This window comes from Phaethon aethereus, assembly GCF_964289735.1.
Source record: "Phaethon aethereus genome assembly, chromosome: 8".
In the NCBI taxonomy this organism is placed as follows: domain Eukaryota; kingdom Metazoa; phylum Chordata; class Aves; order Phaethontiformes; family Phaethontidae; genus Phaethon; species Phaethon aethereus.
Genome location: NC_138584.1, coordinates 21,389,213 through 21,533,391, shown reverse-complemented (window position 1 = coordinate 21,533,391; position 144,179 = coordinate 21,389,213).

Sequence of the window (144,179 nt, the reverse complement as noted above, 5' to 3'; positions counted from 1 at the left end):
AGCAGTAGAAAAAGAGGAAGATTTTAATATCCTTCCTCAGTCATCTTCCATGCATTTTATTAATCAGGAATTAAATTCTGGACCCCCTAGAGTCAATGACAACATTGATATTGACTTTGAAATGGCCAAGAACTTGGCTTAGATGTCTTGATATAAATTTGCTCGTTTGTCTTTGTACTCTGCAATGGATCCATCATTCGCCATACTAAATTTAAACAGCTTATGGTCCTTGGCTCCAGGATATTCCTTTATTCGCATATCCTCAGGCAACTCCACCCTCTCGGTAAGAATTAGATCTAGGGTGGTTTTGCCTTTTTTTTTGCAAATTAAGAAATTCTCTTTTTGACACAGCATGCTTGGATATATCTGTTTCCCAACAGATTTATGAGCAACTAAAATCCCCCATGAAGAACGCATCTTCTAGCCAAGAATCTTCTGTACCCTGCTGTCCTTATGTCTGAGTGGTTTGTAGCTGATATGCGCTATTTTTCAGTTTTGCTTTCTAATTCCCTGTATCACTGTTGCTAATTACTTTGAGCAACCTTGCAGGAAAAGATGTGTGTGCATTGATTAACCATGTTGCTATAAACAGCACCACCTTACTGGCTTTACCATCTTCACGGAACGTACTGTCAAGATTTTTAATGAACGTGCAGGAATTTCTTTTGAAGACTTGAGCTGTGCTACAATGCTGTGATTTACCATGCTGCCTTTGAGATTGTTAGATATTATTGGCAATTTGGGGAATGAACTAGTGCACGTAAATGATCAAAATAGCTGAATAAAATGAATGGGTAGAATGAATTTCCTGAGAAGCACTTCTACAGATGCAGTAATGATGAGACATTGTCCCAGATTTGAATGGCTTCAATTCTACATAAATTTCTCAATCTAATGTTTCCCACTGGCTAGGTGCCCCCGAAGGCCTCCAAGCAACTACCAGGAGACACACGTACAGGGACCTAGGCTAGCTTAATTTGGACTGCTGTGCATGTCCATGTGGCAGATCACAGCTCTGTTCACACAAGTAGAACAGCCAAGATCTATACTTCCATAAATTCATCCCACTGATAGACAGTGGGGATAGCTACCTGAGTCAAAAATTAAACATCTGTGCATATGGACTCAAAAACTCAAATTCCCTTTCTACTAATGGTAAACAGTGCTGATTTGACATTTGTCATAGCTAAAAAATTCAATAGAAAAGGGAAAAGGAAAGGTGCAGTTTCACTAAAGGTCTAACAGGATTAATTTGAATTGCTTTAGATCTCACATGTGTTCTTGTTTTACTTTGTGGCTCTTTGGGAACTATCACTATTATTACTGCAGATAATTTCTTTAATAGTCTTTTTAAATTTTTGCTGGGTGTCCACAAATGGACTTGAAAATAGTGTTTCTCAATCCCTTCTTCCTGAACCATGCGAGTAAGAACTTAGATCTTTGCTCTTTTCTTCCAGGTGCTTCTGGAATGCTTTTCCATGCATGCTGTTCCGTAAATAGTAGTCCATGAGACATTTAGGACAAATAATTAAATGGAAACTTCTGTCAAACTTCTATTTAGCCAATGTTAACAATAAATTTCCTTCAATTAAATAGTTGAAAAAACCATTTCCTTTCTATAGCGTTTTGAAGAAGAGACAACTGTCTGACCTCATCTGTTCTTTAAATAAGTTTATTACTTCGATGGAACCTTATCTTCATAAACAATGGTGGATGGATGATTCTACAAAAATTTTACAATCTTCAACATTTGGTCATTTTTTTGCTTTTCTAGGTAATGACTGTGATTCTTAGAAATTACATTGATAGAGATGAATACTGGAAAACGAGACGTTTGCTTGCTATTTATCTTTCCTTACACAGTGTAAGCGGAAAGCAGATTTCAGCACTGCACGCCTGACTGTGCTGCTTCACCACGACGCTGGTATGGCTGTGGTGTCGTTGTGGTTGGATTCTCTGTGCTCGGCCAAGGTCACTGCTTAGGACTGGCTGAAGGATTTACAAGGCGGCTCGTGGGCAGGCGTGACCCTGGGTGCACACTTAAATGGCAGAGTGTACCAAGCAAACCCAAAAGTGCTGCAAAGCTGCATCTCCCATTGACAGGAGCGCTGAGGATACTTGACCAGTCCTAGGATCCTTTTTTCCAAAATGATCCTACTGTAGGTAGGGTCAATATGCAGAGGTTTTACACTCAAACCTTTCTGAGGCACAGAACAGCCCCGGCACTTGCCAGCGCCGCCCCGGGGGCTGGGGCAACAGGGGGTCCCTGGGGAAGGGCAGGACCTGGCAGGGCAGGGCCGGCAGCCAGGGCCTGCCCCGTGCCCCAGCCAGGCAGCAGGCAGCCTGGGGGCAGCCCCAACCCCGGGCACCAGGCGTCTCCCTGGGGCTGGGCCTGGGCCGTGGGCCCACGTGTGGGCCCGGCGCGGCAGGGCCCGTGGCTGGCTGGCACTGTTGTGTCGTAGCCGGGGCAGAGAGAGACACCCCGGGGGACTGAAATGGGGTCCTGGGCCCTGGGCAGGGTGGGGAACCCCGAGTGAGGCCAGGCAGCGGCTGTAAGGCCTGTGAGTGCCCGCAGGGCCCTGCAATAATGCCATTTCCTAAGCAATGAGAACGGCTGTGAGCAGGATAACGCCATCCCCTGCCCGGCACAGATGGCAAGTGGGAGAAAGCCCACACGTGCACACGCGTGCGGGAGTTTCAGAACCAGCTGCTGGCAGCAGAGTCTGGGCTGGGCCCCCTGCACAGCGCTATGGCGGCCATAGCTCCTGGGGGACGTGGTTTCAGGCAGCCTGGCTGGGTGCCTCCACTGCTGCACCGTCCTGGATGTGGCCTTTCTGCCCTCCACACCTAACATGTTCTCTTGGTCTCCAAAGAGAGCTTTGGTCTCCAGGCTCTCATGTGTGCCTCATCCCTCTGTTACCAACAATTCGGGGTTCGTCACTCTTTTTTTTTATCATTCCCTAAACACCAGAGAGTAGACTGCAGGCTCCCTGGAGGAGTATTTTCCCTGCCTCTAGATGGTAGGAGGAACAACTGCAGAGAAAATTGCAGTGAATCCTCAGCCTAAGAACATCACACGTTTAATGCAGAGGAATCCTTGGAGAGTTTAGCTGCCAAGCTCTAGGAATTTTTCACAGAGTATATGCAAACTTAGATTTTTTTTTCTTTTTTTTTTTTTTTTCCACTTAGAGCATCTCTACAAAGATGGATGCAGAAAGATCTCACAGCAGAACTCTTTACCTCAAACACACTGTGTGCTTATACAGCACCGGACCAAATCTGGCATGTTCCCCACTAGCTTAGAACACAGGCTGGGTAAGGTTGTGGCTGTCTGCACATTTCCACATAGCCATACTCTTAGCATCCGCAAATAAATTTTATTCCAGGAAATAAATAAATATTATCTCCCTCACACAACCTTTTATATTTTCTCTTTATTGCAATTCTTTATTGTGTCTCCAAACTGTCACACAAGTGAACTTCTCTGTTTACATATATGCACAGTATGAAAAAAAAATAATGGCCTAAAAAATTTGGATTTAATGCAAAACAGCTGACGAATTAAGGCATATTTTTCTATCCCAGCTTTCCTGTATAATAACATTTGATTGTTTCTGGAAGACTGCAGTAGGTTTTTTCTGTACATTTGTCTTGCAGAATCTCTTTTAGTTAAGGAAAAAATTGCTTCCCAGTGTCTTAGAGTTTTTCTGTAATTTCAATTTACAGTATGTCCTCTTGCTGCAATATTTGTTTTAGGGGAAAAATAGTAACCTAGATTGACTGTGTCTGCAGCATATTAGATTTTATGTATTACAATTAAATTCCCCTCTGAGCCATCTGGCTTACAGACTGTATAGATTTTAAAATTTTAGTTTGTCCTCCCAATTTGCCTAGATTAGGACCACCTTTTCTAGTTTTACTCTTCAAACATTCCCTGTATCTTAACTTTCCGGTAAAAGTAATGGTTACTGGCATACAAGGTGGTTAATAATTCTGAAACCATGTTTTCAAATATTATCACATGGAAGATATTTGCTAGACAAAGGAGCACAGAACTGGCCTTTCAAATCTTGCTGATTTTCCTCCAGATAGAGGATAACTCAGCTGCATCTACAATATGTCCTTGCTCTTGGACATGTCTAATATAGGTGACACTATAAACTCGGCAGTTCTATGTTTAAATAATTGTTTTGGATAATACTTGTGCAAACTTGATTTTGAGTTTTCAGGGATTCCAGTGAGTAGAGATTGGCTTTAGATCAGATCGAAAGAAAGGATACTCTCAGCAAAACCAAAATGTTGGGTCTGTAAGTCCACAATAGCAATACAAAAACTTCAAAATTTCTAAGTAGCACTTGAATTCTCTAATACTATGCATTTGTCTTGCAAGTTCTTGTGATGCCTGCAGGTCTGCCTGTGCAGAGGTGCAGATCTACCCAGCTTTTGCAGTGAGGCATCAAACTCTGACAGTCACTCTTGAAGCACAGCAGTTGGGTCCGGAAGGCTTGCTTTGATGCGATGCCCTAAGCAGGCACATAGTAAATTGTAGGTATTTCTTAGATGAGGTGGGCTGGAGTAGAGGCCTTGGGGGCTGTAATTTTAGATGAACTTAAATCCTGTTTAGTTCCTGGGTCAATTGCTTGATCCTGCCACAACTTATTTCTTCTGAGAAATCTGAGACTAAACCACTGATAGCTTTGGACTGGGGACTGTGTAAATAGTTATTCCATACCCTAAAAGAAGGTCTTGCAAATTATGGCTCCTCTGAATTCTGTATGACAAGTTGTATTTTAGGAAAGCCTCAGCAAAGGGTAATGTGCATTTGGAAATGTGTTCCATAACTCTCCAGGCAGCTGTTAAGCTTTTCATGTTACTGTGCACATTTTTATTAGCATTCTTTTTTTCAAGTGTAGAAATACATGATTAGAGAATATACATGAATATTCTGAAATCCTCATAGAGAGGAAAGCAGACCAGCAGGGCAGAATAGCACTATTAAATAGTAGGAATGCCCAGTAGTGGTATTATTCCTGTAGCTGGAATTAGTGTAGAAGTTTTGGAAATTGTGTTGTAAGTGTGATGGTAATTGTCAGTCTTGTAATGACAGTCAGTACAGTTTTGTGTGTTAAACTTATTTGTGCACATATCACAAGACTGTTTAACCTTCCCCAAATTATTTGGAATTGCATAAGCTGGGACACCACACCAACTGTTAAGAAAATCGGTCTTGTCAGATCACTGTGTTGAAGTTTGCTATGTTCCCTATTCATAGTAGCTATTTTAGTCCTCATCTCATAGCTCTTCCCATAAAGAAAAGGTGATCTCACACACCCTCCCTTATATTCTATCTTAACTCATGGACTTGGGCAGAAGAGAAGGTTTTAATAAGAATTTTTATATAATCGCTAAGGTTTTGTCCCAAATCATCTTTGAATTGGAATAAAGCTCTCCTTTGCCAGCCAATTGTTCTTATAATCATGGACATAATTTCTTTCACACTGCATTTTTTATCTTACTTCTATTTACCATTCCCTATGGCCAGCCCCAAGAGGCATGTCATATCTTATTTGATGAGAAGACCTTTCAAGCATTTATTTCCAAAGGCGATATTATGCAAGAAGTTTATTTTCAAGGAAGATATACTACATATTTCATAATAATCTACTCAATTTTTATATTATAATAGTAACCTGTTTTCCTGGTTTAGCTGGGATAGAGTTAAATTTCCTTATATAAGCTAATGTGAGGCTATGTTTTGGATTTGGGATGAAAATAATGTTGATAATGTACTGATGTTTTGGGTTGTTGCTAAACAGTCAAGGGCTGCTCAGCTTCTCACACTGCCCTGCCAGCGAGCAGGCTGCGGGTGCACAGGAAGCTGGGAGGGGACACAGCCAGGGCAGCTGACCCCAACTGGCCAAAGGGATATTCCATACCATATGACGTCATGCTCAGTATATAAAGGTGGGGGAAGAAGTAAGAAGGGGAGAGGCATTTGGAGTTTTGGTGTTTGTCTTCGGAAGCAACCGTTATACTTGATGGAGCCCTGTTTTCCTGGAGATGGCTGAACACCTGCCTGCCAATGGGAAGTGGTGAATGAATTCCTGTTTTACTTTGCTTGTGTGCACGGCTTTTGCTTTACATATTAAACTCTATCTCAAACTATGAGTTTTCTCACTTTTACTCTTCTGGTTCTCTCCCACATTCCACTGCGGGGGGAGTGAGAGAGCGGTTGTGTGGTGTTTAGTTGCTGGCTGGGGTTAAAACACAACACCTGTAAATATTATCTTTATCAACCTTAGTTTCTTTGTTTAGTCCCAATCTGTTTCTAAATTAAGATCACATTTAACATGCACAGTCATCATCTCATACAGCAAGAAAAGTAATATAGCAAACTACCTTTGAATAAACTTAATACTGCAAAAAAATTATGAGATCCTAACACACCCACTCTAAGTCTTGATGTGAGCCTCGATGAAAAGAAAATTCTCACAAACATCTTGTTCAGTCTTATAGGGAGGTTTTCTCAAAGATCTTGCTGAGATTTGTGAGTAGGATTAGTCCAAGCAAACAAAAAGTTTTGTTTGGTTGCAACTACAATGCTGAGGCATGGAGGGAACTATACGGGAGGGAAACCTCTCCAGCATCACAAAGCACAGAAAGTCTGCTCTGCCCAGAATATGCACAACACAGATGACAGTGCCGTTAGCCACCAATGGCATTCTCTGGTAAGCGCTTCTGTAGTATCACTCTATGATTATCAAGCAGAGTTCTGAAGGTTTCACGACATTACCAGGTTGTAATATATGACCTCAGCACAAGTTATATTACAAGAGGCCTCTGTTCACCAACTTTATTTCATAGTTTTCAGCATCAAGTGGCTGAGAGTAAAGTTTACATCACTAAAAAAAAAAAAAAGATTTAAGGAAAACATGATAAAATCAACCTGGTTAAACTACAGAGTAAAGGAATCTCTGTAGTAGAATTTCTTAGAAATCAAAAGGGAAAGTAATGACTAGATGAGGAAAGTAATAAATATTAACATGATTAATATTAGTACAAAGAAAATTCTATGGAATGCTTATAAGGCTTTATACATAACTGAGTTAAAAATGTAGCCCAAGGAAATGGGGCAATAAAGAAGGGAGAATGGTAAGGAGAGACTGAGCCTTAGAGTGAAGCACCTGAAGAAGAATTTTAAGAATAAACCATTAAAACAAATGGTACCATGTTTCCAGATGTTCTTCAGGAGTTTTAAAGGGCTACGAATATGAAATAGCTGTTAAGTAAACTCTGGTGCCTAACCTGCTGCTTAAATCAAGGTGTCACTTGTAGAACTACAGATTTGTCAGCTATATCTGATTTTTTTGTGCCAAAGAAAATAACATAGTTAGTAGATCTAGGAAGACCAATAGAGAAAGTCCTGTTTTATGTACCTAGGCAGAATTAGTTGAGAATTATTAAGAAAAGGAATGGCCTGCTCATTGTCTTCACAATAGTTCTCTCATCAGAACTTCCTAAAGAAAATAAACTGTTATGGAATAAGAAGAAATGTTTTCATATACTGGTTCAAAGGGGAGAAACAAGGTGCAGGATTGCTTTTAATAATAGAGTTTCCTAAGAGGATCTTCTATGGACTAATAAGTGAAACATGAGTTGTTCAACAAATTTCTACATGATCTGGGAAGGTGGGTGAATAGTGATGTAAAAAAAAAAATTGCCAGAAGAGCATTCAATTCATATAGGAATAAAACAGTCTGAAGTGGACAATCCTGTGGATAGTCCTACAAAATTTTCATAGCTGTGTTCATGAGCAATCTGAGAGAATAACATAATGTTAAGAATTATTGTGAGATTAGGAATTACTGGAAGGCTACAAAACAGAAGAGATGGTCATGCCATTTTACAGGTTTGTGTTACTCCTCTCAAATACTGTGTGCAGTTCTGGTCATGCTATCTGCATAAGGAACTTGGGGGAATGGAAGAATGCTTGGTTAAAGAAAAGAATTATTGAAGGCCTGTATGAGGAGAAAAATAGAAAAAATTTAGTTTTAGAATTCATTCTGTAAAATATGACTGAGATGCCCGTATGACCATTGATAGGGAGAAACTGAGTAGGAAATAACATTCAATATTTCTAATGAAGTAAGAATTAAAGCATTCTAATTAAATGATCAGGTGATAGATTTTAAACACAAGAAACCAACAAAAAGGGTAGTTTTTCACACAGCTTGCCATTGTGGATTTCACTAACACAGGCTGCTGTAGATAGCAAGAGTAAATTAATTCAGAGAGGGATGTGAATTATTTTGAAGGAAATCCCTTCAGGTTGCTGTTAAACACAATGGGTGGGAGGCTCAGAAAGACTGAACCACTGAATCACAACCTAGGAAACTCTACTGTGGGCTAGTCCATTTGCCTTTCCTAAGAATCTGCATCTGACCACCAGTGGCTCGGAAAAATCTGCTGGTTGATCTGGTCTGATTCTCCTACTCACTGTAGTAACTGGGATCTCTGTTACTATCCCTGGGTTTGTGATTAATTGATATTTTTGGGAAATACTAGCAAGAGATAGCCAATTATTCACTGGCATTAAGCTCTTTTGTGTGTGCATGTGTGTACAAATTAGCTTGATTTCTTCCAATGTATTTGTTAATCTGATTTAATTAGCTTGGATGGACTCCTACTACCATTTTTCATATACTGTTGAGTCAGAAAATGGGCATACTGGATTCTGTTTTGCCATGGGTTAGAACCTCTTACATATTACAGATTTACCCTAAATCATTCTACCTCTGTTTAAAAGCGCTGTTCTAAAATGGAAAGTGACTTAATACATTATTGTTGGATCTATTCCATGAATATCCATGACTTTCTTGGCCTCAGTATCATGAATATTTTATTGCATACTAGAACACTCTCTACATATTAGAGAGCCCATTTTTGTGACTAAATTTGGCAGGTGATTGTGCTTTTGCTGTTTCATTACAGTTATTTTTACTAGTATTACAATAATGCTCAGAGCCCCTATGTGAATTAAAGCCCCCTGGTGCTAGATGCTTTAGCAGAACTAGAAGACTCTTTTCTGTCTGAAAAAACTGGTAGTCTAAACAGGTAAAACAGACAAAAGTGAGAAAGGAAAAAGCATAGCAGAGCAATGAAGTGCTTTGCTCCCCATTACAGAGCATGTTGATGATAGAAATGGGGACTATAACCTTCATTTTCTAACTCCAGCTGCTCTCTTGTTCACCCATTTGATTGAAGATAACTGAAGAACACTGTTCATCGTGGAAAACTGGGTTTACAAACTGTATTTATCCTTAGTTCTTGCAATTTATTTTTGCATCAAGTAAAGTGGGTTTTGTTATCTCCCCTTTATAGCACACAAGTTGTGCTTACTTACAAATCACTCATGCATAAGAAGACTCTTACACAGAACATTGCAGTTGTTATCCTTTTTTTTAGAGAATTAGCATCAACAGGCTCGCAATATGTTTCTTACTGTAGCCAAAATATGTTGTGTTTTTATCTTTTATAACTACAGATGATGGCAAATCTGTTCTGGTTCAGAAATATTGCAAAGATTTTTAACAGAGAGTCAAGGACTTTTAAACATATACATATATGTATATATAAAATACTGTTCTTAGTTTATAAATTGCTATGTCATTATATATGCAAAATATTAAAAAGCCTCTGCTGATCATGATATAATGCAGTGACAAAGGGTACAAGGTGTCAGTGTCTAGAATAATTTGTTCACAGAAAAAGTATCCAATAGCAGTGATAAACCCCCCCCAGGGGCCAAGTTACTTTTGAATGCCCGTGTGAGCCCTGGCATTGCAAACAAGGTACTCTGAAAATTTCTACAGATGGCTGCTTAATGTGTAAATTAATCTGACTCAGTAAGGATCATGCTAGTCAGTGGCAGTTATAATTATAGATCAGTATAAGATCTTGCTCTACAAATTTGTACAACCACAAAACTACCATACAGATACACGTTTATTTAAATACTTTAATTATTTACTGTCAGGATTTGTGACACAGGTATGCTTCAGCTTGCAAACATTAACTAGGAACAATACATTGCAGTGTAGCTAGCATAAAAATAAATAAGGTAGTTGAAAAAAACCCCACAAAACCCAAAAAACAACCAAGCACCAACTTGCAGGAATAAAGAGTACCACAACACATAAAACACTGTAATCAGACATAACACATCTCACTGCATGTTTCTGTCCGCAGGAAGACAAGAGAATAACTCAAGTGCAACATTTTAGAGGAAAGAAAAAATGTAGGTAACCTCAATTGGGATGTATATTTACAACTTGAATAGAAAGGTACAGAAAAACTTCAAGGCAACCAATGAAAGTTTATTTAAAGCAAACGTGTTCACAGTTAATGAGATTTGTGTGAATTTTCAACCTTTTTTTTCCCCAAGAGTTAAGGGAAACTACAGCCTTGAAAAGCTCATCTGTTTTGGTTACTCATGTCAGAAAACAATCCCCTGCTCTCTCTATATCAACATGCGCCACAGAACTCACCATGGTAAATGGCAGCAATTGACAAATACGCTCTTCTTTTTTAATTTTTTTTTTCTTTAATTTTGTAGGAAAACCACCCTGCTTTAATCCTGACCATAATCAATTAAATGGAAACCTAACTTAAATGAGTCGATTTGAAAGTGCCTTTTCCTTTAAAAAAGAAAGAAAAGAGAGAAAGGGAGATAAAGAAAACCAGAAAGATGACAAAGAGAAAGAGGAAAAAAGATTTAAAAAAAAAAAGAAAAAGAAGACAGAGAGAAGGAAAGAAGGAAAGAAAGAGAGAAAGAAAAAGAGAAAAAGAAAAAAAGAAAGACAGAAAGGAAGGAAGGAGTCTAGGTGAGGTCTATTGTTGTTATACTTCAAAGTGTTCATAATTTCCTCACCAGTGTACGCTTTCAGATAGCACTGCAGCAGCATTTCTGCAAGTTTAGGGAGTGAAGGGTACTGATTAAATGGCTTGTGCCATTTGAGAAATGTTCAAACTGTACACCTGGTTTATAATATATATAATATGAAAAATGTAACTTCAGTTCCATTGCGTTTGAAATGTTAGACAAATTGTAAAAAAGAAAAATTGTTTCAGGGATACACTTGAAGTTTAAGTACAAGCATTTGGACATTTTCTGAAGGGTTCATGCTGTGGCTTGTCTAAGCTCCCACAACCACTGAATTCTTAAATATGTTTACTTGGAAAGGTCAATAGCTGGGTATCTGTAAACTTTTCTCTAGGCTAGATAATAACAAAGTATTAGTTTATGCTCATCTTTAGTTGTCAGCCACTCACTAGGAGGTATCCACTGTGCTCATTTTTTCTCAGATTGTAAATGAGAGGGATAAAAGTGGATTAGAGGCAAGCAGCTCACTGCCTTTTTTTAAAAAAGGTCCTGAAATAAAACCTTAAGAAAAAAGGAAGAGACATTTAATTAAGCCATAACCCTCTACAGCAGCAGCATAAAGTGCATGCAGGAGCAAGTGTATTCAGCACACAGACAACAAAGGAAAGAAAAGCTGTTTGTTAAATCAAACAATAATGTATCTTGGTAACGTGAGTTTTCGTAAGGTTATTGCTATTATACAACAAGCATAAAAAAGCTATGTTTGTCGAAGGGTTCCTGCATCCAACCATGTTGTTGTGAAGAAAGACTGTTCTAGAACTCCATGGCAGAAATTGTAAGCATGTAACCATGAATTGTAAGCACTACCGATATAAACAAGAAACAAAAAACCAACCAAGAAAAAAAAGTCTTTTTTTTTTTGCCAAAATGTTTTGCATACCTCATTTCTTGAATATTCGATATTTTCTCTAAGGTTTCTAAAGGAAACGGTGTTGGCAAAGTGGCCAAAGGTCCAACACTGGCATGTATTTTAGCACAAGATAGAGAGTCATCCCCGAGACAAGATTGAAGCAATTGAGGTTGGCTGGAGGAAATGGGAAAAGCAATACTTGTTCCTTTAATTGCATGGGTATATTGATCATTGACTCATCAAGATTGCCCTAAGGGGGCGGTTGTTGTATTGGAAGATCAGACAGCTGCAACAAGCAACTCAGTGCATATATTCTATCACGTAGACAGAGGTCTGTGATTGCTCTCTCTGGATTTTGCTACATCAAAAGTAGTGTTACTGCAGCAACCTCTAGATAAAAATTAAACTTGGAGACTTAAGAAAATAAAATTAATGTGAACAGTAACAAAGTAACAACAGAAAGAGGGCTTTTCCTAATCACACTGCAGCATCAGAGTCGGGGACAGCCCAAGCTAAGAGCAGCTTGTGTACACGAGAACGGGCCGCACGGCGTTGGGTTCCCCCGGTTGTGAGGCTACTTTACCGTCCGTCTCTGTTAGCCAGGACATCTCTTCCCCGGTTTGGTCCATCATTGCTAGATAATTTTTTCTGTAACACATGTGAAAGTGATCAGCATGTATACAGTTATCCATGGAGTTCGCTACGTTCCTTGTACCAGATTGTGCCCTGCTTGTTAAGGACAATTGGGTACCATTTGCTATATGTATATTGGTAACCGTACAAAGAATTTTTAGACTATGAATAAATGTTCTTTATCTAAATTTAAACAAAGAAGGTATATCCTTTTGCCAAATTTTTGCTTCTTTTGTGATCTACAGCATCTAAGAAAACAGCAATTTCATTTTTCAATGACCATATATTTTGAATTTGATGATTTTCTATAAAAAACCTACAATTTACAAGTTAAGATTTGAATCTAATTCAAAACCATAATTTTACCTGTAAAGAATTCAGTTGTTTGGTCTCATTATAGGTATATATCAAGATCAATGTGGTTCCCTTACTGGATCGGTTTCTGATAAGAATGTTTAAATACTTCAACATTTGTTTTTTCCTGAGCATTCCATAATAATATGAATATTAGAGAAGTTGACAGTATTTTACTGATAAAAAAGGCCAGCTCTGGTCCAAAGTTTCTATGTTTGGCTACTGAAGAAAGAATAGCTGTTTAAAAATAAAGAAACACACAGTTGGGAGGAAGTGAAGTCATAAGAGTATATGATATTGATTTTCCTCTTCTCTTAGGCATTTGATGCTTCATCCAGAGGATTCCTCCCTGATTTTCTGCTGCAAGGCAGTGTCTAGTGTACCATGTGTAGTTAATTAGGTGAGCTAAATAGTATGCAGAGATTAACAAAAAGTACAGTTAACTATGGCAGCCATATGTTCAATTGTGCTTTATTGTGAATATGGAGGAATAATTACATAGTATCTGGCATATTTCATTTTTTCTATAATTTACATAGTAGTACTGCAATAAAATGATGTTAATAACCTGAGACAAACCCTCAAAAGTAATGAAAGTCACAGATCAGGACTGAAATTTTAGTCTCAGTTGCAATGGTGATCAAGCCAATCTTATGAAAGTGACACTTTCTGTTACTTATTTACATATCACATTCAATCCTTCCCTGAGAGTTTCCTAGTCTATATAAGTCATTTCACGCTGCTATGATAATACAGAGTTTGTTTTTTTTAACTTGTGAATTTATTTTGGATTGCATAATTTCTTTGTGGAATGACTTTTTTTTTGAGCTACTTACCGTACTTTTCTAAAACGACATTAAGGGACAATTCCACTGCCGTGGAATGGACCATGGTCTATGGTCTGATTACCACAGAGTTTGAAACCCCACTGATTCAATCTCAGATACCACAGCTTTGTTAATTAGGCTCCAAATAACATTCCATTAGGTTCTTGTGCTGGCTTTGGCTGGAGTGGTGATAGGCACAGGTGTAATGTGGCTAGGCAGGTGGGATCAGAAGACACAATCAGTGAGTTATACCTGCAATGTTTTCTGCAACAATTACAGGGAATTATTTTTGTTTTACACATTGGATACATGGAAAATTGTTTCCAAAAGGGACCTAGGAACATATCGCGAGGGAGCCAAAATACCTTCATCATTACCCCCAACCTAGAAAAGCTGCAGAAATAAGCAAAGTGAGGTCAAAACTGCAAAAGCCATCACAAATGTCGTTGCCACAGTAGATAAAGTTGAAAGCTTTGAAATTTTCAGTGTCAAAATTAGAATAACTTTCTGATACTCCAGACACCCTCTTCAAATTTATTTCCTTCCAGCTAAATTTTTCTCTTGCATCTCAGCTAATATTTTCAGGTATTTCTTAATGCCACTTTTCCTTAAAAAGCTAGGAAAATTTAGAATATGCATGTCTAAAGGAGAATTTTAACACTGTAATGGTGAAAAGCCAAATCCATCTGGTCAAACCAGAAATAGCCAAGTGAAATTCAAGAAACTGAGACAAATTTTTAATCTTTGGTTGATCTGTCTCCAAATACATTTTTGTATTTATAAACTAATTAATATGGTACTAACTCCTCCCTTCAGTGCAAGCATTGTATTTCTGGCACTTTACACCTTGTAGAAGGCCATTAAAAATCTTTTTGCCCATAATCTGCAGCTTCTGGAGTTTATGGAATGATGTCCTTAGTATTGTGTCCTTACTCCTCAAGCAAAACAAAGCTAGAATAGTTATTGTTATCAGTTTAACTAAAACTGGAGTGCTGCTAGAAATGTCTTTAATTTCTTCAATTTTGTGTACTTTTCTGGATGGATAACGTCTATTGTATGTGCAGTTACATTTTTTTCATATACTGGGGGGAAAAAAGAATAAAAACAAGAGAAAGCAAAGTTGATTAGATCCAGGATGCTTTTGTTTGATCTTTTGGTGGCTCCTAAATGAAAAAAAATCAGTTATGCAAGCTTCCTTTCCGGCTTTGTTTCTAAGCTGTACTTTGTTTGTTTTCAGCATCTCTGAATTTTCAAAACTTAGCAAACAACTCTGTATAAGTAGAAATCTAAAAAAACCTACTTTTAAAGACACCAGACTAAGCTCACATTACTCAATTTTACTTTTTTACTTGACAATTCTGATAAAAGTGTTCAGAGGAATGACTATTGACACATTTTTCAAAATAATTGCAATATGACTCAGGATAATTTCAGATGATTCTCTCACTTTCACAACAAAGCCAAAATTCCCATAGAAAACTGTCGGGACAGGAACTGGGAGGAAAGACCTTCCATGGAACAGCCAGAATCAAAATCCCAACTTTCTCGTTTCCTGCACCACACTGAGAGGTAAGCGCTGAGCCAGGTACAAGGCAGGCTCAAAGCAGAGAAGAGTTGAAGGAAGACCACAGGATCATACTGCTCTGTCCTACTGTCCTTCTTGCACTGACCAAGTGCAAAGTACAAAATAGGACTCTGAACAAAACACACCAATTAATGTAATTTACTGCTGAAACGCTTCTGCTCAATTAGAAAATCCACATTGTCATGGGTAGAGATACAGACCACTAAATGGCACAAAGGTAGAAGTATTAGGTTGGCAACATTTCTTTAATATGTCTTGGAGTAGAAGTGATCTTTGCTTTATTAGCAAATAGATGTGCAACTGTTTTCACTGAGACAATTATGCACAATATTGAGCATATAAAAGTACTAAAACTATTTTTAGAAGTGACTGCATGTGCTCCGCTAGAACTGCAGAATTGTAATTTACTGTATAAATTACACAGCAAACATTGCCTCACATATTCAGCTTCTCAAGTTTATATACTGCATTTAAATATTCTGCATTTTTTGGTAACTATTTGGCATCAAATCTTACGTGCAATAAACCAAAAATGAACTGTTTCCTCACTTCTGCTGTTATATATATGCTATTCTCTAGCCTATGCATGGCTCCTTCCTTCAAATATTTATGGTTTTAAAGACTTTTATAAGTTTCCAGTAATGCTGAAAAACTGTTTATAAAATTTCAGTTTCTCCAAGGTTGTTTTTGAATTAGTACTTCAAGCTATTATGCTTTGATAGTTCCATCTACTTTTGGTATGTAATATGTAGCAAAATAAAACAACAATTTTTTTTCATTTTTAATTTTTCTCATTACAAATATATTAAATCTATTTTCAAAATTTTCCTTTCATTATTTGGCACAATCCATTTTCCTCATTACACCTGACTTTTACTTCAACCCACTTTTAAATTTTTTTCTTTTGATAAGACACCACATATTTTCCTTATTTGCCACAAATCTGATCTGGGATTTTCAGAGGGAGGAGGACCATGTAGGAAAGATTTCCAAAAGAAGTGGGAATTAAATTCTTTAAATCCTTTACTTGTTACTCCCAGAATGTTGGTTGCCAAAAATAGCTCAGAACTATTATAATGCCTTCTCTTATTTATTACCCATTTGCATGTCTAACACTTGACACTCACTGACACTTGAATAACTGATATTCCCATTGGAGCTCAGACACACGCAGCATTATGAAACAAAAGTGGAATTCTCCAGAAGCTTCTAAGAATGTTTGGAACTATTGTTTGAGTAAATAACATGATCCATCAAACCTCCTTTTCCTCCAGATTTTGCCTTTCTTTCATATCCCTTTGTTCTCTCCCATTTAAATTCTGTTTCCTGTCTTTTCTTGTCTTCCATCAAACCTTCATTTTCTATTTTCAGTTCTAATTTTTCACTGCCATATTTCCCCATTTCACACTCCTTTTCTGTTTACCTTAAAATACCTCCTGAGATATTTTTAGCATCTAATTTTGGTTTCCTTTCATTGCTCCAGATCAACTAAAATTCTGGATGCCAGTCCTGTATAGGAAAAGACGACAGACATTTTTTCCTTCATTTCATCAGCCTCTCCCCTGTGAGAGAGAAGAGTGAAGGATGAAATGAAGAAAAGGGAAAGGCAGAAGGAAGGAAACCTTTACTGCATTTACATTTAGTAGCTAGAGGAAAACACTGAAGGAAAAGTGCCACCAGACTGATACAGATTTTAATGAAATTAATCTGTGGAATCTTGTACCTTTCACAGACTAAACATGACCCCACTTCTTTTCCCCCATTAATGCAACGCAAGGGGAGTTGAAGAGATTCAATCCTTGACATGGCTCTGATTAGAATTTACTGTGGAACTGACTCCAGTGCTTTCAGCAGTTTGGCAGATGACTCAAGGAAAACTGTATGTGAAACCAGTGAGAAACAGCAACAGGAAATCTACATTAAGCCAGATAACATGACTCAGGGTTTTAATGAAAAGAGTTTGGCTGGATTCCTTTTTTCTTCACTATTCAGATGACTCTTGTAGTCTGATTTAGGATGAAAATGTTAATATATAGTGCGTTACTTGCCTGGTTCCTGGCCCTAATTTATGACAGCATCAATATATTTCAAAACTATTTCTCCCCGACAGTTAAATAAAATAAAAATTCCTTCTGTTTTATAAAAAAAAAAAAAAGCATACTTGTACTGTACTTAACCAAATTCTGCTCAACTTAGCCCCAGGTGTTATTAGAACTCAAAGAGCTATACTTTGTAGATACCACTGTACTTTTTTTGTAATTAGGAATGTCTTTGATATTTTCAAAGTTGCTCAGGGAATTTGGATGACCAATTCACATTCATTTGCTTGGGAGCTGGACAACTATTCATTTTCTTTTTACATAGCTGAATGTTTTATACTTCCTGTTCACCAAGAAAGAGAAAATAATGTTTTGAAAAGCTTTAGTGTGTACATTTAGCTATAATCCCTAAGAATTTGCTTCTAATACAGTTCCAAGCTACACATATAGCACCTAAGTTTCTACTGCACTTATTTTGCATACCACCCTAGATATACATGGCTCAGTTACAGACATAGTTATTAAGACATCTTTCCAGGAGTTGCTAAAATAACTGACTTGATCACAGCGGCTTTCTATCAGTGTTGATTGTTCAGTTTTTATACTTAATAGATAGATTTTACAGAGCATCTAATGGGGCTCTCAAGGTGTTTTGCCTAGAATGACTGAAGTGTACTTACTAAGTCTATTTGGTAGTTATATCCAAAACAAATAACTGGACTTAGGCAAACATGTTTTTCACTAATGGAAAAAAAAGAAAGGGACAGAGTTATTCAGTGAGCAGTAGGACCAATGATTGTTTTCTTACAGACATCTTGTATCCTAAAAATTATTATTTTACAATGACTCTGTATTCTCCTTACTCAGAGCATCTTCCTTCAGAACTGTCTTCTCTGTCAGTAGTCCATATTCCCTCATTACTAGTTGGACTAGAGGAGGTTTACGTTTTGCTTCATTTCAAGCTGAACATATGCGTATCAGGGTACCACTGATTTAGCCAGAATACCAAATAGAGCAACTTTTCCCACAGAGGAATAATGTGGGTCTTGCTTACCATTATATTTTACTTGTAGGAACTTTCACAGATGAACTTTGTCTCTTTGTTAAAAATTATTGAAACTGGCCAGCAAGTTCTCTAACCGTTGGGAAATCTGAAGGAGAGCTGGCAAAAACACAGTGCAAGCACACAAGACTAATTTTTCAGTGAGCAGAACCAAAAATCTCACTGTTACCAACATTACTGCAGTATTTTTGAGGTCTTTGCTTGCAACTCCAAAAGAATCTTCTAATATTATTTTAAAAATATTTGCATATTAAATCTGATGATGCTTTAACATTATAAACATTTTGTCATAGTGTTTTTAAGTTAAAAGTTAATTTACTCCAAATAATTCAAAAATATATTTCATGCTAAAGAAGGGGAAAATAAAACCTCTAGTTGGCAAGTTAAGTTCAAAGTGCTTTCAAGAAATGGCCATCAGCCAGTTTCAAGTCTACCTGAAAAGGTGCTTAAAGAACTCTCAGTTCACTATCAAGAGCATTAACGGCAATGTTGATTAGGAGTTCCCTTCCTTCTACTTTGGACTAAGCTGTTATGATCCATAGTAATTTCAGGACTAAGAATTCCCAAATGGTCTCAGAAAAGATAGGAAGGACACAAGTTTAAATCATCTGCCTATACTGAGCACAATCCTACTGACTTTAATAAAACAGATCAGTCATGCTTGCCACAAGTAGAGATAGACCAAAAGGAAATAGGGCTAAAAATACCAAAGGGAAAAATGAAAGAAGAAAAAAAGGTGTTAAATCTTTTAAAATATTCTGTCCAGTTGCCTAGAATGTTTTTTTCTTTGTGAAGTCTTGCCTTAGAGGCAAGGCAAATATTGCTTTAAAATATATGATAAACTGGGAGAATATATAAATGTGGTCACACATTAAGCATGATAGAGTTTACTGTTAGGGCACTGACTGTCTCAGATACGCAGCAGGTTGCCCACTTTTCAACACAGAACAGTTATATTTTCTCAGCTGGGAGCACAACATTATACATAATGCTACATTCCTCAGAAGTCCATTTCCTTGGTTTAGGCACTGTGGACCTCATCACTTCTGTATTAAGAAGACACAATAAGGTATAACATGGTCATGACCATCCAAATCCCTCCTTTTTATCAGTAATATTAACTAGCTGAATGCCAGAAATGTCAAATAAAGCAGCAATGGCAGCAACAGTCATTTACTTTTGGAGAAAGATGAAATTTTTATTCTTTTGGTATATTAGCTCCTTTTGGAATGCCACAGAACTGGTGAAAATTCACAAAAAAATTACTTACACAAGAGTCAACATAAAAAAGACAGAGAAGGTGACAGTTGGAAGTTAAGACAAGTTAAGAGATACATATTAGGATTGGGCAGCATCAAACAAAAGAAAAACCAAAATAAGTTTGCTCTGAGAGAAGCAGAAACAAATGCCTATAAAATTTACATGGCAGTTTGTAAGTCAGACCAATTCTATTCAAGTGGCAAAACAAAGAATATCTTCATGGGTGGCCAAGACACACAGACCAGTCCTTCACTCCAATAGATGGCCAAGAATCCTCAGCAGGAAAGCATAGAAGAAAATAAACAACTTGTGCAAGTGAGCAGTAGCAGCTGGAATCAGGCTGTTCCCAACCCTTTAATAAACCCAAGATGTAAATAGCTCAGAGGAATAAATCTCTAAACCAAGAGTGATAGGTACATGCTTAATACTTGAATTGCCAAAGTGTAACAGTTTAAGACACAGCGTGCAAACATGGGCAATTCAGGGCACTGGGAAGAACAGAGGCAATTTGAAGAGCATGTGATAAAAGAATGATCCCAGTAACTGCTAGCCTTCCTGGCATGACTGAAAGGTGCAGAGGAAACTAAAACTGACAGGACTATCCAAATAGTTAGAAAAAATATGCAAATTATGAGAAATATCCCTTTTTCCTTACTGACAGTCAGGGAGACTTACTGAGGTCGAGTGTCTCTTGATATTAATGGATTTTTTTTTTCTTTTTCATTTGACTGAAATAAACTAGAATAAACACAAAATTTTTAATCTAAGAAAAACAGAAAGAAAAGCCTATGCTTTCAAACGTTGTCAGAGTTTGAGTTTTGCTGATGTAGGTATCTGCTACAGGAAAATATCACAGGTTCATATCTATCACAAATGACTCTTATAAATTAAGCTCCATCACCTGAAGGCGTGAAGTGGAGAGTCTCAGAGGTGTCATACCACATCTGCAGTACCTTTCCTCTTCATAAGTCAGGAGCTTCCACTCAGGAATGAGCAATAGTGAAGAAGACTTGACTCTTCCAGCTGCCAGTCCCAAACCAGTCTGAGATTCAGAAAAACCCCTTTGGCACCTGTCGTATAAATCACTGATCCTGTGACTAAAAGGGTCACTTGTATGAACTGAAGCAAAAGCAAACTCTTGATAGGTGTTTGGTTTCTTGACAAATAACATTAAAACTTTTTGCAGGTACTTAACAAGAGGCTTGTAAACTTTGCTTTGGCATTAGAAAGAAATCACTTGGAATAGAAAAGTTATTCTTGCAACTATCTCTTAAAAAAAAACAACAAAAAAACCCCCAAACCTGGAAATTGGCGGGTCCAACGTGAAATGCAAGCTGCGTGTCCATCATTTAGCTCTACTTTATAAACTAACAACTCTGGAAAATAAGACTTTCAGGAACTTGTTCAATATATCAAAAATGGACATTTCCAGACGTCTGCAATGATGTTTAGCATAGTAAAAATCAAAATGCATCAGAGAACTTTGTGTGGAAAGTTAGATGCACCATTCACCCAACCCATCTATATTAATTTCCAGTTACTTTAATCAACTCAGTCTGTTGATTCCATAGTAATCCAGAAATTGTTTTTACTGGGACAAGAAAGATCATTGAGATTAGCATTACATAACTCATTAACAGTACTTTTAAAGGATGGAGGAACGTAAAATGTTTTAAAATAGTGATAACAACTAAGTAATTTTGATCAAAATGTGATAAAAGAAAAAACTGAACTGCAGATATCATATTTTCAGTAATTCTCTTTTGTGGTTAGGTTAGAAAGTCAAAGTCAAGAGGAGCTGAGGGCTTGTTTATTTGAGATAATCTGATCTAAAAGACCACTATTGACCTCAAGATGTTCACACTTGTACTTTGGTCCTGGCCAGAAGTAGGGTATGAAGTGTGAAAGTGAAAAACAAGTCAATGAGGTACAAAGCTATTTTGAAATTTGTGGGGGAATTAAAAAAAAAAGTTTACTGTAAGCTTTTGGTGACAATTTAGATTCTGCTCGTTTTAGCTAAAGCTGTTCATCCATCTGATATTGGAAAGTGATATTTTCAGGATGAATAGCAGAACATACCTGCAAGGAATATTTCTGACCTTCTTGTAATACTAAGAAACGTTTTATAAGTGATTAAGATTCAGTTAGTAACTATTCAACCTAGGCTTTTTGGTTAACCGGAGCAGACTGACTATTTGAACTTCTAAGAAATACAGATGGACAAGGTCAGTACATCTCTGTTTTTCATCCAGGCAGTCAGGTAGAAAATTAGCCAACTGAACTCCATCTGTCTTTTTTTTTTTTTCCTTCTTCTTCTTCCCCCCCCCCCCCCCTTTCTTTTTTTCCTTTCTCCTAATTAGGCTTCTGGAAAAGCTTTCAGTTTACTTTTACAGTTCTTTCACTTTCAGCCTTTCCCTGTAGGCTGGTATTGTCCTATCATAGCATTCCACTGAACTCTGTTTCTGTGCTTTTTGCACCACTGGATACTGAGTTTAAATTGGAGTCATTAAGAAGTTGTATATATGACCACCAATGTAAAGGTCAGGTCACCCATCTCTAAGATAAACTGATGAATTATATTTTATTGAGGATAAGCCTACATAGACCTTGCTTGGAATTCTTCAGTAGAAAACACCCCTACATTGACACAAATTGTTCATGCAAGTGTGAAGTTTGATGAATATAAATGTATCAGCCATAAATAGAAGAAAGGCTTGCTTCTTTTTCTGGCCCTACACTTGGACCAGAATATACGATATGCAACAGTGAGGTGGCTCATGTGGGATTGAGACACTGAAGTACAATGCCTGATTTAAACAGAAAAAGACGTTGAATCATTATATCCCACAAGGCATGTTCTAATTATTTTGAGTAACTGCCATTTTGTGGTTCATAATAATTTTCTCTCTGTCCTCCTCCTCTCTTTCTCCTGTCTTTTCTTGATTTCATTCTAATACAGAACTGATTTTTTTTTTTTTAAATGTCATATTTAGTATGGAAACCTTGATCCTAATAATGTTAATATCTCCACCCACAGATATTCCATCAGACATCACATTTTAAGCAATTCTTATATTAAGTACAAACTCCACTGAAAAGGGCCAGATATTTTCAAAGCTAATGTACAGATAATATTTTCCATCTTCAGGTTGTGATGCCATAGAATCCTTCAGTAATAAAATTTGTTTTAGCTATTAGTACCTTTTTAGGAATCTGCACTTAGGTAGCCTCACCTTTTTTTCTAGCAACATTCTCCATTTGGACTATTTTTTTCTTCTTTAAAGAACTATGTAATTCTTTCTTTTCCTAACCAAATATGCAAAAAGAATACACATGAAGGACAATAATGAAATACCACATAAACATCATCCATTTCTGAGCTCTAGTTCAGAAAATAACATTGAGCAGAGTATAAGTATTAAAAATAGACATTAGAGCAGTATTGATCAAATGACTGACTTCACAATTTATCGTAAGGATATCACCAATACACAAGCTATAATTTTTCTGGTAGATAATAATATGGAGTGTTTTAGTGACACAAATTTTAATTGGTGTGTACCTGTTCTGAAGAACAGAAATTAACACCATATTTAATAAGTGCAATAAAGACCTATAAAACATAATGATAATGGTTTGAATATGGTTTCTCACTAGCCTTGTAGGAAGAAAGAATGTGCTACTTTAATTTGAATTGAAACATATTTTTAAAGTTCCTGGCCCCTAATATCAGAGTTCTAATTGTTCTACTTTTATGCAGGCTAAAGAAGTAGTCATAAAAAAGACGCCTAAGTATCCCTCTAAATGTGATCTAAAATAACTTCTGTGCATCAAAAATGCCAGTTCAGATTGCAATATCCCCATTGAAAGTCTTGTAATGATCCATTTCCAGAGGTGCAAAGCTGACATGTTAAACCTGCTAGACTTTCAGATAAAGAGACTTTAGACTACAGTATGATCTGTTTCTGGCCTTGAACATGCCAGAAAAGCATTTTGTGAAGAGATTTCAAATTTATAGCAAAATGGGAGAAACACGTTGACTTAAGTGCTTTAAAAAGAAACTTTAAATTGCTAAGAAGTTTCAATCTTGCATTAAGTTCCAAGGGAATGGGGTTATCACACAGGAGGCAGATAAAAAAAAAAATTTGCAACATTTTATGTCATGCTCTATAATTTCTTACATAATTATTCTCATCACTGTGTCTTGTGACTGTTACTGCCCTTTACACTCATCTACACGCAACATCATATGTCCTGTTCTCACATACTGAAAGAAAAAGATGTCCCAATCTCAGGATGAGAGTCAGCAGTATTTCTTTATCACATGCAATCAATACAGTTTTGATCCACCAGAAACATCCATGTTTTTATGGTTCTCTGTTGTGGAACTTCAGAAACAAAAAGGCAAACTCTTCTGCCTCAGGATTTAAAGAATCTTATCAATTCAAGATATCACAATCTAGAAAGTGTGTTTGAGTTTCTAGCCAAGAATGTTGCCTTATTACCTTGTTAAAATAAATCAAAATTCAGTGAAGCAAAAGGAATCTAGACATCATAGGTGTCTTGCCTCACAGGAGGAAATGATGTAAACTGAGAGGAAGTTACATTCTTTGTCAAAAGCTTAAACCGTTCTTGCTTTATACATTAAAATGTGCACAAATCTGTGCCAATTTGTGCCAATGCTTATGGGAAAGAAGGAAAGCAAAGGTTTCTGCTTGCCTCTGCAATGCTTGCAGGTGACCTCAATGCATTTGTTTAACAAAAACCACAAAAACATGTCAAGGGCACTGCCCCAGACTAACTGATGAACAGATGTTTAGGTTTAAGTTGTTATAAAAATACCCATTTAGAGAATGTGACTGGGACAGCAGCTATATATGATACTGTCTTGGGATGAATCCAGACTGAGCAGGAACAGAAAATAGTAACAAATGCCTCTCCTTTTCCTGATTTAATTAAAGAATAATTTTGGAGATACATGAGATGAGAATATTTTTCAGGGCATAATTTAAGAACAGTATCGCTAAAGCCACCAGTGTACTAGGTGGGAATTTTTCCTCACTATGGATGGAGTAACAGCAATGATTTTTTTCCTTGTGGGCTGTTTACTGTAACTCTGGGATTCTGCTGTCAGAAATTGTGTCTTCAGTAACTGGGTAGAATTGCCTTGCGGAAGCTTATTATTTAAAAATATCAGGTTACACTCAAAACAACATGGGAAAAGTACCGATAATGTAATATCATTTTTACAAATGCATTCATCACAAAGCATATATCTTAATCTGCTGAGTATTCTTCAGACTGAAAGTTCAGCACCATCTCCCTCATTCTGTTGAAATGTAGTCATCTCTAATATCACTATTTCTATAGCAGTGCAAAAAACATTTGACAATTTATTATAGGGTTAGAAAAAAATTGCTCAAACCTGTCAGTATACCTTTGTGACGGTTTTGTCTGGTCTCAATTTTTTAAAGATCAAACATTTTGCTGTCCTTATACATATGTAAGTAAATTTATTTAGGGGAAAAATGAAGCATCATAATTATTTTAAATCTTTATTTCTGTTATAAGTTTAAGATATAGCTCAGTTGAACTGATTTTTTTAAAATGTAAGTATATTGCATAAAGAAAAAAAGGGAAAATTAAAAATATTGAAGGTGAACTGAAATTATCAAACTATCTAAAGTATTTTGACTGAGATATTTTTAATTACTCTTTGAATGTTTGATTTATGGCAAATTCAGGCCTACCTTTCATTCTAACAAGATAGGAAAACCTGAGACGTCAAAAATCCTTATGGTACTGGAAAATACCTTGCTATCCAGATGTAACTTTTAATAAACAAGGCAAGAAACAAAAACAAAATTATATTTTTAATGGAAAAAACTATTATTTTCTCCTAGAATTCTGAAATTTAAGGGAGAAACTTCCCACTGGATTAGCAGTTAAAGATATCAGGCTTCTTAGCAACCTCACAGTAGAACAATCTCAAAAAAGCAGCACAGTGACTGGAAAACTACCATGGGCTGCTTAGTTTAATTCTGTCTTGGCATGGTATTTTCTGGATCAGGAGACAGAATTGAGCTGAACTCCTCCTGGGTTTACATCTACTCAGAGTATATTAAGACACATACTTTATTCCATCTCTAGTCAGAAAAAATATCATTTTATATAAAAGCAGTGTAATTCATTTGTTCAATTTATATGAATTTCAAATTGATTCGGAAGATATTGAAATGCCTGTTACTGTCTCTGTTGTCTGAATTGTGCATTAAAACAAAAAAATGTGAAACTTATATTTTTTCCTACATGGGACAACATTTTTTTCATTTGTATTTTGACAGTGAAATGCTTTTCTTTGAGTAACTTATTTTGGAGGACACAGGCAATCTTTGATTACAATACAGATGAAGAATTACATTCAAAATGTTCCCTTTAAAAAATCTCAGTGTGTTTATAAGGAACCATCAGCTATTATCAGAAGCCTCTGAACCCCTGCAAAACAGTCTAATATATGAAAGTCAACATTTAATGTGCTACAGTCTCATGTTTCTGTGCAGTAGCTCCAAGGAAATCAATTTTTCAGCTCGAGGGTGTTTCAATTTGGCGCAGTTCTGTAACACTTGTAAATGTTATCCAGAACGCCTTCAAAAATAACACAATTTAATAATCACAGATGTTCCCACTCTGTCTTCATAGCAGCGTTATAATATCATGACAATGAGATTTATCAGATTTCATGGTACCTACAATATGCACAGAGATATTTTTGGCAAGGTTTTAATATGACTAAAAGTGAATAAACTCAGTTGGAAACTTTTAGAAGACTTTGCGTGAAAGTTTTGTGATATTTTGAAAAGAAATGTTAACCTCTTCAGATAGCTGAGATAGGATCAAATTACAGTCATGTGATAAATGTTGCATTTGTGCTCCAGGATATTGAAATTTTAAAATGTTCTTCTGAATCTGGCTGGGGGATGAAATACTTCAGAGTATGAAGCATCCAGAGCTGTTTCAAATTGTACTGACTGCAATTGCTCTACACAGACACATGCTATGGTGTTTTCTCCCTCGTGTCTCATCATACCAGACACAGGTAGGTAGACCTGCAACGTGGGCTCCTAAGTTGTCAATTTGCCACAGTGTGCCTCTAAAAGCAGTAAGTAGGTGGAGGTGTTACCAAGTGCTGATGAATCATTCTTCAGAACTGAATGGATCTTTGGAGGAATCCATATGTCCTCACTGACTGCAAGGAGGGTAATGAGAGCAAACAGGCTCAGTTCAGCGGCTAAACACGGCTCTGATGGGTCTGTGCCCTATGGTTTAACAGGGAAGGCTTTCCCTGTTCTTTTTTCTGCTATATCAGTGCTGCAGGCAGGAGAAGGTTTGAGAATCTGTCCCCAAAAGTCCTAACAATCAATAAATAAGAGGAAGCTTTGTGCTAAAGTGTGAATCAAAATCTGCGGAAGAAAGTATATATGTCATGTTTTCAGCTGTGTTTTGTGAGATAGTGAAGTCAATGATTGTTACAGATTCTGGGACATCAGGATTCTCCTTTAAGTGCCCGGAGGCAGAAGGTGCCTTCAATCTGAGAACAGAATAGTAATGACTGACAGTAAAAAACAATCCCAGAGCAGCGGCATTTACCATAAGACACTAGTTCTTTGTCTACAGGTCTGTGCTTTAACTACATATTGAATAAGCAAGGTCAGTCTACATTATCTGTATCCTCCACTTGTTCTTGTTACAGAAATAGATCCCTCTAACCTTCATTCCACTTAAATAAAAACCTTCTACTTTTTTTTTTTATTTTGTAAAGTTTAAAGAGCCACAGTTCTGTGCTTGTATAAACTGCAGTTAGAAAACTGGAAGCCAGATAATAAAAGCAAAAAGCTACACATAATATAACATTAATTGCCATTAAAACAATAGATCTGTAAGCCTTTAGACTGAACTCCAAGGAAAGCATGTCAGAGAATGTAGTATGGTGCACTAAATTGACTGTAAACATGAAATTACTAAGAGAAGGAAATAATGTGAGGTAACTTGCACAAGGTTTTTTGTTAACTTGTCTTTTTTGTTCGTAATTTTGAAAACGTTATTAACTGTATAAAATTATTGTTATTCCAAAGATCACAGGTTGATATTTTTAACCAGCCTACTGCATATCCTGCCTTTGACAAGGAATGGAACTTTTACCATATCGTGTATTTGCCATATAATCACACCTGTAGCGAATTCTCTTTTTTGAGTAGCAGGAGAAAACAAAACATATTGTACAACATTAAGTGTACTATTCAGTGACTTTTGTCACTTATGGATGCATTATGTAAAAGCTATGAATGTACAAAAATAATTTTAAGTGTGGATAATTGTTTGGTTCTCTTCGTCTAAACAGCAGCGTAGAGAGAGCTCAGAAGCTCCTGGGTCCAGATGTACAATCCCTGCTATGTTTTAGCTGCAAAGAGGCATGAGGCATAGTTATAAGCCATTCCCCACCTACCGCACCATGGTTTTACTTCAGCAGGAAATGCAGACATACAGACCAGCAAGCAGTCATGGTGCTCTCCAGCAAGTCTGCTTGTCTGTACTACTGGGATACTGGGATTGGGATTTACTGGAAAGCACCTGACTTGCAGTATATAGTCACAGACAAACAATCTAGGACTCTTGAAAGCAAGAATGGGGCACTTTTCCTCCCAAAATAATTTTCAAAGCAGTATTAACAATATTTTTTTACAATATTTAAAAAATGAAACTTCCTTTCTATATCTCCCATTTGCACGTTTGTCTTACTCACAAATACCATTTTTTTTCCCCCGCAATGGTAAAATGTGGCATTTAGTACTTTTCCATCAAATCCACTGGCTGCTTTGCCAGACTAAACTGACATGAATGCCTTTCTCTGGAGAACATTTGCAAACGATTTACATTAACAAACACTTGTTTTGCTTGTACTGCTTCTACCTGTGAAATTTAGTAAACCTACCACTTGGACACAGTTTCTGGTAAATAACAATTTCACCTTTGAAATTGTATCACCTGTCCAAAGTGTAACTAAAAATGAAATCATTTGGGCACTTTTATTTCTTTGAAGCTGCAATTGTCTTCCTGAAGCAGGTTAGGTATATTGTGTGTCCCTGTGTATGCCTCAAGGTGTCTCTCTTAAATATCTGTAGCACAATTCCTAATATAGGGAGCTTTATTGGAGCATTAGGGTGGGAACTGAGCCTTTGTGGTTGTTAATGTCTAGGTAACAATTGCTCCAGTGTTGAGTGTGCAGCTTGGTTATTTTCTGGCATTTCTGTGATGAAGCCTTGGATTAAGAGGCTCCAGTCTGAAAAGACTGTCCCAACAGCCACTTACCAGGGTGTGAGGACTCTACATCATATATGCAACTAGTATAGGCTCCCTTTTTTTATTTTCAAATGATCCTGCAAGGTGGTGAAACCATTGATACAGAAAGGTAAGTAGACTGCATACTGTTTGAGAAGGGGTCTTACGGTGAGACTGATTCCCAACAGACAGCAACTATTAGACACCAGATAAATGTTATTTTGATGGTGGTGTGAGACACCAGTGGCACATGAATGACTGTCTCCACATTCTTTCACTGGCCTTATGCACTGGGTCAAAAGTGACTTCTCTGGCACTTATAAAAGGCTGATTAGGTGTCATATATAGTTAATAGAGCAGAATACCTTGTTAAAGTGAGGAAAGTAAACTGTTGTCTCTCTGTAGCAACTAGAGATCAGGAGACATGACATATTGTCAGCTCTTACAGGAAATTCTCCCTCAGTGCAGCTACTAGAGGATTTTCTACAGAAGTAAATCCAATCAGTACTGCTAACGTCACCATCACTGAGACACCGAACTGCCTCTGCTCGTAAGGCTGGATTAAAAGAATGCTGAAAAAATGGAAAAACCTGTCTCAGAATCCCAGGCAAGTGGTTATAAAATATCAAAATACACAGATCAGATTCTCGTCTTTTGTTTGCACTGGAGGAACACTCAGCAGACAAGAGTGTGGTCCTCACAAATTGTTCATTAAATGCCTGGTCCTTGAGGAGTAAAGCAGGGAAAATAGTTGCTACTGCACTCTGTGATGGGCTTCATTTAGGCCTTCCAAGGAAATTGTGTTTGACCTTCTAAATAAAAAAAAATAAAAAAAAAAATCTGGGGTTCAGAGATCACATTAAATCCTAACAAAAACTGCTCAAATTCAGTGATGATCATCAAAGTCCTCTTTGCTGTTGGTCATTTCACTGCTCTGCAATGCCTTTTAACCAACCTGCTTGGATACAAAATTGTGGACTACACACTGCATGCACTTCATCTCACTTACTAATAACAGTGAAATAAAGCAGCTGCTATAAGCTGTTTACAAAAGTTTACAGTTTACAAAAAGGAAACAAAACCAAGAAAATGAAAAGTAACGAGATACTAATTACCTGTGTTGCAATTTTACTGGGAGAAAGATGCAGATGATCTTCATTCTGTAGATAGATGGCAGAGGTTTAATGACCAAACAAGTGAATGTATTTTGTAATCATTAAAAAAAAAAAAAAAAACTCATCTCTTTTTTTTTTATGTTGGAGCATCACTTAAGTTTTGTCAGAGTGAAACATCTCACTATGATACAATATTTTCTTCAATGTATAATGTCTTATTGACTATGCCCCCTCTGTACATCTTGTTTTGCAAATTCTAGCTGTTGTTTCTATCATTAATACAGTCCTTGGGTATCTGTCAGTTATCAACACTGTAACTGCTCCACCCTCCCATCCTGATCACACCAGCATGCCTGTTAAAACACCAGTGATTTACTTTCCTCTTGGCTCCTCCAGTGATATTTTTTTTCCCTGGCTGTGTTAATTCCTTTGCCATTCTCACTGCCTGCAGCGATGAGTTCACAGTGCTGGGGTGTTTTAGGAGAGCAATGTAACCTGTAAGCTCTATCCATGTTCAACCGTGTTTAGTTTCTGAATAAACAGTTCTGAATGGCTCTTTTACAAAGAGATTTCATCTGTTCCTTTTGGCTCAGAGAGTAGCTTAGGTGCTATGAATGATGCTAATAATTCAACAAAAGAAAGTTTGCTTCATCTAGCTCCCATTTTATTTTTAGAGATCGACAGTTCTTCTACATGACATGAACACATACTCTCCAAAAAGGTAAGCACAGAAAAATGATCAATATATTGTTGATAGCATCACCTTTTTGGAAAGGATCCAGAGTGACAAGTTTCACTTTATAGAGTATTATATTAAAAAATGGGGGACCACTCTTATTCACAGATGCTAGCATAACCTCACTATCTACAAGAAAAGAGCAGCAATTTTCATTTTGCTTATCTCTACTTTAAATACAACATATTGCATGGGACCCATTATTTCCAGTCATTTCCACTTTTTTTCCAGACTTCTCTGTTTCTCATTCTACACCAGACATCCACTTGAATGATATAAGCCATCTGTAGTTTATAAAACACCTTTAAGCTATTGTTTTAAAGTTTTATACCTTTTAATGTTTTCCTATTTATTTCCTGCTGATATCAACACATATGCTGCCAAAAGCAATCTTTAGTGGATACTAACATATTCATATTGAACATTTGATCCAGAAATTTTGCAGATAATAAGCAGAGGGAACATCTGTGAGAAGCTGATAATTTTTAATATTTATGGATACCTCATTTCCATGTTGTAATCCTTAAGATGGGATCGGGTTTGTAAGGCTCTGTACAATGCAAGTCATTTTTCTATATTCCCATCATGGTTAGGCGATGAAGGGAGCAGTGAAGAGGGAACACCAACAAGTTTGTTGATTAATGTTGGTGAAAAGATCCCCACCATTACTTGAATGAAATACAGAATAACAGTGCAAGGAGGATGATCTTCCACATTTTAATACTCTCAGGATGCTCTTTCAAACAGGACAATGTAATCTTGAAGCATACCTATCCTTGAGAACTAAAGTATGAAGCAAGCATAATTAACTGTTTTTCAAACTTCCAAATAGACACAGCTTTTCTTATATAAACTCTAAAGAGCAGCAATATGCTGAAAGCACTATCTCAGCATTATTAACAATTTACAAATCTTGTTTTTTAATTGGTAATTAAGTCAGTTGGTTAAGCCCTTCCTCTGCCAATGGTTTGAAATTCCATACTATTATTTCACCTGGTATAGAAGAAAGCTTACGCACCTGAGGTAAAGACATTTTTATATTGAAATTTTCTCCTAAAGCTATAAATGTGGAACTGAAAACTCAGAAATCTGGCTTATGAAGATAGTGAAGATGTGTAAAAGTAGAACTAGATTGCTAGTCATTTATTTATTACCACATTAAGTTTTCATGGGTTTGCAAACACACGTGAGCTGTAAGTCATAAATGCCTCACCTATTATTTTTTCATTCCTGCTTTCAACCAAAAGAATACCTGGTGTAAACCTCTTCCTTTTCACTTATAGGCACTGATGACAATTGTTCTACCTTTGATACCTATTTAATTATGTTTCACTAATAATAGTAGCACTTTGTCTTGGACTAGCACATTATATTTTAACAATTTTAAAGAATGAAGCATGAATCAAAAAACAGGATGACAATCCTATTTTGTGGCAGCTCTCTGGAGTTCCCTATGTTAATCAAACATATTTAATTTAAACATTCTGATAAAATCTACAGTTTTCTGATAAAAAGAAGTGAGATCAGATTCTCTTATTTTTTTGTTGACCTTAACAGTTCAGAATGGATTTTTGAACCCAGGACATGACTGTGATCTTCTGCCAGCCACCTCACCAGAATAGACCTAGAATTAGTATTCAAAGCCAAAATGGGCCTGTTTTAGCATGGATGAAGAAATTCACACTTGGAGCTTGAACTTAGACTGCTTTTCACACTTGTCTGCCAACTGGGACAGAGAGGTGGTCAACTGTTTTCTCTAAACAGCTTTCTGACAGATTTTTCAGTGAAATCAACACATCCATGAATGTAATTGCATATGGGTAAAATTCCTGTAGATGAAAGTGAAACCATCTGCCTTCTACACCAATGCAACAACAGTGAAAATGACTTCACAAACTCAGGGCTTCTCATTTCCCTTTATTGTGCCCAAATAATATGTATTCTTTAAAATAGTGCTATTTCCAATAGTTCTCAGCCTGAAAGCTGTAATGAAACATATAGATATTAACTAAGCACAAAAACCTGAAAACCAAAATCAATAAGTTATTCACTGATGCAATCATGCTACATGGTATAAGCTTTACATATCTGTATTGATAACTGTGAAAGCTTGCTGATCCTTGTTGAACCATCCTATAGTGAAATATATGTATCACTTTATAGACAGATACTTACTTTTCTGCAAATCAAATGGATGGAGTTGAATCCTCTCTATTTTAAGCAATGTTTCAGTGCTTGTGGAAGGGAAGAGGCTGCAGTACAAAAAAGGAAGAATTTCAGCTTGTACAAACAGGCTTATTGACCAAATATCTCCTTCAAGTGGCATTTCCAAAGGAATGCACCTTGGAAACACTAAGAATGCAATTAGAACACAGTGGTGAGGATCCAACCTGGAGCGAACAAAGGCTGAGATGCAGTAGAAAGTTTCTATCACCATTTCAAGTTTGCTTCTCACATTCTTAACAGCTGTCCTGTCACTCACATGAAGTCTGAGTGGATTAGAAGGATTATCAAAGGCAGTATGGCTTCTATTCTGCTTCAAAGCTAATCAAAATTGGGTACACATGCAGTTATTCAATGCCAGCATCAATCAGAGGGTGACTGACACTGACACTCCCTGAACCAACTCCAGGATGTTGCCCTATTGAGCACAAAACTATGCATCACAAAAATCTGCACTCCCATGAGACTCACCTGGACTTAAAAATCTCTAGCAACATAAATTCAGATCAAGTTTTTAAAATATATAACCAAAGCCAGGTTCAATTTTCAGCAAGAATGGCACATACTGAAATATGCCACTCTCAACAAGCAGCTGAGATTTCCCAGGGATATTATCTTTTCAAACACCAACCTAACTGGATATTGCTTATCTTAAGAGATCAAATGAGATTCTGCTCCTGGTGGCCTATCTCCAAGTAAACATGAGGTACACAAAATTAAAAAAACAAAGGCACCAGACCTTAGATTCAGACTGCTGCAGAATACTTGGAGCCTGGTACATGCATATGAACGTGTTTAGAATGTCTTTCAACCTTGGCTTCATTTCAGGTTTATTCAGAATTTCTTCCAAACTTTCAATTCAGTGTCAGTATCAGCAGCTCCTCTCTACATCTCCCTTTCACAAAGATCTCAAAAGACAGGCTGAATCTTTAGAAATGTATTCTGGCCCTAACTGTTAGTGGGAAACAGGAGTACATTCATTTAAACAGTGACAATGAAACATGCAATTAACATTAAAGGAAAGAGGCAACAAAACATCTTACTTTAAAGGACAAAATCCTTATGACATCTACAGAAAGCCCACAGTAAAAGTTAAACGCCCACACATTCACAAAAATAGCGAAGCTTATAAAATACTTTTTATCATTCTGAGTAATAATCAGGAAAATCAAATAAATAAGGAATATTATTAACATATATTGAAGTCAATCAACACGTGGCTGACATCAAAGGTACAAGCAGTTGGAAAAGCCAGCTGAACTGAAAATTGCAATGCAAAAACAAGGAACATTAACAATTACCAGAACAGATCAAACAAGAAATCTACTAAGAAATGTAGAGCTAAAATTCATCCAACTAAGCAGGTTTCTAAAGAGTCTACAAATGTCAGCCACTTAGTGTCGCTGCGTTTGTCACTAGCACAGTTGTTTTGGCAAGGGAGAGGATTATGTTTGTTTCCTTCATTATGGAATTTAAAGTTATTACTGGAGAAGTTTCCCTAGATAAATGCTTACCCCCGTTTGTGCCTTCAATATATATTTAGGGGTCATCATAGATAAAGATCCCATTTGCGCAATGCTGTCACATAAACAGCAAATGTGATCCAAGAAGACATAGAGAGGACAAGACAGGGCAAAAAGGGAGAATTTTTATTTTCTTTGTATACAACTTTGAGAAATAAGGTACTTTAACTGGTGTAGTAAGATTACAGCAAAAATCTAGTTCACAGGGCAGGTGGAAATCCTAGAAAGAATTTAAAAAGGAGTTACCAAAATGATCCTGACTCTGGAAAATAAACTTTTCTATATAAGACTAAGAAGTTTGATGTATTCCGGTGGTTAAAAAAAAAATTAAAGGCAATGTGATCACTGTTTATAGGTAGTTACAGAAGGAAAAGATCTCCAGTAATGGAGAGCTTTCTGTCTTTGATGATAAAGATATAAAAAAAATCCAGGGATTAGAAGGTGAAGCTGGACCTTTATTTTTTGTTTTGCCTTCCTGAACACCATAAGTGAGATTATTTTCTAGGATCAACCAGGCATATTTCATCTAATTAATTTCCTACCATTGCAAGGGCATTAGGGATTAGTTCCAGTCTTTGCCTATGGCATAGTTAAACCTCATGAGATCTAAAATTCTTTGGTCTAATGAACACCTTTAAGTTTAGAATAAAGCCTTGGTAAAACTTAATAACCTGATATAGATGATCTGAGGGTCCCTTCTGGCTTAAAACTCCAGGAAACTTTGTAATCATTTCAAAAATCATATTTATTAACCTATGCTATGCTTGATATATAAGCCACCCAGCATAGCTGATCAAAGAGAGATGTCCCCCTTGAGCCAGGAGCATGCTTGAGAGGAGAGAACAAGAAATAAGTGGCAGTTAACTGAAAGCACTTCCCTAAATCCCTGTATCATGAAACACTCCATTAAAACGTTACTTTGAATCCCTAACAAGCCTCGATCAGGGCAGATTTCTTCTTCTGGGTTCTTAGCCCCCAGCCCTATAAGCACCAAATCCTACAAGAATTCTACATGGGTGCTCCTCTGTCTTTGGCCTGAAGTGTGAAAGTACTCACCGTTAGTCCTGGGACTACCAGGAAAGAGACTCTGTTCTCAGTCCTGAAACAGAACAGCTTGAGAGCTGAGGGAATGCACTCCCTTATACAAAGGTTAGTACTCCTCTTCAGCAAGGAAGTCATGAGCTTTTCTTTATTAGTATCTGTAAATGAAAGCTAAGTGTTCTTAAAAAGGAAATGAACTGTGTTTTCCAGAAAATAAGTATTGATATCTAAATCTTAGAGAAGAGATGGAACGAGAAAGGATGGTATCTCAGAAAATTGACCTGGAAAATTCTGCAGTCAATCTGCTACTCTCAGAACACTAGCAATGAAATACAACAGAGATACAATAGGGGATGCGGTAAAAAAGTGGTGGAAGATTCACTAATTCACTGTTATTTAATATTACCAAATATTGACTACAGTTTTGGGACTTTCAGAACCAGTATAAAATAGATAAAACTTTTGAAAAAGGAAATTAAAAATAATAATCCAAAATATGAGTCAAAGAAAACAAATCCTTCATCATAAATGACACTACCTGAAATTAAATTAAATGAAAAAAAAAAAAAAAAGAATGTAAATGATAAAATGCAAGTAAAAGACTGCGTAATTATCACAGGGTTTCAGAAGAAGATGGTCTGATCTGTGGTTTGGAGTGGAGTAGTTTTCCACAAATGTTGTTTGTGATGAGCAAGTAAATTTCATTTTTTGTAGGATTTCCACCTTTTTTCCCCTCCATTTCTGTTCTGGTACTCTACTAGCTAATAGAAGAGAAAAGTAATTTCAGGACAAAAATATATTAATTTCTGTCATACTACACCTTCAATATGTCTATACAGCTGCATAAAAACAAGAGAGTCTACTGTTGTTCACTCCTTCACTATTATTTTTAATTCATTAGCTGGTTTACCAGCAATCTTTCTTTTGTGATACAATCAAAACACATGTCTTCTCACACTCCAAACTGCTAGAAGGGAAAGCAGGCAGAGGGAAGAAAAATACTATCACATTATTTCATACCTGAAACTACAAATGTAATGAAAAAAACTACAGAATGAGGTAACAAATGGAAAGCTGTATACGCATTAAAATTATTTATATACTAATTTTTAATTTTGAGGAAATTAAATTCTATATTAAGTGTGTCTTGTTCTGGTATATACTATAGCTAATCTGGATTGACATACAAAACTCTGGCTTTACAGAATTTTTAGAAACCTTAAATTTGGAATCTTACCTGCTTGGTAAGAATCATGTTTAGTGAAACAGAGGGTTCAGTGGAGTAAGGAACAATTACCATGTTCAATATTTTTATTTTATTACTCCCTGCATATACAATAAAAATATAAGTGAATGAGTCTCTTCAGAAAGACACATAAGATAAATTTCTCAGTTTGACTATGGTACATTATCAATTGTCATCTTGAACAAACATTCTTCCAAGTGAATTCTGACTTCAACCAAAACCTGACAAAATGAGAGAATACCCACAGTTCATTCAATTAGGATGAGAACAACGTTTATTTACAATAGTCCACCAGTGAAAAAGTTTGATACCTGCTCCAAATGGTGGCTGCCCTCGCAGAACTCAACATTGGGAATACAGTAAGGACAGCCAGCACTGTAGTAGGAAAACTACTCACAGAAACTCAAACTAGATCTAAAGTCACATGCACAACTATTACACTTTCTGCATTTTTTTCTATGCTTTTATAACATCTTCTAAATCTGCACAATGTTCCTTCCTTTCAGTCCTAGGTTAGAGTTTGCTTCATCCTGCTAGATAATACATTGATTACTTCATAATATCTCAGTACCTGAAACTTGCAGATTTGATTCTTGAGAAGGCTCAAGATGAACATAACTGGTTATTTGCAATATTGGTTTCTTCCCTATCCTAACACAGATGTTTCTAACCTTATAAAAAAACCTCTAGTAATTCTTTACACTGAATACAGTTTCAGAGAAGCATTTAATTTTTCATTGAGACAGCACCCGTATGTTGAATGCTAAATGCTCATGATTAAGAATATTTAAATAAACTACTTACTGATGATAAGTGGCTATATAACAGATACATACCAATGTGATGGGTTCAAAATCTCACTTAGTATATTTTGGCTATTCAGTTGGTCTTTGACCTACAGTGTACCATGTGGCTGTTTGAAATATCTATTCTAATGTTTTTGAGATGGGGAAAAGCATATAAAATGCAACAATTGTGTGTTAAGCACATAAACCCCAAGGTGTTACTGCATGTATTTACTTAATGTTAAAATCTATGTAATAAATAGCTACTTTGCTTTTCACAGGTGTTAAATAGATACAATTTTATTATTTGTCATCTAATCAGTAGAGATTAAATATCCTAATAAGACTCAATTAAAATCACCAGATATTTATGATACTCATTGTAAAGCTTCATAAAAAATAACCTGCCACTATTTATAGCTCTCCTCAGACTACAACGTTTCTGAAATAGACTGAACCTCCACTGCCACTAGCAACAATTTGAGAACAAGATTATTTAATTTGCTGGAAAGTAGAGTACAACAGGGAAGTCTAATACATGGTCAATTAATCCATTAGTAGATAAGCAACTGTGTGAGCAGAGTGTGTGGAAAGCAAAACACTGCTACCTTCCCCCAGCAACAAGAAATTTCCCCCCCTAATACATACTAACCCATCTTTTTATCAGTTATCCAAACAAACATGCATGTGAAATGACCTCCATTCATGAAATTAACTTTATTCCAACATTACACTGGGGCATTTACAGAATACAATTTTTGTGATCTTTTGTCTTTGTAGTGTTGATTAAATGAAGATGATAGCCTCTTAGTATGAAGCCTGCCTGGGCTTTTCAGTCCTCGTTTCAAAGACTTGTATTGTATAAATTATAATAGGGAGGTAACTGAGAACCATAGTTTCTTATTAAACTGTCAGTTCCATGAGAAATTTGAACTTCAAAAATTCTTTTCTTCTGTGTTTATTGTATATGTGGATCAAAAAAAGAACTGTCTGGGAACAAGTAGTCTTCGAATAAGTCAGCATGAATTCTCTCTTACACACAAGCCACCCACCCAACATTAGAAACCTATGAAAAGATTAATAGATAGATATTAGACATTTATATCCTACATATTTTCTATAAAGGATCTAAGTTTTCAAAATAGATATTGAGATAAATATGCTAAGAAGAGAAAATATCATGTGCGAGAAATGTTTGTGCAATTCAGGAAAGTATCATTTTTTCCATTTTATTTATTTCATATAGTTACCATTTCACAACATCCACAGTAACAACAACTGCTTAGCAACAGATTGAAGAGGATTCATATTAGATGATGTATGCATAGGCACCACCAACGAAACAATTAACATAAACAAAACAATCTCACTATCACAAACATATTATCACAACTGCACAGAAAACAGTTACTGCTTAGTTATCACCAACAAAAAGGTTTTATTCATTTATTTATTCTTTTAAGAGTGAAGAACAGCTCTTCTGAGAGTGAAGAGTGCCATAGTGTATGCAGTGCATGTCTACTGGCTATATGGCATTAGGAAGACATGGTGTTGCTATGACTTGTTGACACCAAGTGGTGATGTAATGAGAGGTAATGTAATTTTACAGTGGCATGAATGGACATCTCATTGTTGGTACTTCAAAACTGTCATTAACAAATTGGCATTTTCAGGGCACAAAAAAGGAGAAAGGATCTGTTCGGCAGAGGTATGGCCTTGCTTTACAGAAATTCATACCTGTCTACTCACTTAAACTTCCCGTCCAGTGACAGTATTATTCATATCATTTATGGATTTGTGCACATACAGTAACTTAAGAAAAGGACAGAGACAAGGAATCCAGGTCATTATGAGAAGTAATGTGCAAAGTGATAAAGGGCACTCTCCATTTAGATGTGCCTAAACTGAGATGGCAAACGAAATTCATGCAGAACGCACCACCCTGTTAGTGGAGTCGGCAGCTGACAGTAAATGATCCTGGGCACACCATGAAGCTAGTCTGGAACCGTGCGATTATACAGGCCCTGGAACAACACTGTGATATCCCTCTTCCTGCATGAAAACTCAATGCATAATGAAAATTGCTTGAGTCAGTGGGTAAAAACAACTGTTGTTAGGGTATTCACCTCCCAAACGCTGCCCAGAAACCGGGAATTTCCTCTATCCAGCATGAATTACAATCAGAAGCGAGAGTCACATTTTTTAACCTTTGACATCACACCGTGGCTTAGGGCTTGGTTTTAGGAAGCTCTTTGGAAGGAAAATGTGTGTGATGAGCATTTTTGCAAAGTATCTCTACTTGGATAATGCCACATTTCACAGAATCACAGAATCACTAAGGTTGGAAAGGACCTTCAAGATCATCAAGTCCAACCATTAATCCAGCGCCACCATGATCCCTGATTTATAACTTGTAGCCAGCAAAGGCTTCTGGATTTTTCTGAATAAAGAAAATAAACAATCATCTTATGTGTCATTTATCCTTCAGTTTAGACTCCAAGTAATCTACAGATGGTAGGGCAAAATATTTTTGGTTGGCTTAAGAAACTATAGGATATGGCGATTCCTACTTTGAAATTCAGTGAAACAAAGTATCAATTTTAGGTTTTGATGCTGACATTTCTTAAAAGTCCTCTGTTATCCTCTCTTGCAGAAGAAAAATATCATTTTACATGTATGAGGAACACCAAACCTATCAAGCATGTGCATTGGATCTATTGTGTGGCCATATTTCCAATCTTTAATTTTGTTTTGATGTCCTGTTCCCCCAGTTGCACTTCATGAGAACTTTCTTTTGCTATTGCAGTTTTTTAATGACTTATTGTTCTATTGTTGTTTCCTAGAAAGCACAAAATGTAAAAGATGTACAGACCAGACTTTTTTTAATTGGTTCTACTATTTTCCTCAAGAAAGGAGGGATGAAGACTGGCATTTTTCATTTGGACACAGTGCAGTTTTATTGAAAGTGAAAGATAATGGCTTTGGCAGTTCCTTTTTAATCCAATCTGCTGCTTAGTGTCCTCAGAAAGAAAATTAGGGAACATGGCCACAGTTGGCATTTTGTGATAGAGTCCATTTTTCTTCTATTGAGGATGGAGCCACTGGCTGGCATTTCTCAATTAGGTGCTTTTTTTTCCTATTGTTAATGAATTCTTTTATGTGGCTTTCACTTTAAACTGCTTTATAACATAGACTGCTGAATACAAAAAGTACAATAATTAACTAAGATGATAATGTGAATAGCTATATGTTATAATTTTGTAGTATTTCCTGTGCTTGCAAATGACACCATCCTTTGTTCTAATACATATATTTGGGAAATTGGAATTTATTTGTATAACACTCAATAAAATAATTCCTTCACTCTCACATAGACAATTATAATAACCAACTATTTTTTCCTACTGCTTAGCAACTAATTTTACAGACAATTAAATTACACTAACAAATAGATTAATCACCTTTAATGTGCATCAATATACTTGTTTTTACTGTTTTATTTTGCAGCAAAATATCTCAACTTCAGATGTACATACAATAAAATATCTACTAGCCATTTGTATGAATAGCTATTATTCAATTAACCCACTTTTCATGGATAATCAATCTACATTAATTTGGCTAGGGTGTTCGTTAACCAGATTAGGCACGTGCACATGCACAAATCAATTGTCTTTTAAATAGGGAAGTTAGGGGAAGCACATGAAACTGGCTATGCTGATTGTGACTAAATTTTCAGTAGGAATAGAAGGACTTAAAAAGTTACAGCTATGCTGAAATTTTAAAATTCAGAACATTTTTTTTTTTATTTCCTACAACATCTGTTAGATATATTTATGCAACTGTCCTAATACATATGTCACAATTTCTTCTTGCTCTGTGAAAGGTTTTGATCTAATGGTATGTTAAGACTGGAAAAACAAAAAACAATCTTGGAAGGAAGTTTGTTCTGACGTCTATTTTTGTAAACCCTAAAAGTTTGAACTTCCTTTTTGAATTCACTTTAAAGCCTAGAAAGTTCCTATTTCACCCAGCAACAAATATCAGGGTATTTTATTGGCATGTTCAATGATTCAAGAAGTTTTCAAAGAACTAAAATCATCTTATTGTGGCCATGCAACAAAATGTTCTGCTTCATAAAACATTTTTATAGTCTGTGGCCTGAGGATCTATCACCTTGATAAATTAGGAAAGGCAGAGAATTATTTAGACAGTGCTGTGTTACAAACTCAGAACAATTTGGCCGTTCAGCCCCCAGTAATGCACCCTTGCAGCTTTGCATTAATGTATCTTTCCTCATAGCTGTTCCCCTCCCCAGAAGACTAGGGTAGGCTTGAGACCTTGTGATGTCCCTAAACATTCATTCTCATGACAAAGCAAGTGACCTATTTCCCAACTGACCACACAACTGAGGAGAACTAGGATGGCTTTTGAAAATTTTATGCTCATACACCTCAAGATCAGATTTAAACATAATGTTTCAGTCTTTGGCAGGAAAATCTTCTGGCTTGGAGTGGCCAGTAACCAACATTACCTCATATTTGGACTATAACTTAAAGGTGCTATTAAAAGTTTACTTGGAATATATCATATCTGTCAAAACAATCTCAGTGAGTTCTCTGACCAATATGAGAGTTGTTTAAGCAAGGATGTCCTGGTTTCAGCTGGGACAGAGTTAATTTTCTTCCTGATGGCTGGTATAGTGCTGTGTTTTGGATTTGGGATGAAAATAATGTTGATAATGTACTGATGTTTTTAGTTGTTGCTAAGCAGTCAAGGGCTGTTCAGCCTCTCATGCTGGCCTGGCAGCAAGAAGGCAAGGGGTGCATGGGGAACTGGGAGGGGACACAGCCAGGACAGCTGACCCCAACTGGCCAAAAGGCTATTCCATACCATATGATGTCATGCTCATTATATAAACCAGGGGAGTTGGCTGTGGAGGTGCCGTGACTTGGGAACTAACTGGGCATCAGCCAGCGGGTGGTGAGCAATTGTGCTGTGCGTCACTTGTTTTGTATATCCTTTTAGCATTATTATTATTATTATCTTTTTTCCTGTTCTATTAAACTGTCTTTTCTCAGCCGATGAGTTGTACCTTTTTTTTCCAATTCTCTCCCCTATCCTGCAGGGCGGGGTATAAACAAATGACTGTGTGGTTGTTTTAGCTACCTGCCAGGTTAAACCACAACAAAGGACTAATCAAATTAGATTAAAGTCGAGGTTTACACAAATAATTTTCCAATAGGAATCAAATCCTCCAATAAATGATTAGCAAAAAAAGGAAAAAATAAATACAGTTCATAAAAAAATAAAAATAAACCATCAGGATTAAGCTAGTTATCTTTGGATACTTATAAGCAGAAAGTATTTTGAAGCTTATGCATACTCCTTGCAATGTGAACATATTTTGGAATAGCATCTGAACAACACTTTTTCAGAAGACAAGGTGAAGGATAACCCTCAAGGGCAGAGTTGCAAGCTCTTTTAAGACAAAGTAGAAATGCCAATCAAAGTGCAGATGGTTTTTCTCCTGAGAGGTGATTATTTTTTCATAGATCCTTTCTTAGAAGGATGGCTTAAATACATCAACTAAACTTCATAGTAGCATTGTAATAGTAGAAACTAAAAGGAAACATATCTCAGGCATAAGCTCTTCTAAGGCACTTTAAAAAGACATTTTCTTTCCTGTATCAAAAAAACCCAACAAACTGAACCTGCAACTTTTTCGTTTCCCTGTGCACTATAAAAAACTAAATTTAACTGCCTGATGAACCTTAACTTATAGTCATGTCTCCATTCCCACTGCCAGTGTCTGAGGCAGGGCTTTTTTTCAAGCTATGTGAAAATGTTTAACCACTTAACATTTAGATAGCCTAAAAAAATAACAAAAGAGTTGGTACAGAATCACAGCTGTGGATGGTATTGCTATAGAGTCACTTTGGTTAACAGAAGTTTTGCTCTGGTAGGAATTATCTACAATATCTTAATTTTCATGGCCGTAAGATTCATTGTAACCTATGTAGATGGAAGAACTCTGGATCTCCTTATAGAGATGTCCTTCAGAAAAAAAAGTTTTAAGTTCAGATATGTGTAATACATAATAAGATTCAGAAAATAGATACATTTATATTGTTAAAGCAGCCTTTATTTTTCTAGAAATGTTACACTACGGCAGAAGGTCAACCTAAAATTATGGTTGTCCACCCCTGTGGCATTTACAGGCACACCTGTTGCCTCCTTTCCAAAATAAGCATACAACTCACAACCCACCCACTTAATAAAATAATAATTTATAAATCCACTGAAGAGCATCGCCATAGGCAGAATCTACACAAGTCACAATATAGCCAGAAAAAAGTTTGTTTTGACACAGCCCGGGCTGAAGCAATATGCCTCAAGAAAAAAGTTCATGACAAAAGTGCTCCTAGCAGCTACCTCTCTCAAAATTTCAGCTACCACGGCCTCTATACTTGAGGGAAGCTTTTATAACCACAAGAAGAAAATAAGATAGCCCACAGCTTATCTAACCTCTTATATTAATTCAGAAAGATCCCTGCAGATCTTGCAGTCTCATAGTAAGGACAGATTTTTAAAGATATACAGTTACCTAATACCCTGAGGTATTCACATAGGAATACCTATGCTTTATGTCACTTTCCTGATAATCAGACCCACAGGCAGGCTCAAAAATACATGGAGAGAGAAAATATCAGTAAACAGACTTTAGATGCTAGAAAGCCAAACTAATCTCAAAACCAGTAAGACACTTGACTCTGCTCAGAAGCATTTAGCTCTTCTGAAACTGCATGTTTAAACCGTTCTCCTCCTCACCTCCAAGGGAAAAGCCCCTCTGCTAGTTCAGATCTTGGGAACCCGAACTGAAATGTTGACAGCTGCCTTTCAGATTCCCAGTCTTCATGATCTGGACAGATAGAAATCCAGGTCTCTCACTTCCCTGGAAATTATTTAAAATTAGGTATGCAGCTAATACTGCAATTCTACTGCTAGAGCTATTCCAATTAATGTAAATGAATATCCATTGGAATATGGTCTTTCATCTCAGGTGACTGCTTTGCTACTTGACCTTATTGGAAGAGATGGGAGCTGGCTTCTACTGTCTGGTTTGTTTGGGTTTCATATTAAATATACATCTAATGGAAGATGAATAAGTATTACACTGAACGAGAAACAAAACCTTGGTCTTTTTCCAGCTGAATATTTTAACTGTTAGATTATAAAATCTGGCTTATATTGCTTCCCTAGGTAGTGCAACATTCCATGCTCAGTTATAGAGTGCCTTAGTTTTAAGAAGGGGTCCTGGAGGTGTCTCCACTCATAGTTGATCTATTGCTGGCTAGTAGTTATACCTCTCTTCCAAAAATGAGAGACATGTGCTTGAATTGCTCAGACATCACAGAATCTAGAACTTAGGTTTTGTAAGACTTGTAACAACTCATATCATCTAGCAAGCGTTCCCAGTAGTTCTTATCATTTGTGATGAAAAGCATCAGAAGGTGATTTGAAGAACAGCTCCTTTCAGTCTGGAGAAGAGGAGGCTGAGGGGAGACCTTATCGCTCTCTACAACTACCTGAAAGGGGGTTGTGGCGACGAGGGTGTTGGTCTCTTCTCCCAAGTAACTAGCGATAGGACAAGAGGAAATGGCCTCAAGTTGCGCCAGGGGAGGTTTAGATTGGATATTAAGAAAAATTTCTTCACCGAGAGAGTGGTCAGGCATTGGAACAGGCTGCCCAGGGAGGTAGTGGAGTCACCATCACTGGAAGGAAATGTTCAGAAAACGTGTGGATGTGGCACTTCGGGACATGGTTTAGGGGGCATGATGGTGTTGGGTTAACAGTTAGACTTGATGATCTTGAAGGTATTTTCCAACCTTAATGATTCTGTTGGACTCTATAGTTGCTTGTTGTTTGTAAGATAAGCTTGGATCAACCCCCATCAAAAACATGGAACTTGTATATTGTCCTGCTTGGTTTTGCATTGTTAACTGTCTGTTTTTGGGAGGTATTTCAGCTGAAGGCAAAGAGGCATGTCAAAAACAGAGAAAAAAAATATAATAGTAAGTCTACACCTAGGTGGAATGGTTATTATATCCAAGAATTTCAACCTCACCGTGCAAAAGTTACAACCTACAAAACTGAACAGAAAGATCACTTTAAGAGTATTCTATGACATGAAGGGCTGAAGAAATAACTTAAGAATCTTACAACTGTGCTAGTTTTCAGCATGAGCTAATCATAAAAGCTGAAATGACAAAAACTTTAGCAGAAGCAATGAATGGCTAGTGAAATGAGGAAACAGCTGATTTTACAAGATCAGTGGCAGCTTGAATTGTGCCTTGCCACCCAGCAGGAAAGATGACAGGACCTCAAGACTTGACAATCCCATGCTGTGAGTAAGATGTTGCTGCAGAAGGGGGAGAAGTGACCAGGTGGCCCAGTAACTAACTTCACCAAAGTGGACTGTAAAACGCATAAGTTATTCCTGTTGATCTACCTTTTCTTTTTTTTTTAATTAAAAGAAAATAAAAAATTAAACTTTTTCTATTGTGGCAATTAATTCAAGTTTTGAGTGGGGAAAATTACGCTGCTGAGCACCAGAAACTCTCAGGTTTCAAGGTCAGGCCTCACAATGGTATTTGTAAGATATTTCTTTAAATTTGAACCCGGTCTTTTTTGCATCTAATTACTTGAAGTTGTCAAAATGTATCAGGAACATTCAAAATGAGACTAGAAATGCTAGATGAATCTAGATAACTAGCAGTAAGAAAATCCGAAGTTATCAAGATAAGCTGGATAACATTTTTGGACTTGGCACATAAATTTAGACAGTTGCAATATTTCCCCCCTTAACACAACTTTTAACCCTCACCCTTATTAGTCTTCAGTTTCCTTCACAACTTCTAAACCCATTCTAATTTACCCTTATTTTCAAGATGATGATATTCCCATTCTTCCTTACTTATTAAAATTAAGGAAATATTAGAGTAAGTGAAGAGAGAGATTTTCAAAGGATGTAAGGGCAACTAAGTACCCAGTTACTATTCAAAGACCATAGGAGTTGGATCCTTGATTTTTTTGATGTCATTTCACTCCCTCTGCCCATAACTTTTAGATTTATTTTCTTTGGCCAATCTTTTTTCTTAGTTAAAGAAATAGAAAAAAACATTTGAGGCAATGGGAATAAAAAAGAGAATTTTTCTAGTCTTCTGAAATGAACAAAAATATTCAATGTCTGCAGTAGCTTATTTTATATGACCTTTTCACACTGCTTTCACTCATACCAGAGGAAATAGCCTAGCAAGTAAATATACTGCTGTTGATCTGGAACACCAGTGATGTCAATGTTTGCGGTTATCAAGAACACAGTGAATGCCCTTGACACTTATGGCTATAAGAAATGAGGTTTTTGGGTGATTTTAGTTCCTTGATTCATTCTTTACCAGGGCATTATTAAAAATGAAAGCTTAGCAATTTTCTCATTCAAAGACCTTTTCAAGAGTTAAGAATATGCTTTCAAGCCATAAATGTATCAGTATGTGTGGTTGTGCTTTTATCAAGAAAATATATACACATTTTGTTTGTGATGCTGTCTAAAATCTTGACAGCTAAAGAATTCATCTTTGGAAGCGTAGATTCATTTCTGCTGTTAGTTGCAAGTAAGAAAAAGCCTCTCTTTTATAGGTTGGATCCAGTGCCACATTGATTATGCAAATAGCCTTTGTGAATGCCTCAGGCATACATTGCTGAAATTGGAAGGTAAGTATCTCAGAACGCAGGCCTGAATTTTGAAGCCAATGAGTTGTTCTTATATTCCTGCATTAGTAAATTATAAGCTATTGAGAAATCAGTTCCTTTACTCCTTCTACAAGGTGCAACTGGCTCAAGATGTTTTAAACATAGTTTTGCTTCACAGGACAGACATGTTAGCAGTGCTCATACTGTGAGCTAGCATTTTTTTGTTTGAAAATTCTTTTTCCCTAAGGCAAAATAAAATATTGGGTTTTAAATAATAATTAAAAAAAGACAAAGCTGACATTGTGGGAAAAATCTGATTTAAAAAAATAAAATAGTTGTCCTGAATACCTTTCCTTCTTCTCCTCACTACCCCAATACTAACCCAAATTTTCCATTTTGAAAAAGAAAGGAAGGTCAGGGAATTTAGAGAAAAAGCGGGGGGGGGCAGAAATCTGCTTCTGATCAGCTGTGATGATGATGCTATCCAAGTCATCGCTTCTGCTATGGGACTCCTCTTGCTTTAGTACTGGTCTTTCAGAAATGTCATGCTCAGAAGGTGGTTTCTTTTGGACATCAAATGAAGGCTACGCCAACAAAACTGAGAAACATCTTAGGGACAAATGAGTAATTAAATATAAAGTTCCCAATAGGGGAAGCAGGTTATATCTTTACAAACTTAAAGTCAGGGAGTCACTGAGTGGAATTTAGAAACTAAACAAACAGACTTTAAATGGGAATAACTGATCAGGTTAATGATTCATCAAAAGAATCCACAGAACCCTGACACGATAGACTTTCTCTCAGACGCTGAAAATCCACTTTATCAGGATCAGACTCAAAATACAGAGTATGTTGGAAAAAGGAGGGGTTTGCTAGGACAATGTTTCTCTCTGCTTCTCTCTTCTGCATGTTAAAGAGTAAACTTTTTTTTTTTAAAGAGTTTGCAAGGTTGTGCCAGAGATCATTATTTTCAACATGTATCTTGATAAAAATGCTGATTTACTTGCATATGCCTGAATCTAGAAAAAAATAATGAAAAATGTTTTAGATTTATTTTTTATTTATAAAAAATCAGGAGACTAAAATGGAGCCAGGGATCCTTAATCCAGTTGACTGTTGTAACCAATCCAGTGCCAGATCCTGACAAAGATTCTTCAAGAAATAACATGACTCCAGAATACATGCATGTTAAAACTTGTTCACCCTGTTTTTCAGAAGTATACCAGACATAGGAAAATGTTTGTAACATTTGACCATAAGGGAGCTGGAAGAATCCAAGAGTATATTCATCTGTCTTGTACTGCCTCCCCCAACAGGAAAGAGTTTTCATTATTTTTATTTAAAATACAGAATTTTTTTCTGAAGAGAAAGTGATAATGCAAGAAGTCATTTGGACATTACCATAAAGTAATATAAAAGTTGCTTTGGTTTTCTTATATTTCCTTTTGTTGTTTTCTACTATAATACCTCCTGCAATCACATTATCTTTTTCTTCTTTCTCTCTTCATTATCCCTGTTTATCTTCCTAATAAAAATAACGTTTTGGATCTCTCTGCATCATGGAATGCCAAAATATAAGTATAAACACATTCAGCATCTCCTCTCAACTTCTCACTCCTTGCTCAGCTCATCAAGATCTGGTTGCTAACATTAGGATGCTTAATGTCTCCATTAAGTGTTATAAAATATTATGCAATTATGAAGAAGGCAAAGGTCGACATAGTATTTTTACATAGGCTGATTCTGCAGAAGGTTGGTCTCATAAACTGGAATGGATGAGAGTGACAAGAATGACAAGTGCTCTGCTAGCACACCTTAAAATTGAGGTGGTGTCTGGTGTTGCACAAAAAGTGAACAGTAGGTATTATTTCACTTAGTTCAGTGTATTCTATTTACAGTTACAGTAAATAAGACTGGAATGACCTAAAAAAGTCTGTATGAATGAATATGATCATCTTGCAACATTTTGCTGAAGTCTGTAAACTTCCAGCAAAATTGCAAATTATGATGTTGGTGAAATTCTAGTGATGATAATAAATGACTTTAGGGCTGCAGGCAGAATATATTAATAATGAAAAGTGCATATAAGGAGAACACTATACTTTCATTGTATTACTTTTAAAAGCATTCAACAACTTTCTCACTTTTATATTATTATAATCATAGAGTTACATTAAAGATTTCCAGAAGTGTTTAGCAGCTTCTGCAACTACCTTATAGTGTATGTAACTGTAATCCAAATAACTTTTGGAATCTTTCTTAGAATAAGTATTTCATAATGTGCTAGGCAAGGGAGTGTCATTCATACTGGAAAGATGCAAGAAATAGAAATATTCTCTGTGATAAAAAACACTTCCTTTCATTAAAGAATCATAAAGGTCCTTGAGATATAAGAAGTTTCAACTGGTTCTTAATTTAGCAGAGTATCAAACTAGTCAATTATTAATTGAGAAATTAGTATCCTACAAGCCACATCACAAACTAACTGTAAGCCAGCTAGGTCAAGAAGAGACTAGAATCTGTAATGAAGACAACTGGAGTGAGTATGAAATATCCTATGAAAACCTTGGTATTTCTCATGCCCCATTACCCAGTGGGATTAAATCAGAACCTTGTTAAAAATTTTGCAAAATAAATGACAGCAGTGAGACCCAATTCAGAATAACTAAATTGTTGATCGCTTCAGATGCAGAAACTCCAGGTGAATTTCCAGCTGTACTTTATAATGTAGTAGGTTACAAGGTATTCTGAGATGAATATTTCTCAGCATTTCTAGCTGGAACTGTTCCACTTCATATCAATAATTAAATGTTTATTGGAGCAAAGACTTGAGCTACTGATTTCCTCTTTCCAAGTGAGTGCCTTGAATATTGGCTGTTGAATACTGCTGCTGTCTTTGGCCAAGTGAATAAGTTACCAAAGATGGAACAGTACCAGGAAGAGTTGTTAAGAAAGTCTTACTCACACTGTCTCTCTCCAACGCTCTGGTAAAGTGAATAGTGCGCATTTGACCCTGCATGAATGTTCTTATGTTAAGTATCAGTGAAAGTTCAAAATGCTTTTAAATCTCAGAAATAAAACATCAGTTGTGATTTGAAATTCTGAAAGCTTGGGATTCCTATCTTAAAAACTCACACCTTTCTAAGGTATTTTACAAAAAATAAGAATGCTACTTTATTAGGAAGGAAAAGTCTATCAGTGGAAAATTCTTTTCTAGACTCAACCTGAAAGCCCAAGAAAGGCCACTTTCCATTGCAGGGAACGAATTTGAAGATATTTGTATTCTATTTTAAAATATACTTGCTAGAAAACACTTAAGGATTGAACCCGATCTCTCTCTTCTTCATGCTCGGATCCACCTGGCTATACAGAAGCCCTCTGAATTCACCCCTGAATTTGGTACAGAGATTGAACGTATAGAATGATTGGGAGAGGAGAATGGCCTATAGAAGCAACACTTAGAAGAAGATAAACAGCAGGAGACTTTTAACAGCAAATTCAAGAAGTGGAAAAAATAAACTCAAAAACAACTGCTTGAGAAAGTTAAACAGTAGGAGACTTTTAACAGAAATCACAAGTAACAGTGAGACAAAAATAAGCCAGAAATGCAACTGCTAGAAAATCTAAGCAGCAGGAAACATAACAACAGAACAGGAGTAAAACAAGAATAGGGCAGGGAAACGGGAACTGAGGGAAGTTAACCAGTAAAAGATTTCAGACAATGAAAAGTAGCAGTTATACCAAAGTAAGCCAGAAAAAACAACAGCTAGGAGAAGATAAGGAAGATCATGGTGAAATCAAAGAAAAAAGCCTTTTCTAGAAGGAAAAAACCATCAGTTCCTTTGGCATGGAATAGAGGTATGTATTCTGTCAGCCTCAGATAGTGACAGAGAAGAAAATACTGTACAGAACTGCTTGCGTAGAAATGTCACTTTCAAAAGATAATGCTTTATAGCAGTTTCCAAGGTTACAAATGGAAAAAAGACATATACTTAATGTTTGTTTTATGTCTTCAGAAGATCCGCACTCTACATGTGGCTGGACTTTTAAATAAAACCAGCTTCCTTATACTCTACAAAGATTTCACAGAAGACCAGAATGTACTGGGAGAGCTCATTAACTTCCACTGCACACATCAAAGAAACGTTGCCATGAGAAAAAGCAGCATGATTCCAAATAAGGAGATAACAGGAAACCCAGACATAGCATCAAAACCAGGGAAACAACGGAATCAGAAGTAGTAGATTATAAGGAAAAAGTGGAAGGTATGAGTTTGTTTCCTTACTTATTTTGGAAAAGAAGTCACTATACCAGAACTGTAATTTGAGGAGGTAGGACGAGAATGTAGCAGGATGGCCAAGTCAAAGCTACTGAAAGAATAATCAAAATATGTTTTCATGAAGATGGTTTCTGTCATGATTGATCTAAGTTTTGCGTAAGTTGCTTAAAATGTTTCTGCAAGCCTGGGAAAAGTGCAGAAATGTACTCAAACTTCCCTTCCTGGAAATGAGGGTACATGGGTTGTATATGTAAACAGGTATTGAGGCTGACATGCAGGCAGCATGTCAACAGGATGACAAGCTGCAAGGATTTGCATGGAAAGTATCTTGTACAGCTCATCTGCCTTCCTGTGCAGACGGACCACTTTCAGCTCTGGATTCAAGTGGAACTGGGAGATGCTGCGCTGCACACTGCTGTACGTAACCTACCTGGACGTATCTTGCCTCTGTTGTGAGGACAGTTCTTCATTGCCACCAGATTCATATTTTTGATACTATCTTAATGACAAATAGACATATGGAAAAGTTGAAAAACAAAAAGGATACAAAACAATAGAAGTAAAAAATACTTTTAATAATAATTTTTGTTCAGAAAAGTTCACTTATCCAAACCATTTTTTCTGTGTCACTACATGTACTTTAGTGAATTTAGGTGACATTATCTATGATTATAAAAATATATTTTTGATTACAAGCAAGTATATTTCCCAGTGGAGAAATCCAGTACCAGAAGGACCCTTCACAATTAACTGAATAGAATTACTTGTTTAGAAACATCATTTAATTTTGGGAAGTTCTGTGAAACACCATTTGAGAACAAAAATTGAAAAATTATGAAGGCAGCCCACCCTAACTTCCATAAAAAAGATGATTTAGGGCTGTATTTTATAATCACTCCTTAAAAAATCTGTGCTATATTGTATATATAAATATATGACACAAAAAATTGTTGGTCTCCAAATTATACTTAGGTGACATAGAGTAGCAGGCCTGATGTGCTCAGCAGAAACACAATAACAAGCTGGCTTATTTAGCATTCATTCTGATTGTACACAAACAGAATTCTTCAGGCCAATATGATCCACAGCTGCTAAGAGTCTTGTTTTTATCTTGCTTGTGTAACATGGATAAATTACACACAGCCTCCCCTGGGAGGGAAGACTGCAACAGGGAGAAGAGTGTCCTGCAAGTCCCTGTTTCCATACTTTCCTACGCAGATGGACAAGGACTAAGCCAAGACAAAGCCTAAGCCCTTGATTTTTTCTTTTCCTTTTAGAGCTGTAGAAAACACTAAACTTCTGTCTTCTTTTAGCTTCTCTAAGATGCCTGTTTTCCATCATTTCATTAATGGGTGAGAATTTGAACATCAAACTACGAACTATGAGACAAGTGAGAATTTGAACATCAGTCTAGACAACCTATTCAAAGTGAAAGAGTGCAAGCATTTGGTAAAGGCATAATGATAGTTACAGAAAATGGCACCATTATTTGCATAGAGAGTCTCAGAATACACCAGGGCAAAGTTTTCAACACACTGCTCAAGATTAGGCAGCATTGAAATGATTCCCATATGTGTATTGATTTGACTTGTTGGTTGAAATAGTAATTTTAGCATTTTCTAAATGATGAGTTCGGGTATTATTAGTATTTTTTTTTTTAATTTGAAATATTTCCTTTTTTTTTTTACATCCTGATTGAATTCAAAGAACTGTAAAAAGAACTCATGAACAAAGAAGTAATGTTTATCAACTTCTACTGGTTTGAATTTTTTTTTTTTTTTAAACTAAAAATAATGTTTCTTCATTTCTCACTATTAAGCCGAGTGACTTGTCATGTGGTATGAAGGACCAAGTGAGGCAATATAGGTGGTTTTGCTCAGCTATATCAACACAAAAGTACACAGGATAGATAGTGAAGATTTGTTGCAGTGTAATGTTTCTATAGTTTGCTAACAAGAAGAAAGTTTACTCTCCATCTCACCTATTATCTGTGTGGGTGCTAGCAGATTTTCAGCTGATCATCTGGATAGATATGGATCTAATTCTGCATTAGTGAGACCAAATACAACCTTATTTTTAATTCAATGGGAGCAACAGCATCTCTCCTTGTGTGAAACTGTTTCTTTTTTCAGCTAAGTGATTTTTTAAAGATTGAAGATGCGAACTTACCTAATCAAGAGGAAGAAGCATACGTATTTGGCAATCCATTCTTCCCTTTCACGTGAATTAGGACTTTTCTTTATAGAAAAACAAGTAACTAAACACACACACCCTACTACCCCAAAAACAGAACACAACAAAAGACTCAACAACCTTTCTCTTACTAAGGCATCAAACACAAGACATAGTTTCAAAGTACTTGAGAAAAGACAGTTAAATCCATGGGTGGACAGACTTCACTGTTGCTTTGGGGTCTAAAATCTCAAGAAAATCAATACCCTAGAAAGAGAAGAAATAGAACAATTCACTATTCCCTTTACGGAAAGCAATCACTAAATATTTAAAGACGAATTACGTTTTGTTTTTAGAGAAAACTGTTGAAATCCTTGCATAAAAAAATATTTTGTACATTCTGAAGGAAATCTCTACTAACTGATTTCTGTGGTCTGAGTCATTGGGACACTAATTATAACAAGCGTTAGAGAGCAATAAATATTCTGCTGGTACCTAGTACAAACAGACTATGCCTCTGGCTGCTCATAATTCTGCTGCTTAATAATAATGAGACTTACGGTCATATTATTTGTAGCAATCAGGATAGAAATGATTTGGCAGAACTGATGGAATGAATTTATGTCACATTACGATTTTACCCCTGAGTTACTAATTGGTCAGTGCTATGTTCATTGCTATTATTGTTTTTGTTTCTGCCTTACTCATAGGTACTGACAGAAGAGAAGAGTGACTTCCCCAAAGGGTGGACAGGCCAGTTTAGAGTAGGGAGCATGACTGCGGGGTGACATTCACAAGCTCTCTCTATAGAAACACTGTAAGACTGGCTTCTGCACGCTTAGTCTTTTCCCCAAGAATGACAATCAATTTAGGTATAAATCTTCATCTCAGTGTTGGTTCCCTAAAGTCTTCCATTTTATTTGCTGTTACACAAGACAAAACTGTAACAGAGACTTCTTTTGATTTGTTTTTGGAAATGCTTAAGAACATTTAAAGCAACACAACAATAGTGAATAAATGGCAATAAGTGACATTTCCACAGAATCTGACATTATTAAACTGTATTAAAATGAAACTCCTTGGTGAAATTAAGGCACTTTTGTTTGATATTTTGTTTTCAAATAAGATTCTAAATCATGACAGTGTTCAAACATTGCTTTTGGACACTTACCAAATAGAAGATTTGATTATTTATTTTTTTTAGTTTTAAAATGACCTTTGAATTTGATTTTTAAAACTCTGCATGGCTTTATATATGGTAATGCAAATCCCAAATGTACACAGCTCAAATATTTGTCTGTATTTTTAAGTAAACTTAATTTTAATTTTTTCTTTCAATTTGACACAGACACATTTTTAAATTCTTTGCAAACAGAGCCTTCGTTTAAGCACAGTTATATTGATAATCAAAGATTGGTTTGTATCTTATTGTGCTATTTTAAAAACAACTTATCCAAGGAATATTATGCATCTGAATTGAATTTTAGTTCAATAGTTTTTCCATTTTCTACTATGCTTCAACAAATGGTGTGGAAAATGGGCCCTAATATTTCTCAGTTTGGGCATCATCCTTTTAGAATACTATTTTCAGATAAGTCTTCTCTTAGTCCCTTCAACTTAGTAAATTACAATGTATTATTAAATTATATATTTTTTTCATCTTTTCTCAGGTCACGGGAAGTGTTTTCGTTTCTTTTAGTGTATACTCTACAAAAATACACATATCAAAATAGTCTTTAAAATGATACAGAAAATGCAGAAATACTAAAAAACACTTGGGTAAGAATTATAAATTCAAACAATATAATCAATAACTGATAATATCTAGTTACATTAAAATATAAAGAGAAACATCTGTCTCCTGAAATCAATCCATTTCCTGCCCCTTCTTTGTCAGCACACCCAGAGCTTCTCCCTTCTGACTCTTTCCTGTCTCTTACTCCTTCCCCTGGGCCCTATCAAACCCAAACCAGAAATCAGCTCTTTTGATATGCCTGTCTTATCATACTTCCCCACCAATGTGTCTTTCCAGTTGTTCTGGCTTATAATCAAAAAATTCCTTCATTCCATAGCTCCCGGTGGGGAGATTCATACCTAGTTTCAGTGACTTTTTTTTTCTTCTCAGCCTTGAGACAATTGTGTAATGTGAGGAAGAAGTTTGTTAGTAATTCTTATTAATCATTCAATATTTCAATCAAGGAAATAAGTCCAATCCAACAGATGTAGGAAAATAATTCACTGACTTTCATAAAACCTCCACAAAATATTATTATTACATATTCAGTAGCACTAGTGACCTGTATTAGCTGGTCATATTCAAAAGATGTGCTTATATTCCTCCACTTTTCAAATCCAATTCTTTGAAAAGCAGACACAGGGGTAAAGCTGATGCTCATATTAGGGCAAAGAATGGTCACACTTAGTGCAACTGATTCACCTGTGCAAATATGAGCAAGCCACTTCTCAGGGTCATATTTCTTCTGTGGACTGGGCATGTCTCCTTCACTATCTTAAGTACAATACTAAGAACAATTATTCTGTGTTTGCAATAGGTATAGCTGTTACAGCAAAAAAAGATGGGTAAATTCCAAGTTAGGTAGGCAATATTTGGAAAGTCAACAAAAGTTAAACATTGATTTTGAAGGAAACCCTAGTTTTCACGTAAGTGCTTTTAATTCATGTATGTCAATGTTTAATATAGGAACAATTTCTAATTAAAAGATAGACAAAAATGTGATGTAGACCAATGAAGCCATTTTGTTCAAAAGCATCCATCTGATGAGCAATACTTAATCTACTACTTTTCAAACAACATTCAGTTTCAGTCATGGTGCAAGAGTCACCCTTTTTTTGCTCTAGTAAACTGTAGCTGTCCAACTCAAGAACATACTAACACAGTTTTGAAGAGGCTAGTAGCTTTGGGTAGTTCAACCTGTTTTGCTGGCCTGACCTCCTGAGTGCTTAGCACATACACACCCTAGGAAATTGTGGATGATCTCAGCTTTGAACATCTTAAAAGCTATGGCTTATTTGACTACCTCAGAGTGAATCAAACACACTTGGCTCAACAGGACATAGCTTCAAGTTTCTCTTACCCAGATATTCTGTGTTCACTGTGTTGGATGTGTGCAGTTTCAAAGTGGATATCAAGAGTAGGGACACATTTAGCCCTATTTTCCTTTTGCTTCTGTTTAGACAGGCTGCTGGCTGATTCAGATGTCACAATATAATTGAATTGTTTGACTTTAGGATACAGATAAGTTGAACACATTAAATATCTCAATAATTTATCAAAAAGAAAAGGTATGACAAATTAAGCTAAAAGACATTGCTGCTATTTAAGAGCAGTTTTTTTGTCTTAGATATTCACAGTAATATCCAGTTTTTCTCTATGGTAGGTGACTTCACTTGACATTGCTAGATTAAAAAGTGAGTATGTCACATAAACTGAGCATGAACATTTAGCTACAAAGGAATATTTTTGCCTTATGTCATATTTCTCACAATGTTCAACATATAAACTGCTAAGGACTCCGAATTCATACTTTTTGCATTTATAAAACATGAACATCCATAACACCGAGACCTGAAATCTCAATGCTTTGCTTTGCCAATATCGTGTACTCTACTAGCATGTTACTGTGTAATCCTTGAACCCCAAAAGACAGATTGTTCAGTAAAAGACACAGTTCTGGGGGCTGGGAAAAATCAAGGGGTGTTTCAAACCCCCAAGTGCTTTGCTAATGAAGACTAATTTATGTAGTCAGTTAATTTTCTAAGAGAATCTGATGAAATTTAGCTTCCTTTCAACCCACTCTTCAAAAAACAAAACCCTAAATGTAGTTCCTCTCCTGATTTTTAGCTTTTATTCTGAGGCTGCAAACAAAAGTAAAAAAAGGAGTTAATAAACTGTTCTCCACAAATTATGTGAATTTTTCATTAATTTACTCTGGATGAAGTATGGAGGGCACTGGTTTTGAATAAAACATACGATCTGGTGATTAATCAAATCCCTTTTCTGATGGAAGCAATAATCTATCTGTCTGGAAACTGAAGGGTATACAAGGACAAAAGTGAATGCAGTGAAGAAAGTAGTATTCCTGGTCTGAAGGTATCTAACACTGACTTATTCAGGGGGAAAAAAAAAAGTATTTTTGTCTTTAAAAAAAAAAGGATTCATAAATCAAGGTTATCTTTGGAATAGATAACATCAGTTATATGTGACCACTATAGTAATTTAGAGACTGTAAGTCTCTATCATTTCAATTGATCATCTGAAACAGTAAAATTCTTTCTACTAATCCCAATATATCTTTCTTAATTTTAATTCATACCCTGTTATGCTGTCCTTGGTTTTTTTTCATTGTGTGTCAGTGTTAATTAGGAATGATCATATTTGAATAAAAGTGTTATGGCACTGTAAAGCTTGTGCAATTTCAGAATCAGATAAATTCCATAAATTTTATAGAATTCTGTGAAGATATTGTAGCCATTTCAGTCAGCTGCTGTGGCGATTCTCAATGAATGCCATAAATGATGGGCAACTCCCAGAAGATAAAATAATACAAACATATTGTGCATGTACATATGTATGTGCCAACATGCACATGAATTTGAGTATAGGACAGAAAGGTAGTTCATGGAGTGTTATATGTTAGTATTTATTTTTTAAATATCTTCGCCCTCATTTTACAGTTACCTACTAGCAGTTTGCAAAAGATTAAAAGATAATGACATTTGCTTCCACTTAATGGTCAATAAAATTGGCCTGTGTACACAAGTCAGAACTCCACTGTGCTTAATAGCAGTATACTTCTGTTGAGGCACCTGAACATGGGCTGAGATACTGCAATTTTACTCATCTCTCTCTGGTTGGCTAAGGAAGAGTTTGTCTTTCTTCATGGCTTGGTATGAAGTCATATGTGATAGGATAGCATGAGTATAAAATGCCATGATCATAGAATTCACAGACCAAGTAAACAGAAATTTAAACATGATGTAATTATGATGCAAAAAGCTTATATCATTTACAGGGCTGTGTATTACATGTATATTACCTTTTCATGTGTACACAATTCATAAAAGGTTAAAAGAAGAATCAGTGTTATTCAGTGTAATAGAATGCAGGAGGTAAATGGATTTCTCACGAGTCATGGCTTTTAATCACATGTTTTTATGCAATTTGTAACTTGTACTATTTGTATGTCTACTACTTAAACCTCTATACATCATATATTAAACCTTTACAAACTAGAAATAAATTAAGTCTTTAGTATTGTAGTATAGGCCAAGGATCACCTTCATTTTACCATCTGCCTTATTCATCGTTGTTTTCATTACTCTAAGAAAATTAGCAGTTTGAACATGAACAGAAAACCAGATTTTCCAGTAGAAAGAAAGCAGAATTACTACATTAAATCTATAATTCATAGAAAATGGGAAATAAATCACAATGAATTAGATCTATTATTGCCACATCATTAATAAATAAATATGACTTTTCATAAGGATAAGAGGAGACTGTGTATTTTCAGGACATTTTAACTTTCTTTAAAATTTTGATTCCATAGGAGATGGTTAACTAGATAAGCCAGTTGAAGGAAGCATTAATTTGTGAAATCAACATGACTGCAGATGTATCTGAGGTTATTCATGTGCCTAAATGGCTTGTTGGATTCAAAATACTAAACCGTATATATTTCATATAGAGCTTGTAGAAAAAGAAATCTCTTATTCTATCCCTCTGTTATTCAGATCAGTCCTCTCAAATTATTTTAGAACTGCTCTTATGATGTATTATATTTCTGGCCCTACTGATTTTGACTTGTAATGCTGAAGTCCTTACAGCAAACTGACAAGTAACAATCCAGTTGCTAAATTTGCTTAATACCTTTTAAAGCAATGCAATGAAAATACTGATTCCTGGTTAACACTTGCCAGTGAAAACTCAGAGTGTCTCAGCAGTGATGAAAAAATTCCCTTGTCCAAGCATCTCTAAGCTGTCTCTTTTTTTTTTTTTTTTCCTGGCATGGGGTAAATCAGTATGTTATAGCCACTATATCTCTTTAACTTTAATTATATCTGTTATTCTTTAAGAATAAGGAAGTTTACTACTGGACATTTTGTAGATAATAATTACCCTGTAGGTAACCTGCAGAGCTTTAGTAATTTCTTACTTTTTTCGTGTTGGAGCAATGACTGGCAGATCTACAACATATTTGCTAATGCCAATATAGTGAGTAATGTCCATGAAGACAAATAGAAACATCAGTTCAGTGTGAACTTTACAATAGATTTGCCTCAGAAAGAGCAACTAAAATGAGTTTCCATTATAGTCTATCATAAAGTTCTCAGCTAATTAGTAGCTTCACTACCTTAAAATCTTTAACAGAAAAACATCTCTCCATCCTTTTGCAGTGGACTCCAACACTTCATATAGCATTAGTGATATAATGACACTAAGCCAAATCCTAAACAACTTAAAGCAGATATATTAAAACATAATTACTAACATTTCAGATATTGGATATGAAAACTGTTCAATGAAATGATGCATAGTAGTACGACACAGAACAAAGTATTTAAAACTACAGTATTTCAGTCTAGGAGGAATAAGTGTTATTTTTCACAATCCATCATAATCCTCACAAATAAATATTTGGGTCTTGTAAATAAAAATAGGTATTAACACCTGAAATAGCATTTTCTCCAATTTCTTCCCTTTGTAGTCAAAGTAGCCACAAATGCTATATAGGTTTATACTCTGCACTCTAAAAGAAATAAGTTGCAGTTGTGATAAAGAATTAATAAATAGGTTGAATTAAAATAATCACAAACTCAATAACCACATCTTAAAAATAGTATCAAGAATGTCTTGATCTTCCTCTTTGTTCTCTTCAACCTTTTAGAGAAGTGGCAGCCCCAAATGCAAAAGTCAATCTGTACTCTCCCTTGCCCTGCTCCTACAATTCAGTTCTGGTACCCACAAAAGCCTGGCTGAGAACTTGCAGATACATCTGACATTGCATGTCTTTTTTTCCACAAAGCTGTGTAGTTGCACTCAGTGTTTTGAGGATGCAGTATATACATGATCTTTTTAATGTTAGACAAGGATTCATGACCTCTGCCAGTATTGGAACAGATGGATTTTAAATATCAATCCAGTGGAAGTTAGTAGTCATTAGGTCAATCACTAGTTAACTACAGACAACTCAAAACATGATGTAAAAGTTCATTAAAATTTAAGGTGAATGATGTTTCAAGCAATTCCTTCTTCTAAAAGATAAAACTTTGAAGTCTATGAATACACATTTAAGCCCAATTATGTTACTTTTGAACAGAATTTTTAAAGCTCTTGCCTTTCCAAATTCTTCTCAAATTTTTCAAGACTCAAAAGTAACAACTCTGAAAAAATATCTATATCCTTCTTCAGGCTGTTAACATGGTTTACGCTACCCAATGATACGAAAACTATGTACTATAGCAAATACATGTGCTCCTCATAGTTAACCAGTCTCAGCAGCATTCATCATAAATACATGTTCTTATCAAATATTAATTAACATTTACAGAATGAGCAGAAGATGAAAGTCACTTTTGTAAATGCTATTTGTTACAAACATTAAAGTAACAAGTTGTTTCAGAAGCCTATTGTGAAGATTACCGTTCTAAACAAGTTATGAAAGGTCTAGTATAGATGTTTTCTAGCCAAAGTCACCCCTGATACAGGACATTACCATAAATGCCAATGTCTAACCAAATACACTCTGTGCTATTCATATCAAATTTTAAGAACTTTTAAGGAGGAAAAATACAATGAAAATCCTGTGGCTGTTTTCAATATTCTAATGGTTACTAGGTTATTTCAGGCTAAAGAACAATAGTGTGTTCTATATAATTCATACACACTAAACAACGTTGTAAGAGCTCTTATTTCTCCTTAGGGTTTCTATCAACTAACCTTCTCAAGTTTACTTTTACAATTATGACATTACAGAAGCCCTGGGAAAAAAATAAATAACATCTTTAGAATATCCCCTGACATTTACTTTTATTCTTTGTTATTCAGTTGCATTAGCTTGTTTAGCTACTGTGACATTTAATACAAGGAATATATCTTTTACATCTAGTTAGAAAGGTCTACCACACACTTAAGGGGATGATGACTAGGTTCTGCTAATCTATATTTTAGAAGCTTTTATTCACACCTCCAAAAACCTATCTCATGGTTCAGATTATAAAGGTATCTGCTGTCTAACTCTGAACTTGATGAAAAGTACCTTGCCTATATGATGTTATAATGGCTTTGGTGTATTATTGTGGTTTTTCTTGCCCTCCCTTTCATTCATTTTCCAAACACCTGCACAATTTTTTTCAGTTTTCTAATGAGCACTGAAATTTCCTGATGTGGGCAAAAGGAGGGAAATGGCTAAAATGTTACTACCCCTATGACACAAAAAGAGAATACTTTCAGATTATAAAGCCTATAATTTCATCATTTCAAGTCAGAATTCTTATGACTAAATGGCTTGAGTTGGCTTCTATAACATGTGACTTTACATGTGCCTTGGAAGGCACTGCAGGTTTGTAACACCCACTGAGTTTTAATATTATTCTTTCTGTTACCTATGTTTATGTCTAAAATAATGTTCTGTGACCAGCACTTGATGGAAGAGCAGGATGAGCAGTTGCCTCTTGAGTGCTTATAACAATTTCAAGGAAAACTGCATGTTCACAAAAATATCTTTATATAACAAGGTAAGCTAAGCATTTCCAAACTCTACAAATCTAGGATTTACCTTACAAGTGGGTGCTGTAACTAGAAAATCACAATTTTTTTCTCAGAACAAGTTCGAAGAGTTTTCTTAGGGAAAAGTTAAATCTGAGTGTTTCTTGATTATTCTCACCATTTGTAGCAGGAAACAGTCTAGTTGTCATTTTCAAATGTGTTATGACATTTCCAAAACATCTTCTTGCTAGGCCCTATGAAACAAAACTTCTGTATTAATCACTAAAGAGGTCAGTGCCAAAATCACAGGTTTCTCAAAAATGGAAGTTATTTCACATGAGTCCAGCATTTTTGAAAGGTTACACACCAAAATGCACAAACAAAAAAAAAAAACCCAAACCAAAACAAAAAACCTCTTTATGGATTCTGTATAAATTGTGGAAATATTAATAATTAGCCATGAACTGGTGTGACTAATATTCTGAGATGGAGAACTAGCACTGATTGAAATATATGGGGAAAACGATGTTGAATAACTCATCTGTGCAAAGATCAGCAATGTAATGCTAGAAAACTCTGCATATAGTAACATTAACATGTTTGCTATGAAAAGTTTTTAAATAAAAATGAGGCATGCTGTTTCTCTCAGATTTCAGGCACCCAAACTCTAACCCTTGCTTCTCTCAGAAAGAGTGTGGCCAGCAGGACCAGGGAAGTGATCATTCCCTTGTACTCAGCACTGATGAAGCTGCAACTTAAATACTGTGTTCAGGTTTGGGCCCCTCATTACAAGAAAGATGTTGAGGTGCTGGAGCATGTCCAAAGAATGGCAACGAAGCAGTGAAGGGACTACAGCACGAGTCTTCTGAGGAGCAGCTGAGGGACCTGGGGTTGTCTAGCCTGGAGAAAAAGAGGCTGAGGGGAGACCATAACACTCTCCACAACTACCTGAAAGGAGATTGTAGCAAGCTGGATGTCAGTCTCTTCTCCCAAGTAACAAGTGATAGGACAACAGGAAATGTCCTCACGTTGTGCCAGGGGAGGTTTAGATTGGATATTAGGAAAAATTTGTTCACCAAAAGAGTTGTCAAGCATTGGAACAGGCTGCCCAGGGAAGTGGTTGAGTGACCATCCCTGGAGGTATTGGGAAGATATGTAGATGTGGTGCTTAGGGACATGGTTTAGTGGTGGACTTAGCAGTGCTAGGTTAACAGTTGGACCTGATGATCTTAAAGGTCTTTTCCAGCCTAAATGATTCTGAGTCTATGATTCTATTATTCTGCAAGTTATGTCTCTTACATATGTAATAGTCCTGAATTGTTGTGTTCTTTTGCAAGAGAGTGACACAGTTCATTAGTAACCAGATAATGCTTTCTCAAATTTTTAGTATTCTTTTGAGTACTTTAATTCAAGAATAACTTCCATCAGGTTGCACTTTATGGGTGGGTGTTGGGGAAAGCATGATTTTACTGACTTAATTCCTGAATGACAACCATAGAATTTTAAGCATTCTTATCATAAAGTCTGGTCCTTATTTCTTCAGTATGACATTAACACAAGCAGAAAACATATCACCACTTGCTGGGTAGTGATAGTGGTAGTGTAGCACCACACTGGTACTCCAAATACATTAAAATAACCCAACTTTTACAGAAAAAGGAAAGATGGGAAAACCTCCAGTTTAAACGACGTTTGTTATTTTGGTAAGCATGACCTTAAACTAGCATTGCATGTATTCTTACTTGAAATCTCAGAAAGAATGAAACAGCTTTTTTACTCCAGGGAAAATTGGCAAGTACTCAGGTGGCACCACCTGACTCATCTGCAGGTGACAGAGAACATGTACCCCTCTCTCTCCTACACAGATACATTCAAATTTTTCTATTATCTTTTTCATGTAATATTTTTGGTTAGTCTACAAGTCTGCCCACATCATTAGTTTATATAATGCTAAAAACATGTTTTAATGTGCCTGTTGTTATCATGTGTAAATTTCATGGAGTGGCAGCCTGGAACTGAAGGGCCTTCTTCAAGTACAGCCTGTTATGTGGTGCTGTTACAACTATGCACATTTTTCCCCGTCTTCACTGGCTTGTGTCCGCCCTGGTGTAAATAAACAAAACCTTTTAATGCATCTATACCTCTCTCTGCTGCTCAAGCTCACTTCTTTTCCCCACTACCTCTCTTTTCAATTATAAAAACACAATGTGCTCTGTCACTAGAACATCTAGGCTATGTTTTCTGCATAACATTTTTAAGATACGGCCTTTCCTTTCAATTAAAACAAGCAATAGTCCCATTCAGATGTTCAACATTTTTCATATGAATTACAGCAATATCTTTTTCCCTGGCCTCTTGAAAAATGCAATCTTGTCCCACTCTCATGCTACAGACATTGTTTTAATGCTTTGCTACTTTGACCATTTTAGCTGTCTTTGCATCCTTCTACTAGCTCCCTTTCTCTGCTTGACTTGTTCTGTTGTCATTCATTTCATATTGAGGTACTGACTTCTTCCCCTCATCACAACATATACTTGCCTCCATCTCCACTTTTAAATTTTTAAAAGACCACTTTGATGCTTTCTACTTTGCTGTCCCTCATTTTGTGTAAAAAAAACCCCAAACAAACAAACCATAAAAATAAGCCACCTCATGATACTCCCTAAAACTTCTTTTCTATGAGACATGATTGTCAGCAGCTTCTGTTTAGCAGAACTTCCTATCCTAGTGCTGAAGAGCTATAACACTGTTTCATTAAGCATGTCTTTCTATCTGTATTCAAGAAGATATTAATTTCCATTTAGATTGTTATCCTTCTTTACTGATTTTTTTTTTAGTAACTTGCACAGTATGTTCCTCATGGCTGTGGTTTACAGGTGTTAAAATGCCTAGAAGAAAGGTCTCTGAGGGTAAAACACTTAAAGCTTGTGGTTGCCTCAGAAAGTTGTTGAATACTGCGTGTCTAGTTTCAGTGAAAAGTGATCCATATGCATTAATCCATTTAAGTGTTTGCCTCAATTGCACCTGTTAATGTAACAGTTGATATAAAATATAAAGCTGTGTGAGACCCTTCACCATGACTCATCTGGGGATGCGGGGTGGATACTACTGCTCTTTGAGGCAAATGATAAATGATCAGTCAGATACCTGAGATGACGACTTGTCTAGCAAACTGCACCACCTAAGTGGTGAAAGAGTGCTTATTTTAGTTGATATAAATTTCCAGACTATTACCTGAATAATAAATAAATAAATTTGGAGGAAAAAAATTAAATCCAGACTTCCTGGAGAAATCCCAAAAGATTAACTATAAAAGCCAAAGTGATCCTCTAGGAGGTGCCCTCCTCTAATGAATGCAGACTAGGTGGGCAAAAAGACAGAATATGTGATTAAGTGTCTGAATTCTGCAGAAAAGTCAGCTTGAAAAAAGGAGTAAAAAGAGTGATACAGATATAACTTAAGTAAATAAGTGGCAAAAGCAGGGTTTTTTTTTAATTTCTTCAATTATATTATTTTTTTTAATCATGTTTTATTTTACATGTTATAAATAAATGCATTATTTCCATTTATTTATTTATTAGAGACAGGGTTCAAAGTAACTGGCTAACAACCTGACGTTACTAATCATGCATGTGGTAAGCCTGTATTCTGGTTACTGAGATGCTCAGTTCCTTCAACACATATATCAGGTGACAACAGAGTATATTCCCTTACAAGCTTCATTGGCTGTTTGGTAGCTAGTGACTTAGGGACTAATGGCAAACGAGCACTCTAGCATATAGCACATAATATATCTAATACGACATATAATGGAGGAACATTCAAAGGATTTGTTACAGTGTTGTTATACAAATAATGATGAAAAACAACATTTTCAAGCACAAATAGGGACTATACTAACAGTCATATTATACTGACAGAAATTGATAAGCTGCATTAATCACATAACGTTCATTTTTCCACCAAAATTCTACTAAGAGATGAATTTACTACTCTGCTAAACCTGTTGCATATTTGTCACCTCTCTAAGTTGAATATAATAAGATCCAATCAAAACAAGATTTTTTTCCCCTCACTGCTGCCAGGATGTATAAAAGATGACTGGTTTAAGAATTTGGTTGTATTTGGCAAATGTCATTTATTTCCTACCTAGTGGTTCAGAAATCCATGCAGGAGCACTAAGCCCCAGAAGAGTTGCAAGAACTTGGAAAAGGAGTTTCCCAAGGAGACGCCATATTATGTCACTTTATCCAGTAACAGAGATGGCTCTAATTTTAGTTGGTGTTGTGATGTCACTAATTTTCTCAAAGGTATTTAGAGGCAGGATAGTTCAGCACCAGGTATATACAGTGCCAGTCAGTTATAACAGAATTCCTTTTTTGAAATGTCTCTTCTAGCTGAAGAGAGAGAAGAGGGAAAGAAGGTGCCAAAAGAAAATTTATTAAATACCATTTCAATATTTTTCTATCTAAAATAGACATACATTTGTTTTAGTCAGTGTGTCACAGACTTCTGAAAACTGGTCAGCCATTTTATTTTTGTGCAACTCATTTCTTACACCTTAAGTAGTCTTGATTTACCTGTTTACAACTAAATAGGAAAGTACATTTTTTTTGGGGGGGTAGTGGGCAACACCACTTTATCTCTAATCAAATACACAGGCAGTAATTCAGTCTCTGTGTATTGTTGTTGCTGCTGATCATAAACCAACAAGCTTTTGTGGTTTATGTCATCAGCAGAAAACCAAAGCTGAATTATAGCCTTGCATTCAATCTCTGTGTTGTCATTTTTTCCAGAAAGTGCGATTGAGACACATGGGATCTAGAAACCTATAAAGTGTATTTCCTCTCATCAATGCCAAAAGTCAGTCATGAGTATTCAAAAGAAAAACAAGATATAAAAACATTTCAAAGTGTACCTGGAGTTCCACAGATTGTGGAAAGCTTTCATTAATATCCCAAGAACTTTACAAAAGCAACATTCCACATGATCCTAAAAGTTAACTCAAAAGTTAATCAGATAGTGGGTCACATCAAAGCAGGGGAGCTGGAGTAAAGAAAAACAAAGATGAGGAAAGGAGGACTTATCTTACTCCATGTGTTAATGATCTGTGGAAAGATGAGTAGAAAACACCTGACAAACTGTGTTTTTAAAGACGGTGTAAAATTTAATTTATGAACTCACACAAGAAAGTATTCTTCCAGTAAGATTTCATTTCAAACTAAATTCAAGAATGCTGTCCAAAAGTTGCAGTAGAGGGTTAGAATCACAGATTCCCTCATTTTATTTTCTCCGTTACTGATTAATTGGCAAATTAAAAGTTATTTGATCAGAATCAGTACTTGACATGTCTTCAGGCTGGGAATACGTTCATATATTCTCAAGCTGCTGCAATATTTGGTACTTTTCCAAAACCAAGTATCCTAGAACAATTACAGGGAACAAGTGGATAACATTTTGAATTAATGCTGTATATATGCAAGATTGTACAGCACATAGGACTGAACTAAAAAAATCTTCCAATCTTTTAACATGCCTTTGGACAAACCATTTTGTAAGAAACTTTGTTTTGACCTGTTTCTTGGTAGACATTTCTTTCACATGTCCAAAGGTAGGTTGGACATTTATAGTAAAAATGTACTTAAATGGCATACCTGTACATGTAAATTAAATCTTTTCAACTGGTGTCAGTTCCTGGACAATGGAAATACAGTACCTGTTTGAAATCAATGATGTCATGTATCAGAATTGACGTTTCATACTGATAGTGGGAGTCCCAACAACTCAATACTGTGTGACAACAGCAGAACAGTGAGACATATAGCAACCTGTGTATTCTGCTGGATACCATATATCCTGTTATTTAGAAGACAGAGAGAACAATTACTTACAATTTAAGTTTGATGTAAAAGCAAAGTTTTATTATGTGGCAAATAGTGTGCAACATGGTACAGAGAATCATTGAGTGAGGAGTGCTTATTTACTCTTGAAAGATAGTCCTTGCAAGGATTCTTAGGGCTTTCAAAGTACAAACCCATGTATAAAAAGTTCAGCAGCTCTAGTGGCTTTGGGTTGATTTAGGATTTTTTAAGAATCTGTTAAAAATGCGGTTGCATTTAAAATTATTTGTTTTGAAACAATTAGTTTTAATTAATTAATTTTTAAAATTTAATAAATTAATTCTTTAAATTCAACATTTAAAATGCAACTGCATTTAAATTGCAGTTAAATTAGATTGTAGTTTAAGAATGGCAAAAAAAATATTTCTGTGGCTCAGAGTTAGGATTTATAAAAAAAAAAATCATTCTGTACTCTTCACTGTTAAGAACCTGAATTTCCCTAACTGTATAGCTGTGCTTAATCAGAAATAGCGGAGAAAAAGGCTATGCTTTTACCTACTTATCCCATGGACAGCAAAAATGAAGAGTGGGATTGCTGTGCAAATATATCCATAAGTACAGTAACTGCAATTGTGTTAAGATGCTACATAGGATCCCCACATGGCTATTTAGTCATGAGACACTTAAACTTGTTTGCACAAACTGTTCACAGAGATATGAATATACAGAGGTATATGAAGGAAGATATATGAGTTCTGTGAAACATATGAAGGACAGTTGTCTCTTTCAGTGTGGCTTTGATTGTTTTTTTTTTCCCCAGAATACTTTTTTTCCTTAACCATGCTTCTGTGCTTGTGCAGGTAAAAATCTCCCCCAAATCACAGGCTGTTTCAGATCCTAACTGTTGGCTGCTGTAGTCCTGCATCTCCTTTACTCTCTGTTGCGCATTTTGGTACTCTTTTTGTAAACTCTAGACCTCAGTGAAACCAGGCAGTTTCAGCAGAGTGTGATGAGCACTGGAACCAACAAGAAAGGAGGCAAAAACATACAGCTGAGGTTGGGATGAAGGATGGGACCTTCTAATTTTTAAATCTATGTGAAAAGTCCAGACGTTTCCAATCAAGCACTGAAATTTTCATATTTTAAAAAGTCTTTGTATGTTTTAAGAAAAGCATAAAAGATGCTTTATGGTATTTCAAAAGTCACAGAGGTTCAGTCTTCTAGATTACAAATGTATCAGAAACAGCAATGTTAAGAGGGTACATTAGCAGTATATTTAAATTTCAACAAATTAGATCTCAAAAGAGAATAGTAATTATTATATTGCTATAAATATAGAACATTTCATGATTTTAACTCACACAACTTTCTGAAGCATAAAATGGAATTTGCCTTCTAGTGGACATTTTTAAATGGAGGCTGTATTTTGAAAGGACTGAAAAATGTGCAACTACATGCAAAATAAGTGGCAATATTTACATAAACGCAATTTAAGTGCTGGTTGAAAGCAGGAATTAGAAATATTTATATATATAAGTACATGCTTATTAAAGGATTCAGCTACACATTATTACAAAGAGACAATATCTTCTAAAAAGATAAAGAAAACTGCCAACATTCAAAGGTGTTTTTCTAATTGATATGGAGACAAAAATGTTAATTAGCATGTATTATTAACCATTCATCTTTTTTCTGAAGTCTTTTTAAAATAGAATTATGAGAAAGGTTTATCTCAACATGAAACATACATCAGAACAATAGAGGTTCAAATCTGACCTGTAAGTAAGAAAGAATTAAACCTTTAATGTGCACATATTTTTTTCCTTTATTTGCATATCACTTTATACAAGATGCTGACTGTCCTGGTTTTTATGTTCAAAACAACTGAATGCCTATATTGTGCAGATTAAATCACATCATTCACATGTCCCATTTTTAGTTTTGGTAAACTGATAGACTGCATAAATAATTACAGCTTGAGCTTTGCATATTTTAATTTGTATGAACTGTGTTCATTTAAAATAGAAGTTTTCAAACTCCAAGACTTGAGTAACCCTTAAGTCTTCCAGTAATGGTCACAGCAAAGACTATTCAAATCAAAATTGGTAAGATATAACTGTTCAAAAGAGAGCTGTTCAAAAAACTTGACATCCAAGTTTAAATCACAAAAGATAGATTTTAATTTATGATTTTTTTAAGATAAGTACCACTACGAAAAAATTTTTACAGCTTTCAAGAACAACTACCATCAGTTTTCTGAGACTTAACTTTTTACTGGAAATTTTAGTAATGAAACAACTCCTTATGCTTCAAAACCTGACCTTACAGGAAGTTTACAATAGAAGGAGTTTAACAGTGGAAAGTTTAACAAGGTTTTCAGAGAAAGTTGTAGTCTGTTCAGCCTGATCTTTTTCTTTACAGCTGTTATTAAGTAGCTTGGTAAATCTGGCATCTATACAACACTAACACAGCCGTATATTGGCATTGCAATTTACAAGCTGAGATGCTAGGTAGGTACAAGGGCAGGAATAAGAATTCTTCACGACAGTAAGAGTCCAGAAGATTAAATAATATTACATAGTAATGATCCAAGAAAAGACATTCTCCATCCCTATATGCTCTACTAACTTAAAAAACTCCTGAGAACAAGAATTTATAGACACAGATGACCGTAAAAAGATTGCATTCATGAAGGACTAGTCTACAGATACCCAGGTCAAGTTTTTTATGCCAGATTATCATTATCTGGGCTATCTTTTAGATATGTTTGCAAAGAATTAAACTATGAAATTACCATTTCAGTTCCAATTCACATGCTGTTCAGGGCTGACTGAGAGACTGTATGTTGCTGTACTATCTGTCCTTCCACTGTAGTTTTATACTTGGAAACGTATTCCAAAGCCATTCAGTTTTCTCCATAGTTTTCTGAGAATGATCTAAATTCCTTTGCAAAGCTAATTACAAGCAGTGGTTTGTATGACAGAGAAAAGCAGAATACAGAATGACTGGGAAAACAGGAATAGGAAACAGTGGGATTTCTGCTACTTGGTATACCTCTCAAGGCTTGAATGTGCAGATAAGGTCTGAATACATGCTACCCTTAAAAACAGTATGCCTGGTTGTAAATTGTGGGAGGGACAGCCTCATATCCAGACATTCAGCAGGGCTTCACAGTCAAGAATCATGGCTTCTAGAAGTTAAACTGAGGTGTTTGTAGTCTATAATCAATATATGTTGCTTTGAGAATAACTTTATGGTTCACCCTATTAGTTTATACACAGAACATCTCAGATATATGACTTTGCATATGTCAGAGCAAAGTCAGGACAAGTAAGAGTCTGATATGCTCCTACCTTCCACTTAAAACAGATTCTAGAAAATATACTACCACAAAAGGAGATTCATTCATCATTTCAAGTTTTCTGGGAGACTGAGACATAGTCTGAGCCAAGACATTTTGAGCTGTACCCTCAACTACTACAACTTTGTGAAAACTGACAGAATTCTGGTGGCTTAAAACATTTTACCAGCTGTCCTTTTAATTCCAGAGTATCAAATGTAATATCTCCGCTGTTCATGGAGGGAAAAAAATGAATATGTCTCAGGTTGAATTGAATCATAAGATACTTATATTCAATAAAAAATTCTAAATGGCTTTACCATAGAGAGGCAATTCACTTCTATGCATGCTTTGTACCTTAGGAATTTCATATTAAACAACACTTGTTAAATTGGAATCTTACTTGGTTTACAATATTGGGACATAATCAGTCCGTATTCTCTTTCTACAATACTATTTGCATTTCATAAACCTACAGGACATGCTTTCCCCTTTAATGTCACCTTCTCTCTGCTTCATTATTTCTTAGACATCACTTACATAACACACTGGCACAGAAAAGATGCTTCACTGTGGTGCCATGTAAACGCCAGCTGTATTCCATCCCTCCATATGCCCCTAGAGACTGTACTGATTTGCAAAGTAAAAAAAAAAGACCTGTTTCTCCTTGACTCAAAATTACAAAAGAAAAGGAAGAAGGTTTGAAATAACATCAGCAATCTGACAGTTTTAGATTTGCATTCTGGGAATTTGTATATATCCTATTAAAGCTTATTTGGCACACGTTTAACATGTATAGATTGGCAGTTAATTTACAGGGTTAACACTGTAATTTTAGAAATGCAAGCTTTCTTATAATTATTCCTCCTAAACTGACATCTGATATTCCTGATAGACAAAGACAAGCAGTTGCTTCAAGAAAACATCAATAGATAGCATTTTGTAGGCAAATGTACTCCAGAAGGACTGGTCTATTTTTGGACCATTAACAGCCAGTCCAGGTTTCAAATGCTAAATTTGATTAGAGTGGAGCTTACTAAGTGTTCTAAACAAGATGTCTTGCACAGGCAGAGAGCTCATAAAATGGCAAACTTTCTGTCATGGTTTAACCCCAGCCATCAACTAAACACCACACAGCCGCTCGCTCACTACCCCCCAGTGGGATGGGGGAGAGAAACAGAAGAGTGAGAAAACTCATGGGTTGAGATAAAGTGAGTTTAATAGGTAAAGCAAAAGCCACTCATGCAAGCAAAGCAAAATAAGGAATTTGTTCACCACTTCCCCTTGGCAGGCAGGTGTTCAGCCATCTCCAGGAAAGCAGGTCTCCATCACGCATAATGGTTATGTGGGAAGACAAATGCCATAACTCCGAACGTCCCCCACTTCCTACTTCTTCCCCCAGATTTGTATGTAATGCATGATGTCATATGATATGGAATATCCCTTTGGCCAGCCTGGGTCAGCTGTCCCAGCTGTGTCCCCTCCCAACTTCTTGTGCACCTCCAGCCTACTCACTGGTTGGGGTGGTGCGAGAAGCAGAAGAGGCCTTGCCTGTGTGTTAACACTGCTCAGCAATAACAAAAACATTTCCGTATCATCAACACTGTTTTCAGCACAAATCCAAAACATAGCCCCAGACTAGCTATCATGAAGAAAATTAACTCTATACCAACCAAAACAAGCACACTTTTCTCAGTTCATTTTACAGGAGGTATAATCAATTACTTTGTGATTTAGGAGCCACAGTGGTCAAGACTGAGTTAAATTTGAGTCACACTGATAAAATGAAAAGAAACTTAAATTTTACAGGTTTTTAGCATTAGAATGAGTGGGAAAAATCAAGACTATTTGGTGAATAAAGGCGTAATGTATTTTAATATGAGAGGCTACATTCTAGGGAAATATTTCAATTTCAACCTGCATCTGATTTCCTACAGCAAAGTCTCTTTTCTGTTAAAAGGCTGAAAGACATGTTGGTAACATTGAAAACTTACAAACTCTACAGATTATTAAAGATGCCCGTTACACTGGCAAATTTGTATTCTGTTTAAGTTTCCATCAGAATCTGTAGGGTTTATATTGCTGAATTCCAAGTGACAGGTGCTATATGAGCAGCCATATTAGAATTTTCAGTAAAACTCCACTACAGTGTACTAATAAGGAACATATATGAGGAATGAAGGGCAGAATGCTTTGGCAAAACAGATTGTGATAATAAATTAACCAGAAGCAACATCATTGAACAAATTTTCTTCTTTTGAAAGAATGGAAGAGAAAGAAAACAGCACCAGTGCTACTACAGATTTTATCTGCAAGTATTTTAATTAATTAAATATGTTTAAAGAGAATGGTTTGCCCAATTTATTTGTATTTAAAATTAATACTTCTGCTAAAATTACAGTTCTATTACTGTATTTCATACTTGCACCATGTTTTTCAGGTCTCAAGATTCATTGATAAGCAGGGAAGAAAAAAGCAAGCTGTTAAACAAGTAGAAACCTCTTTCATAATATTTACAGAAACACAATTATCGTAGATGAGGCAGTTTCTAGGGTTGTAACAGTATTTACCTCTTTCCAGATCTGTTGGTCAGACATTTGATCCTAGTAGAAAAATAAAAGCCCTGTTGGGTGTGCTAGGGTTCACCTATGTGCTTTTAGTGAGAGTTAATGTAAAAGGTCTGGGAGCTTGGTCCTACATAAACCCTTCAACATTACACAACAAAAAGTTGATTTTCCTTGGAGTTTTCAAAAAGTAACCTTTGACAGTGATTTAAAGTCTCCCAGGCTTCTGAAGCCTATTCTATATAACTTTTGAAAATAATGTTTGTTTTTTTATATATACCATAGGCTTGAAAAAAGCATCCTACAAATGTATTTATTATACTGTAAAATATTTTACCAAAAACCTTTCAGAACAGGACACTCCTGGTCCTGGATGATTTTCTCCCTTTCGTATGTTCACTACTTTGCTGGTCTAGGATTCATTCACGAGATGTCAAATGTTTCTAAGTATCCTTTGCCTGGGCCAGTTCCTGGTGGAAGAAGCCAGGGCTATAGTTCCCTGGAAGACAGGCTATTGGCACTCCTAGTAGTAACTGGTGGCCCAAGTAGTTTGGGTCTCTATCTCATGACACACTGCTTTTGCTCATGGCTGTTCTCAGAGCTTTGCACTCAACAAGAATTTTATTTTATCGTTTAACCTTTCATGAGGTTATGTACATCAAGTACATACAGCACAAGACTGATGAATTCCTTTACCAGTTCAGTCAGGAACTCACATCTTGCTATTGCAGTTGCCTTATGTGTTACTAGGACAAACATCATCATTAAAAAGACAGAAAGATCCTTTTGCTGTGGTTTTCTTTTTTCCAAGTTCAGGTGATGCATGCAAAAATTACATCTATAATATTTCTCATAGAACTGAGGGCAACTGTGGAGCTTGAGAGGGTCATTTAATAGAGAGAAAAATTTTCTCAAATATTTAAATGCTTGGCAGAGATATTTAAGGGATCAGAAGATCTATGGGCTTCAGCAGCCTGCAGAATTCTTTCTTCAGGAAAGAAATGCAGTCTCTCAGAAAAGATGCTTCTAGGACTGAATCCATTGTACTTTCACCTTGATGGACAACACATGTATCAGGTCTTTTATGGTTATAAATCTTTCTGTGGTACTCTAGTATCTCACACGCATATTATTCCTCATAGATATTTTTATTTTAATAAGTGAACATGGCTTACCTAGATGAGACAATATTCCTAGTTGTTGCAAGTAATTCACAGGGAAGCAGATACCCCAGGAAGTATCAAACATTTGCTGAAAAACACCCATTACAGCAGAGGGTTTAGTCCTGAAGGTATTACCAGCTTTTCCTTGATAATGGATGCTAAAACCAGCACCAACTTCATGGAATTTGATGGATTTAGAGTTTACTCCTGATGGGAACAAAACAGCTGCTAGGAGACTGTAATGAGAAAAGCAAGCTTAAAAAAATTGAGAACTGGAATATAAGCAATCATCTGCATCCCAGCTTTGCCTCAGGGGACAGAGATCTGTCTTTTCTAGGTATACAAAGAAAGTGTCAGTATTATCCACATGCAAATCTAGCAGAATTAAAGATTACTGTTTGAGATTTGACATAGACCAAAGGAAAACAACCTGATACAGATTTTAAAAGTTTTACTGGTTTACATCTTCTTTCCATTCTTTTTGTATCATAACAGATGTATAATTAAGATGTAACACTTGTATCAGATGAAAGGAATAACAAACAGAAAATAAAAAAGTAAATTTTGTCATTTTTTAAAGTTCCAAGTATATCCAGACAGTGGAAAATATACAGAATATTTACAATATTTAAATTATTTACAATCTCACTAAAAACCCTTTCACATCCCTGTGAATGGCCCATGGAAAAACTCAGAAATAAGTACGTTTTACAGAAAGCATTTTGATGTACCCATTTTGTAACTCAACAACCATGCAAAGGGGAGAAAAAAAGATGGAAGAAGCACTAATGTTCAAGAAGTTTGGGCTTTAAAATGCCAGGATGGAGTACAAGTTGAAAAATCAGGGAAGCTTTTAAAAAATTCCTGTCTCCAGTTTGCAGTCAAAACACTAGATAAAGCAGCTTCTCAAATTTCAGAGAAATCAGAGCTAGGCAGTCTTGATCAATAGTCCACTAATGTAAGGTGTTTTATTCAAGTGTTTATTTGCTTGAACCTACTTAAAGTGCAATTCAGGACCAAGATCAAAATACTGACTGGGATACCAGTTGCGCAGATATCACCATCCTGCTGTTTAGAGGATGGCACACTAGACAGAGATGCTTAGTTAGGTAAACCAAGACTATAAACTAAGTGGTCTAGTCACTAGTCTGCTAAGAGAGACAAGCATTAGGAAACTAAATTAATGCTAGTAAAACATGACGTCAAATGTCTCTTAATGACCTTGTAACTCATTCTGTACTCACCTAGGCTTCCACTGAATTTAAACTACAGCATTGTACTACTCTAAAGTAATATAGCAAGAATTAAAAACCAAGAAAGATGAAGATGTTACTGTTCCAATATCTATATCTTGGGGGAAAAAAGAGTGAAAATTTCTAGGAAAGAACAAATGAAAAAAGTAACCTTGGCCTCATTTGCTACCTGGGCATCCTGAGGAAAAGATCCAACAAGATTCTTGTTAAGCTTGTTTTGAACAGGGAAAGAGAAATACAGCTGCCAGGTCACTGTTAAGAAAAGATGGTGCCAAGGAGTGCCATAACCAGAAAGCTGAATCCATTATCTAATGTTGAGAACAAGATCATTTCAGAGCCATCTCTTAGCAAAATTTCTTTCAAATCTTTCTTTTTCTCCTTCTTAAACAAAACAGAGTATAAAATGACTAGAGAACTAGGCAGCATATTAAACCAATTAATAGATTAAAATAAAGGAAAAAAAGTATATCCCTTTGGTCTCTGTCCTAAACATACCTTCTTTTAACCATTCTATCATCTCTAAAACTTGATACTGCAGCAGCACGTTACTAGTACCTGTGTGAAAAACGGTTTTATTTTTGTAGTGTAGAATACAGCTTTTGAAATTGTAAAGCAATTTTCTATTTCTTTTATCTGCTTTCTAGGACTTTTTTCCTATCCAGTGCCTGTTACAGAATTCTGACATTATCTCTGGTAGTGACTATGATGAGCAGCAACATTTGGGCCTGCCAATCTTCAAAATCCATATGTGGGCTACTGCCTGGAGGTATATTAACCTCAAATTTTTTAACTTCATATTACTGCTTGCCTCCATTGGGTATTTTGTTGATTTCTGTCTGTCTATCTTTGATCAAAAATGGATTTTCATCTCAATGTTGTTGTCATTAAGTTTGTTACCTTTTTCCCCTTTTACAGCATAAATCTGCTTTGTATGTGGTATTTTGAACTAACAGAATACAACACTGGGAAAACAAACTGCATTGGAAATACTCCCTCAGAGAAGAAAGAATGCATCACATAGCCTTCACATGCCTTTTAGTGCAGATATAATGATTCTATAATAGCATCCTCTTCTTCTCTCCCTCCAACCCAGCTAGGTAGCTGCAATTTATAAGCAATGGATTGATTTTAGCAAGAAAGCCTCAACTGACACAGGAAATGTTCACTGCTGCATCTGCAAATCACTGAAAATTCTGTGTATAAACTGGGTAAGAATTCATGCAAATATTCATCTGGTGATTTAGCCGATGGTCTCTGGGCACACTATGTCAAACAATTCTATAGTGTTCCTTAATCTTACATTCACCTAATACCAAGCATATGAAGTGTTTACTCACATGCTTAAGTGTTTTGACCCAAAATTATTATATACTCCAGAAAAAAGATAGCTGTTTTCAAGACTGTTCAAAAATTTTTTACTCAGTAATTTTGTCCTTGGTACATGTATTTAAAACAACTTTATAGTAACCATGACCTTTCTGGCACTCTGAACAATGTATTGAATATTTTTAGAACGTTATCAGTTCTGTTAAAGTGGACAGCTCTGTTCATCATAGAATGTGCTGACAGCATATGCACATTCCATATGCTTTAATATTATTTTACTGTGAGCTTTTAAAATAAAACCATACATTGAGATAGGTGTGTTTTCATATGACAAGGCATAAGCTGAAAAAAAACAAACACAGGAAAGCATCATCTAGACTTCTCTTATCACTATGAGCAGCTGAGCACTGTAAAGGGTAAGCATGCATGTAAATTTTTTCTAGCCAAGAAAAATCTCCCTTTAGTCCCTCCATCAGACATTTAGATTTCATTGGCAAACTTATTCATCACCAGACACAAATCGTCACAAAACAGTAAAGTCTCAGCTCATGGTTAATTCTGCACATCTAAATGTTCAACAAAGGCATAAAAGAAAAATCACATATACAGTTATTTAATGAGTGGCAATGCAAACAACCTTGTCATCAAAGCAATCTTGTTTGCTAAGAATAAATACTTGGCAAGCAGAATGCTTTCTATTGATTCACTTCTCAAGATAGCCCTTTGATAGCTGATTCTTAGCTTCCTTAAAGCACTGGCACAACTATTGAGTTCTGTGTAGTTAACAAATCTTTTGCTGTTTGGCATCCAGTTCATCCCAGGTGAGTTCAGTGACAGATCTGGAGGCTAGAGATGCAACTTCTGAACACACCACTCTGTTCCTTTCTAGTTTAAAAGCCCTTTCAGTCTGCATGACTGTTCTGATCATTATGCTATGGGGCAAGAGAACTGGACCAGGGAGATTGACTTGATAGAAGAATCTATACCTAGAAAACACTATGATATTTCTCTAAACACTTGTTTGCTAATTCCCATCTGTGCTTCTCCTAAAATACATTCAAACTCTTTCTCTTGATGTATTTAGACTGATAAAAACAATACATAGCTCAGGCATACATATACTATTCCAGCATCAGCTGCACTGTTTGTGATAAGAACCAAAAAGATTGTGTTTATCATAAAACTCTCCAAAGCTGCACTGATCTAATAATTATGAAAATTGCATGACACTCCTACAAACCTAGCTTCTTAAATTCAGGTGAAGCAGTCTAAGATGTACAAACATCCATGTATGTAACATACATACATATACAAGAGCATCAAACAAAACCAAGGCACTTTTTTTAAAAATCTTTAAATATTTAAATGAAATGTAAATTCACATAACTGGTTTCTTTTCAGAGAAGTCTTGTTAAACATTTCTAAACTGTCATAGGCAAAAAAGGACAGCTCAAGAACATAGGAATCAAAAGAGAAATTAGTAGATGTTTGTTGATAAAGTTTACAAAATATCATGAAATAGGTTATTATAATACTGCAAAGCATTCTGAAGAGCTTTAAATTAAAATATCAGAATTCAAGTCAGTATCAAGGAGAACACACTGCCACACAGCTGTGTAACAAATAGTAGGGAAAAAACAGGTGAGAAATATTATATACCCAGGAGGCAATGGTTACAGTCATGACTTCGGGCCCAATGAGGATGAAGGACTGAAACATTACATAAGCCTGATTTCAGTGAAGCAAACTGAGACGGAAGATGCTTCTATGGTAACTTTCTAAAATGACTGTTTATAGTGACTGGACCTACTACACTTCACAGTGGAAGGAGTCTTGTCTGCTGTAATTTTTCTACTTGTCTAGTCTCTGCTCTTGGATACGCACAAGGAAAGAAACTACATTTCCTGCCTTAATCTTTTCCTTAGAAACATATTTTGCACACATACCCCAATCTTCCTAGTCATGTTGCGAATGAATAGTTTATGCTGTTTAAAGAATCACCACTAAAGATATCAGAAAGCAAACGATTTTCATATAAATTTGTAAAAAGCTTGACAACAGGATTCGATGGCAAGGTCCACTCTTAATTATTCAAGATGGGAAAGGTATACAAAGAGAAAGCAGATTACAGATAGATTGGAATTATTTACTCGTGTATCAAACCAAGTTCATGTGTATATTGAGGAGAGAAAGTAGGGGAGACCCTCCTATTGAGTCATGAGGTTCAGAGTGGACCGAAAGCCACCCCTAGCCCCAGACTTGGTCAACGGTTTATGACTATGGTTAGGTAAGGAAAGTAAAGAAATGCCCTCCCATTGAGTCCCAAGGTTCAGAGTGGACTCCCTTGCTTTCTAAACTCCTTCTCAGAGAGGAGTTTAGGTATGGTTGAATCCACTCCTAGTCCCAGACTTGGTCAACGGTTTATGACTAAAGGAACAGCATATTGGGGATTCTGGTGTAGTGATATATGGTGTGCTTGGTGTAACTTTAGGATGGCAACAATCTAATATAATAGCAATTAAATTCACTAATGATATTAAGATAAAGCACAGTATCAAATCATATAAAACTCAGCAGCATAATCACCTTAAACTTACTCAGATTACTTAATCACACACACATATAGGTGTAGAGATAGAGACACATAAAGAGACTAGAGAAAAGAGATATGTACAAAGGTACTTATTAAATATCCCCCTGGAATTCAAATACATCAAATGCTTTGAGTCACTCAATGGATGCACAGTCAAGCCTCTGAGTTGATCGTGAACTTGAGGGTTCACAGACTCCGAGAGGTATCTCTCTCAGAGGGAGGTGCTGGTTGCAGCCCACTGTGGTCCAGGAGAGCTCAAAGGGTCTCACTTGGGACTACTGTTTATAGGACTGGGAGATGATTGACTTTAGGCATCAGTGAGTTTCCACAGTCCAAGCAGGTGATTTCTCAAGTTTTAACAGTACCACTGCTAGGATTGTCTGGAGATAACCGATTAGTTCTGTACCTTGTTTAGGCAATCGGGTCCCTGACACACTCGGTGCCATTCTCCTACTTGGCTACACAAGAGTGCTTGGTACAGCTGAGAGGCTCTCAACTGCCAAACCCTTTGTTTGGAGGCCAAGTCTTGTCAGGCAACTTAGAGCGGCCCAGATACGGCAAAGGGGTGGGTGATGCACCAGCACAAGTCATTACTCCATTAAAAGGAGTTTAAAAACCTTTATTTTAGATCAGCAAGACTGACATTGTTCTGGCAGAATTCACACTTTGTCCAAGTTAGGAATATTAGTAAGTTCAAAGACAGCAGATTTCACTTAATTAAGAAACTGAAGTGATATAGAGCTTTCTACAAAGAGTATTGCCTCTTATGGTGTAACCCACAGCATGAACTTCAGTGGTTACAGGAAGTAACACCCACCATTCTTTGGACCTTAGCTATTGTAAGTTTTACTTATCTACTTCCCATGCTGCAAAGTTATCATGGAAAATAAGATGCTTTCTCAAAGCTATTATGACATGGCCTGTTTCTGAATGACTTCGACGGCACTGGGCTTGAGCAGTCATCATCAGATGAACTCATGCACCCTGAAAGAAGCAATCTGCAATCTGAGAATGTCAAGCTTCTGAAAGTCATCAGCCTATCTTGTACACGTTTTTATGGAAAGATAAAAATGAAAATAGAAAATGAATATACTTCTGAATTCTTCCTAAAACATTTATATTGTTTTTATATAAATATAGTACAATTAGATCCTGGACAGGTATAGGTAGATGTTCGTGTAGCTACTTATGCATTCACTTATAAAACACTTTAACCAATCTGACCTTTTTTGCCATAAAATAAGTTATGACTAAGTTTAGTTCTTCCTTCAAGCATGTATGCATTTTCAGTGGATTTTTTTTTATGAAACTGATGAATGCATTCTGCTATTTTTATTATTCCCACTCCTCAGCCATGTTTGTGCAAATTCATATAGCAAAACAACCCCTATCAGCTTCCATCTGGGCACACTAGTACAAATTTTAAAAACGCTTTGACATAACAAAAAACTGTAACGTAACTAAAAGAATGTCAGAGAAGATTGTTCCATTATCACTAACAGTTTAGTACTCTGCATTTCATGTACATTATCTGTAATAACACACAACTAGGTGCTTTACAGTTTAGCATTTATGATATTTTCCTATAATATCCACAAAGTACTTTTACAAACTAAGGGCTCAGAAATTCTGGATAGTAGGTATTTTAAATTAGGTGCTGAAATCATTTAACTTTGCCTGCTTCCAGAAATGTGCCCTAAATGTAGCTCTATTTAGGCCCCATGATGAAGAAAGCAGCCCCTACTCAAGTAAACACTCAACACTGAAGCCATGGGATTTGGGAGCCTACTGTTTAGTGCTTTTCCAGTAATGCATTGCACAACAGGGTAAAGCAAGTAAAATCTTTTTTGTTGCTCACTTATTTTTTATTTTTTGCCCCTTGTTATAGAACCTACTGTTGTGATTCTACAGACTTCATCTCAAAAAGGCAGCAGTTAGCGATAGAGCGATTCTTTATGAATTGTGTAATTTTCCAATTTTTCCAATTTAATTCCTAAATGCTGTCAACAACAGAAAGAAATATTCTTAAGAAAACCATTCTAAGTAGTAAAGTGTGATATTTAAAAAATGAATTAATCCTAAAACACAAACTGTTTTTCCATTTAGTTAGCTGCTTTGGCGTGCAGACCTTCCAGTGCAAGAGGTAAGTACACAACTTCTGAGAAAGAATTCCATTTGGCTAGTCCTGCATAAGAACACCTTAACACTAGGACTCATAAAAGGTAAATTCTTCAGAAGAAATGAGATGTAATTAATAATATATCCCATAAACTAAGCATTGTTTTGCTAATAACAGGTTCATATTCACAGCTCAAGATCAGAAGCATTGCTGAAACAAGTATTTTAACAATTTTTTCATATTTAAATTTAATTATTTAATTCTTGTTAAAATAATTTTATGGTGACTTATTAGGGTCTATAGTGTTTAATCTTGTTAAAATTTATGGTAAACAAATACCAGTAGGAATGATACAACTCAAATGAGATCATATGAAATCATTTTGTTATGTACGAGTAAAAATTAAAGTTTTTTAAATTGACATGAAGAACCTAAGATGCAAAAGCAGATATTGGTCAGCTATTTCCAGATCTTCTCTAGGATTTTGTACCATGAACACACTGTAGAAAGGAAGAGCTGTGGATATCTGCATATATCATTGGCAATATACTGTCTCATGCTTTCCATGAAATAACATGCACTATTTTAAGTACCCCATCTCCCTCGGGAACAACAGTAATTACATGCTAATTCATTTTAATGCTACCACATTATAATCTGATAATCATGCAATTAACTGAAATCAGCAACAAGGAGTGTGAAGAGGTCAGAGAATCAGAACATACTCTGGTAAGTAACAGGATCTTTAAATCAATGGGGTGTTTTAACAAGAGCCAATAGAGAGGTTTAAGGGGTGGTGTAATAATTATATAGACTGACATCAAAATTAGACTGTAAACGGACACAAGCACTGCAGGAATAATGCAGATAAACTAAGATAACTAAACAGAAATGAGGAGGGAAAAAACAACAAATGACCTAAAATACACCGGTACCTTAAAATTTCCATTCATTAGATGAAAACCAAAATAAGTCTGAAAGGATGACCGGAAAGTGTGAGTACCCAAATCATGGAGAATTGACAGAAAACTTCACAAGAGAAAGATTTTCCTTTTCTTGTGCTTAGGTCCATCAGCATAATATTCGTTGAGAAATTGTTAAAAAGAAATGTATTAAGAAAAATTGTTAATGCAATATTAATAAATTAAAAAAACCACCAGAGACCTGGTACAGCTGTCCATGTTGCTCACAAGAGCTGAGTAAATAATGTGATGCATATCACTTCTTTTGGTAACTTGTGTTTGATTCACACAGAGATTCTTTGAATATGCACAGATGAAGAATTATGGGTGTTGTTTGCCTATTGCAAACATTTGACATTTGAGATTCAGGCTGTGCTGGTTAGCTTTGATTAGATACATGAATTACACAGAATGTTTGTTCTCTGATTGGAGCCCTTAAAAAGCAGGTTTTCAGGATTAATATTTACATTTACAAGCTCAGAATTTGATCATCATGAGTATCTTCTTAGCAGTCCATGAAAAGTACTAATTTTCTAAAACATTTTTGCCACAAAATTCTTGTGCTTTATATGTATAGGGAGGGAACACAAAAAGAAAAAAAAGAATGAGTGTTGTGAAACCAAATCAGTGCAGATATTTAACTTTAAAGTGTTTTTGGTGGCCTGATATAACAATATTCTAACGTCGTAAGGAAAATGTTTTTCCAAAGTATTGAAGCAATTCAAGTAGCAAAAGCACTAACAGGAGAAAACAATCGCAACACACTATCCGAAATCAATTAAGCCCTCTAAAATGATGTCATTTTAAATTCTGACTACTTTTTGTCTTTCTTATGTGCTATTCCTCATAGAATCTCTATTTTGAGTTCCACACAAACTTCAATTGTCCACATTTCTGAAGCTGAAAGAGTTGAATTTCTGAAAGTTAAGATTAGATTGAGCTTCTTAATTATTCTGCTTATGAAAAGATATTTGAAATTGCTATTATGGAACAAATAGCCAAGAAATAAAATTTTTAGAATTTTTGTTTAGGAAGTATTATGCAGAGAAAGAACAGTATGTATTCAGAAAAAATTTAAATTGAATGGCATAGTGAAAGACAAAGACCTGATCAGATAAGAAACATGCACAGAAACATCTGGGAGAGAAGTGATAGCTAGGAATCAAATCAGGTTTAAAGCTGCATGACAGAGGATCAGAAAAGACTGATCAAGAAGGATCACTTAATTGATAACATCAAATGTCACTGAAGATGAAAAACAATATGAAGCTAGAATTAGTCAAAGCAAGTTTGTTGGAAACTTAAAAATTAAATATAAATTTTAATATATAACGCTATTTAAAGCCTAACATTTTTCATAGAATGACTTTTTGTTGGATCTTTCACGTTACCCTGAATACCAAACAAGAGTTTTAAGATTCATAGCAGTTCTAAAGGAAATTAACAATGAAGTTAACAAAAAGATGATGATTCCAAGTACCATTTAAGGAAAAATGTTGCAATTAGCATAAAGATTAGTCTGCTTGCAAAGGCAGTCCCTAAATATTTTGGAGCCATAATGTTTCCTATTCACAGAAATTGTATGACTGTTCATAAAACACTTAAAATTTTGTATATGTATACAACCACACATTTTCAAAAATTGTATTAAATATGTCCAAAATGTCCATAAATATGTCCAAATACATCCAAAAATTGTAATGTTCTTCAAGCTTTTTCTTTTAATGAAATGCTATTCAGCTGACATGTCTCTGTTCAGGCAAACTCAAGAAATATTTTTGGATTTGGTACCCAGCATTCTGTAATCTTAAATACTGAATATTTTACCTAATAACAACAACTGTAACATTAATGTAATTGAAAACATTTAATGAATATATAGCTTTTCTGGCAGCGTGTTCTATAAATGTAAAGAATTAATATCTCAGCAATACCATCATAATAACAACAGGTGGGGTTACATATTTGCTACATGTTTACATGAAGATAAATTTTCCAGATTAATTTGCAAAATGGATGCATCTTTACTAATATTGTCTAATGCCTAAAGCAAAACCTGTTTTCCTTTCACATGGAAATATTGTTCCATTCTTCACTTCATTATTTTTATCGTTTCTATATGCATGCAAACTGGGTAAAACTTTAGCACAAATGTCTAGTCAAAGTAATTAACCTTCAGTTACAGCAGAAATCCAATTGAAGCACTTGCAACATTTGCATTAATACCAAATGAGTTCATGGTGATTAATGCTATTTAAAAGATATCAAAGGCACTAGTATTGATTAGGCAGTTATTTTGATGCATTAAATTTACTGTAATTTATATCAACTGCAGTTTTTGAACAATTTCAGTGCACATCAAGTCTCAACATTGTCTAATCTATGAGGCATGATTGGGATACAAAATGTACTTTCTATGACAATACAGGACAGCTGCTTCTGACTCAGAAGTCTGCTAAACAACTGTTTACACAGTAGTTATTTTTCCCTGAGAACAGTTTCAGTAAAAATCAGTATCCTCACAAGCTCTTCCCCAAACCAACTTCATCTAGCTAATTCTCTAGGGGTATTAATATGAAATCCAAAGACTATTTGTGTTAATAAGGAGAGAAATTGGCTTTTAGCCAGCATGCCACATGGTTGACCATCTAGGCCTCCTTTATTGATTATTCTGCTGGAGTCTACTGCAACATCTCCCAATTGATTAGTTAAAATAAGCAAAAGCAGATGGTGGAATGTTTGCCACAAAGTTTTCAAATGGGAGAAAAAAAAGGAAAAAAATCCCTAACGGCATGGATACAATTTGACTTTCTCATCACAATGAAAGAAATAAACTTCACGTTAACACAGCAGTCGGGACTGTAGGCTACCTAGATTATTGCCGTGTACTCTGTCAGCTCAGGACATGAGATGGACCTTGCAAGAACACAGGCATTATAAAACAAGTTTTCTAATCAGTCTGTGGTTTCTCTCAATGTGTGCGCACTGGCAGGAAGACTAGAGAACTTGTTTTCTCTGTCATTGCTTTTCCTTTCAGAAGACAAAGGATCTTAATGTCTTTGAGACCTCTACCTCACTGGGAAATGTTGTTGACTGTATCAAAAAAACAAACAAAACCCAGGAAAAAGAGTATTTCATCAACTCATGATTTCAGACAAACGTCCGAGACAAGAAGTGCGTTGAGTTAGTATTGCACGTATTTTACTGCATGACTGTGATATGGCAGATCTCCCATCCAGCCACTTGGGTTGCACCAATAAAGTTCAGAAATATTAATTACCGTTAATATTAATTTTTGGGAATGGTTCAAAGCTGCATCAGGGGAGGCTCAGATTTGATATCAGATTTGATATCTCAAAGTGGTCAAGCACTGGAATAGGCTTCCTAGAGAGGTGGTAAATGCCCCATATCTGTCAGGGTTTTAGTTGCATATGGACAATGCCCTTAACATATTTTAAATTTTGGTCAGCCCTGAAGTGGTCAGGCAGTTGGAGTAGATGATCATTGTAGGCCTCTTACAACTGAAATATTCTTTAAAAAAATTTCTCTCACAAGAGAAGAAAAAGCCTGTGACCCTTGGATTCCTTGCAAACAGAGCTCAGTCAAAAAAAAAAATAGTCTTAACCTAGAATCTCTTTAATTGCTACCCAACACCTTCTGGCAGGGCCCTTTGAGTACACAATTTGACTTCTTAGCATCACCAGCTCTGCCCTTCTTGTATAGCTGGGGGCTGTGCCCTGTCAGGCAGGCACAGTCCCACCTGTGCTGTGCCACTCAGCCCCAGTTTGCCTTCTCTTTTGGAACAGACCCAGTCTTGCCTCTTGCTGTCACCTTCCTTTGGTATAAATCCGAAATTCTATAGCGGGGGTGGAAAGAAGACCATATTCTGTTGCCTTCGTATAAAGCTTAGATAGTACAATGTTCTTTAAATATTGCCATTAAATGTCAAAACAAACCAAAATCATCACTGGGAATATCACTACTGCAACAGTCTAGGGAATATAGCAGGCACCTGTGGCATCACAGCTGCAATAAAGTTATCAGCAAATGTTTACGCTTTTTTTAGGCTGCTATGCAACCCAGAAATATAATCCCCCCAATCTGATCAAGAGTAAATGAGATGACTAATATTTAAATAAGATATAGATAATAAGTTTAAGCAGTCAAACAAAGAGAAATGGATCTCATTCCTCAGCTGGTGCTCTCATGAACATGCAACTTGAATTTACAACCTGCAGATAAAACAGAGTCTTGAAGAAATTAATCTATAATTTCTGTATTCACAAATAATCACTGTAGTGATAGTCCCAGAAAAATCCTCTTCCCAGAAGTTATCAAGCATTACAAAGCATACAAAGAACACACAATCTTATGTCTGTGTTGGATTTTAACCGCCTGAAATGATGAAAGATGTCTGGAGGAACATTAACCTGATCCTCTGACTATATGATAGGGCACGTCATGAGAAAACACAGGCTGGTAGCCATAAAACCATATTTTTATAGCAATAAATTCAACTGTCATAATAAATAAAATAAAGCATTTATGCAGGCTTTGATCTGTTTAAAGTAAATACAAATGGTGCTTTCATGTAGGGATACAAAATTTAGTCTCCTTAAGAACAATGCAGGCAGAATAAAGGACTTATTAAAGTAATGCCACTTAAAGCATTGCCTCATGATAGTCCAAACCCACATTTAGACAGAGAGGCCCACTGCTCACTTTTCATAACAACTGAAGTCACTGAAGCCACTCGTGGGAAATTACTCTTTGTGCAAAATCCCTGAGCTCAGAGATGAGTGACTCAAAGAGAACTCTCAAAGCATTGTCACAACCACCGAAGTGCCTGCCTTGGACTGTTGGGTTAAAGCTGTTGAGCACAGCAGGGGCTCGGCAGCAACTGCTTTGCCAGGACTGTAGGCATCCTGCTGAGAGCAGGGGGTTTGATAGGAGTGAGTGCAAGACCCCCGCTCAGGCAATTATCCCTGGCCAACTCAGCCCGGATACAGCTGGGTTGAGCATGATCTCAGCCAGCATCAGTAGGTGGAAATGGAGGGGGAGGATACCATACCAGGGTCTCAAACTTCACCAGTACCTGCATGAGATTTGAGTATCATAGTAGTTTTTGGATACTTTAATTTTAAGTGTTGATATTAGAAATAGTCATATATGAAGAAAAATCTTTCCTAAGGAATCTCTCTCCTTCACTACATCAAGCAAAAAACTGCACATCTCAAGACACTAACATCCTGAAGATATCAGGCCTATCCTACATTTCCACTGTAACTAAAATAATACATTCTGGGAAAGACAATACAAACACAAAACTCCTGTCCTGGAACAGAACCTCTTTCCTCTCTCATTTAAGTCCTGACACAACATATTAAGTTTAAAGGCTAAGCTGCAGCAGAACCTCAACCCTATCTGTTTCTGCTATTCAAGCTACCCTGAGTCCCAGAATGCAACAAGTTACACTGGTGTTCCTAAAATGGTAAATATTTCCATTATTGCAGTCTGAGAGGCAATTGACAGTATAGACTAACAGGGCTCAGAAAAACTGAAACACTTACAGTCATGGATATATCTAGTGTTGATGAGTGACACAACTTCCCTGTTCCACAGGAGAAGCCAGGTGGGTCTACACCACAGTTCCTCACACAACTTCTCTGTGCTGCGGGGAGGCTGAGGCAGTTGTGGAGGGGAGCACAGCAGTCCTGGCTGGCCCAGTGACCACTGTTAGCCCTCGGCAGCAGTGGCAGCTGCTGCAGCCCCACACAGAGCTGCTGCTGGGCCTTCCCCTCTGTGGCCGCAGCCCATTTACAGGATCTGGGGCAGAATGCCTGATGCCGATTGGCTCCCGTTCCCGCCTGCTGCTCTGGCGCCCAGAGGCTGCAGTTCTAGAACGTTCTCTGCAGCACCCTCAGGGCTGGTGGGCTGCAGGCCCAGATGCCTCTTTGCCCCCTGTCAGCACCTAACCCGGGCTGTAGTGGCTCGCCTTACTGGTAAGAAAAAATGTCAAACAAAACAAATTAATCACAAAATTTTAGTATTTCAGGCCACGTTCAAGAAAAAATGTAGTAGTACCTGATTTTGAAAGGCAGCAGTGACTAAGAAGGGAATATTTTATCCAAATAATATGCTAGTGTTCTTCTATTGGATTGAACGGGACTTAATATTAGTTTTGGAAGTTATATTGAGAATATTGGAGATTTGGCTTTCCAAAGTAACCTAAGTTAGATGTTTTAAGTCTGCTTTGTGAGCCTTAGGCTGCAAATAGTGGCACAAAGGAGCAACTGAACAGCTTATATTTTAAAAAAAGAACAAATAAACAGGCTTCTGGCTTCAGCACAATTTTTAGAAAATTTGGCAGATGAAGGAACCGAGTTTACGTTTGACTTCTATCTGTCTCGGATAGTTTGTAATGTCACAGAACCTTGATTAGAGTTTCTATTCTACACATGTCCACCCCCTCCCACTCCCGCCCTTTTCTCTTAATACTTGGGTGTGTTACACAGAAGTGAATTTTCATAAATGGGCAAATTCAAGTGGGGGGAAAAAAAATCCTAAATATGCTGCATCTAAATATATACATGTATCATTAGCAGCAGTAAAGAAGGACTGGAGATGTTAATAACACTTATTTCAGGGCAGAGAGGTAAGTCTTATAGCAGCAATTGATATTTTATCTGCTATTTATTTCATAAATTTTATAAATATTTGAAACATTAGAACTTTATAAATCCTTGAGTCAGCGGTATTTCCAAAGATGAGCAGAGATTATCTGAAGTTAAATCTAGGATGGGTTTTTTCATTCAAAATTTACACATTTGCCCAGACGTGATGAAATGTATATAAAATGTGTTTTTTATTACTGATTTCTCTTGGTTAGCATCAATGGAAGCATATAATTGAGTCTTGATTATGGTTACAATAAAATAACTTTTTTCTTTAAAATAAAACCCTTCTTTTTTTTATTCATCAGATCGAGCAAACATTATCCACACTTGTCAATTATCAGATATTGTAACACCGAAACTTGTCTTTCCACCTGGACACAGTCACATTAAAATTCAGAGAGTGGGAAATAATACCCAGTGCTGCCAGTCAAATAGGAATCTTTTCCTCTGTTCAGTAGGAGCTTCTAGGTCTTAAAGTATATGATGTCTGTGGAATACTTTGGGATCTTTTTATGTATGAAGGAACATAAAGGCAAGACAGAGCTATTGGTGGAAGACAATGGGGAGAAAATATTAAACTTAACCCAAAACAAAGCTAGCAGACTTTGTCTGGAAAGCATATTTGGATATATAGCATATTGGAGCTTATAATAAGGAAAAATTATAATTATTCAAGTGATTCAATATGAATATATCATGAAAATATTTTCAGTGATTTACCCAGAGTCACTGAAACCATCAATTCTACTCTTAACCTGGGGTAAGTTAAAGATAGTTTTCTTTCATTTCATTTATAATTGATACAAACCTGACATACTGAGAAGTGACAGTGCACTGGAATTACAAACCCTTTCAAAATGTTGTCTGGCCCAGAAGTTGTACATACCTGCCAAACAATAGTGATGGCATAAGGGAAGAGTGGCGACCTCTATGCTTTACTGTCAATTGTTATTTCTTGCTATCATTCATAATAAGGATTCATTTTCAAACAAATGATTATTTCAGGAAATTCTACCTGGGAACAAGTACTGAGCTCTAGAACCTGACAAAATGATACTTTGCTCATGTCTCATTGGGAATTTTTCAGTAATGGATATGAAGCTTTCGTGCTCATCTACACATGCTTGAAATGAATAATTTATTACAATAGTACAGACTTACACTGTGAACCTAAAATTCAAAGAAGGTAATAGTCAGAGTCATAGATGATAAACTGGGTAATAAAACATGTTCATTCTTCTGCCGTCTTCATGAAATGATGTGATCTTGAATGGATATAACTCTCTCTCTCTTTTTCCCTGTGGAATACTGATTAATTAAAATAAATCAGAGACTTTTGTTCTCCATACTGGGAACATGAAAAGCATAGTAGGAACTTTATGTGGTTCACTGGGAAATAAATTATCTTAGATGTATTAACCAAATATATTGAATCATGGAGCATCTCTGCTACCTTCTATCTTCTGACCTGGTCAGTCAATTTCATCTTCTCAAAGAGGGGTATGAAATATGATTTATTCATGACCAAGAGCAAATAAGAGATCTCTCATCTTATTGTAACATGAGACTCATTTGTTTTCTGGAGAAGAATCCTCAACTGTTTGTAAAGAACAACCTATGGTTGATGAGGTGTCATTGCTGATTCTGTGGTCAGAAAATTTAGACTTTTTATACGTGCATCTTTGCCTCTGTAGTTATGTGGATCTTTCATTCTTAATCAACAATATTTTTAACAGTTTGCTGCCTTCGTCCAACGTCAGTTTGTTATGTGGTTATGCCTTTGGCAGTGACAATTCTAAAGAAGAGATCCTCATTCCTCACAGCTGGGAAGTCACTGGGTTACATAACTGTGCTTCCCCAGTTAACCAGAAACATAAAGTTCTGGTTAAACTACGTCTTGGAGATGCAAAAACAAGAGATTTATCAGGCTGGGAGACATCAGAGCCTGACCTGGAAAATTTTCAAATATCCACAAATAATTTCACATCAGAAGTGGATGCCCAGCACTTTGAAAACAGAATCAAAAGCCAAGACATAAGTCTCTGACTCTTTTAACTGTGAAATTACTTTTAAAATTGAAATTGATCATATAAGTTGTTTGTCACAATTATTCCCCTAAAATAATGGAGGAAAAATCAGAAGCCCCCAAATTTCTCTTATAATACTGATGACTACAGATCATGAGAGTAATGCAAGAACCTTCGCCTGATGCCTTTTGATTGGGTTATATTGATTATTCTCCTTAGAAAAAGTGCTGATCAATTTGGCTTGCTTAAGGATGTGCAGGAAATCAAAGAGACAGGTGGGAATAAAAGTCCAGGAGTCCCTTACTGAAAGGCCGTTTTTCTGTCTTAAAACTGTGGTGTTCTTTATGATTTTTCTGCTGATGTTTAATATAATTCAAAGCCTTAACTTCAGCTTAAAGCTTTGTGTCTGGAAATTCTATAGCATCCAGTAAAAAATACCATATAAAATATATCATGAGATCATAAGACTTTGCCATTCACAGAGTTCTGAATTTTTTAAATTTCAAGAGTATTGATAATTCTATTGTAAATAACCTCTCATAGTTCAGGTCACTAGTGTAGACACAAGGTTTGGGGAAATTGAATAAGAAAAGCTAATAGAAGAAGAACACAGCTTTATCCTTTCTAGCTATGAAATCATTAACAATGAAATGTCCTTCCTTATAAAATCTCTCATTTCTTTCCTAAGAGAAACATTGTTACAATTTTAACTCTAAAATTTAATTTCCTATTTTTATTAAAAATAACTGTAGGTAGCAGGATAATAAACATTAGAATTTTAAATAAGATTAAGATTTCTAAATAATTTATAATTAAATGAATGCTTGTGAGATTAAATTTATTGTAATGTTGAGCACATGCTAATACCGGAAAGACTGAGGCATCTTTGGGCTACTTTAGCATAATTAAACAATGATAAACCCTCATTTATTGTACCACTTCTCACACCATAAACTGTAAGCCAAATTAAATATTGCAGTTATATGTGGAAGAGAGGAAAAGAGTCTTACAATGTCAAAAGGGTTGTAGTGCAATATTTTAATTGTCCCTAATAACATTTTTAGAATTGAGTACTTCACATCATGCAGTTATCTAGCATCAAGAAATTAAAGAATAATTAAAAAAAAATTTGAATAGCGTGTTCTGAAATTTGTCAGAAAGTATGGAAAAAGACACATTTTTAAGATTTATTCTGACTAGACTATAATATCCAAGATGGCTCCTATGAAAAACAATTCTAACAAAAAAATATTACTCCATTTTCACTTTTGATCAAAATTTCAAATATGTCAGACCTGCAGTCTTTGGGAGATGAAAGCAATTATACTGAAAACAGTGGAATTTTGCCAGCATAAAACAAAAAAAGTGTGTATAATTTCAGACCCTGGAGACATTGCCATTGATTATATTTAATGGATTATTTCTCCATCTCTCTTCCCACCACCACCTTTTTTTTTTTTTTTTTTTAGAATAAGGGCTGTAATGTAATAAGTAATCTGATTCAGATCATAAGAACATGTCAGACAGTGAATTATGGCATACGTAAAATACATAAAATTATTCCCCTGTTTTCATAAGGATAAATCTTAACAGATTTTTTCAGAAACATTGAGATTCCCTAAGTCGGTTGTAGATAGTGAGTTTGCTGGACTCTTCATCTCAGTTTAGCGGTTCAAGACTTCACTGTGATATGATAATGAGCATATGTATATGTGAGAATAAATAAATACCTAAGGGGAGTAAATTGATTGGCTTTGAGGGAGTCATTAACTAAATGGGTATTCCTTAATACAGCCCTTTTGTTTAAGTTCATGTAGACTGTTATTTATTTTTTTAAACAAAATAACTAGCAGATTCTCTGTGGTAGAGGAATAGGACAACATGGTTAAAACAAAATTTTTCGCAGAAACAAAGTCTAGTGACACTTGATTATATGGAAATCTGTGAACTAGTGATAATATGTATTGAACTACAGTTTAGATCAATTACATCCAGATGAATAATCTCAGGTCCATATATTGTGGAATGGTGATTAAATCTGGCAGCATGAATCACAACTGAGACAAACAAGGCTTGTCTCTTGGAAAGAAATGTTTAGTGTCTATTCCACACAGAAATAAATAAAACTGTGATCCTCTGAGGAGGTTTTTTTTAAATCTCCCACTTCTTTGGTATCCTTCTATGTGGATGTCCAAGTTTATCAGGTGAATCTGTTGCTTATTGAAGTCATTAGTTCCAATTAGAAAGGCTGTCTTCATGGCATATGGCCTAATCCACAGAAGAGATTGATTAACAATACGTTTTTGAAGAGGGCTATTGTTGTTTTGTTTTAAGATAATTTTATCTTTCTTTTCATTACATAATTAGTATTATTAATGATTTTCAGTATTTAGCTCTGCTGTGAGAGGATTTGATTCAGGCTGTTCTCAATAATCTCAGTACTTTCGAAAGTCAGTAATTTCTATCAGGGACCTTTACTCTTCACATTACTCTTCACACAGCATTCTGCTCTTCATTGACGTGTTTGTTACAGCCAGGTTTTACCATCTTGCTATAATATCTGATATTCAATATTAGTTACAATATTCAACAAATACAAAAGAAGATTTCGGAGAGGAGTTCAGATTTGGTGGATTGGCAAGAAATCACAATGAACTATAGCAAGGAACTTCCCCATTTGGCTGGGAAAGTAGAAAGTATTTTACCTCTTTAAATGAAGAATGGTGAAGTTGAAAGGAATGTGTCACCTTTTGTTATTTCACTTTGGAGGCAGGTGGGGACACCTGAGGTCAGAACAAAATGTAACAACTGAACTCCATAAAAATAATACTAAAACAGTTTTCCTAACATTTCTATTCAACAGTTATGGATTAGGAGTTCCTAATGAGGTTGCATAACCTTTCTCTTAAAGAAAGCATGACATTAATAAAAGTAAACCTTATCCTTCTTTCCTGTTTAATATCAGGTTATTCTGATCATCTTTTCTGCTCTAATTCTCCTCCACAATTATTCCTATTTAATAGGTTTAACAGTTATTTTTCCTATTTTCTGGTACCTTAGACTCTCTTATGCCCCTTAGTAACGCTGTTCTAAAAACACTTCACCTAACATACCTTTAATACTGTTTTATAAAACAGGATTCCCATATGCCTGAGAGCCTCTGCTGATGACTGTTTTGAAGACACACAGTCATAGTCAAATAAAGCTTGTACCACTACTCATAAACCTCTTTTTTATCTACATTTCCTAATTGTCCGTGTTTTCATGGCACAGGCAATTTTCTTATCTGATTTTCAGTAAGAACATCACATCATTTTGGCATTTCCCCACGGTGAGGTTTTAGTTTAAAGAAAAAAAAACCCAACACAACAACAAAATAAACCACACAAAACTGAGGAACTCATCATAACTCTGTAGAACTTCCAGTGCTGGGTGTTCATGAGGTTGCTGCTATTCTGCAGTTCCAGCACACCATATCCTGTACTTAATAAGTTTTGCTGGAGGTCAGCAGGCTGCATACAAGACCTTAGCTGCACCCTTTCTGGTACAATTTGATATATAGTCTTTTGGGGTTTTTTACACCTTCAGGAAGGTGGAACCTCATTCTGCAGCTGCCCTATGTCTTCAACATCACAAGTTACCTCAGTAACTTCAACATACCTTTTTCAAAGCTGTGACCTCAGGCCATTTTTTATTTTCCTCCTCAAAAAACACCTGACACAGAAATCAGAGACACTCTTCAAAAATTCCAACACTGCTTAGTTCTTTAGCACAAGAAATATGAAGGTTGGAAAAACAATAAAAGCGTCAGTAGTCTTTTACTGCCAATTTTCCCTGTCTTTTGTGGTAAATATGTAGCTTCTTTCCTATCTCCACAACCAGTGCTCTTTTCTTTCCAAACTTCCTGTTTCCCTGTTCCTGTGGTTTTGGAGTTAAATTCAACATCTTCATTCATTACGGATATGTGTATTTCTTTAAATCTCATCCTCACTGAGAAAAAGTGTCATATCATTTCAGTGTGGTGGGGGTTTTCGTTTTATTTTTCCCCCATTATTTTTATTTGGTTTTGGGGTTGTTTGTTTTGTTTTCCCTAGAAGCTGATGATATGATTTGGGTTAGTTTATTCAGTTAAACACTTTATTTTCTGAAAAAGGTGAATATGATTCTTCTGGTCACAGCAAACTAAGTTAGTTTGCATTTCTTGGAGTAATTTTAGATTGTAAAAATAAATCTTAAAAAAGTTAAAGTTACTTTCATTTTGAATTTTCCATTAATATTTTTTAAAAGATGAACTATTTATTCCTTCCCTCAAATCAACCAATCTCATTCTCTAAAAACATTCTTCAAGCAAAGTTTCATTAAACTAAAATAAAAAAAAAATAAAAAAAAGAAAAATGAATTATGTTTTAAAGATTTTTACAGTGTCTTCTCTTTCTTTTTTCAAGAAAATTGGGGTAAAAAAAAGTAATACTATGATAGATATCACACAGTGCACTTTTCTGTCCCCTCTGGAGAAATGAGAAGAGGGTAAAATAATATAGAAAAAAATAAAAGTAGTGAACTCTGTTCATCTGCTTTTATCAAGAGCATTACCAGACTGGCTTTTTTCTCTCCCCTCAGTTCCCCTTCATGATGACTTTTCTCCCCATTACTCCATATTACCTTTTTTTATCTCATCTCTTTCACTCTTCTTTCTGCTAGAAGTCAGCAAGGGCAAAATTAGTTCCTATCACACTGTTCATACTGCTTGTTGGCCACATGTCTTAGTACATTCCATATCTGGTTTGCTCAATCTATCAGTTTTATGGGTATTTCTGTGCTGCCATTTTGGATTGGTCCCTGTGTTGCATCTAGGCCCCAGTGCACTACTGTTAATGTAACTACTACTTCTACTAATAATAATCCATATTACACATACACTAATTCATTATTGCATTTCCTTTTGGAGCAAGTCAACTAGTCAGTTTTGGAGAGAAAACCTAGGGATTTTTGACCTTTTTTATCAGCTCCTAACAGTGTGGATACAGGATATGCCAGGATTCCATGACAATCCTCTGCCTTTATCTCCGCAGGTCTGATGCCCCCAAATGAACTCAAATATAACACCTCAAGGCATATACTGTGAAGTTAGGCCTATATGTAACTTCAGAAGTTTTGTGACAGAGATGCATTTTCTATTTTTAGTTTGTCTTCTTCCTGGTTCCTCTGCCTCCTGCTCTCTTGTTGCCCCAGACATGCAGCCCTGTCATTCAAACATCCATCAGCACCAAAGAGAACTCAAATTTATTTGTTTTGATTTGTTGCCTATAACCCACCTTTGCTTATACAGTTTCTGTCAAGTTCAAATCCAATTGGTATCATAAACAATGACAGCTAAAGAAGAGAATATCTGCCATTATCATGACTACTCTTGTTTCAAAAGTAAGCCATCCTATCAAGCTTATTAGGAAGTAAAAACCATGGGATTTTACAGTTCTCAGGAGATGATACTTTTGGATCCGAAAATAATTACTTTCTTCCATAATAAGAGAATGATGTACTTCTGAACCAAGGCAGGGCATCATATACCCAGGACACCTTGAACATATCCTGTGGTATGCGGGAATTCTCTGTAACCATTAAAAGCTTATCTTTCCTCATCTTTTGTCCATAGCCAGTATCTGGAAAACTACTATCATGTATTCATCTTAATTTCTGATGGATTACCACCTTAAATAATGGCCTGAAATTATAAGGTCTACCAGATTTCTACTAGTTGGGCAGCTTCTGGCAACAAGAAGGTATGAAAGGCTTGCTGTAAATTTCAACATACTTTTCTAATTCATCACCTAACTAAAACATTGTCATTCAGAACCTCAGGAAGAGCAGTTATGTAGGTGGCACACATAGATGAACAAAACTAGGCTACACCCTCTGCAATCCTATGAAGAATAGTATGTTCTTGCTTCCATAGCCACATCAAGAGATCAAATAGCACTTTGTGAAAGACTGAAAAAGCAAGTTACAATCCATGGAAACATTTTTACCTCTATTTACTTTTTTCCTATTCTGTATCTCATACAGCACAAAGTGGCTAATACTATGCTATCTTCTATCATTTTTAATCCTGCAGTGGTGTTTTGCCACCATGAGATTAAATTTTTAGGACCTCAAATCATTTACCATGTATGATATAGATAATATGTAATTACCATTGCATAGTATTCTTATCTTCAGAACTTTGCTGTTAGTATTTTTGATGACTGAAAAGGGGAACATAATAGCTTGAATCTATAGTTATAGGCAACTAAATTATGGATAGCTCACAATTTCTTATGATCTGAAATCACCCGTTAAGAGTTAATATGGGCCAGACAGGTACAATTTTGTAATTCTTTTTCAATGATTTATCTCTCACAGCAAGTCTTTGAGTTACTGAAATAGATGTCATGACCTGTCAAAAATTGTGACCTGTAAATTTTTTCCTGCTTCATACACTATCCTTTGTTTTCTAAGCATCATTAAGGTGTACTTATTTTCTTTATGTTGTGGAAAACATGATTCAATATGACCCAGCTTTTTGTTTTTAAATTAAGTTATATTTTTTAAGTTATCATAATCTTTTACGATGTCATTGTTGGTGCTGTGAACCAATGGGAAGGTTTTACTTTTGGGTGAAAAATTGAAACAAGGATTAAAAATAAAAATATTTTTTCTTGGTTTATTTCTAGCTTGTAATTTTGATACATACTAAGCTGAATGTATATCTGCAAGACAGTGATAAGATCCATCATATGTTTAGAAATATAAAATCAGTTTACTTCAGAATAGTTTTTCATTGCTGGTGAATCTTTTTTGATCTTATTTTTGAGTGTAACATTTCGAATGAAGAATATGCCAGAAGGTTTATTATTTTTTAACTGCAGAGTGCTTAAACAGTTATTTTCCTGTTTAAATACCAAACAGTCAGATATTTGTAATTAAATTACTACAGATATTAGGTACTAGTATGACAGCCATTATATACTCATTGGGTTATATATGCATGTCCTAATACTTTTTTATTTCTAAATGTTTAATTTAAAAAACTAGCTGGCATTGTCTTGAACCTGGGCCATTTTCACTTGTCAACAAATTAGATTAAAAGCATAGAGTATTGAATTTATGGAGCTACAAACAGAAAAATAAAGGCTTGATAGAATAATAAGTGAACACAGAAGTTTCACATTACAGAAAGTGGAAGTGGAATATTGACTCCACATAGCCTTCCTGTGTTTTCAATGTGATAAACTTGGATAGTTGTCTGTATACAGGAGCTGAAAACTCCTGTTTAGATCACTGAAGCTCTTCCACTGACTCTTTCTGATTCATTGGCAAGTGCTCAAACCACACTGCTCAAGTCGCAGAAGGCAAAGGTAGGGCCTGGGAGAATGAAGAACTGCCCACTGTAGGAAAAAATCAGGTTTGAGACCATCTAAGGAACCTGAAGGTGTACAAATCCATGGGACCTGATGAGGTGCGTCTGAGGGTCCTGAGGGAACTGGCGGAGGAATTTGCTAAGCCACTACGCATCATATTTGAGAAGTCATGGCAGTCTAGTGAAGTTCCTACTGACTGGAAAAGGGGAAATATAATCCCATTTTTAAAAAGTGAAAAAAGGATGTAGTCGGGAACTACAGGCTAGTCAGTCTCACCTCTGTGCCTGCAAGATCATGGAGCAGATCCTCCTGGAAACTATCCTAAGGCACGTGGAAAATTAGGAGGTGATTGGTGATAGCCAATATGGCTTCACTAAGGACAAGTAGTGTGTGATACATTTGTTGGCCTTCTGTGACAGGGTTAAAGCGTTGGTGGTTAAGAGAAGAGTGACTGATGTCATCTACCTGAACTCGTGCAAAACATTTGACACTGTTCTGCATTACAACGTTGTTGAAGAGACATGGATTTGACAGATGGACCACTCTGTGGATACAGAATTGAATGGATAGGCACACCCAAATAGTTGCGGTTAACAGCTCAATGTCCAAGTGGAGTCATGTGACAAGTGCTGTTCCACAGGGGTCAATATTGGGACTGGTGCTGTTTAACATGGCAACATGGACTGTGGGATCAAGTGCACTCTCAGAAAGTTTTCTGATGACACTAAACCATGTGGTGCAATTAACATGCTGGAGGGAAGGGATGCTACCCAGAGGGACCTTGACAGGCTTGAGAGGTAGGCCCATGTGAACCTCTTGAAGTTCAAAAAAGCCAAGTGCAAGGTCCTGCATATGGATCAAGGCAATCCCAAGCAAAAATACAGGCTGGGCAGAGAATGGATCAAGAGCGGCCCTGAGCAGAAGGACTCAGGGGTGTTGGTTGAGAAGTTCAACATGTGTTGAGCAATGTGCGCTCACAGCCCAGAAAGCCAACCGTATTCTGGGCTGCATCAAAAGAAGCATGACCAGCAGGTCGAGGGAGGTGATTCTGCCCCTCTACTCCACTCTCGTGAGACCCCACCTGGAGTACCAATTTCAGATCTGGGACCCCCAACATAAGAAGGACATGGACCTGTTGGAGCAAGTCCAGAGGAGGGCCATGAAGATGATCAGAGGCCTGGAGCACCGCTCCTTATGAAGACAGGCTGAGAGAGTTGAAGTTGTTTAGCTTGGAGAAGAGAAGACTCTGGGGAAACCTTCTAGCAGCTTTCCAGTACCTGAAGGGGGCCTACAAGAAAGGGGGAGAGGGACTTTTTACAAGGATAGAGGGTAATGGCTTCAAACTGAAAGAGGGTAAATTTAGATTAGATATAAGGGCAAAATTCTTCACTATGAGGGTGGTGAGATAGTGGAACAGGTTGCCCAGAGAAGTTGTGGATGCCACATCCCTAGAAGTGTTCAAGGCCAGGCTGGATGTGGCTCTGAGCAACCTGGACTAGTGGAAGGTGTCCCTGCCCATGGCAGGGGGGTTGGAACTAGATGATCTTTAAGGTCCCTTCCAACCCAAACCATTCTATGATTCTATGATTTAGCAAATAACAGTTTCCAGTTTTATAAAATGTAAAAGCAGTGGTATTGATGAGATGAATGTATAAAATAAGAGCACATATTGTCAAATTTACCACATTTTTTTTTGTGACCTAAGAAAAATACATGCTTAAAGATGTTCTTCCTCTTTCTATTACCTCATTTTCTCAAGTTCAAATAGTTTTTGCACCTTGAATCTTTCAAGTATTGTTGCCAATTTTTGTTAATCCAAAGGTTATTAGACTTTTGGAGATCTCTAGTTAAATAACTTCAATATAATTTTACTTAGAAATAAAGCAAAGGTTGATTTAGGAGGCAGTGGCTTATTAGAACTTGGTTCCACCCCTGTCACAGCATGTATGAACTAACCACTGACAAATCCTGCCTGGTGCCTTGGAGGTATGATCTGCCTTTGAAGTCCACTTGAGGGCAAACTTGTTCCTTGTGCTACTTTGCACGCTACAAAAAAAAAAAAGTGTTATAAATTTGATTTAGTTCATATTGAAAGTGATAGATCATCTTCTGAAATGAATTAATCTCTCACTAAAAAGACCAATCACCTTCAGCTGCAGATGCAGTGCATCCTCTATTAAATCAGATGCATTATTCACTGCATCAAATATATCACTTGTTAATTAAGACTCTACATTTGTATCAAAGCCTTGAATCAAATATATCATCCATTAAATCTTATCAATATTGAATAAAATAAATTGCATGTTAAGTGGAAGCATCATCCAATTAGAACATGAAACCTAATAATGCTATAGTTTTGCAGTGCTTTCCATTACTCGGGCATATCCTGACTTGTGTTTAGTATTTTCATAGCTTGAGATCTCAGAGAAAATCTCAGCATGCGAGTAACAAGTCTTGATGTCTTTTTCCTTAAGGGCAGTATAAATCATTCTTAGATTGTTTTAATGGTCCCATAAAGCTGTGAGAGGTGCTGTTGCTCTCAGGAGAGTATCAATAAAGTTAGATCAGAATGAGAAAAACTATGACCCTCCAAGTGTTACCAAAATATTCTGCAAGATGCTTCATCAATGACACAAAATCAGTTAGTGACAACTGCAATGAATAGCAACCATGCTGAACGGAAGGGAGGGGCTTTCTAAGGGCAAATGTACATGGCCAGTAAAGATGTGTGTATAAATACTTGAGTTAGGTTTAACTGCACAAAGTAGATACTATCAGAAATAAAACACTGCCCCATCCAGCCTCATATGGTGTTCCTAAATGGTCCATAATAATGTGACTATACTTCGTGTTTGTGAATCTGATCACTTAGAATTAGTATCTCTGTTTCTCTGCAGCTAGCGCTGATTGTCATCTTGAAGATTTAGCCTAAATCTTTCAAGTAAAGGAAGAGCTGAGTATATCTATGCACAGAAGCAAAATAATGCTTAGCAATAAGAAAGAAATTTTCAGCAGTAGCTCTCAAAAGCACTTTCTAAACACTATTTTGAAAATTCTGCCTGAATTGAAAGTTATCTTCATGTCAATATTTTTTACCCTCTGTCTGTGCTCAGACTGTTGCAAGTTTACATGCTATTTAGATTAATCAGATAGATAGATTGGTTATATCTGGTATGAAACTTTGTTTTTCTCCTGTATGTCTGCTGAAATTTTAAGTTTTGTTTGGTTTGGTTTGGTTTTTTTACCTTCAGCCCCCCATACTTTTTGTGAAGGGAAAAAAGAACATTGTCAGAAATGCAGCTTAATTCTTTGCTCTTTCTGAGCCCCAACCACCCATACCTACTTAAACTCATCTATTTTTATCCTGTGTTTGTATTTTTATGGTTTCCATTTCTCTTTCTTCCTTTTATTAAGCATCTTGCCCAGTTTCTACTGTCTCACACCAAAACTCATACTTTTTAGGTCAGTGGATCCCTCCCTTTCTAAAACATTTCCAACTCTTCTTTTTTCTCTTTTTTTTTTTCCTTGTTTTAAAATTTCTTTTTCCATGAGCTTCATTTACTCTATTTTACTTATACTAGCACTACCAAATGCAAACATTAAAGAACCATGAGCCAATCCAATTATAAGATTATTTTAAGATTAATGAATTTTTAAAACCAATATATCTGGGATTGTTTAATTTGTTGGGTTTAGAGGTTTTTTCTGTTTTATTTATTTATATTTATTTTTACTTAGAGTCAAGAAATGTGCAAAGAGAAAGGCTCACTAAGAGGAGACAATTTAAAGAAGAGCATCAGATATCAGAAGTATGGCAGCAAAATAGTAAGTTGTCAAATCTGGTCCCTAGTACCTTATCTTTAAGTCCTAGTCTTGGTCCCTTATCTTTGCTGACATTTTCTGTAAAGTGAATCATGTTTCTTGTGTCCAGTTTATGGATTGTGGTAGACCTTCACAATTTATCACTATTACGTAGAAAATGTCCAGATCCTCTTACATAGATTTTATATGTAGATACTCTTACAGCTTCCCCTGACTCACCATAAATCAGTGATTCTTATAGAGAACTCATTGTTCTTTGTCAGTGTGGCAATTTTTCAGTCAAATTTCTTTGATGCAGCAGCATTTAGTACGTTGAAACTTTTGTCCATAGCAAAGAACTCAAAATAAAAATATAAGTGATTGAATGAAGTCTGAAAATTCAAAATACAAACACAAATTCTGAAACATTTATAGACACGTCTTTAGATAAAGACAGACATTTTTAAAGAGTTGTACTTAACCTGTATAAACCTGTTCCCTTCAAAAACCAAGTCAACTGAAGATACACAGTCTTAACACAGTCCATTCAAGTCAATCAAAGGTTTTCCAAAAGCAGTTTTGATATAGCCAGGAGGTTGTGGAGATTTTTACTTATATTTGAAATATAGGTAAAAAGCTGTAAGGAACTTCTGCCTCACCATATCCTTACCATTTCACTAGAAGACTTAAATAAATGTAGCCAACTAGCCTCCAAACATACCCGCAGTTGGAGATATCCAGTATTTTCAAGACTGATTCTGTTCATCTCCAGAGCAAGATCCATTAAACTTAATTACAGTAAGACACCTATTTCTGTTACACAAACAATATTCTCATGTAATCTAAATCAAAAAAATTGCCTTCACACAGAAAACAAAAACTAAAAGAAGTGCTGACATTGAAAATGGCTTTAATTATATTATGTTATATTTTGCTTAGAGCTTTTTTGGTACTCTGGGTTACATTTTAAATGAGAAATCTGAGGAAAATGTTGTTTATTCACAGGTACTAGAGAAAGGTCTGTACACAACCTAATTTACAACTCACAGTTCTAGGTTGAGTAGATACTAATTCACAGAAGAATCACCAAGGGTTCTTACTTTTATGAAAATAATGCTATATAGACAACTTTTATTTCAAAGGAGAGAAAATAAAATAAATTTAGGCATTGAACCAAATGGTCATTCTATCTTAAAACAGCCACAAAAAACCTATTTTCACCATGATATTTCAGTGACACTGAAAGACCTGAAATTAAAAGAAAAAGAATTCTGTCATAAAAGAATTATCACTTCTACACTGAACCATGGAAGTATAGCAGTGCATAAAGTTATTAAATTATCTGAGACAGCAAATATGAAATAAATGCACTGTCATGACTAATATCTTACTGAGGCCATTCCATTCTGTCAGAAGCAATACAGTAATGTTAACCAAACCTGTTTGCTTAATATCCATCAAGTCTTCATTCAAATTTCTTCTTAAGAAAACAAACCAATAGAATCAATTGCATAATATTTCTTTATTCAACATGTCTCAATGCAAAATTTTCATGTTAGTAAAGCTATTTGAAGGTCTGCTTCTGGGTAGCAGTTTTCAGAATCTTTCTGTAATTTATATTTTGATAATAATAACAATAATGATAGCAAGAAGATCCTTATATTACCAAAAATATATGGCAAACATTGAAACAAACTTTGTAAAGTAGTATTGTAACTTAATACATCAATCATAAAATAGTCTTTCTAATGGTCAGATACTTTGAAATGAGTGATATTACACAGAAAAGATGTGTGGATGCCAAAAAGGAAATGAAGATTTGATGGATTCTGTGGGAAGACGTCAAGATATTCAGGTTACATCCTTTCTAAAAACATTCTTATAACTTCCCACAATAAGTCAGCTGAGATGAAAGATCAGTCCCCAAAACTCATGTTACTTCTTTGAGGTTTTGGTACTGCCTGTTCCCTGACAGTCTTCTGGAAACCCTTTGCAAAAGTTTTCATCTAAACTTTTCTATTAGTATTGCTTCATCTGCCTTTCATCCATATTTCTGTGAAATCTATTACAGTAAGTTTTTTTCATTTTTTTTAATATACTTTGGCAAATTATTGTTCAAGTAATTAGTATACTTGTTAAATTGAGATCTTAATATATAGACTGGAAACTAAATGCATATTAAAGCCTTTTCAATAATGTCACCCTTATTATGCTCTGTAATATACTTTGTATTTCTATTCTCATACTCATTTCCAGAAAGTAAACTGAACAAGCCCTTGCCAATCCCTTGATCAACCAAATACTACTTTCATGAAGTGGGTGAGAACAATTGTCTCTTCTGTGCAATTACCTGATGAATATTATATAGATGTAGTGAATTGATAATTTTTAGTTGTTTTATCTATGGTGGTCCAGTCAGTAATACCGGACTCCTCAGTAAAAATGAATGCCAGCTAAAGTATAAATGAATAAAAAAATAGTTTCCAGAACTGGATATTTTTTGGTTGTTGTTGCTTTGTTAGTTAAATGATCTAGATCTAAAATTATCTAAGTCTCAATTAATTCCAAGTTAATTTGAATGCAAAATCTGAGTTTAAAATGGAGATAGGGTAAACTCAGGACAGAAGTCTATTCTTGCAGCAACTGCAAAGTTTCCATTGATAAGATCCAGGTCTAAAACTATGATGTGAATTTTTAGTTTTGTCAAAAGTCCAATAAAGTTTTGAGTTTGTTTCCTTTAGGATCAACTTTGTATGTCTATAGTCTTTACGGTCACAACATCAAGTCTTAATACAGAGAATACATTGTCTTCTGGAATAGAAGTAAATAGATCAGGAAAACATGATAACTGAGTAGAACCTAAGTGAACTGAGGCTGAAGGGGGTGGAAATCAAGGGAGCTATAAAAAACATATTTAAGACAATGTTCTTGTGTGTTAAGTTTTTTTAGAGATATAGGTATTAAGATTTTTTTTATTTTCTCACTTGTGAGAGCTTATTTGTCAGACCTTTGAGACAGAAAAAATATCTTCAGAATAGGACAAATACACCAAGAATTATGGATATTACTTTAGCAAAAAAAGAGAATTACCAAACAGGAAAGGCTGCAATCAGTATAAGAGAAAACAGAAGCAGAATGACAGGATTGCAGTGCCAGGCAACTATCCTGCATGTTCATGGCTGCACTGCATAATGCAAAAGATCACTTTGTGCCAGCTGCCTCTAGTGGAGATAGGATGGGTAAATTCTCATTATTTTGGTAGGTTCCCATCTGAAATATATGTACATTCAAACCAACATGCAGGATTCTGTCAAGCTCTTATATGAATATGAATTATGTTATATTATAATATTCTGATAAGTCCGAATTTGCTGTAGAAGTCACAGGGAATTATGTAATAAGAGACATACTCTGTTTTCACAGCCTTTCAGCTATAATTAATGCTGGAGTCTGTAAAGGAAACTATTTTCAGCTGTCTTGGGATTTATGACATGGCTGACCAATATAAAAGTTTTATCTTTTATTTAAGATTTTCTTTGCTTTTTTCTTCCATTTCTTTTGCCTCATGCACTATGATGTGAACTTTGCCAGAGTCACACAGTTTTCTTACTCCGATTCTTTTACACCTCTGCACTTCAGCTGCCAAGCATACAAGCAAACCAAGCTATAAAACTTATGCAGCTTTAGAATATTAGTCACTAGCACACCACCGGTGCAAAACCCAATCTATTACTAAAATAAATGTATATATAGATGTCACATTTACAGTGTCTTTTACACAAAATCAAACTTGTCATTTAGCCAACTATCTTTATCTAGGTACAGGAGGTTTGAGTTTGAACATGGCCAAAGCTATTTATATTAGTATGATTTCATTATTCTAAAGGAAATTCACTATAGTACTTGAACATTTATTGAGGGCTGGTTCCTTTGAGCTTCTGTGCAAAATATGCATAATGATCTTTTACTAACTATGCACATCTTCTCCAGGAAACTGGTTTAATAAAAACTGAACACAAAATAATAGCCAGTCACTGGACTATCATGTCACTAAGTTTTAACATTATAGGAAATTAGATAGGAGTTTGTAGTCAACTCATGAAAGGTATTCTCACTTAAATTTTTGGAAGTGCTAGTAACAGAGGGTTTTTTCCTGTATGTAATACAAGAAACTCTTGGCAATATCTAGCTCAATTTTCAAAAGTGAAGTTTGTTTGTGAAAGTTGACAGACAGTTCTGGAGACAGAAATCCTCTACTGATTTACTAGACAGGTACAGAATGAGCAACAGGCATTTCTTCAGCTTTCTCTTCAATGTGCTTCAAACCTAAATAGGTGATTTTCTTTTTTTTGTTCAGTTTCTGTGTACATTCTGACACATTTATTTCTTGAATGATCCTGAAAGGTATCAATTAACTTGGACTGCCTCATAAGAAATGAACTGCAAGCAGCAAAATTGCATCCTATGGGAAACGGAACCTTGCTTGGGGAGTAATGCCCTTTAGTCACTCACTACTGGATTTACATGACTTTGTCAGATCTTGAGATAGTACAAATAAATGTGAGCCAGTACTTGAAAAAAAATGAGCAATTATCAAATTGCACTTGATATTGTAACTAAGTACTGGTAACCGTATTCTGCAATTGAATAAGGAAATGAGCTAATCAAAATCACAAACAAAAAGAACATCTTTGCTTTGAAGTAACACCTACAAAAGAAGGCATGGGAGACATGTTTTTTCAGAGAAAATGAGAGAGGTATTTTTAAACTTAACATTGGTAAAAACCATGGTGCATAGCCAAATTAATGGTAAATTTGCCCTATGAGAAAAAAACTTCAACCTTAATGTCAATAATTCCATTAAAAACACTGTGTACAAAACAGAAGACCTACATGAAATCTGGACATCATATAAATACATATAAGGAAGTCCTCTGATGGAGATGTTAAAGAAAAAAGATGATGCAGTAGATCTTCAGTTTGTAATAAGAATACACCTTCGTTTTGTGTTTGTCTGTTCTGGTTCAGTAATTATATACACTCAAGTAGCTAGAAAAAAGAAGTACGTCACTTTTCAGAGTTGTTTGGTTCTGAGTGGAAGTAGAAGTGTGATCTGCCTTGATAAAACAACCCAGCATCTCCTGCACAAGGACATGTTCTGGGAGCAACCTTGAACAAGTATTCCTTGCAGCATGAGATGAGTAAATATGACCAGGATAAAATACTAATTCTACTACCACCCTGATGATCTAGTCACAAAAAAAAAAAAAAAAAAAAAAGGAAATCAAAGAGTAGTTCAGAGTAATATCTAGAAAAGAAATCAGAGATGACCCTCCAGTTCCCACTTCCTCTAACAGGCGGCAGCAAAGCCAAGGCAAAGCGGAGAGAAGTTATTTCATTATCTTGCTTATTGGGACAAACTGCAGTAATCTGATTCAAGTACATCAGTCTATGGAAATGTTGCCTGTTCTTTCAAAATAAAGAACAACAACTTATTCTGTATGGGAGTACTCCAGAGACATCCCTTACCATGCTATTTACATTTCAATAGCTAGGATCAAAAAAGAAGCTCTGCGACTAGATCTTTACTTATACAGCTCCAGGTAAAGCCCAAAGACCTGCAAGCTCACTGCATTACAAACACTTCTAAGATGCTCTCCAGCAAATAGATGGAATGGTATAATGCTATTATGTAACCTTAGTGCAATGGATCAATTAATCCTTTTGTTTAAATTCTCACCATCATAATTACTCCAAGCACTTTGTCTGAAAATAACAGAACTCTACAAATTATCTTCTACACATTGAGCTACAAGCAAGACAATTAGAATAAAATAAAAAAGCTCTGAAAAAACCTAAACCATTTGTAGTCACTTTGTCTATAGTATTAATGATTTTTAACTTTCTTGTTCTTGTCTCGGTGTTTTCAACTGGCTCTTATGGTGCATTTGTCTTAGAACACTATATAAGCCACAGGTTTACAAGAAACTGTCTCAAATTTGTATGCCTCATGCCTATGTTACTAGAAAATCTGTAATGAATAATTACAAAATAAATCTATAGATAGACTGAATAGATAGATTAAGTGTATTAGTACCAGAGACAAATATTGTATTGCAGCTACAGAGAACAGTTAATCAACTGATGGAAATATCTATATTGCATTTAACTGTTAATCTGTCACCTTAAAAGACTGCTGAATAGAGTTTTCAGTCAAAAACATTCCCTAATACTGAAATTCTTGCTAGTGATAATTCTAAGTATTTTAAGTGAGAGTATACTAGTAAAGGTTAGTGTTTTTGTTTAGTCAGAGCTATGTTCTTCAGAGTCTGAAACTTTTAAACATTTCAATATTCTCACTTAGAAAATTTGGCTGAGCTTTACACTTTTATTTTCAGCAAGATATAAGCTGTTTTTATGAAACTAGAAAATTGTAACTTTTTTTGAGTTTGTGTTGTGTGAGGTGTTGTTCAGATACATAAAAAGAGACCTCTATTGGAGATATATCATGTATCTAGTAATGATGAAATGTATTCAAGTTACCTACAGTGTGAGAAGTCTACATGATTTTTCTGGACTTCCACACGTATTTTTCAGTGGCTACTTCAAAATCCCTGCTGAATTCTCAGAGGCATTTAAAACTGAGATGCTCATCACAAGTCATCAGAGCTTTTATATATAATCGTGCTGTAAGCATGATTAGAAGTATGTTTCATGCTTGTAATACTTTAGATGCAATGAAAGATGACAACATGCATTTCAGTGGCTATATATGGATGTTTGCTGTAAATATTTCAAGTAACATGACATGGTATTGCACTTTAAAGTTATTAGGAGTTCTATAGCTTTGCCATGAGTTGTTGCCCTATTTTAAAATAACACAAGGTCTGTCGGCACCTAATTATGAATAAGCAGTGACTAGGCTGACCTTAGAGATTTAGATGATGCTCTGTAACAAAAGATCTTAGACATGGGGCAGAAGGGATGAAACCAAGCAAAACTTTCATGAAAATATCAGAAACTTTAGTAAAAGACCAGAACTAGAATTGTTGTAGTTTTCCTGTACTTCTCTCCACAGGAATTAAATTATTCTACATTATACAACAAAGAGTCAAGTGATAGCATGGAGATGATATGGGATTAGAAGATCTTTGATTTTAAATTGTTAATGAACAGCTAGAGACCAAAAAATGTTGCTGTTTATTGTAGCCTCAGCTCAGAGATACCACAGTACTGCGTGTCTCTATTACAGAATTCCTATCACAGTGAAGCAGACTTGCCTTGCTGCTCTGGAGGTGGCCCCTTCTGACTCAGAGTTAAGGTAAAATGGCTAAATTGCATGGATGTATTTGAATTCCTATGCACATAGGCCTGAATCCATAAAGGTATGTTACCTACTTGCAATGAATTTAGAATCTTAAAGTCACAATGATCTGTTTTACAAAAATGAGGAATATCAATTTTTAGATCTGTCAAGTCACTGCCTTTCACCACCATTATTTCATTGTTCTGAAAAGCAGATTTTTTCCCTTTTTCCCGTGACTACAAATGTTGGTTTAGCGCACAGACAGGAGCAAAAAGTACCAGGAAAGTTTTTCTTTTGATACAGCTACAATTAGGAGATACTCTTAACAATAGGATAGACTTTTGTTAGGAGTTAGGAGATTTGCATTCTAATTTCAAACCCAAAGAGATAAATATGTTTTAGAATACCCTTAATATCTGCATGCTCAGATGAAAGTTTGAGGTAGACCCATTTCTAGATATGTACTACCGTTACGTACACTATATTTCAAAGAAAATTACGTAACTTTATCAGTTTATAATGATGACAGCAGTTTAGGAATGCCCTTTTTCCTGGGTGTGTATGTTTACTGCTGTCAGTGGCTAGTAAAATACCAGTGACATAAATTAATCTATTGGAGAAAAAGAAAAGCAGTAATTCAGTAATATGTTCCAAAGGTCAATGAAAATCATAACTTTCAAAATCCCTTCAATCCTTATTGACAGTATTTGGTGCTCCTGTATTATACTACCTGCTTAGACTGTCTTTCTTTAGAAATATATCTAGTGTACTGATAGCTCAGGGAAAATTTAACATACAAGGTTTGGGAGCCCACCTCTAGTCCCACATCCCCCTTGATATGCCTAACTCGGGCAGATATGGTATAAACTAATTAAGAGAATTTAAAATAAAGACAGTATCAGCTGTCCTGGTCTTAATAAACACTTTGGATGCTGCCTTCTAATCTGTCAAGAGAAAAAAAAAAGGAATCTTGGACTACCTGGTATGAATCCATATACTTTTTAAGATTTCGTAATTTTGTCTCAGAGAGAAATTCTGCCTTCAGATACATACTTGGTGATGTTATACTTGTTGACGTCAATGGAATTGCACCTATTCCCTAAAACTCCCCCTTTGACTGTGTAAATAGTTATGAGGTCAGAATATTTCCCTTAATCCTTAAATTGGTCTCCCTTGTATATACAATCCATGGAGATTCTTCTAGAAATCTTTTTTCTTTTAGTCAGTTTCAGGAATAACTTCTCTCCCCCCCCTTTTCATTTTAAAATGTAGTCAGTTGAAAAAGAACTATATGGTAAGCCTGATTTTTGAAGCTCTCAACAGCTTGTTATCAGGCTGAGAGAATTCATTTCTACATGCATCATACTATGATGATGGGATTACTTTAGCTGTTAGTTAAGTTCCAGTTTCTATAATTTAAATATGAGGGAGGTCTTGACAGAAAAATCTCTTGACTAAGATTTACTTGCCCAAATGCTTCAAAAATTGTTAATATTCCGGGAGTACTATAAAGCTGATCTTATCTCTGACATTTGGAGAGGACATAGAAGGATGGGATGAATAAGTTTTAATGAGATTTCCTTGTGGGATGCGTTTATGATTCTGGTATTTATTAGTGGGCATTAATTTGAATATGAAAAGCAACCCATTATAAGACTGAGGTGACTGAATATATATCCTTTGCTCCACGTGATGTCATTCAAAGTTGTTGTCAGTTACATAGGGGTTGAAGGCTTCTTTTTGTTTGGTCGTGTTTATTTTTCTTGTTGATGTGGTTTTTTTATTCCTGGAAGGAGGATTGAAGAAGGTTAGCAAGTTGGGAAATAAAGAAGTATCTAAGAGAGAAATTCTTTTCAGTTTTTTAGAATATACATGTGTGCAAGGCACCACTGAATAGCTGTGATATTCAGCATTTTTCCTCTGTTGATTTTAGTATTTACATTACTTTTACAGTTATTTGAGTTTATATTTACCAATCTTTTGTTTTTTCTTAAGAAAATTCAAGTTGCAGTAGGGAAAGAAACATTGTATTCTTTTGAAAAATAGTATTTCAGAACAGTCAAAAAAAAGAAATACTTCAACAGTACTTGAAATACAGGGCTGTAAGGGGTGTTTACTGCTCCATATTCTCATTAGTCTTATGTTTGCTGTCTAGCTAATGTCTAACCAACTTAGCTAATTTATTGTAATAGGTATCAAATCAGTGAACTGACTGGTTTTACTCCCATGTAGCTCAGATCCACTGCAAATACGTGTGCAAGCACAGTGGTCTGCACATTTTCAATTCCCTGGCCAAGTTTTGATTTATTTTATTTTTTTTAAAGATGATGGCATCTTTTTAACAGAATTCCAACATGCCTATCTGTGTGGATCTTGATGTTGTCTACCTAGACTTTAGTAAAGCCTTTGACAACGTTTCCCACAGCATCTCCTGGAGAAAATGGCTGCTCATGGCTTGGATGGGTGTACTCTTCACTAGGTAAAAAAATGGCTGGATGGCCAGGCCCAAAATGTTGTGGAGAATGGAGTTAAATCCAGTTGGTGGCTGTCATAAGTGGTGTTCCCCAGGGATCAGTATTGTGGCCGGTTCTGTTTAATAACTTTATCAATAATCTGGACAAGGGGATCGAGTGCAACCTCAGAAAGTTTGCAGACAACACCAAGTTGGACAGGAGTGTTAATCCCTTTGAGGGTAGGAAGGCTTGACAATCTTAAAGGTCTTTTCCAACATAAATGTTTCTATGATTCTGTGATTCTATGGTCTCTCTCATGATTAACCTTTATATTTCTAAACAATGAAGGCTCATATAGATTACAATTAGATCACATGTATAATTAGAGTATATGTAACCAAGTATATCCAAACAAAGTAATCCCTTACATTTTAAAAGGAACTAGAACCTAACCTTGTTAGGCAAAGAGACTGCAGAGGGCAGTATTACCCCCTCACCAAAAAGGTCCTTCACTCCAGATATTTGGCAATCTGATTATCAAGTCTCTTACACCAACAGAATAATGACTCTACTGAAGTCAAGGAAATTACATCAGTGTATAGGCCTAGTATTTCCAAATCACTGCATAAACTTGACAGATAGAAAATCAATAGCACACAATTCAATCATATCATTAAGCTGCATGACAGAATGTATATATGAACAATTGATGAACCAAGTATTAAATGAAAGGGTTTGGCACTATATGACTAAGTGTATAATTGATAATTATTGATTGCCATATGAAAACATTAAAAAGCATTCAATACTCTGGAGAGAATGTTTCAAGAGGTGACATACAGCGTAAATGAAGGAGAAAGGAAGGCTTTATATATTATCAGAAGAATGTACTTAAAAGAAGTTGTCTGTAAGTCCTTTGTATATCTCCTTTTATTGTTTGTGTGTGTTTTTAGCTTATTTTTGTGCTATTTCCAGAAATGGAAAAAAAAAATCCTGCTGCTACAAACAGATTTAGAAAAGTAAATATAAAAAAACATATATTGTTGTCTTGTCAGATTTGATTAATAAGTTCTCAATTTGAAGGGGATAAACTAAGCTTAATACCAGTGCAAAGTAAAATGATGACTACCATTTTGTTAAAAAACGTAACAAGTATAATAACAATTTTGTAAGCACTTACTTTAATTACAAAATGAGTTATTTTACTAAAGGAGCAAGAACCTCTGTCCATTAAAACAAGATTAGCCAATGACAAACGTACCATGCATTGTGGATCACCAGGGGTCTGCAGGCTTTTCAATTTCTTTGAAAGAGAGTTAATGCATTTCACTCACAAACCATCCATATCCATGAGAAGAAAAGGTGATTTTATCCACTAACCTCTAAAAGTAGACATTACTAACTAGTTTCAAGGAGCAGAAAGCCCCGCTGTGAGCAGCTGGGAAGCACAGAAGGACGTTTATGTTCCAAAACAAGAAGTTTATTCACTTCCTCTCTTTGCTGCATTGTGGGAATGAATTCCACAAGGTAAGAGTTAACAATTATTTCTGACTTCCAATAAACTAATTTCTGGTAAGATATTTATCAAATTGTGTGTTAGCCAGATGAAATAAATTATTTTTTTTGCTCCCACACACGGAGCAGTATTAGCCAGGGAAGCTGTTACTCTCTCTGATAAATTCAGCCCTCACCTTGCTCCCATTCTGTGTCTGTGTGAGTATAAGTGAGAGGCTGGACAGTGAACTGCACCAGAGAAGTGAGGGCTGAAAACAAAACGGAATAATAATAGGGGGATACAAGGGAAGATTTTTTTTTTTACCCACACTATTTCCTCACTCTGCGTTTCCATGTGACATGTGCATAGCTGTGCTGACACTGGAAAAGGCAACATCTGAGTGGGAGGAAGGCTATGGGCAGTAGCTGATAAACCGTCCATGCCATCGAGTGTGAAATCATGTGCTTTTGGAGTCTAATGTTCTGCCTCTGTGCACAGACAGAATTTCACAGCTTTTCATAAGGCCTGACTCCTAAAGATCAAGACTGTGTCTGAACTCAGATAGCACTAAATAATCTTTCCTTATGTTTCTGGCATGGCAGCTGAGAGAATTGACTTGGTCTGTGCCAGTCCAGATGACTCGATTTTCTCAAACAGCCTACTGTGAGATTGAAGTCTCTCTTTTTTTCCCAAATAGCTCTGTAGGTAGCACACCAGCATGTGAAAGCTCTGCATTGATGCCCTCAAAGTTACTCAGCTCCCGTATTTCACAAAAATATTTTCCCATGTCAGTGTGGCACTGAATTCAAGGCTGTATAGTCACTCATCTTTGAAAGGGACTGATTAGCTAATATATAAGTATACAGAGGAGTCAAGCTTGGAACCAAGTAATGAAGTCGAGGAAATGGAACCAAATTCATGCTGATTTCATTAAGATCCATGTTAAGGGAACCTTCAAACCCAGCAGAGCTCGTCAGGTTCAGCAGCAAGTTGGCTACAATATTATTCATTGCATCATATGGCTTCTCTTGTACAATTTTTGCGCTGCCTGCGCTTGATGTGATGCAGTATTGTGCTGCTGCCATACCTGCTTCCAGAACTAGGGTGGCCGCTGTTACTTCAGAAGTACCAGCACCTCACTCCCCTTCTGCAGGACAGACTGGCATTGAGTGTTTCTGTGGAGAGAGCTATGGGCTGTGTAGATGGATATAAGCATGGGTGAAGGCTTGGCTACTGGATGCACTTCCCCCATAAAGACAGCAATGGTGTTTGATTTCCAGGACAAATGTTGTGTCAGGAGTCTAATAAAATTAAACTTCAATAATGAATGAATAAGGTTAATAATGTTAGTGAGTATGGTGGTATCTACCACCTCTCATACTATACAATACTATTCCCCAAGTATTAATATATCTTCAGTTTTCCAAACACACTAAAGATAAAAATTATCTTTCAAGATAAATCTAATGTTTTTAAATTTGTAGAGTCAAAATTTTATTACAAGAAAAGATTCTTCTCCTGTAGCCATAAACTGAAAAAGCAGTACTTATCGTTAACAAAATGTTTAATTTGTGTTTCAATCGATACCGACATTTTCATGAGAATCATGACTAACAAATAATTTCTTCTTTAGACATACTTTGAAATAGTGAACAAAATTAATTATTATGATTTGCCCATCCATTACACATTATGTATCATATTATGATATGCCCATACATTAAGTACCTTATGTAATGCTTAAGTGTTTATCATTAAGTAATGAGAAAGAAATGTATTTATAAGTTAAACTTCATTTCGTACCTCAGTGGCATTTACTGACTACTGTAATTGAAAGTTCTTTGTAGAGAATAAATTCACAAAGTAAACTTTGTAGGATGGTACTATAAAAATATTTTCCTTATTTGAAGCTAAAGATATAAGCACATATTATATGTTCTCTGCACTACTTATTATTATTGCAGAACATAAAAGTTATTCTGTACATGCCAGCTGATGGAAATAGTTCTACTTTTGCCATTTACAACAGAAATGGAGATGACCAGACATGTTCCTTTTCCCCAGGATACTGAAATGTGGCTTTCATCGTTGCTGCTGGGCCATTCCTTATCCTAGCTGCAAATTCAGTCAAATGTTGAAAGCGTGCCCTCCAACCATTTAAGATGCAGTCCCAACTGCAACCTTACTATGCTTATCAGAAGGAAATCCAAAGAACATTTAAAATGAAAAATTCTTGCCAACTTCCTGAGCATATCTAATTTTAAATTTTAGGCATGAAATAAGAATTAAAGGATGTCACAGCACAAGTCACAGTACAACACTAAAATAATCTAGGAGAGGATGCTCCTTTTGCTAAACAAGCTGTTTCTCATTGATAAACTTTGAGAAAGTCAGTTCCACTTTGGCACACACAAGAAGAATACACATAAAACTTCTAAATTACAATAAACATATCATGTAAAAAGTGATGCAGCTCAACAGGAACAAAACATAGGATTTTTGCTTTATGCATAGTTACCAGTGGTTATTTGGTTTAATAGGTAACTGAATATGAACAGCGATGGCACCTCCTAAGCTTAATGAAAGCAAGATCTGAATAAATCACCTTACAGTCTGGCCTGTATCTTAAAGACTTTCACCTGTAGTTAGCACTTACCATCATGCAGAGTTGTACTGAACTTTAAAATCAGTGATACTCAATACGGTCACAGTGGCCACCTGTAGAGAACACTTCTGAGATTAACCTCTTTTGGGTGATTGTTTAACCCCTGTTAGCCTATTAGGTGGAGTTTCATTCTTCCTATGACGTCTCAGAGAAATGAGGAAGTACCTTTATCCTAGTTTATAGATAGCCTTACTTGATCCCCTAATCCACCCTTTGACATCATCATTACATTAATTGATTTGCTTGTCTATTTTGTATTATACGTAAAAAGCAACAGGTGGCAGTCCTACAGATTTTTCTGTAATTACAGATTTTTCTGTAATGACTGTTGACTATTTTCCAGTATAGTCTGAAATAGCATGAACCTGCTGACCATAATATTTGTGGAACTGAAATTGAAAAATAAAGAAAATTTTAAAAGAAAATAATAATTTAATTTACATTTACCTAAATATTTGAGGAATGAATTTAGCATGCTGAACTCTTTTCTTTACATTCTCTGGAGTTTTAGTAAAAGAGTATTTTACAAGTAAAAGTGTTATTTCTTTGAAAAAGAACAAGTACTTATGTATTTAATTTTATCATTTTTCAGCCTAAGTTCTTCTTTGAGTTTCAGGTTAATATTAATTAAAGAAAAATTAACTAAAATTGCCAAGTTTTATTTGACTGTGCATCAAAATTTGTGTCTGGAAATATTTGACTACACTATAAACCACTCAGGTTTGTGTAAAGCTGTTCCCAGAATCCTTTAAAGACCTTGAAAACATTCTGATCAACATGGTCTGAACCACAAGCTTGTAATTAAGATCCTACCTCATGTTTAAAACTTCAGAATTTACTGTTTGTTTAATAACTCAACCCTGTACAACTTTTTCTTTTCCATGCAGTATCAGAGGATAGTTCCACATGGAGAATCACATATGTAATTTTTCAGATATTTGTCATCATATTCCAGTAAGTTTACAGTATGAATGGTGATGCTAGAATTTTGAATTTTTCTGAAATGTCATAAGCAAAAGTACTACCTGTGGAAGATATGTGATTGCAAGGGAACCATTGACCATTTATTTTTCAGAAATCATTCAAGCTCTTGTTATTAGAACAATTCTGTGCTGATAAATATTATATTTTTCCACCTTGAATTGAAAGAGGAATAAAAAAATCTTTCCCCTGAACATTTAAGCTGGTTTAGGATACCCTTTTCTCTCCCTTTAGTTCTCCCAAAAGGTTTTCTGTCTTTCTGCCTCCTTCAGATACCACTAAAACTTGCATCGAAATTATTATTTTCATCTGAGTAAATTACAAGAACAGTCCACTCACTGTTCTTTGTTTCACTTTTTTGATATCATGCTATTGATATACCTGATGAAGGCATCTTCCTCATTTGCTGCCCCAGACAGCAAAATCTCACTGCCAAATATCTTTTCCACTTTTTTATCAGTGTCCAGGATTAAACGTTATTGTTCTCATTTGTGAGGCCATAGATGTTCATCTGTTTTATCATGTCTGTTTGTCTCTTTCTACATTTTCTTCTCTGCTTTGGAGCTTTTTTGTGTGTGCATGCATTTTAAACAGACAAGCCATTTCTTTGTTTTAAAATAAGTTAGGCTAAATTTCCTCCTGTTTCTGTTTGAAATATTCTTATTAAACTTATCAAAAAGGAAAATACCCCTGTCTAATAAACACCTCTGCTATGTCTTTTACTAAAAGTATGGCTGAGAAAGTGAAGGTTAGATTGTCTATTGGGGTATTGTTTACTTATTATTACTGATTTTAAAATTAGGTTTACATATCAAAATATTAAGCTATAACTAATCAGCTGTTATCCTTACTGCTTCCTTTTTGAGTTATTATTGATTTCCACTTTTTTTCAAATTAACTAAGTCTCTTATTATGTGTGTGTTTGTGCTGCTTCCAGCTCAAGTCTCTCTCATGTACCAGTTTTCTGTCTTTTTGAACAGAATCTTCTTGATCTGGTCTAGATCCCATCATAACAGCTAGGAAGACATTCACAATAGGCTGACCTTTCTTAGTTGTCTTTTGTTGATCCTTTAGAGGCATGCCAAAACCCAATGAAAGCTACTAATCAAAGTTACTGACTTCTGAGCATTTCACAGCCATTCGAGGATTTATCCCCCAACAAGCATATGAGTAAGGAAGGCACTATTACATTCCTTCAGAAATGGGTCAGTGGGTCACTGCAAATGCACGTGTCCTGTTAAATTTGTTCATTGTACATTTTGCACCAAGACCCTAATCTTCTAATGTATGTGTCTTTGTTGACATATATGCTCGCATTACATGTCCAGTCTAGCTTGGTTCAAGCAGTCCATTCAGCATGGTTGCCAGTCATGGTTCAGAGGCCAGTCTGCCAGATGGTCTACCCAGTATACAGCATAGGTATGAGCTGTGCCATATTTGGCACTGTGAAGGAGCTTGATTCCTTAAACAATGTCTTCACAGGCTTTGTTCTTGTGCCAGCTGAGCTGTGGAGGAGTGTATAGAGAAGGACCTGTGTTGCCAAGTAAAGGATAATGAGATAGTTATAACAGCATGACAAATTCCTGCTAATATGCAGTAAAGACACAGTTGACCTTACGCATTCCTTTTGTAGGGCATAAAAACTTAAGTAGCATGGATAGGAGCCAGGCCACCACATGGCGAAGGGATCAGTAGGGTGGATTTATCAGGGAACAGATGTAGCCAGAGAGACTAACAGTAAAGTCCAAAGAAGGAGTTAGGTACTATATTTAACTTGAAAGAGTAAAAATAAATTAGACTTCCAAGATGAATATTAAAGACATTATACATCTGAACATGCCTTCCCCAGACTCAGAATTACACTCTTTTTTTCTGTCCTGATGAAAGTGCTATTGAACTCAACAGTCAAGTCATTTCTGTAGTGATTGCTGTTTCCTAATCCCAAATTTTGTACTCTATGCACACACTTCTAGCTTTACTCATTAATGCATGCATTTATTCATAAGGACATCTGTGTTCCCTTACACTGTCCTGTAATTGTATGAACCTGGGAGAAGAACATAACAGTAGCAGACGTTTACTATCAGTAAAAGCAGTAGATAGAGGCAGCACAACTTTTGGGCTTCAGGGAAGTAGGGTCCAGAAAGACCACTTGGTCATTTGAGTCCAATATCTGCTGCTGAAGCAGAAATACAGAAACACCGTGGTAGCTACAAAATTCAAGAAAACCTCTCTTCCTGACTCCCCTCATGATTTAGAAAATGCAGCTATCCTTGTTCTCTCCTTCCCCCCTCCCCTCTTTATTTTGTAACAGTCAGAGCTGCCTATAATCAACTATCCATTATAATGAGCAGATATGTGCATAGTTATGCACAATTGTGTAATGGATAGAGACATGTTTGAGCCAGCTGTCACAGAGGCCAGTGCTAGTCTTCAAGCACTAGAAATATTTGTATTTTTTCCTTCATATGGGTTATCTCAGCTTTCCATTGCTACATTAGTGAAGAGCTGATTTAAAGAAAGTTTGCACTTCTAGTTTGCTTTCCAGCCACACATCATAAAGCTAGTTTTCAAAAGATAGTCATAATAAGTGTTTTACAGATTGAGAAACTGAGTCCAGGCAAGTGATTTATTCAAAATTATGCAGTGAGGGATAGAACCCAGGTTTCCTGATTCACAGTTCATTGCTCAGCGCGCTACGTAATGCTGAGTTACTTTAGAGGATACCTTTAGATGGCAGAAAGGAACCAGAGTAGAATAGCATCTCCTTCTACTATTCATGTGCAATGTGTGCAGTCAATCTCTCCATTTTCTCATTCCTCGGGGGGTCCATCATCTCTCACCTCTTGTTTGGCAGACCCTACACTGAGTAATGCTGCACAGGATTATGAGAAAAGGGAGAAAGAACTAGAGAAGGGATGGCAGCTGTGCTGCAAAAGGGGACTATAACAGTCCTTTTTAGGCTACAAAGTGTTTACCATTCACACTTAACATTTTATAAGAAACTTTTACTATGTCTATCACAGAGACACCACAGGCAGGGAAACGAAGGAAAAAATAATAATTAAAAATGTTTGCTCCTCAGGACATGGTTGAGTTTGTTTTCCATTCTAATTTATTTCTTTTCCCTGCAAATATTCTTTTATTATTATAATGTATAAATTAAACTGTAAACCCTCTTCCCCAAATTTTAGCCTCACTTACACCTTGAATCAAGTCACTCATATCCAACATTTACAATTTGCCAGCTAGCAGCTGTATGAATAATGGAAATGTTTATTGAAAAAGAAATTTCTTTTGGTAGGAATGCTGAAAGGACAGTTTCTAAGGGAAAACATGGGAAAGATGCAAATGCAGGTCCTAACTTTATTCACCACCTCCTGTCACAGACATTCTGAGCAATTCTAAAGGGTTTTTTTATGCCTTTATGTTCTAATATATCACTGAAAGGCAGAGCAGACTAAGAGGTTGCAAGCAGAAATTTGGTGGGAGACTTTTAATGGGAGTAGCTTAAAGAGATTATACTGTAAATTTGTATTCTACCTGACATCATGAACATCTTTGTCTATATAAACATTAAATGGTATGGCTTCACTTATATAGGAAGGCTGCTTTCTACCTGTCACCTTTGGTTGCTCTGTAGACTACATTTTAGAGCTTTAGAGACCTTTTTCCTTTCCTCTTCTTTTTTTTTTTTTGGTAGTTGTGACAGAGTTTACCCAACAAATAGCTTCAAATAACAGTTTGTGTGGGTGGACAACGGCTGTCCATAGGAAGCAGAAAGTAACATTATTGAATCAAGCTTGGATTAACTGCATAGACAAACACAGACCAGAGAGAAATTATTTTCCTATTACATTTTGATTAGTTTGTAGTTGTCTCCAATTTGTAATTTAGCTTTTAAGAGAGTCTGGATTTCTCTCTAGGAGGCTACCTGACAACATTTGTCTTAGAGTTGTCAATGGCGTACTGAGGCCCCAGACGAAGAATGATTGTGATTGGTGAAATCATTAAGAGGGGATCCAAATTTGTAGGAATTGAAAATGAGGAAGAAACTCATGCTGGATGTTCGGAGCAAGACACTACTATTGGTATAGGAAGCACCTAAAGGAAATCAGTTTTATATGACAGAATTTGCTCCAAATTCTTTTTGTATAAAGTGTATAGTGTTAATCTACTGCTCACACTTTATAAAAGTAATTTTATGAAATTAAAATTAAAATTCTACCTCTACATCTACATTACATACATCTGAGAATATCTCATCCATATAACTTTATAATCATCATTCAGAAAGAAGCTGACTATTGACATAATTCTCACAGTGGTTGTTGCTCTTTTATTCTGGACATGATTGGAAAAAAAACCCCACCAAAAAAATTTTAAGCTTTTTTTACTTTCAAATCTTTCTTTCCATTGCAAATGCATAAGTTGTTCCATCTCTCAAAGTAATTTAATAATTACAGATAATAATTAATGAGCTTTTAAACATGTTAAGCTAGTGAACTAGAAAGAAACTCATATTGTTTCTAGATATGGCTTATATTTATTTTTTATTTACAGCTTACTAGAGTAGGAATTTGAACCTGTTCTCCCTTCTCTGTCTGAGTGTTCCCTCCTCCTCTGACAGTCTTCTCACCCTCCTGCTGGCTACCCTTCTTTCTGAGTGGATGAAAAATTAACTAGTCCCTCAAATGAGTAACTCATTCAACAGCAGGCACTGAAAACCCTCCCACATGTATTCTTCCTGCTCAAGAACACATTTCAGATCCTCTCAGACAGAACTGAACTTTGTTTTCTCGCATTAAAATAACTAGTTTTATTACAAGTTTGTCAGAAGAATTATGCCTACTGCAACATTAAAATGTGACTAAATTTACTAAAGCTATAAATAGGTTAAGTGTCTGCAATTATACGATGCATATGCACTAAAGTAATTTTTGGCTCATATGTCACCCTGATTTTCAATAAGATAATAGAAAAATGTACACATATACACCGTCCTTTGCAAAAACCTCAATCTAACCCTTCTCCTTAGAGCTTTTTTCCCCTGATACATGGAGTTCAGATAGAAAACAACAAGCTACAAAAAACAATGATGAATATGTATTATCATTTTAGGAACTATAATTCACAAATTTTTAATAGCTTCCTACTTTAAAACAAAAAAAAAAAAGGAGGGGGGGAAAGAAGTAGTAGACTTAAAGTGATAACAATAAGCTATTCTTGATCTAGGTGGAGCCAAAGAAATGTTAGACGAAAGACAAAATTTTAAATCAGGGAAATAATTGAATGACCTCTGCCTGAAAAACTGTGCCATAAATTATCTTTGCACTCTGTGGAAAATTCTCTTTTGCCTTTAGAGTAAATCAGACAATTTTCAGGCCAAACCAATTTTCTAAATCATAATTAGACAAGAAGCTAAAATAGGTCTTTGTAATGGAAGTGGGTTATAAATTTAACATGATACCCATAATTCATCCCTGAAGAAAGGTCCTTTGCATTCTGAAAGCTTAGATAATACAACTTAAAGAGCTGGCCTGCTAAATGGTGTAACAGTCTATCTTACTTAGTTTACTTTAGAACTTTGATTCATACTGTGCTCAGTTCTTTTCCCAGTGGGAAAACTAGGTTCTTAAACCTCTTTCTCACACTTATTAAAATAATTCCCTCCTCACCAGGACATCAGCCTTGGGCATGCCCAGTTCTTTTGCTAATAATTTTGTCTTTTTCAGTCCTTAGACAAGTTCTGAATTATAATTGACTAGTAAAAAGCTTCATTTTTATATATACACACACAAATGTTTAAATGCTATGCTAACAGGAAGAAAACATCCACTGCCGTTCAACAACACATTAGGCATTTAGCATACAAAAAAGAGTGGGAAAGAGCAGTTTTAATTAAAAATGTGAGTTGCAAAATATATTTTTTACATAACAAAATTAGAAATTCTTGATATTTCACGAAGCAGTCAATTGAATTTTCAGGTTTCCTTCAATTCAATTCAATTCAATTCAGTTCAGGTCAACCTCCTGCCAATTAACTTTAAAACTAGTTTATTTGAAGCAGATTTATTTTTCATTGCAGTTTCATTAGTTTTTTAAGTAAGCTACAGAAGAAAGGAATGTTCTCCATAAAAAGTTATCATGAATATTTTCCAAGAATTTTTAGAAGGAATGTTGGCTCTAATTGAGCCAGAGCTTCTATCACAATACAGAAAAATCTGTAATCTTTTTATTTTCACAACATTGCTTCCATTGCTTCAGGTTCTGATCAGAAGTTCCTACAGTGCAGATCATAGATAGGTATAAGGAAATAAATCTGACAAGCTGTCCAAGGTCAGTGTAGTTGCATTTGCAAAACTACGTAGGTACAAAAGTAAGAAAGCCAGAGTCTCTTTTAAAGTAAATTTTAAATCAGTCATTTAGCCAAATGACACAATACTCCTCAACAGAGAAATAATTACGGTCTCTAAAACACCACTGTACCAGCAGGCAATCTGCTTACTGGATCCTGATGATACGTTATGTTTAAAACATTTGGCGAAAACCACTAACCACTGGCTTTGCTCTCGCAACAAATTTGCTAAGTCCATTCCCTTTTTGACCTCATTTTTAGAAACTGTGTTTCATCATTCTGGTCTGATTCTTGGCCACAAGCAAGTGTGGCCCCATGCCAGCATTGTTTGTCTCACTCAGCGCTGGTTTGAGAGTGTTGATTCAACATCTAATTGAGCAGACAAGCCGTCTCTATTTGCCCCTACATATCCATTTGTGGTTTTTCATCCCCCCGCAGAAAGACTTTCTCATAACAAGCCTTTGATTAGATTGCAAACTCTTTAAGTTAGGTATTGTCTTTCTACTAACTGTGTGTACAGATCAACTTTAATAAGGCCTTGAAACTTGTTTGGCCTTTGGTCAATACTGTGATAGTAACAGATGGTAAGTTTATCCAGTTCCTGACTTTCAATACTCCTGTTCTCTCTCTACAACACACTGAATGCTGCCATTGCTGCAGCATTTCTTTCTTTCTGCTGTAATCGTGCTCCCTTGCTTATAACGCAGTGAATAGTATATGTTCAGATTAGAGTGTTTGTCCCTGTGGGAGGACCTTCCACTCACCTCAGTGTTTTTTTCAAATGTGCTACTGTATGTGACACTATGAGATAAAGAAAGTAAACAACCGGACTGCAGCTTCAACGGGTGCCACAGCTCAGAACTACAAATGTCCAAATAGAATAAAAGATCCTTTCTGGTCAGCACCATATATTTGGTAATTGGAACAGTATCTTGTACTTGGAATATTTTGATTTAAGGAATTTGCAGGTCAATAAAATGAGGAATATTAATGTTTTCTGGGCATTTTTCATACGAAGAAAGTGAGGTCCCCTGAGGTAAAATTACTCATACAAGGTCACACAAGAAAACAGCAATACAATAAGAGATATAACTTGGTTTGTACTATTAACTAGAATTAACCCTATACATAATAGATGAAATTCCAGTGAAGTCAACACCACCAAGATTTACTGAGTGTCATAGTTGCAGGGCAGGTCACAAAACATTTGCAATTTTCTCAAGGTGTAGAGCCTATTACAAAAATCAGGTAATGTGAATGCACACTATCTAAAAAGTGTGCTTGAACCTACAAATATGAAGGTTCATGGTTATTAATGTCAGAACACAATGTAGGGAATGTGACACTTAGGCAAGTAACCTTGCTTTTATAACATGAACCATATTTGCCCCACCATTGGAGGCAGTAAATCCAAGGACAAAGAGAGCAAGGAGTAAGCCACTTGGTAGTCTTATCAAGTAGCTTCTGCAAAATATTCCCTGCAGTGTAGGATTGTTCAAAGTTGCACATGCTGTGTGTTGCTTGCTGAGCGAGAAAACTAGCTGCCGTGCACTGAGGTATATTGAAAAGAGAAAGAAACTCGGTGACCTGTTAATAGGCATGCTGTGTGTGGTCTCTCCTGGCTACAAATCCATCCAAGTGATCAGCTGTATCCTTTTCAAACTAGATGCTGTTTAAATTTTACTTATGGGTGCAATGGTTCTTGAGTCTGGGAAAGGGGCAGTTTTTAAATGTCTTTCAACAGCAAGTGAATCCTATACATATCAGTAGGAATAACTTTCTTCCTGTTCTATTCCCTCTTTTCATTCTTCACACTGAACATAGATTAACAGTTAATTAAATCAAATGCAACACTCCATAAAAGCTGGCTTTTAACTCCAATGCTATGAATAATAAAACTAAAACACATACTTAAGACTATTTTTAAAGGTTGGTATCAAAATTTTGTCAGCTATGCAATACTTCAGTATCTCTTTAGGAGCCTTGATTTTTGTTACTGCTGAGAAAATATAATTTCCACCAAAATCAGGTGAGATATGGTAGAACTTAGTTTTCTCAGCACCTTCAAAACTAGGAAATCATGAACCTCTGAGAACAAAAGAGGGGGAATTAGTGTTTTACTTGGGCACCCACCCTAAGATCATCCAAGAGAATTTCAAAGGATCGCAAGAAATATCCACCTGTAGATATGTTATTAGGACCTCAACTTTCTAGTGGTTGGTTTTCTTACCAGTCTGAAAAGCTATCAAATAGTACAATGATGTGTGTAAATTGCTGTTGGCTTCACTATAAGTATGTCTTCTGAGTAATAGCTAGATAAAATACTTCAATGACAAAAAGAGATTTTTCCTGGTCATTTTTCTTTCAGTTTGGATGGTGGTTTAGATTTTTAAATTTAAAAAAAAAAGTAATATAATAAAAATAACAGTATAACTGGTATATTGTGGACTGAAAATTTTTTGGTTTTAGAAACAGATTTCATATTCCTGAGTTTTTAAATTCTTCAAAAGTATGGTTCAATGACCAGAGAGAAAACAATGAATTAAAGGATACATTTAAAACATAAGGCTATATGGCAGCCTATTGTTTGTATACAATCACACAGAACACATGGCAATACGTCATGGAAGTAGCAACTACAACTGTTGTAGAAAAAAGACTAAGAAAAACATAAATGAAAAGGATAAACAGCCTTTTGATATATGACATCAGTACAAAAACTTATTTACAGCCATCTATCTTTCCTCATCAAATTACAAGGATCTCATATTTTAAATACTCTTAATTTTTTATATGGAAGAAGTAATCCTAGTTGCTTGGGGAAGACAGCACAGTGTGGAACATAACATCCTGCGACATGCTAATGGAGAGTAAATTTAGCATTAATACCTTTTTTAATGAGCCATAGTTATTTCCTGTTTTGCTCATTTCAATGTTGCATCATAGAATGTTTTATGAATGTTTTTCATAAAATAATGTGGGCATTTTTCACATTTTTAATAATAGTGTGCTGAATTTGGATAGTTTCATTTGCAATTTAAGTAATGCTTTGTTCTGATGAGATCTCTGGAGGTGGTTTTGACATTTAAAAGTGATGTGAAGAGATTCAAAGTGATTAAAGCTGTCAAATGTTACCCTAATTGTGTGACTGCAATCTTTTCAGCCTCTTTCAACGAGTGTATACATTATACACGCTGCACAGCACTTCTGTTTAGATCAAGGTTTTTTATTAATGCCGTCCTGATTGACAGAAATTATTGCAAGATCAGAAGTGGAACTAAATGAGTTTGCTGCTGCATTCAAGCAACATGCATAGCCATGAACTTTTAAGATGTAGATATCTACTCAACATAGTCCTTCCTCCTTCCCCCACCAAAAACAACTATTATGGTAGTGATAGATGGTATCTTTCACATTTATACAAAGTCATACTAGTTTATAGCAATAAGAAAGTTTTGCCCATATTAGAAATATTTTAACCTTCAGTTTGTATTCAAAATGCTGCTTGACAGGTCATTTATTTTGAATATGATTCTTAGCTAACAAAAGCATCAGGTGTACTCTAATTAACTGTGAATAAGTCAGATTTTCATAACCAATATTTTATTAATATTTTGCTATGTATTCATCAAAGCTGTAACACCTATTGATACCTTCTTGTCTATTAAAAATAAGAAAGCTTCTAAACCATGTCTTAGCTATCTGGACAGGTAATACAGGAGTAGTAGTATTCCTATTAGTTGAGAATTGTTTAGTGTTGGATATCTAGTAGGTTTTTTTAGGATAATTAGGTCCAAATGCAGTACTGCCTTCATAGATTTGTCTCGCTACACTAATAGGAATAAAGGGTAAAAATATCCCTTCAAATGAAGTGTTTCATGAGGTTTCTTTTATCTTGCAGAATACTTAGTAATGTTGCTGATGTGGCTTAGAAACCTCTGTGTCAATGACTGTTCAACCAACCAGAATAAAATGCGCTGTGCTTGCGTATACCAAAACGGCTGGTAACATGCAGCAAAATTTTGATGTTTGAAACCATAATCAGAAGTTTTCTTGTAACTTTAACTGCAATGACAATCACATTCCCGAGGATTCTTTAGACAATGAATGAAGCATCTGCTGGCCTCCAGATTTGAAATGACCACACAAATACTGGAAACCTTGAAGCTCAGATCTCAAATATCCTGATTAGTCATGCTGCTAAAAAGCTAAGCAAACATGTAGAATCAAAAAGAAATCAAAATGAGCCTTAATACTGATGATGACAGCCACAATTACTATGACAAGATTATCTCAACTGGAAATATAGTAGTGATGGCATCACACTGTAGAGAAAAGATTTTAATGGGCTCCAAACTCTAGATCAAACACTCTTACAGCAAGGAAATGGCAATATTTGCTAATATCACAATTTCAAAGAAGGAAGAAAAAAAAATCTGAAAGAAGTAAAATTTGGGTACAACTACTGCAAGTAAAAGTTGTAAAGAAGCAAAGACATCCAGCCTACAGATATTCCGTTTTACTTATGAAGAGTTAGAGGAGGGTGGGTTGCATTTCAGATTAATATTTCATTCATGCCTTTCTTGCAGGTAGCATGACCAGAGTGAACAAGTGTAGGGGCTATGACCTCTTTAATTTTCTGCATTATTTCTATTTTTATATTAAACACCCCCTGAGAAATATTTATGTAGTGTAACTCTCAGTAGCGCTAAGCTACGAGGTACATAATGCTATAAGAATTGCCCAACAACTGCTACAAAAAGATAGGAGGTAAATTCTCCAAAGGAACTTTTTTTTTCCCTTGTGTTGCCCAGTTAGATTTGCTTGTAGCTTTCTCAAGCTCAGTGAATCTTTGTTATCTGGGCTGCAGAGAATAAAAGAATTAACATTTGAAATGTTAATTGTTTTAGTAGCTAATTATTATATTGCTTACTCATTGACAGTGATTTATTTTCAGCCTATTTTAATGCCATGTTTTGCATTGAGGGAATTACTTGTTCCATTGATACCTTTGGAATGTTGCGCAGTTTTCAGTCATGTTGCAGTCTCTTGACAACAGTGTCAAGAATTAATTATAATTCATAATTATAATGGTTAACAACAGAGCTCAAGTTTCAATGGCTTTAATGCCTGATGAGGGTAAGTAATAGAGTTGGGTGAATAATTCATAGCAAATAATTTATTCAGTGAATTTGCCAAATAATGCCCGCAAATAATTCTTTAGCTTGTTTGCAAGCAGTTCATTGTGAGTATTTCCACATTTGAAATTTGAGCTCATTAGAATGGACGTATGGTCTTTATGGTGTTTTCCTGCTCTCTGATAGTAATTCTAGAACAGAATATTTTAATTTACAGAACTGATCATTTGCTTTTATAAAAAGCTTCCCGTATTTTCTTTAAATTGACCAATAATGCAATTGACTAAATGACTTTACAGTAAAGATTAAATTAAAGGTATTTAGATAAATATTTTCAAAATTAATTATTCTTTTAAGTTCTCATTTAATTTTTAGAGGATTATTGTGGGTTTTAAAGTGCAACTCACTCTTTCTCATAGTTAGTGTTACTTTCTAGTTAGAAGCTACAGCTGGTATTGGCTGCCTGTAACTTTCATGATGGTGGGGAAGTGTCTGAAAATTTTCAAAATTCAGCATTCTGCTGTTTATTTGGCTTTGTTGTGAGGCAGAAAACACATGGGATCAGTCAGCTGATGTGATTCAGCTAAGCTCAACCAAACTGTGTCCTTGATCAACAATTTAATTACCCTCTCACTCACCTGCTTATTATGGTGGCCATGCTTTCACGTTATTTCACATTATTTCACATCAGTCAGCTGATGTGATTCAGCTAAGCTCAACCAAACTGTGTCCTTGATCAACAATTTAATTACCCTCTCACTCACCTGCTTATTATGGTGGCCATGCTTTCACGTTATTTCACATTAATGGGGTAAAAAACTTGTGTTACCACTGCATATGTTAATTTATCTTTGTCACTCAGGCTGCAGCAATGTCATTATATTACTTACTCCAAGCTGACTTTTGGAACCAGCAAATGTGCAGGTGCTAGATGCTGTGCTGAAATGAGGCTGCATACAACTCTTCTGAGGAAGAAGCTGCCTAGCTGTTTCATAGCAGGAGCTTATGTTCTGAAAAGAGACTGAGTGAGAGAGAACGATCTCTCCTTAAATTTCCCCTCCAGTTCTCTTTTAAATGAACATAAATCCACAGTAGAGTTTTATGTAACTCCACAGTGACAGAGCTTGCTTTACCAAGCACATAAAAATGTAAGAAGAACCACACTGTGTCAGACCAAAGGTGCACCTTGCTGAATATTCTGTCCTAAGCAGCAACCAACAGCAGATGTTCAAGCAGGAATATAGAAAATTGATGAGTACAGACAGCTTAATCCCTCCTCTCTTACATCCCCCAGCTTCCCCAGCTTCCTGAGCTGGAAGTCCATTGAAAACTGCAACTCGTAATTTTCCTAGTTGCCCAGGCTGACAACTGACAAGTTTATGTTGCAAAAATTATTTAGTTGTCAATGGGTTTACACCCTTGGTACTCTCAGAAGTTTACAGATCCCTAAAAACTGTTACATATATTTCTCACGTATCTGAGTAATTTCGATTATGCTCATTGAAAGAGGGGCATCCCTTGGGCAGATGTAACTATCAAACAGCATGGTTCTAGCTCACAGACACTGCAAAATGCTTCATGATATAATTATAATAACAAAGATTGATGTAAAATCCATAAAGAAAGCTTTTTAAACTTAATTGACATTCCCTCCTCACCTGTATGCAGATTTCTTGAAAGCAAGCAGACTGTTTGTGCCATCCTAGGGAAAGTCACTCCGAAGCTCTTTGCATTCCGAGACTGCCTCTGTATTAGTGGCTATTCATAGTTTGAATGGGAAACAAATGAAAGATATAAAAATGAAAAAAACTGTCCTTGTAAACCATATTGTTTGTATTTTAATGCAAAATCAAAATTCCTCTCACAAGGATGTGAAATGACACTACTTTCTTCTAGAAGTATATTAGATAATAACTAATCATATCATCTGCTGACAAACTCTTTAATTTCCACCCGAGATGTATATAGGGGGAATAAAGATTCTCTTTTATGAAGCATATTATCCTCTCCTTTAGCTGGAGTAATAGAATTCATACTTTATCCCAGCAATATTTACTAAGTTTTGGAGCAGGCAGGATAAGTGGTGATTATGAAGTCCTACTAAGGAAAAAAAAAAAATACTAAAAGTAGAAAGAATTATTCAGTTGCTAGTAATTAACTTTTTCTAGGTATGTGTGCACTTCATTTGTGTTTCCCATACTTCTGTGGATATGTGTAGTTATTTACTTGGATGTGAAGTTACTGAACATGGAACAAATTTAGGAGGTTTGACTGAAGTAGTATCAGTGTGCTTAGTCTTTGAACATGATACATTTGAAAGGGCATTTCGAATGCCTCACCCACCAAAACTGCTATCCTGAGATAAAAGTCTGACAAAAAAGTCTGACAAAAAAGATCACCCTTCAGATGAAGTCAGAGAACTTTGAAAGTTCAACTCTTGTCAATCCTTGAGAGATTTTCAGATCTTAGCATTGTCCATCACACTGTATAACAGTCCTGATATCCTGCACTTCATAAGGCACAGAAGATTCATCAAACAAAATGTTAGTTTGGGCTTAATTTGAAACCTGACTTAGGGGAAAAAAAGGAAAAAATAAAAAAACACAATTCTATATACTTCAGAACATAATGCCTTAGAGAAATAAGAAAGGAGAAACTGAACAAAGACCACTGAAGTCCTTTTAATCTATCCTCAATTATATAGGAAATTTGATTTTTTCTAATAAGGAACTAACATAGACCCCATGTCACTCGTAGAGCAAATGGCTGTGAGAATGTGAAGTCTATTAATTTAAAGAGAAAACACATCTTCATAACCATAATGTGGAAGTAAGCAAAAGAAGTTTTTGCTACGTATTAAACTGCACCTTTCCAGAAATGTCTTGTTTAGCTGCTAAAAATACCCACTTAAGCATGTAGATTTTAGATTAGCCGAAGGTAGTGTTTGGGATGTGTAATTTGAAGAGGAGATAGAATGGGGAACCTTTAAAATTAGATAGTTGATATTTCTAAAATTAGATAGAAAATATGTTGATAGATAAAATCAACATATTTTCCTATACTTGACCATTTTTAAATTTTAGCCTGTTTTAAAATGAAAAATATACTGTCTGGAGTGATAGTATTTTTGGGGGTATCTTAGAAGCCTTCTCATTGCTCTTCTCTTATTACAGTGAACAATCTCTTTCCAAAACCTTTGGGGAGAAGACTTCTTTTACTTTAAGTTAGAATCTGACTTGTGGGAACAGTGAACTGCTCCCAAATTTATTTCAATATTTATGGTAGATTTTTAACACAACACATCCCCTGTAACTCAAAACTATAAACATGTGTGATTTAAAACAACACTATTTCACCTACACTCAACTTGACACTTGAATTTGCTGGCTGGAGGCTACATGAGGCCTTAGACTTTCTTACTGCCTCTCTGCACTGTCTACCTGCTTTGCAAAGTACCTTTTGTCACCTGTACCTTTCTTCAGCTCTGCACTGCATGTTGCTCTCACCTTCTGTGGCTCATTCCTTCCAGCACTTAACAGAATTATGCTCTCCTGTGTGGTCTGGGAAGTGACTGAGCATGCTGTTCTCAGTCTCTCAGTTCTCTTTAGTTTCCAGCCACAGAAGAAGGACCTGAACAGGAAAATGGGGATGATGGGTAGGAGTAGGAAGACACTGAGTGTCTCTCAATCTCTTTTAAAATAGGGATTTCAAGCTACTCTTGTTGACAGAGAAGAGGTGTAGAACATAGAATCATAGAATCTTTGGGTTGGAAGGTATCTTTAAAGGTCATCTAGTCCAACCCCCCTGCAGTGATCGGGGCATCTTCAACTAGACCAGGTTGCTCAGAGCCCCGTCCAACCTGACTTTGAATGTTTCCAGGGATGGGACATCTACCACCTCTCTGCGCAACCTGTGCCAGTGTTTCACCACCCTCATTGTGAAATATTTCTGCCTTCTATCTAGTCAAAATCTGCCCTCTTTTAGTTTAAAACCCTTAATCCCTGTCCTATCACTACAGGCCCTGATAAAAAGTCTGTCCCCATCTTTCTTACAAGTCCCCTTTAAGTACTGGAAGGCTGCAATAAGGTCTCCCCAGAGCCTTTTCTTCTCCAGGCTGAACAGCCCCAACTCTCTCAGCCTGTCCTCATAGGAGAGATGTTCCACTCCTCTGATCATTTTTGTGGCCTTCCTCCAGACCTGCTCCAACAGGTCCATGTCTTTCCTGTGCTGAGGGCTCCAGAGCTGGACACAGTATTCCAGGTAGGGTCTCACCAGAGTGGAGTAGAGGGGCAGAATTGCCTCCATCAACCTGCTGGCCATGCTTCTTTAGATGCAGCCCAGGATACAGGTGGCCTTCTGGGCTGTGAGTGTACATTGCCAGCTCATTCCCTTTGTTGCCTCAGTCCCCAATTCTTACCCATAAGCTTTCAACCTGCTCATGGCTACTCCTCAGAGACAGCTCTTTGCACTCTATCCATTTCTTGATGTAGAGGGCAATGCCTCTGCCCTTCCTTCCTCACCTGTCCCTTCTGAACAGCCTGTAGCCATCGATAGCTGCACTCCAGTTGTGGGATTCGTCCCACCACGTTTCAGTAATGGCAACGAGGTTGTAGGCTTCCAGCTCCTGTTGTTTGTTGTCCATGCTGTGTGGTGTAGAGGCACTTCAGCTGGGCTGTTGGCCATGTCACACTCTTAGAGGAACCTCCTTTAGTTCCTCTGAGGTCTTTCTCTGGTGCAACAGGCTGAGGGGCTTTGCTAGCACCCTGTCCCTCTAAACTTGGTGTGTCATCCTACAGCTTGTTGTGGGTGAGCTTGATATTATCCACCTCCCTTTTTGAGTCTAGTTTAAAGCCCTGTCAATAAGCCCCGCTATCTTCTGAACAAAGACCCTCTTCCCCTTTTAAGAAAGGTTATTCCCATCTGATGCCAGAAAGCCAGTTGCCATGTTGGCCATCCCATAATCAAAAAAACTGAAATTGTGGCTGTGGCACCAGTCACAGAGCCATGCATTAATAAATTGGACCCATCTATTTCTTCCTATGTCGCTGCTTGCAACTGGAAGGAGAGAGTGAAAAATAACTTGTGCTCCAGCTTCCCTTACACAGAATCACAGAATCATTAAGGTTGGAAAAGACCTTTAAGATCTTCAAGTCCAACTGTTAACCCAACACCACCGTGCTCACTTAAACCATGTCCTGAAGTGCTATGTCTACACATTTTTTGAGCACTTCCAGTGACGGTGACTCCACCACTTCTCTGAGACTGTTCCAATGTTTGACCACTCTCTCAGTAAAGAAATGTTTCCTAATATCTAGTCTTAACTTCCCCTGGTGCAACCTGAGGCCATTTCCTCTCATTCTATCGCTAGTTACTTGGGAGAAGAAACTAACACTCACCTTACCAGAACCCCTTTTCATGTAGTTGTAGAGAGTGATGAGGTCTCCTCTCAGCCTCCTCTTTGCCAGACTAAAAACCCCAGTTCCCTCAGCCGCTCCTTGTAAGACCAGCTTCGTGGTGACCAGCCATCCCAAGGCCCTGAAGTCTGTTTTGATTGCTCTTAGACTATGAGTTGCAGCTTCGTCTCCACCCACATGGAAAAGCAGTAGTGGGTAAAGCATCTTAGGTTCGCTTTTCAAGGGAGGGGATTGTAGATTCTCCTCATCATGAAAGGAAAGTGAATGACCTCTAAAAAGCAAAGATTTCCTATGCATGCCCTTGGGCACCAGTAAGTCTGAGGAAGGTTCCAGACTGAATGTAGTTTTGTCTTGTTTATTCAGTAGCAGAAAAGCAGTCCATCAGCATGGGATGTATATAAGTACAAAGCCAGGATCTTAGGTAGTTATGAGCCAATGCTTCACCATAAATTACGTTAGCTGCTGTCTCAAATATTGTTTAGAGTAATTTAGGATAGTGGGAAGGAAAACTTTCTGAAGGAATAGCTTATTCAGGGTTTGCTAAAACAAATGACTGTAAAAAGCTTTTCAGACAAACATTTCACAGAACAGACCTTGCCTTCTGAAAGCAAGTCCACTCTGCAGACTGGAGTCCTGGTGTGCTATTTAGGTATGCTGGAAATATACACTCCAGTGTATATAGTAATACTACAAGAGAAGGAATGAGAGTAGGCTGAAAGGCTGGAGGAGGAGAATGAGTCTGTGAAAAGATAATATTTAACACTTAAGAGCAACATTTCCTTTTCATTGCACTTCACAAACATTGACTGATTAATAATCTCTCAGCAATACACTAGGTCAGGTAGTACATTTCCTTCCTATTATTATCCCCAGTCGGTGGTGGTGGTGAATGTATAGAACTAGATGGGGATAGAGGAGACACATCAACAGTTGTCTGAATTCTCAGTAGTATCCTAGAGAAGTTTTACTTATTATTTTTATTTAAGCAAATTTTAGCTTTTGAAATTTGAGCCCATAGAGTGCCTCATTAACAACATTTTGCTGTCAGTGCTTCCATTTTTTCATTTCCAGTTACAAGGCAACAAGTGAGTTCTTCTTTGTGTATGACAGCAATGCCAGTCATTCGTGTTTGCAATATATCTGTTGTTGTTGCTGTTGGTGGGGACAGGGAGAGGAAAGATGCACTGAGCACAGGCAGTGAGTGTATGCTCTCAGCAGCTGTCACTGCTGTCAATTACTTGGTTTTCATTTATAAAAGGCAATATGGGATCTTTAGCTTTTATAGTACCCAAGGAAGTCTGGTTGGTGATTATTGATTTTATTTAGTCCAGGGGAGCTGCTCACACACAGACTACAGTGAGTTGTGTGCTTCCTGCTGCTAGCTCTCCTGCCACTTATTGTTTTCAATTATTTATAAAATCCAAGGCACATCACAGAACAGTTCAGCATGGTCTCTGAGACAGGCTGCTATTACAGTGCTCCAGCCATGTGTCTACCACTTTTGTAACAGGAATTGACATGAGCAAATGGCCCTAATGAGGTCTGATGCATTTTGAAGGCCTGGACAGTCAAATATTATACAAAATTTGGTATAACCATAAGCTGCAAATACCATGGTCATCACTTGCCCAAGTAACCACCACTATGTCACTGGCTATCAGCAGTTTAATGTGGTCTTCTGTGAATGACTCCATCCATTTTCTGTTTGTCCTAGCTTCTCTAAGTAAATGCTTTGTGTTGATAACAATATGAAGAGATCTGTTTTATTCAGTGAGAGACGCTACTTTGAGTCTCTCTGCTAAAAATGGTTCAGAAAAGTAAAAGAACTCTGCTTCTCTCCACTCAAAATATCCACGAAAAAATGTCAGTAAGGGCTTCAAAAGAAACTTAATTGCAGGCAGATATTGAGAGGAGAAAAAAAAAGAGCTTTAAGGGGAAAGAGAATCAAGACGGCATTCCTGGTCATACTTGTTTCCCACTCTTTGCCTTGGAGCTGGAAGTTATGAAAGAATGAAGAGCTGAAGCCCTTACCGTTTCCACCCTCAGTTCTGGGGGCTAAGAGCAGGCATTACAACTGTATTCAAAGCAGGACAAATGGTCAACAAACATTGAAGATGTGCCTGTCATCCCAGAGGAGGAGATTGGCTAAAACTGAACTTTTTTTGGAACTTACTATTACTCCGGAAGAGCCTAAGGTTTTCTAGTTATTTGCAAAGATATACTAGGATGGAAAAGGAGGCAACTGCCATTGTTCAGTGAGGGGTAGCCAGAATATAAAAGAGCTAGTCAAAAAAAAAATGAGGATTAGTTCAAAAATAATTTGTTGGCTGACAAAGAGACAGATATTTTAGCAGATGTTTCCAAACAAATCACTGTTTTAATTATACTTTTATATAGCATACCCAAAGATATTTCTAAAAATACAGGGCCTCATACTATAGGGAATCTATTATATTTGCTTTCAGATAAGATCCTAAAATCATTCTGTCCAGATATATCGGGGTTGTGTGGCAAGGTTTAGGTAGTGGGGGGGGGGCTACAGGTGTGGCTTCTGTGAGAAGCTGCTAGAAGCTTCCCCTATGTCGGGTAGAGCCAATGCCAGCTGGCTCCAAGACGGACCTGCAACTGGTCAAGGCCGAGCCCATCGGCAATGGCAGTAGTACCTCTGGGATAACATAATTAAGGAGGGGGGAAAGAAACCCTGCACAATTGGAGCCAGAGAAAGGAGCGAGGATATGTCAGAGGAACAACTCTGCAGACAGCAAGGCCAGTGAAGGAGGAGGGGCAGGAGGTGCTCCAGGTGCCTCTGCAGCCTGTGGTGAAGACCACGATGAGGTAGGCCGTTCCCCTGCAGCTCATGGGGCTTAACAGTGGAGCAGATCTCCACCTGCAGCCCATGGAGTATCCCAGGCCAGAGCAGGTGGATGCCCAAAGGAGGCTTCTCTGCTGCAGCAAGCTCCTGGCAAACATGTGGAGAGAGAGAAGACCATGCTTGAGCAGGTTTGCTGGCAGGACTTTTGACCCCATTGAAGGGATCCACGGGATCCATGTTTCAACTAATGCAAATTTAATCTTTAACTAGTGGGTTAGCTTTCTTTTTGTCTTAGTATGCCCCTAGCAGAAGCAATGCAACTTTTAACTATAATTCCATGAAAATTACTGGCAAAATAGTTATAAAATTTACTTTTAAAAGTATATTTGCAGTTTTATCATCTTTTTTTAAAGGAATTCTTTAGCTTTTTAACTCTCGCACTAAAGCTTGCATGGGAAGCAAACATAGAGAACAGTGTACAAGAATGAAAATATATTTATGTAAAACTTTCTGATCTAATCTGTTGGCTGCAGTCTCAAGTGCTTTCAGAGGTTTCTTTGTCTAAAGGGGACAAATTTTTCAAATACAGTTTTCTTAGAGAGTCAGCCATTGATGATGTAGTTCATACCATCTTCCCAGGATACTGATACTACAAGTAAAAGAGCTAGATCCTCCTTTCAGCCATAAAATTAGGCAGCATAAGAAGCCCAAACATATGAAGAAACATGTCACATATATTCTGGGTCTTTGTATACTGTAAGAAAAGAAACTAAAAAGCTATTTATTCTAACTGCATGTTCAGTGGAACTTATAATCAGCCTATATTTAAAAAAAAGCACAACAACCTTCTGCTTGATTATAACAAATGTTTCAAATTTCTTGTTAATGCTTGTTCATCCAATTTATTAACCTATTAATATCCAGCTTATTAAATCAAATAGGAAATGTACTGTAAAAAACATCAAGCAAGGAGAAATACAGAAAAGTGGCAGTGTGTAAATGTCACAGTAAAGAATGAAGAAACACTTTCAGACTTTATTCCAAAAATGTATTTTTTGTGGATGGCGTCTGTGACTTGTGTGAAGATTCACTCTGAGTAAGCAGGGTCAAACTCAGACCAGGAGATTTGACCAGAAAGGTCACCTTTCAGGGTCAAGGTGGCTTGTAACATAGTCTCCTGTTTTGAACAGGTAGATCTTGTGTTCACTCTTTGCCTTGATCTGAATGGTCCAAGTAAAATTTAAGCAACCAGATTCATGAAAGATTTAATGTTTTTCCTAAATGCTTGAAAACATACCAAGACCACAAACTGTAAATATGTTAGGACTGTAAGAGAATGGTTGTAAGAGAGAGCACTCATAATGGTCCGGAAACATTATACGCTTCTAGCTGTGATTTTTTTTTTAAACTATATTTTGGTTATTGTATTTAAGATAATAATCATAGCGGACATAGGGGAGTATTTTGATCACTTTTATAGCATTTGTTGCAAGTGAGTCAGTCAAAATATCAGATAGGAAAGATCTGTTTTGTGTTACCGTTTATAAATAGCTGCTAATTCTAAAGCCAAATATGTGATTCATACACTAAATATTTTCTTTTCTTTCCCCAAAGGTACTAGAAAGATTAAAAAATGGTAAAGTAAAATTATTATTTCCTCCAAAGAAAGACATTTTTGAGCACAGGGATATATAATATTATGAACATTTTGAAGATAAAAAATGGAATAAAGGAAATATAAAGACATTTTAGAATAATTTTTAAAAGCTACTTCAGTCATCAGCCCATTTATACACTACAACAGATGTATATTCTCATTACACCAGTATAGAGTTTTGGAGAACTGCATAGATGTCGAGAATCTGCCTGTGTGAATTCATCTGTAGAATCACAGCCTAAGTAATAAACTATGTGTTTAAGACTGCAAGTTATAAACATTCATTTGCACAGACTGAACAAAAGGTCTAAAGAACAATGGAAACTGAAAACTAAGTATTTTCTAAAAATAAATACATTTTAAACTTAGTTCATCTAGAATTAAATAAGTTATACTACTATGAGCATCACTCCAACCAATTGGTAAATTTTGTATTCTCAGTCTAGATTTCTAGAAATCTAGTTTTCCTGGAATTAAATAGCAATAGCAAGAGTAACAGCAATAACAATAACATTAATCATGGGAACATTTATGTAAATTTGTTTTTTTACAAACCCAAACATTCAGTCCAAAGTTCACCTGTACTTTTAGATATTAGGAAAATATTTCCCTCTCTATTTAAACATGCTCTTTTACTCTCAAAATATAAACAGGAAATGAAGTGGAATTTTCTGTATATTGCATAACAAAATTTATGTAGAAGGCTTATGTAGTCTTGTAGACAAAGTACACTTGGATGTCGGCCAAGTATTTTTAATAATGTTGTAGAGGTTATTTTGGAAATATCTTGCTAGACATCTATGATATTTAGGCATCATAAGGTTAGTCATCCTTGATGAGCAAAAAGGTCCTATTATCTGCTTTTAGAGTAAGCTGAGTACATTAAAGATTAAATTCTTGTCCTGTCGAAGTCAATGGGGGAGTCAGTGGGCAAAGATTTCATCGTAACAGTTGAATCTGGATCACATTAACATATTATGTGAAAAATTCTTTTAGCTGAGGTTTTCACTAAGACAACAGGATGGACCATCTGGATGTTTTAGTCACTTGGAAACTGTCCATTTTATATTATGGATGTAAACATTTCATTTGAGAACCGTTTTTCTCCAGAATTCAATCATTCCATTTCCAAAGACTTTAAATTTTATTTCTGTTTAACCATAAACTTGACCACACTTGCTTGCTAGGGTTCATAATCAAATAATACTAACAGAAGCTATATTTAATTCAGCATGCACTGTTTCATATTGAAATTAATGATTTATACAGTTTGAAAAACTGTTGTTTCAATAGCCATCCATGGACAGAGAATTTAAAAAGAAACAGTTACCATTAAGAGTGCTCATTCCAAAGAAACCATCATCAGCTTTGTTAAATAGACAAAGCCTGGTAAAAGTTTGATTCCTATAACCTCTCCACTTTCTCACAGAAAATTTTTAATATCTACAAAATGAAGCTTAGTAATAAGTGGAATTATGAAATTCTGTCAAGAGTTCTGCAGTTTTCATGATTGGGCACACAGCTAAACAGGACAACTTTTGCTTCGTGTTCTATACTATAATCAAACTTTCAGTAAATCATGTAGTTGTTGAAACGTAAAACAAATATACCTATGGGAGACCTGAAAAATTAACTTTTGATTTGATCTTACTGAGAAAATTCTTAAGACATTTCACAGAGTGCTAAAACCCATACTTTTTTCTGCTTGTCAGTGAATAAAGAAATAGTGATTAATTTAGTTGATAGAACTTAAATATGCAAATGTTTAAAAAATGATACAGTTTACAGACTCAAAGTTCAAGTTTAGGTTTTCATTTAAAAGTCTATCAAAAAATAGAAAGTGTCAGGACCAGCTTCTCAACTATTACAAACTAGTGGATCTCGGTTGAAGTCAGTGTCAATGTGCATTGGGGAAAATATGGTTGCTTGTACATGGCAATAGTTGAGGGATTTTTTCAGTCAGCTGACATTCTTATTCAGGAAATGAAGCAAGAAACATTTCACTAACAGTGAAAGTGAATAAACCTAGTGAAAAACAAACAAGGCACTGTCACAGGATCAGACATTAAGTGGGTGAAAATTGGTATAGCTCCGTTAAAAATAATATCACTTTACACCAGCTGAGGATCTGGACCTTACTTCTTTAATTAAAGTTGATTCCAAGATATTAAACAAGGACTGTTATCAGGCTTTCTGGATTATTGCCTAGCTCTTACCTACACTATTTTAATCAACTGAGTCCAAATTGGGCTTATTAAAAACAGATTAACATTCATCAATATATGGAGAGAACGTAAGTTAAGCATAAAGCATAAAGCTATTATCATTTCACTACATGCAGAGGAAATGTTCAACAAAGTTGAGTGTCCTATTTGTGTGACTGTGGAAGTTCAGATCAGAATTTTTTTTTTTTAATTAAGGTTATTAAGCTTTATTTAAGATTATTGTAAAATCCTTCTAGCAACTAGGAAAAAGAATAATAACATTTCTCTTAAATTGAAGCAGATATCTTGGGACTTCCCCTTTTCCTTTTCCTTAAAAAAAAGAGAAAATCACCCTTTTAAGTGTGAAACACTTAACAGTGAAGTCACTAAGAGTCAGACAATAAAGCTAGCCTGTATGCTGACAGAATGATGAACTAGTTGTTTCATGTGTTTGGAAATGGAGAATGGCCAAACTTCGTACAAGAAACAAAATTCTGACTTAAGGCACTTCAGCTCAGTGGATGTACCTGTTGAAGCCTGACACAGAAAAGTCCTCAACTGAGTGATGTTAACGCGATCCTTGTAGCCCGATACCCTCTTCCTGATGTGGGCATGCTGGTTTGAGATATTACACCCTTCCCACTGGCCCCAAATTGCTCATTACCACCCAGCAGCTGGATGCTGGCACAAGTCATTGGCAGAGTTGGTTTTGTGAACAGTCCCACATATGTTTTCAGTAAAATCGGTCCTGTTACTCAGACCATCTACTCAAACTGTTTAAATAGCACAGTTGGTTTTGCAGCCCGCTCCACCATGCAATAGTAGGAGCAGTAAGCTTCCTCAGAGGACAACAATCAATACAATCAATAGCTATTGGCAGTAACATCTTAAACCACAACAGCTGCTTGCAAAGCAAACATCTGTCTATGGCCGGCCTTCCATGGCCTCCTGCTTTCCTCAGCTCAGTGGCTGTAATGGACCTGTTAGCTTCCTGAACAATTTAACAGACTGGAATAATTTTTTGTTAGAATGGACAGAGAGACATAAAGCCAATTTTGCTCTGAGATACCTAAGAATATAAAGTGTGCACTATGCATACTGAGGTGATTGCACTGTAAATACTGCGAATCCAATCCAGCCTCCTGGTTTTCTACCACATTGAAGTGTCTGTAATTAGAACCAGCCTGTTCATATGTTTTTTAAAGCATGGATAGACACTTCTAATCTAGGAAAAATCTGGATAGTGTGTATAATGACTGCTCTGTTTCTGGATTCACGTGACCAGGACAGCACAGGTCAGCTTTTACTAAGGATAATTTGGGTTTACCAGGAAGAAATGTCAGCTCAAGGTCTACCCTAAATGTTGTGGACTTCGATCAGAATCTGTTCAGAAGCATTACTTCTGTCAGAGATTGTTCAATATGGCAGCACTATTTTTACCCTTGATAGGACATAGCTGGAATATCTTCTCTATTGTTGCTCCATATCACAGTGAATAATTTCTTCATTCGATTCAGAGAGCTGTTTTGATGCAATGGCTTAGGGAGTAGGAAGTTCCTCTTTTTACCTAAGTAAAAAGTTAGGCAACATCCTAAAATATTAAAGAAATAAATGAAACTATCTTAACCTCTGCTGAACAAGATGATTTTCATCTCAATGGATGTCTTCTCATACATTTCATGTAGCACATCATCAATGCTCCCAATAAAGCAGCTATTTTTCAGCTAGAAAAATACTTGCCAGAATTTATATGGTTCAAATAGGAGGGTAAAGCCTAGCAATCCAATTTTAGCCACAGGTAGCTGTAATTCTAGAAATGTATGTTTTTTCATTAAAAGACCTTGAGGGTCAAAGTCATGACTGAACAGCCCAAGACTCACTAAGATACAACCTGAGATAACAATAGAATCATTCTTTGGTGTACCATGATCTCTGATGCTAATGGGACAGAGATCACAGATAAAAGAATAAATCCCAATGAATTAATACATGGACATGAGCTGATAAGCTGGGAAAATTGATTTTTTTCTTTCTCCAATATTTCCACTTAAAAATATTGTCAATAGATTTCAGTCAGTCTTTTTACTTCATGTTTACTGAACAGTTATATAGAGAAATGGAATTATGACAAGTCTTTTAAA